The following is a 141,886-nucleotide window of genomic DNA, read 5'->3' as shown; positions in this document are numbered from 1 at the left end:
CCAAAGGTTTCCCATCTGAGGTGTGGGTGAACTTTGCAATTGAGACCCTGTACACTTGCGTGGGCAGAGCCAAGTTCAAATCCCCAAGCAAGTAATAATAATAACAACAACAACAATAATAATAAAATTATTATTTCTACCCCGTCCATCTGGCTGGGTTTCCCCAGCCATTCTGGGCAGCTTTCAACATAACATTAAAAACAGAATAAAACTTCAAACATAAAATACTTCCCTAAACAGGGCTCAAGGTGCGATGCTCAACGGACGAAACAGGGCAAGTCATTCAGTATCAGGCAGGTAGGCCTCTCTAAGCTCTCTGGAGGGAGGGTGGGACACAGATGCCAGAAATAATCAGCATTTGTGTGTAGCCTCCTTTCACTTGTTGCCATAATAAAGCTGTTTCAAACCCAATCCTAAGCAAGTTTGCTCCAGTAAAACTCACGGAGTGGGACTCAGGCTGGGTTTACTTCCCTGTTTACTCCGCATCCAGTGTGCTCCCACCACTGTTTTGGAAAGCGGTGTGCGGTACACACGATGTTAAAGATAATCTACACCCTCCCTTCATTTTGTATGATGCACTGCTTTGATCTGAATTAATAAAAAGAACGACCTAGGACTCAGCTATCCAGCTGCAAATAAAATGTCTTTAAATGTGTTGTAAAGAGCAATGTACAAATGTGACACTAGATGGTGACAGTGAGCTATGCCGAATTCAGTGTATTTTTCAAAACTTTTTTTAAAAAAAAGCATTTTCACAGCGTTTTTAAAGCGTGTGTAGATTCCACCTTAGTTGTTCTTTAAGCTGGTAATGTATACAGGGCCTTACACAGCTAAGTGGCTACAACATTTATTGCATGGAAAGGTAGCCCAACAATAATACAAAACGCAACAATGCATGTTAACTCTGGAAAATAACAGCAACCCAGTTAGCAGTCCACAACACGGGCATCAAAATAATTTTGGTGGCCTTTTGAAGCTATGATAGGAAAACAGTTTTATGCCTGGTTTTTATTTCTGATTAGACCAATCAGATCTCCTTAAAATAATCCTGAGAGGTAAATAGCAGTGAGACAAATATAGTAAGTAATAACATAGCACTTCAAAGCATTCATATTCAGGCAGGAGAGGAAGTATCCACATGTCTACTAAAATCCCTACAAAAACTTATTTGTTTTCGTTTTCATTTCAATTAAAAACATTGAAGAAAGGAAGTCATATGCAGTAAAACAAGCAAAAATACCATTTGTATCTAAACAAAAGTGAAAGCAAAATAAACAGATGTGTTGTTGTTTTTTAAAAAAAACATTTTAAAATCAAAAGTCAATAGCACTCCAAGGTCCAAAAACAATGGAAAACTAGGGTGACTGGAGCAACCCATTCAGATGGGTGGCATATAAATAATAAATTATCTTTAGTAGACTACTAATGATACTAATGCATAGTATCAACTACTAATAGCAGTAAACATCCACAGCATGCTTGGTTCAAGGCAAGAAACTAACAGGATTAGGCGGTCTAAAGGGGTTCTTTTGTCTCCAGGTCAAAAACAAGTCATGTTATCAAAGCCTGATAAAGAGCAGCTTAAGCACACATAACTCTGAAGGAGGTTGATAATGTGGCAACCGCAGTTGATAAGAAGGATTTTTTTTAAAACAGTAACCATGGACAATTTATTTTGCCCAGTGCATTTTCAAACAGTTTGTAACCTTAGCATAGAAGTTTCCCTCCAAACAAGAGATTACTCTTTTCTGCAACAAGCAAAGGAATCTGTGGCTTCCACATGCCGCTGGTTTACAACCCCTATGATCCCTGACCATCATCCATGCTGGCTGGGAACACCCGAAAAATCGTATCCTCTCTTAACTACTGAATCACTGTGTTCTGCAGGTGCCATCTTATCAGGAGGACATTTCTACACAATATAGGAATTGGGCCTTTAGTGTGGTGGCATCTGCCCTTTGGAATTCCCTCCCCTTGAATATTAAGGCAGGTATTGTCTCTGTTGTCTTTTTTGTGCCTACTGAAGACCATCTTCCAACAAGGCTTTTAAGTCGAGATGTTTCTTGCTCTGCATCTGTGTTGGCATTATTTTCTTGAGATTTTTTAATTATCATTATCTTATTTTTTTAATGCTTTATCTCTTGCCGTTTGCTGCACTGGGCTCCTTTGGGAGGAATGGCGGGATATGAATTTAATATGTAAGTTGAACAAAGGGCTGTGGTCTAAACCACAGAGCCTAGGGCTTGCTGATCAGAAGGTCAGCAGTTCAAATCCCCGCAATGGGGTGAGCTCCCATTGCTCTGTCCCAGCTCCTGCCAACCTAGCAGTTCGAAAGCACATCAAAGTGCAAGTAGATAAATAGGTACCGCTCTGGCAGGAAGGTAAACAGCGATTCTGTGCGCTGCTCTGGTTTCGCCAGAAGCGGCTTAGTCATGCTGGCCACATGACCCGGAAAAACTGTCTGCGGACAAACGCCGGCTCCCTCGTCCAGTAAAGCGAGATGAGCGCCGCAATCCCAGAGTCGTCCATGACTGGGATTAACGGTCAGCGGTCCCTTTAAGTTGAACAATAAACTGACACCTGGAGGGCCACACAACGTCTCCACCACTGATCTGGAACAACACAGCGGAAACCCCTGGAGCTCCCTGCTTCCAACCTATAGCAGGTGCTAGAGCAGGCTCAAACTGACAGGCCATCACAGAATTCAGGAGTCACCAGGCTACTCTGAGAATCTCCTCAAAGGAAAAGGAAAAGATAAACATGCCCACATTTTACAGATAAAAAGTGGGGCAGATGGTTGGTAGATTGTCTGCTCTGAATGGAGTTACACTCCCTCTGAAGGAGCGGGTACATACCTTGGGGGTACACCTGAATCCTTTGCTGTTGTTTGAGGCTCAGGTGGTCTTCAGTGGCCTGGAGTGCCTTCCATCATCTTTGGCTGGTGGCCCAGGTTACACCCCCATCTGGACAGGACAGGGAGGGTAAATGACTTTGCACGAAGCAAAAATAAAAATACAGATAATCAATATTCCAACTGGATAATAAAAAATAATAATAAAATAGCTACAAAGGCCTGCCAGCATAAAAAAATATTCAGGAAGCAATGGCGTAGCCAAGGGGGGGCGTGAGGGGCAGCTGCCCCCCCATCAATAAAAATACAGTACATAGCTAACTGAGATTCTGACCCTCCTCAACAAAAGTCCTGCCCCTCCCCCCTCCAACAAAAATCCTGGCAACACCCATGTCAGGAGACACCTGAAAGTCAAAAGTGAGGATGCCTCCCAAATCTCTGCTAAAAGAAATTCCACAGCATGGGAGTAGCAATGCTAAATGTCCTGTGTTTTTATTACACTGCGTGTATTCGTTAATTGCGTTACCAATGCCAGAAAGTCTGTGTTATCAACAACAATTGATTTACTTTTCTTTTTTGAATGGTCACTGCTAATAACATAATTACCACTGTCTGTACTTTCTGCACTTCATTTCCTTCTGATCTCACTGTTTGCAACTCAGGATAACACTTCGAGCATCTGATAAAGTGGGCTGTAGTCCACAAAACTGTAACACACACACACACACACGTAATCTAAAGGTGCCACAAGACTCTTGCGTGGTTTCTGCTGCAACTTGACTACACACTCTGACAAACCAGGGTGAATGCTTACCTCCCAGGTCTGAGCACAAGCTTCAAAAACATGCAGAAAACCCTTTCCTCACACTGAGATACTCTCTCCTGTATTCCTAGTCTACATGTCCAGAGCTGAATGTGTTGGGTTTTTTGTAATTGAAATAGTTACAGCCTTTTCCTTCCTAATTGGAAGAAGTCCAATTAGTATTGATAATAAAAATGGATGGATGCATGTAATTTATCGGTATTTATTTAATGCAGTGGGTTAAGGCAGAGTTTTTCAACTGTTTCGAGTCTACAGCTCCCTTGACCAACTACATTCTTTCTGCGGCACCCCTGTGGGGCTCAGGAGCCCAGTTATGTCACCCCTTGCCTGCAGACCTGTCAGCCTCTCACCCTTTTTCGAACACCCTCCCTTGTGGAGGGTTCCCTCAGCCTCCCCTCCTCTCCCGTCTCCCTGGGAGTCCTCCGGGCAGCCGCTGCCTCAGCCCCTGGTCTCTGAGCTGCCCCTCTCCTGCCCCAAAGATAGGTACCTCCTCACACTGCACCACAGGGGTCTGGGACTTGTCTGTCCATTCCCAACAGCAAGGGCTGGCGGACTGGCTGGCTGGGCTCCCTCACCCGCTTGCTTGCTTACTCCGAGGCCACCTCAGCTTTTGGCAACCAGCACCCCCTGGCCAACCCCAGAAGCAGCATTTGCCTGGGGAGCTGGTCAACAGGGCTTGCAACAAACAGCTGCATAAGCCTTTGGGAGGCAGAGATGCAAGAGGGCATCAGAGGAGAGAGAGGGAAGGAAAGAGGGACAGAGGCCAGTGTTGCCCGCGGCACCCCTGACCATCATTCAAGGGACCCCAGGGTGCCACGGCACACTGCTTGAAAACCCCTGGGTTAAGGAACCCCTGGACCTTTAGATATTGTTAAGCTCGTGTCTTCTACTAGTCCCACCCAGCATGCTCAATAGTCAGGGATGATAGGAGATATATTTCAGGAAAGTAGGCAGGAGGTGATGGTTTCACCACTCCTGATTTAACGTATTTGTTTATAATCCCGCCTTTCCTCCATGGAGCTCAGGCCAGTATTCATTGCTTCTGCCCATCCCCTCATTTTTTTCCTCCTCACAACAACCCTGTGTGGTAGGATTAGACCAAGAGAGACTAGCTGGCCCAAAGACTCCCAGTGGGGGCTTCACGGCTGAAGGGCGATTTGAAGCCAGGTGTCTCCTCAGCCCTCAACAGCCTCACCCCAAGTTCCTCCGAAAGGCTGCCCCTCTGTGAAATGTCTCCCAGTGGTTCTGCTGGGCCTCTCCAGGCTTGACATGCAGGTGAGGACAGCTGGCGCAATAAAGGTGAGTTCTCGGAGGAGGGTTACTTGAAACCATCGCCCGCTGCTGGAACAGGCCAGAGGGGAGGGGGGAGCGAGAAGAGAACACCGCCAGGAGCTCGCTTAGTAGGTCATTGCTGCGTGCAACCGGTGCCCATGTTCCAGTTTCGCAGGCAGATAGGATCGCGTTGTCAAGGGAGATGGACTGGGCCCGAGAACAAAGGAAGGCAGTGAAGGAAAACAAGGAGGCCTGGAGCTGCCTCACCTGGGACAGATCAAGTGTCCTGCCACCTTGCCCTCCCCCCCCCCTCCATCCCCATCAACAACCAGCTCTACAGGAATGCTCCACCTGGTGTCCTTGTTGTGGGGCTGCACACCATCTGAATAGCATCGCCAGCTTTCTTTTATGCTGCCTCGGAGTTGGTGTAAGTGTGCCTTTTCCCCAACTGGAACAAATTAGCAGTTGCGTGCGTGTTGTTGTGTTTTTTTTTAAGGCCCCAAGGAGAAAGGTCTTCTAAGCATCAGAAGAGTGCTTTTCCTCTTTGATAAAAGCAGCTTTAAAAAAAGATCAACGTAAAGTCTATAGTCAAGCACCACCAAGAAGGCAGGAACATGCCAAGTTTGCACGTTCCCTCCTCCTGCCCCCTCCTTCTTCCCTTCATGCATTTCAGCAATTGGCAACTTCAAATCCTTGTCCAAACAGGCAAACAATGGTTTGTGCTCACTCCCGAGCCAGGACTGGAAGACACATTGACCCACCGGCATTTGACAGGCAGGATGAAAGCAGGGGCATGACTGCAACATTGGGCGCATGAACAGGGTCTGAGCTCTCGCCTGCCCACCTCCGTCCATGGTTTCACATTACAATGGTACCTCGGGTTAAGTACTTAATTCGTTCTGGAGGTCTGTTCTTAACCTGAAGCACCACTTTAGCTAATGGGGCCTCCTGCTTCAGCTGCGCCGCCGCTGCATGATTTCTGTTCTCATCCTGAAGCAAAGTTCTTAACCTGAGGTAATATTTCTGGGTTAGCGGAGTCTGTAACCTGAAGCATATGTAACCCGAGGTACCACTGTACTGAAGGTTCTTTTTCTATATTTGCTGCAGTCCTCATTCTTCGATTGCCTGCCCTCCACTAAGTTGCAAGTCAAAAAGCGGGTTTTTTTCTTTGGGCTAAGGAGAAAAACATGATCAACCTGCAAGAATAATAGCAGCACAAAATATTCCTCAGGAGCTACTGGGTCTGATGTGGGAGGTTGTGCAGCGCATTGCACCTGCAGCATTTAATTTTACATGGAGCTCTGGTCTTAACCCATTGCCGAACTACAAATCTGAGCACCCTTAATAAACTACAGTTCCCAGGGTTCTTTGGGTTAAATCAAGTGCTTTGAATGTGCTTTAAAAGTACGGTGTGTATATGCAGCCAGAGACAAGACACATCCACTCCTTACTTGGAAATGTAACTTCCAGAGACCCTGGGAAGGAAGGTGATGCCTGAAGAATGAGAACCATGGCAATTCACAGGAACAAGACTTTTAACAAAGCTGCCCCCAAGGCAAAAATAGGGGCAATGATTTACCAGGGACAGGCATCAAAGGAAAAAAAGAAAAGGTCTGTCCCTGGTAAACAGGGAGGGTTGGCAGTGCATATGCAACCAGGGAGGAGAGAAGGCAGGAGACCAGAGCTCATAGTCAGCCGTGATGTCTTTGTGATTAAAAAATAAGAGACACCTAGGCAGAAGCCATAACATCAAAATGCCTCTACTGTTTGCATTCAAGTTGGTCTTTATCAGAATCTGTAACTTTAAGAACTGGTGACAGAGCTTGCTTTCCCCCTCCTCCCTCCCCATCCCTTTTTCCTTGGGTATCATGTCTTTTAGACTGCAAGCCTGAGGGGTAGCGACTTTTTTACTACTGATCTTTGTAAGCCACTCTGGGTGTCTTTTTTTCAGCTAAAGTGCAGGTTTTTTAAAACAACAACAATGCTTTGAATAAATATTAAGCACCAGTAATTGTCTTCAGACAGAAGTAAAAAAAAAAAAGCAGTGGCCCTAACTATGTTCTTAGGAATCAGGAAAGGGGTGTGTGGAAAAGACCTGCTTCTTTTCTGAACACTGCCCATCCCTGCTGCACCCTCTGATATCTCATGTGTGGCTTGTTTGTTTTTTAAGCATCTTGTAGAACAGAGCAAAACAGGTGTGGTTGTTTTTGGTTTGACACAGAGACGTCTTTCTCCAGCTTTATGCCCTCCCTGTTCCAGTGGCGTAGCGTGGGGGGTGCAGGGGGGCCGGCCACACCGGGCGCAACATCTGGGGGTTAGGGTTAGGGGGCGCAAATCCACGGGTTAGGGGGCACAAATTACTTGCCTTGCCCCGGGTGCTGACAACCCACGCTACGCCGCTGCCCTGTTCTGACAACTGGCTGGAAGAAGGACAGGGCAATGGGATTCTGTTCAGTCTTTCACATCTCTGCGGAAGCAAGACGGGAAGCCCACCTGAATGAGCATCTCAGTCCTAGTGACAAATCATCAAATCAAGGAAGGGAGGAAGTTAAGCAAGTTCAGCAACAGAATGACAAATTCAGAGCTGATGAAATACAGTGGAACCTTGCATCTCGAACCTTGGTTTAGTTGACGAACAAATCGGCTCCCAAACACCAAAAACTCGGAAGTAAGTGTTCTGGTTTTCGAACATTTTTCGGAAGCCGAACGTCCGGCGCAGCTTCCGCTTGGGTGCAGGAAGCTCCTGCAGCCAATCGGAAGCCGTGCCTTCGTTTTCTAACGTTTTCGGAAGTCGAACAGACTTCTGGAATGGATTATGTTTGAGAACCAAGGTACCACTGTATGGTATTAATAGCATTTGTCTTGTACAGTATTCTCTATGTGTCTGGTCAGTTTTTGTTTTAATGTCTAGTTCACTGTGAAGTTTTTTGAGAATGTACTTTATTTTATAAGGTAATGACTGTGAACCTTTTGTTTTGTTTTGTACCTCCCCCTTTTTTCTCCTTTTTTTCTTTTATTTCATATTCCTTACTGGATTGCTATTTTAAGTTCATGTAAAGATAAAAGTAAAAATCCAGAGCAGGCTACCTAACAAATCCCAAGAAAACTGGGAAAACAAGCTCCTGAGAAAACTGAAAAGTGATTTACTGCTGGACATATGCTATTCCCAAAATCCCTATCTTGAAAGGAAGAGTGAAATCAATGAGTCACCCAAAGAAAGAAGTGCTGTAGCAATAGGGAAGTGGGGGGTGACTCCCACAGCTATGTGAAAGGAGGCAAACCCTCAAGGCATGCGCTGACTGGGCTAGGGCATGACCTGGGCTGAGGGCCAGGAGGGCGGAAGGGCTGGTGGGGAGGCCGAGGTAGATTTTGCAAGTCAGGCTTGAGAGACACCAGCAGGACTTGGAAGTCTGAGCCAGGCTAAACAGAGAGAGGGATGCCAACATCCACTGACAACCCTATTTTGTTCCAAGAAATGTGGGTTATTTCCATTATTAGCTCTTTCTCTCCTAAATGGACATAATTTGTTCATGTTGCTTTTTACAGCGAATCCATAATGATGTACAGAACCACTGGCAAAGCCATTTACGCCTCCAATGTCTGTTTTCCTCTCTCCAACCTAACCTAACCTTCCTTCCTTCCTTCCCTTCTTCCTTCCTTCCTTTCTTCTTTCCTTCCTTCCTTCCATTATCCCTTATTCTTTCTTTCCCTCTTTATTTCTTTGCTTCATTTGCTGCCTTTCAAAATAGTCAAGGCTACTTTAAAAACTTCCTTGAAAAGTTACACTAAATAATTAAAAACAGAATACCCGAATTTGTGGAAGGGAAGGCTGTCAGTGTCTCTTAACCATAGTGTGCCTTTCAGTACCAACTGCTGGGATGAGGAACAGGATCACACCACCACTTTGGGGCTTCCTGTAGGCACCCCACTTGACCACTCTGAGAGGAGAAATCTGGATTAGATAGGGGCTTTGGTCTGCTCCAACAGGGCTCTTCATAAGAATGTAAATTCAAAGGCACAAAATTAAAAACATTGATAATGGAAATCAATTGCATAACTGAAAACCTCCACCCAAACCCAATGCCTTTAAAATCCAAAAGGGCTTTCATTAGCCTCTGAAAAGCTAAATGTTTATGCACTTTTTTTAGGGAGCCATTCCAATTGCCTTGGGGCAACTGCTGACAAGGCCCTGTTTTGCATTTCCTTTGTGCCAGGTGATGGGGGCGGGAAGTGACTCAGTAAGGCCTGGTGAGCAGCATTAACACACTGGATTTTCACAGGAGGGGGGTTCTGGCAGGGAGCAGCAGCCTTTGCAAGCCCAGGCGCTGGAGGGCTTGAAAGTTCAAAGTCTGTAGCTTGAACTTGGGCCTGATCGAAGGTGGGCAGAGGCGTCTCTTCCCCTTCACCAGCAGGGATGGATGTAACCAGACAGACAAATAATATTTAGTTTGGGACCCATCTGTCCCAAGCCTTCCTTGCATGCCCCCCATATGCTTTGGCAGAAGCCCATGGATTTGGGGAGAGGGAAGAATGGAAATGTAAGCCAAATGCAAAGAGGGCAGGGGAGCGGTCAGGAAAGGAGAGTTTGGGATGGGGTAGGGCGGACAGCCTGGGCAGCCAATCAGCAACCTGACCACAGTTTAAGGGAACATGGAATTAGTTCAGTTCTGTGGAGTTTTGCCAAGATGAGCTCATTCCCCAGACTCTGCCCTCTACTCTGGCCACAGAGTGTAGTCTAGTAGTGGGCAAGTTTCCACACCTTCCAAAATTTCAAAGATGAAAATGAGGGCATGCTTTTAACTCTCATACTGGGAGTTACTGCCCCCTCCACTCATTGGCCATTTATTCAAGTAATTTATATCCTGCCTTGACTCTGCTAAAAATATAATGCTGGGGGTGGGGGCTGAAGGCTCTTGGTCTCTCTTTTCTGAATGTTGTATTCATTCACTCTGCAAATGTCCATATTGGACTGTTTTGGAAGCCAAGGAAGTGCTTGTTCTTTTTGTTAAATAACAAACTAGAAAAATATAATTGCCCTAGAATAATAGATGATCAAAAGTTCAAATGCAGATATACACGCACCACACACTTCATCCAGTGACGTGAGGCAGAAAATCTTCCAGTGTTTTATTTTTCGGTGGGAAATATTTTTGCTTCATGAGTTCATTAGTAGGGCAGGTGCCAAGTACAAGTACAGTATATCCGGCAAGCTTGGAAGTTTTCAACATTTTTAGCTTGTTTACACGTTTAATTAGTGGGCTAATTAGATCACTCTCTAGGGCCTGGAGTTTAGGGTATCGTTTTGCACTGGAAAAAATTCTATCTCACTATTATTATTTGTACTGTAATGTATACTCTTGGAACACTTTCCAGAATTTTTTCCCATTTGAACATTTCTGGAAAACCCATATCATTGACTTCATCTCACCAGCTTTTTAAGTTTTTCAAAGATAGGGCGGGCCTGGTAGCCACAGGTGATCATGACTTCCTTGCAGGAGTGGCGAGAAAGGATGGATATCCCCTTTTCTCCCTTCCTCAGTCCATTTTGGTTTCCATGCTGGCTGTGGAGGAAGAGAAGGCCCTTCCAAAGCTGTGCCCCTCTTCTATCAGCCTGCTTTAGAGAAAGGCTCTTCCTCTGTAGCCAGGAAGAAGAGATGGGCTATTAGCCTCTTAGCAAGCTAGATAGAAACATGTGTAGGCTAATAACTTATTTGGGCTTATTTATAAGACTGAGATTACAGGTAATGTTAAAAAATAAAGTGTAACTTGGGCTGCAATGTTTACCTGATTTATTGGTAAGAATTTTAATCAGCTAAGGTTGTGCTCCTTGCACAACATGAATTTTCCAGTACTGTATGCAATTGGATCCCACCAGAAAACAAGGATGGTCTGGAAGCGCCCCACCTGCCTAATTTATCCATAAACAAATCAGGCTTCAATGAATGGGTCATGTGGAAGCGACCTGCCAAGGAAACCAACTGGAAAGTGTGTGCTTAAGGTGAGATCATATAAACTGCCCACAAGAAAATCCTAATCAATGCTCAATAAATGCAAACGTTGTGCAAACAAATCAGGAGGATGCTGAATAAATGGGTCGCCTGGGATGGGGTGGGGGGAGCGACCTTAAACTTTGAAGAAGCAATAACGCCAAGGTGTGGGATCGCTCAGTTTCTTTCAAATTAAAAACGCATTTTCATTTTCCACGGGAAAACTTTCTGCCAGACCTTGATTCAAATCTGGCATGGTCTCCTGCCGTGGGCCGGACAAGATTTCTTGCGGAGGCCGGATCCAGCCCAGCTAGCGCGCGCAAGGCCACTCGAAACACGCAAGGACGGATACCATATGGGAGCGAGGAGGAATGAATCTGGTGGCCAGAGGACTCCTCCAGAATATGCACAGCAGCAGTCCCAGCTCCAACACCCCTGAAAAGGCAACTTACTTCCCCCTCCCCTGAGCAAAATGAAGAAATTCATAGCGGACTTGCTGCGCCGGACGCAACAACAAGTGTCCGCCTGCTCTCTAGTGGTGAAACCTATTTATTGCACTCTCTAAGACCGGTGCAATTTAGTCAGGTGCCCCACGACGTGACGCAGAAGACCCGTAAGCAAATTCTTAGCCTGACGTCATTTTTCTTGCTCTGAGAGCAGCCGTAGGGTGCAGTGGCGTAGCGTGAGGGTGCAGGGTGGGGGCGGCCGCACCTGGCGCAACATCTGGGGGTTAGGGTTAGGGGGCGCAAATCCACGGGTTAGGGTGCGCAAATTACTTGCCTTGCCCCGGGTGCTGACAACCCACACTACGCCACTGGTAGGGTGCGCTGGTTTGGATCGTGGCTGCAGCATTCGGAGAGGTTTCCTCAATATTCCCCTCCCGTGCTGTTTCCAGGACTTAAAATCTCTCCCCTTCGCCCCTCAAAGATACTACATTAGCCATGAAGGTGAAAACATACATAGGTGCAATAAAGGAATCTCCTCGCAATCGCAGCTGCAGTTGGGGAAAAAGGTTGTGGGGATGCGTCTTGCAGGACAAGGTCAACAGCAACACATGGGCATCATCTACGACATGTGATTTGTGATATGATATGACTGCTGAACTAGGACCTGGGAGACCAAGGGTTCAAAACCCCATTCAGCCATGAAGTTCACAGGGTGACCCTGGCCCAGTCACTGTCTCTGAGACAAACCTACCTCACAGAGTTGTTGTGAGGATGAAATGGGGAGTGGGACAAGTATGTACGTCACGTTGAGAAGCTTGGAGCAAAGGTGAGATATAAATGTAAAGAAAAGCACATAACTGAGGAGAGGGGAGAGAGAATCTGTGGCTGCTGTCAGGGAATGTTTGGTTTCGCCTGTGTCGCTCCAGCTCTAGGAACCAATAAGGAAAGCAACAGCAAGAGAAAAGCCTGAGAAAGTGTGGGATAGGACTTACTTTGATGCAAAATCAGGATGAATGCACAATTAAACAAGTTGCCTGGAAACACCCCGTGTTTCTTTAAAATAAGAATTAAAACTTTCTTTAAAAAAATAATAATATCAGAAGTGTCCAGAATTCTTCCAAACCCCACAACAAAACGAAGCTGTACAGAGGGTGGATTAAGAATGTTTAAAAAATCAAATCTTTCTCACTCTCACATAACACAGAGTTTACAATGTAAATTTTGATGCGTTATCAGCAGTCTTGTCTGCTTTCATTTTGGAAAGTTGTCTGTTTATGTCTTGCATTGGTTTTTTATAGAGAATTTCCCCCTCCCTCTTTCTTTGTTTCTTTTCTTTTCACATACAGTTCTCTTTTGACTTGCCTGTCCAAGAATGAAAACAAAAGATCAAGGCGAGAGATCAAAGAGGAAGTGGGGGGGAACGACATATATTTTCACACCCTTTCATGTCTCACCAAACCTTCCCTCCCTCCCGCACAACAACACACACACAGGCACACACACACACACACACACACACACACACTTTTCTCTCCAGTGTGCTAGACTGCAACTCAAGTGAAAACATCTGTGGGGGAGGCAAGCAGCAGGCAGCCCCTTGTGCAAAGGGAATGTGCCCTTCTAGGAGGTGGTGCAGGACAGCAATAAAACTGACCACTCCCAGGTTCGCAAAATCAGACGTTACCCAACCTAAATATTAACACAGAGCTGCCACATGGCGCTCCGGAGTTTAGCCTGGATAGAAGCCAAAGTCTACAGGTTTCTGTGGCCAAAATGTAAGATGTGGGGCCTGTGGGGGGGGGGAGGTATATTGGCCGAGGCGGGAGCTGCACTTCCACAACAATCAAAAGCTTTTTCTGGCCTGTGTTAATTTTCACCAAATACATCCACTCCAGCTAACTCCGCTTACAAAAGACATCTCTAAAATGGAGGAAGATTAGGACATTATCCTTCAAAGGAACATTTCTTCCAATTATCAACAGCTATCAGCTGTGATGGATACGTTCTGCCTACACCAGGGGTCAGCAACCTTTATCAGCCATAGGCCGGTCCATCGTCCCTCAGAGCATGTGGTGGGCCGGACTATATTTTGGGAAAAAATATGAACGAATTCCTATGCCCCACAAATAACCCAGAGATGCATTTTAAATAAAAGGACACATTCTACTCATATAAAAACACGCTGATTCCTGGATCATCCGAGGGCCGGATTGAGAAGGCGAATGGGTTGCATCCGGCCCCTGGGCCTTAGGTTGCCATCAGAGGCAGTGTACCTCTGAACACAGTCTGTAATATGTGAAGAAGAAGAAGAAGAAGAAGAAGAAGAAGAAGAGGAGGAGGAGGAGGAGGAGGAGGAGTTTGGATTTGATATCCCGCTTTATCACTACCGGCGGTTCGAATCCCCGTGATGGGGTGAGCTCCCGTTGCTCAGTCCCAGCTCCTGCCAACCTAGCAGTTCAAAAGCACATAGTGCAAGTAGATAAAATAGGTACCACTCCGGTGAGAAGGTAAATGGTGTTTCCGTGCGCTGCTCTGGCTTCTCCAGAAGCGGTTTAGTCATGACCCAGAATAACTGTCTGCGGAAGTGGACAAACGCCGGCTCCCTCGGCCTGTAAAGTAAGATGACTGCCTCAACACCAGAGTCGTTCATGACTGGACTTAAATGTCAGGGGTCCCTTTACCTTTTAAGTTGAAGTTGAAGTGGATTTCGTATGGACAGTGCCAGTCCTGAATGTATTGGATTTGTGACCATTATGCTCATTTGCCTTCAGTAGCAATAAAGCTCTGCTGGATGAAATATTAATTGCCTCTATTTTGGGGGAATCCTGCAATGTGTTTAAGTTTTTACTCTGCTAACTATACATTGGAGTTCTGCTTTGGCTCAATATTTCATGGCAGTGACTTCCCCGGGGTACAAGCCTTTGAAGTGTGTCTGGAGGTCCTGGGCTGCCCGGCTGACAAAACCCCCCTCTCAACCTCACTGTGGTGGCACAAAGGAAAGCAGAACAATACGTTTGGCACCAGCTTGGTTGCAAGAGTTGCTGGAAGGAGATATACAAGGTGCCATCCAACTGTCTTAAGTACAACCCTCTGGATTTGTGTAGGGATTACTCTTTAGCCTTTTCTTCTCTTGAAAATATCCTGCAAAGCAGTAGAGGTTTAGGATCAGAGTGTTCCTTCTCCTAGATGGGCTACCTTCCCAGGCTGATGAGCTCTCGCTTCCCTTCTACAGGATATGCAGAAACTGCCTTCTTGACCATTGGACCCACAATTGGTCTCGGCTGCTCAGTTCCACTGGAATCTGTCTTCATATGTGGCAGAAGTGTCATTATTTTTGCCCCTCAGACTCTGCAGCTGCTGCCCACTTGTGCAGCAATTCTTGCACAGTGACCCAATCATGAGGAATGCACACATGTACACAAGTTAACATCTGCAAATGAGCAAAATGGATTTATTCCTCCAGAATTAGCTAGTTACTACCACGAGGAAACAGGTACTTGTATTTAGTGGGTTGAATAAGGTTTCAGACACGAGTGGCGTGTGTGGGTTAAACCACAGAGCCTAGGACTTGCCAATCAGAAGGTTGGTGGTTCGAATCCCCGTGACAGGATGAGCTCCCTTTGCTCGGTCCCAGCTCCTGCCAATCTAGCAGTTCGAAAGCACGTCAATGTGCAAGTAGATAAATAGGTACCACTCCGGCGGGAAGGTAAACGGCGTTTCCGTGTGCTGCTCTGGTTCGCCAGAAGCAGCTTAGTCATGCTGGCCACATGACCCGGAAGCTGTACACCAGCTCCCTCGGCCAATAAAGTGAGATGAGCACTGCAACCCCAGAGTCAGCCATGACTGGACCTAATGGTCAGGGGTCCCTTTACCTTTACCACGGGGAGACAGGTCCTTGTATTTAGTGAGTTGAATAATCCCACAGACTCCTTGCCACAAGCCTTCCTCCTAGGGGTGTCATGTTTGGGGAACTCAGTGGGAAAATGCACCCCCCATAAGGATACAGCCTGATAATAATTGCCTTTATCGAATGGTGCGGGGGGGGGTCTCTTGGGGTGAGGAGTTTAGGCAGCAGAGGCAGCAATCAGGAAGGGCCTCTGGGGGGGGGGCGTGAAGAGACCATTCAGGGTGTGCATCTTGGCAGGGGAAGAAAGAGACTGTGGAGGGACGTTGGGAAGAAAACTTCCACCCAGGCTTTTCCTGCCAAAGGGTTGTAACTTTTTCCATTTTTGTTTTCCTTTCCCTTTTCAAAGCGGACTCCCCTCCAACATTCCTAAAAGCCACAAGTTAGATCAGAATCCTGGAAAGCAACAACTGAGACCCGTGGGACCGCGGGTCAAGCGAGACATTACACCATTCATTCAATTAGCCATTGTGTCAAGAGCAGGTGGGGAGGGGAGCCCAGTCTGGCCAGGCGGATAGAAGGATGTGAACCTTTGGGGGGGGGGACCCACTGCAGCCTGATTCAGATGAGGCCCTCCTTCCCAGAAGCTCTCACTGATGGCACCATTGGCAGGAAGGGTGAGAGACCAATCAGTCAAATAAATAATGAATCTAGAGAGTGCCACTTTGGCTGCCCCTGGCTTCAAGCTCTTCACTTCATCGGGGAAGGTTGCAAAATTCCACACATGAAACAAGCAGGCTAATTCCCTCCAGACCAGAGCCATTATCTCTCAGCACCGCCTCCACCTCTTGTCTGGATTCAGTTTTAATCTGCAAAACGGGTTGAAGATTCTTGGCTCTCTGCATTCTGACATGACAAGCAGGGCCTGCAACAAAAGGCCCAAGCATGGAATGCTCCCATTCAGGTTTTCAGCCACTCCATTCCACTCCCACCTGCAAACATTTGGTCAGCATTCTGTGCCCACTGAGCACGCTCAGACCTGTTGGGGCTGATTAGAAAGGGTTTTGAAAACCCTTGGGATTCTCTAAGCCTGCTGATATAGTACCTCTTTCCTGGGCATGAACAATGCTGTTTTTGGCTACAGAAGGCCCAGCTGCACTCGTAGGACCGAAAGTGCTGTCAGTCTTTCATTGCAGCCTGTTGCTTTCCCTTCTCAGCAACCCCAGGCTGACACTGAGGCTGCAACTGCAGGCAAATAGGAAAGTACACAAAGGGGGTGTGTGGGTGTAATTGATTGTGTTCTTTACGAAGGGGGAGCCCCAACTGCGCATGCCTTTGCCACACAGGATGGAAAATTAGGATTCATTTAGCAACACAAACACAAGTGTGTTTATTTGGACAATGGGCCTGGATTATTCCGCTGACCTAACGTCACCTGTGCAGCCTCTCCTCCTCCATCCTTAAATATCTCAAAGGCTCTTTGGTGTTGGACAAGGACTCAGGGAGATGCTGGTTAACACATTGGATAGCTCAGCTGGTTAGACCATGGTGCTGATAATGCCAAGGTTGCAGTTTCAGTCCCCATATGGGTCAGCTGCATATTCCTGCATTGTACAGGGTTGGACCAGATGATCCTCAAGGTCCCTTCCAACTCTGCAATTCTATGATTCTGATCAAGTTCACTGGGTGAACTTTCGCCCCTTACAATCTTGCAGCACAGTCTGCCTCACAGGGTTTAAACTTCCGCTAAAACCAGGGCAAAATTTCCAAAGGAGCATGTTGTGACCCACTAGCAAAATTCAGAGCTTTTCGTTTGTTTTATGCTGTACATAGAATTATTGGGACATGAGTTCATTTCTATGGGTGATGTTGTTGTTATTCTACATGCTGCCTATTGTTTCAAGAAGAAAAAATACCAAGGCAGTTCAGAAACAGCAAAACAACTTCATCAAAACATGAAAGCATCCATGATTAAAATGTATAAGAAACAAGCCCATGGAAACAGAATAACAGTTACCTTGTGTTCTGTTCAAATGGATATGTTGTTCGCTTTGTGCTACTGTTGCTACTCATAGGACCCCTTCCCCACCTCTTGCAAATCCCCTGACGCTTTCCTGCACAACAGACAAGCCACATTCTTTCCTTCTGCCACTTCTCGTGTGCATGTTTGGCTACCCTATCTTGTCCTGGCCTGCTCTTCCTCCCCACCCCACCCCAGGCCCCAAACATTGCACCCACCTGCTAGATTCTTCCCTAGGAATGTACCTGCTGTTTGACTTTCCCACTGGGAGATGCCTGTTTCTGATGGAACTTAGAAGAAGATGCTCATCCTTTATGGGGTGAACTGGGGAGGGGGGAACCTCTCCCCACTGCCCCTCTATATAATTCATAGACTTTCTTGGCTCTCTCTGCACACAACAGCAGATTGCACAAAAGGAAATTTTCAGGCACTGAATTGTGAGTTTATGAGCCAGTTTATCTCTCTCTCTCTTATTCCAGAAAGAATTAATGCACAAAGTTTTGTTGCGCAGTCCAGCAGCTGAGGCAAAAACTTGGGAGTCAGCATCACTGAGCTGAGGGGATTTCCTTCACGCCATTGGCACCATACATTTGAACCACTAGGATACAATTTTAAACACTCAAGACTTCCTCCAAAGAATCCTGGGAACTTTAGTTTCTGAAGGGTGCTGGGAACTGTAAGTCTGTGAGGTGTGAACTACGTTTCTCAGGATTCTCTGGGGGAGGCCATATGCTTTCAGTGTATGGTTTTTCCTCCTTTTTGCTTGGAGTTCTAACCTACACCCCACCCCCTAGTTGCCACACATTCAAGGGGGTGAAAAGCCCCTTCTGTTATTCTCCTCCAGGTCACCTTCTGGTCGCATGCCAGCCTTGCTGTATCTTTCCATTCTGTTCTTTCTCAGGTTAACCTGCTGAACTATAAATGAGGTTTATTGGTGGTTCCTGGCACCTCGAGAACATGGAAAGTTTCTTTCCAGAATGATCTGCCTTTCAAACGTGTCCTGGAGGCACCCCAGGTTTGAGTCAGGGAGCAGAGGTATTTTAAGCAGGATAAATTCCCATTAGTGGCAACGAAAACAGGGACGAGAGAACCACTGGGAGGAATAAAACAGAAAGAACCAACAGGCTGGATTTCGGTCACTTGAGCAGATGGCTGCCCTGTAGTGAGATGTGCAAAATCAGAACTGGATCTCACCAGGGAATACAAGCAAGCGAACAAATGAGAGTTAGGAAATGGAGCAAAATAACATTGCAGAGGACATTTGGACTTTTTGCGCATGCTTCGCTTTCAAGTTTTTGGAATGCGTTTAACGCACATTATTTTCCCCAAGCAATCCTGGGAAACGTAGTTTCCCTTGCGATTCTCAGCACCCTTCACAAACTACAGTTCCCGGATTTCTTTGAGGGAATCCCGCAAGATGCATTGAATGTACTTCCAGTGTGTGGTGTGGCCTTCAGGGCTCTGCCTGTGAGGTTGTCATGTCTTTCACGTCATATCTGTGATTTAGCCACACAAATTGTCCTCTGGCTTTGAATTCAGTAACCCTTACAAATCGTGGTCGCCAGGAAGGATTCTGCAACCTAGATGCTTCATTGCTGTGAAACCTTAACAAACTGCCCACCTGATTAGCCGAAATGGCCCATCCTTGATGATGATGATAATGATTTGCCTTTTCCCACAACAGCACAGCCTTGCTGAATATAGGAGCAGAGTGGGTAGAATTTCCTCTGTCTTTCTCCCTGTCTGCCCCACTTCTTCTCTTCCACCTCCACATCTCTGTCTACTGAGCATTCCCAGACAGTGACCTCTGGCACTTAAACATTGCAGAGCATTTTTTTTTTTTTGCAGGCGGGTGGGGGAGACAAGAGAGGTTGTGTTTATACACCCAGCCAACCTGCCCTCCATCCCCACCTTGCCATCTGTGTTTACTGTACAGCACCCCACTCTAATGGCAATTCCCCCTCCCAACACACTTGCAATGCACCAAGACCCTTTGGAGCAAGTCCCTGCGAGGCTGCCCCGATGTTCCAGTAATTCATGGACCAAGAATGCCGGTGCGTTTCTCAAAAGCCGTGAAAGCAGGAAAAGGCTCTCAGTGTCTGTGTTTGTGTGTGTATGTATGTGTGCGTTGGCCCCAAAATCAATAGGGAGGTCATGATTATTTTGGGGTGGGGGGTTACGAACTGTGCCAGGGTGCTTTGACGGGTCACAGCCCGAGTTCAGCAAATACTGAAAAGTCCCAAAAGGAGGAGAAACACATGCCAAGCAAGAGGCCTGGCCTCTTAACATAAAGAAGCACTTCTGCAGCTTATTTCAAGTCGTTCTAGAGTCTTTGACATATGCTGTCTCAAGAATCCACATAACAGCTGTGTAGGGTAGTCCAAGATTATTATCCCCATGCCACAGGTGGAGGCTCAAGGCTTGTCTAAGGCTGTCACATCCACAGTGTAAATTTAAAGTACATGACTTCCCCAAAGGATTCTGGGAACTAACCCCAGTGCTATTTTTCTAGAAAAAGAGGTGCCCAAACTCATCATGCATGTCTCCTTTGTTCTCTTATAATGGCAAGGGTGCCCACTTGAGAGGTGCCAGATCTCAGTTCCAGCTGGGGAAAAAAGCCCTGGCAAACCCCATCCCAGAGCTACAATTCCCATAACCCTTAATAAATGACAGTTCCCAGAATTCTTTGGGGGGAAGCCATGTGCTTTAAACATATGTTGTGGATGTAGTGCTAGAGAGTTAAGGGCTGGCAGTGCAGCCCAACAGCAGAAGCGGCGCTGAGGACTGGCCACTTAAAAACCAGGAAGCCACTAAGTGCCTTGAGCCATGCAAAGGAGCCCTCCGAGGCTGATTTTCCTGCTCATTCTGCACATGAGTTTGAGGCACCTTCGCGAACAAGTGCTGGCAAGAAGCCCCATGATTAACAGCCATTGCAGCGTTCAGACAGTTTAAATAGAGGGGAGGGAGAGAGCGAGAGCTGGGGGGGGGGGGGAACGGGACGTTACACAGCTGGCTGGATGCAAAAGTTTACCAAACATCCAGGCGGGTTTGTTACAAGCACAGGGATGGAAGCCAACCCAGTGTTTATCTTGGAGAAGGAGAGCGGATTTTGCAAGTGACTCGACAGAGCAGCTTTGAAGTAGAAAGAGCAGGTAGGGTTCTCTCTTCTGCCCCCTGCCCATTTATTATTATTATCATCATCATTAAATGAACAGCCTTTAAGAACTGCCTGACAAGTGGACATTCAACAGGTGCAGCTTCTCTCAGCAGGGAGGTGCACTGGGGGACGGGGAATCAAATCTTCACAAAGAGGTGGCAACTTTAAGGGAGGAACCTGGTGGGGCCGACTCAACCATTAGGTCGAGTGAGGTGGGTGCCTCAGGTGGCAGATACCAGGAAGGAGCAAGATGTGGGTGTTGTGTGGCCCGCCCAGCACCCTCTAAGCTAGCCTGCCACCTGTAGGTTTGGTTCAACATGGTCATTGTTGAAGCGATATTTAAACACTGGGTTGGTCACTTTCTGCTAAATCTGTCAATTTCAGTTTCTCTTGTTTTTTCTTGACGTTTCTACAATAGTTTTTGATTTTTTAAAAAGTTTGCATGAAAATTCACCAGCATTTTAGTGCAAATTTTCTACTAATATATGCATTTCAGTATACAGTTTTGCCTAATATGCTTATTTTTGAAATGTATTTCCCCTAATATAATGAATTTCTGTATATTTTCCCTACTATGTGCGCGCTATTAAAATATGCATTATTGGCTGGAGACTTGCATAATTGGGAGAAGTGCAAATTTCAATAAAATTCAATTCATTTTGTTTGGGAAAGTAAAATTAGGTAGGTTCACCTTTAAATGCAAACTGAATTGAATCCTGGACCTTCTCCCAACCCTTCCTGCTGCACATGAAATAGAATTCTACACATGCGCCCGACCACAACATGTCTTGGCCCAGCCCTGGATCCTGGACAGATTTGAATCCAGGATCTTGGCGGTCTTGGGCAACGTACCATCAGGGTGATGGGGGGGGCACTTTTGGGCATCAGCGACTGCTCCCGCTCCCCAGCAGAGTTAGCTATGATCTGTGTTGAGTGGCTGTGAGCCTCCTGCCATTTTAAGGATGTCGCCAATGCAATGCTACTCCAAGGTATTGTGGGTTATCTCAATGGCTTTCATTTCCCACAGTGCCATGGGAAAATCTGTGCCATGTCAAGAGGGGGGGGCATTGCACATAAATGACATTGTAGGCAGTTCACAGATCTAACAGCCTGTGCAGAGGGCCCAGGGCTGCCATTAGCCAAGGACACCGACTTCCCTTCCCCACTGAGGGAGCCCAACATCATATGACATCACACACATGATATCATGCACCCCATGCATGTCTCGCTCCCGCCTAATGAGCAAGCACTCACCTGGTGGCAGGGGGAGTGCGCCAAGGGTGATCTTCACCCTCCGTGCATTCTGCCCCCCACCTGGCACATGGATGCTCGCCCGGCGGGCAAATGGCGCATGCGAAGGGCAGTCTTCACCCTCCATGCATCCTGCCCCTGTCCAGCATGTGAGTGCTCACCTGGTGGTGGATTGTGGGGGGTGGCAGCCCCCTCAATATGCGGGGGGTGGGCTTAGCACCCTACCCACAAATATTGAGGGGGCTGAAGCCCCTTCTGCCCCCTATAGTTGGCACCCCTGCCATTAGTGGTGGTCTCTGCCAGGGCTCTGCTCTCCGTATGTGAAGGAGACATGTATTTTGACTATACAGTGGTACCTCTAGTTATGAACTTAATTTGTTCCGGAGGTCCATTCTTAACCTAAAACCATTCTTAACCTGAGGTAACACTTTAGCTAATGGGGCCTCCTGCTGCCACTGCACTGCCGCCGCGCGATTTCTGTTCTCATCCTGAGGTAAAGTTCTTAACCCGAGGTACTGTTTCTGGGTTAGCGGAGTCTGTAACCTGAAGTGTTTGTAACCCAAGATGTTTGTAACCTGAGGTACCACTGTATGGTACATGCAAGTGTCAGTTATTTGCACTAGGCCTCATCCTGTTTTCCTGGCCAAGGATTACCCGTCCCTTAGAAAACAGATGTGAGGCCGTCTGAGCAACACGCAGAGTGCCTAGCCGCATTTCTCCTCTAGGCGATCAGGGCTTGCTCCCAAATATCTGAGATTAGCAAGGAGTGGCTTAAACAGCTGAGGAAAGGTGCAGAGTTCCCCCTTCCCTATTCATTTCAGAAATGGCAGCAATGTTAAATGTACATGTTGTGGCATGTGGAATATAAAACAGAATAGGTTTTTTGGGGGGGAGGGAGAGAGGCGTTAAGGATGCATCTGTGGACAGGTGAAGCAGATGTGTTGAGGGAAGATGGGAAAATAACAATGTAGCAGCACCATGACCGGAAGATCTCCCAGTGTATTTTATTATTATTATTATTAAAGGTTTCCTTGGGTTACAGAAGTACATACATCGTCTCCACTTTCATAAAGTCCTTTTTACAGATCAGCTACATTCAATGTGAGACTTCAGTGCTGTACACAGCATGAGGTGTATTTGACACCACACAATCCTATGCACATTTGCTCAGCCTAAAAGCAGATCAAATCATTTAACCGATTTTTAAAAAAATGATAGTTAATTAATTTGTATCCTGTAAAAGTTTTGGTTTTTTTAAATGCTTCATTAAGCATAATAGAGTTGTGGTACTAAGGTCTCCTCTGGAAAATGCACAGAGGAGTGAGAGGATGTGTCTGACAGCATTAGCAGCAAGCGTGTCTTGCAAGGATGTGGACTTATGTATAGAGAACCAGGCTGCTTGAGCAGAAGCATGCAAGGGTCCCTGTGCTTCAAACTGAGAGCCCATTGGGCACGGCAGAAGGGAATGTGGCCCAGACACCCAATGAGGAGAGAAGGTGGGAGGTGGGCGGAGCATAAGCAGGGAATAAAAGGGGCTGCCCCCCCCCTCCAAGTCCTATGGGCACCCAGAGACTCTGAGAAGGTACTGCAGACTCTTTACAGTGGCCAAGATGAATCTTTGCACCTCGCTTCTGCTGTTGTGCCTGGCCAGGGTCAGCCTGCAGGGAGGAGGTAAGTCTGGGAGACGGACATGGAAAAGAAATAGACAACAGAAAATTCAGTTTTCATGCTCCTCTTAGAGGGATAACACCATTTTCCTAGGAGGGAAATAATGCACAGTAGGGACTGTTTGCAAGAGATGGGGAAGGGAGACAAGATAGAAGCTTGTTTTAAAAAAAATCAAAAGAGAGAGAAAGCGAATAGAGAATGTGAAGCAGGATCAGTAAAGGCCATGGCCTGAGGGGGGAGGGTGTGGATGGGAAGGTCCATTCAGCCTCCACTCCTGTCTTAGTCCAACGCTCTAACCACTACACCATGCTGCCTTTCACATTGCACCAGCAATGTGATGTTGGTGAGACACTTTGTTGGGGAAGATGAAAACAAATATTACAGGTCCTTTTAAATGAGGGCTATAAAGGCTGGCATTCTATACAATGTAAATCTGGGCACCAGAATGCAGTGAGAGATGGGTAAGGAGGATGCAGGAACTGGGTAATTTACATTGAAGGAGATCATCACTCATATGTTGCCAGGTTTCCCCTTGACTACTGGAAGTTTGGTGTTAAATTTAATTATCACTGCACTCCCAACTGAGCACCCCAAAATGCAGGGATAGAAAGATTTACGCAAAGGAGCTAGGGCAGCCTCTGCTGACCAGGTGCCCTGAAGGCTGCTGGGAGTTGTAGTCCAAAACACCTTCAGGGCAGATGCTGGGCTCGGAGCATATCCTTCATGTGCAACAGAGTCTTAATTGAGGTATTGGACTGTGCTGTTCAAAAGAATGGAGAGGGTTGTTATGCTGAAGATTTACAGTGCAGTCCCATGAAATCTGCTCTGCTGTTTCCAGTTAAGTGTGCACCACAGCTGTCAACTTTTCCCTTTTCTTGTGAGGAATCCTATTCAGAATAAGGAAATTTCCCTTAAAAAGGGGGAACGTTAACAGCTATGGTGTGCACCCATAGGATTTCAGCTTCAATGAGGGTGGGTGGGTCACAACTGGAGCAAGAATAAATAAATTTGATGTCTCTTGCATATCCTCTTTTGCATCCACAAGGGACAGGGCACAACTATGGGAAGAGAAGCACAAAGGTACTTCTCAGCTTAATGACCAAAAGTCATCTGCTTCAGGTCACTTAATGAGAACTGGCTCATCTTCTGCAACTCCCTCTCAATTTTTTAATCCCCACTAGGAAGAACCCCATCCTGCCACTTACAAACTCTGTATCTACTACTGATTTTATTTCATTCATTCAGGATGCTTCCAGGCAGGGACTTAATACTGGAAATTGGTTGCTGACAACATTTTTTTTAATTATTATTCATTAAATCTGTATATCACCCTTCATCTGTAGAGCTCAGGGTGGTTCACAACATAAAAATACACGACAAAACATAAAAAACCACAAACCAATAAAAAACCTCACCCCATCTCACAAACGCATTTAAAAGGGTATTGCTTGTTGTTGTTTTTTACTTGTTTTCTATCAGAAAGGGTAAGTCTGTATTGAATTAGGGGGGTGGGAGAAATGAGTTAGCATTGCGATGCAGCTGTAAGCAGCACCAATCCCACAATAAACATCTGCCTGGAAGCAGCTTGATTTTCTGTACTACCTTTCTGCAGAATGGCAACTTCTGCAGGTTCTTAAAATCTCTGTGTGTGTGTGTGTGTGTGTGTGTGTTAAAAAACAGTAATTGCAAGAAAAACAAACAAAATGCAGTAATCTATTAAGGCAACAGTTTGATATTGGTTCCACTAATGGTGCTCCATGCCAAAAATCAATTAAAGCAACATAATGCACCTTCAATAATTGTTCCTTTAAGTCTCTTGTTTCCTCTTCCTTTCCCATACTTCCCCCCCCCCCTTTGGTATCATGCCAGTTCCATTAGGAAGTTGTCTTAAACCAAATTGGATTGTTGCTCTGTCTAGCTCAGTATTGTCGACTCTGACTGGCAGAAGCTTTCCAGGGTTTCAGAAAGGGCCCTGGAAATATTGCGGAATGAAGCGGAGACCTTCTGCATGAAAGGCAATGTGTGCTTCCACTGAACTATGGCCTGATTGTGATTCTTCAGGCAGAGACTGCTTTGTTTGTTTGTCTTGGGACAGCGCTTAGGAGATTTTACCTGCTTTGTAAACAAGTAGTTAATATTAGTACCCATGAGTCATAACCATGGTACAGTGGTACCTCAGGCTAAGAACTTAATTCGTTCTGGAGGTCTGTTCTTAACCTGAAACTGTTCTTAACCTGAAGCACCACTTTAGCTAATGGGGCCTCCCACTGCTGCCGCCACGCTGCCGCTGCGCGATTTCTGTTCTCATCCTGAGGTAAAGTTCTTAACCCAAGGTACTATTTCTGGGTTAGCGGAGTCTGTAACCTGAAGCATCTGTAACCTGAGGTACCACTGTAGTTAATTCCAGAATACATCAAAGCTAATGGCTTTCGTGTGATCATTGCATAGGGTCCCACAAAATGACAGCAGAATTTGTGCATTGCAAAAGGGTCAGGAGAATCCAAGCCCCTTGGAAATGGGAGAGGAGCCCCACAAACCAACTTTCCTTTCATAACCCCAACTTCCCTCTTTGGCCCCCGGGCTGTCCAAAAAGTCCAGGCTCAGGGCAGCGATTGGGAGTTTGCATACTGTTCCTTCCAGGTCACATCTCTACCTGGCACAAGGATGCCACATTCCTTCCATGCCCCGGGCAGCCCTGCACACACAAAGACCTCCTTCTCAGGGGAGAGGGGACTGACACCCCCTTGCAAAGCCCCGAAGGCAGGCAGGCCAACTCCCTGAGCCAGGAGACAGGGTGGGACCCAGGTGGGCCAGATGGCCAGGGTGGTGAAATAATCCTTTGGCACCTGGGACTCAGGCTTTGAAAGGAGCTTTGTGGAAGGGCCCAGAACCACCTTCGCTGGGCCTGACAGGGCAGAATGATGGATGCTTTCCGCCAGATGTTGAGAGGGGAACCAATCTCTCAGCAACAGGAACAACCAAGAGTCTTGTGGCACCCTGAAGACTTAACAGATTTATGGTGGCGTAAACTTTTGTGGACCAGAGCTCCTCTTCGTCTGCCGGCCAACTGAAGACAAATCTTTCATACATCTGGTGAAGTGGGCTCCAGTAATCCATGAAAACTCACTCACCATCTATGTTTGCTAAGGCACTACAAAAGCCTTGGTTGTTGGACGGAAAGTGTCTATCATAACTGCCTCTTCTAGATGTTCTGCAAAACATGCTGTCCACTAAGAGCCCAAGGAACAAAGTGTGAACTAAGGACCCAAGAAAGACACCCTGATGGTCATGAACTTGGAGGGATTTCAAGTGGGAATAGGAGGGGGGAAACCATGGGAGATAAAAGCTGTCAATGCTAATTAGTCATGAGGATGACTATGTATGCCTTCCTGAGTTGGAAGCAGGATGCCTCTAAAGACTGGTTGTTGAGGACCACAAACGGTTGGGTGCTGCTGGTTGTGGGCTTTACTTAGACATCTGGTTGGCTTCTGGGGGAACAGAACACTGGAGTAGTAGTAGCTGAGCTAAGTCTGATCCAATACATTTTGCTGCCTGAGACAGAGCAGCAATCAGCTCGCGCACGTGGACACTCTCTCTCTCTCTCTCTCTCTCTCTCTCTCTCTCTCTCACACACACACACACACACACACACACACACACACACACAAACTCATATGGTCAGGTCAAGGTGCATAACTCATTGACAATCTGCTGCTTTTTCATGATACCCCAAATCAGCTGCCTAAGGCAGTCACCTCCCTCTGCTTAATGGTAGAGCTGGCCTAGATCCAGCAGGGCTCTTGCTATGTTCTTCTACTAAGGCAGCCCCTTTCAAAAACCAGTGTACTGAGTTATATTTAACTTTATGCTAGAGGCTTGGTGTGTAACAACAATATGGGAAATGATAAGGCTCCAAAATAAAAACAAAGTAAAGGATGTATGTGATATCCAGTCTCACTCCCCTTTTCTTGTGGATCTTTTCCAGCATTTAAACCGCAATCAAATGGCCGGGCAGGACCTTACTTCCCATCCCTGATGAGGGGTAAGTATCCTGCATCACACCCATCCCTCATAAGTATATAGTGTGCAGCTGCTAAAATCAATGGGATTATTTATTTATTTTGTCCTCAAAATCCAGTTCAATGAGTGGCTTTAAATGTGCATATATTGACCCTGAACTAGTTCCTGTGCATACACAAAGGTTGACTGGTGCCTCTGAAAGATCTGCTGCTCTTTGCTTTCTGTTTCATGGGGCTTCCCTCATTTCACTCACCCTGCCCTGTTGGCTCTGCTGAACCACCCACAGCCAGTACAAGAGGGCAGTTCATACTTTGTGGTCTGTATTTCATCCCTTAGGAGGAGGAGTTGGACTGGGACTGGGACCAGCTGGAGCCAAGGCCGGTAAGTTGTGCAGCAGATATTGAGGTCAGGGTATGGGGTGGAGGGTGAAAATCTAGACAGAATCAAATATGCATCTTGGCATATCCATCTTGGCATTTGCTACAGGATTATCATGCAGTACTTAAGACAACAAACTGTTGCTTACATCGGGCGAGTGGTATAATAGAGCAATGCATCCATTTAAATGCATCTGATAGTTATTATACTAGCTTTTTAGTGTTATTATAAATAACTATGTCATTCATAGTAACTCTAGAAAGCTTGTACATTTCCCACAAGGGGCTTACCTGCATTTTAAGCATTTCAGCTCCTCAGAAACAAATCCTCTTTGTTACAATATGCAATAGTTTGTTGTTCTTTCCCAGTTGTCCACCTTCACAGCATTGCCCAATTCTTTAAAACTGAAGCAAAATTTAGAAGAAATTGTACACTGCAGGGGACTTGGTTTAATTAATCCACACACACCACACTTCCTTCAAGGTACTCTCATTGACAAATTATTTTCACACCAGGCCTGTGAGGTAGTTTTAAGATGAGAGATAGTCACCCACAGTGAGTTTCATGGCTCAGCAGGGATTTGAACCCAGGCCTCATTAGTCTACATTGTACATAACATATGGGAACTGCCAAGGAAAATACCATGTTGTGGTTTGCAATAAGCCCTGATCTGTTATGATCACTCTACTTTCATCTCCCCTAACTATAACCTCCTCTGTTTTTTATTCCCACAGGGAAATATCCAGGCTATGGGGCCCAAGGATTGCCAGCAGGGCTGGGTAAGTTTAGCTGTGATGGTGGACTTAAATACAGAGGAGTAGAAAATAATAATAATAATTTCAAGCTGTCAATTCATATGCCAAAAGCTGACTGGAACAAAAATGTTCCCTCCTAAAGAGATAATTAGAGCTTGGCCCACACATGGTGGCAGAAAGAGGTTGACAGAGAGATGTTTCTGCTTTCGCAGGTTCTCAGAATGGATTTGGGGCTGCTGGACAAGGCTTTGGGAACAAACCAGGAAAGCCAGGTGAGCAGCACATGGAATGACAGCCAGGGGGAGGATGTCCTGCATCCGTCAGTGGCGCCACTGCTAAGCCATGGACCATATGAAATGTAGAAAAATGGTTGGTCTTTGCCCAGAGATAAGGGTTATTGTTGCAACCACCAAGAGCATTAGCAGATATTGTCTGTCCATCTGTTCATGCTTTCTGCCTTTCTACAGGATACAGAGTCCCAAATGGATATGGAGCAGGTAGGATGGCTTCTCTTTCCCACTTCACTGAAGCATGTCTCCATTTCTTCCTACCTCCATGCACATGAGAAGGGGAACAGGGTGAACCGGAATTGAATGGCAGAGCTGGGTGATGGACAGTGTAGAAAAGAGCAATAACGTGATCGAGGGGCTCTTCTGTACAAGGAAATAATAATAATAATAATAATAATAATAATAATAATAATAATAATAATAATAATGTGTATATATGTGTGTATATGTATATGTATGTGTATACACACACACACACACAGACACACACACACACAGTATATATATATATATATATATTTGCTTTCGTAGATAGACAATTTCGTAGATTTTATATATATGGCGCTTTCAGAGAGAGACTTAATCACTTACCAGCAAAATTCAAGTTGCGTAATTTAAACTGAATTTGTGCACTTGCACAACAATTGCTCCAGGCTTTCAGTTTGCAAACAATAAAAAATAAAAGCATGTGTAAAGGAGCGGGTGCATGGCAGAGATTTGTAAAATTATGTCCAGTGCAGATAAAGTGGAAAGGGAGGTTGGTGTTTTGTTTAATCAATCATTACATTACATTACATTACATTTATTTATTTATGGGTATGTAACCCACATTTTCAGGCAAAGTACACCATATAGGGGTAAAATCAACAAGAGGTCCATAAAAAGATCATTAAAAATAACAATAAACAATAAATATCAATAAATACTGGTTAAATGAAAAATTCATGTTGTAATGGCCTGTCTAAACAAACCTCTTGCAGGTTTAGGATTGTGTGTGTCTCTTGCTCTGTTCATGACAGTTTAGTGCCCTGCTCCCCCAGTCTCATTCTGCTAGCATGTCTTTTGAAAGGAGGGAAAGCTATGGGTCTTGCAAGCACCCATGAATGCTGTTCATGAATCTGGCTCAAGTGCCAGCCCTGGTGGTCCCCATTTCAATTCCAGTGTACAGGGCAGGAAGGACAGAAGCAGCGTTCACAATACACCCTGGTGTCTTCAGACTGATGCCTTTCCTCTCCTTCTGGGGAGTCTCAGTGCCCAGAGCCAAGGACATGTTGGTGCTCTGCCCACCCTGGCAAGTCAAAGTGCATTGTATCCAAAGCTGGTCAAGTTATTTTGGCATCAAAAAATAAAAATAAAAATCTCACCACCCCAGTGATTTAAGGTAAGCTGAGATCTGTTGAGCTGGGGTGTGTGATTCCTTGGCCCAACTGCCTTTATATTTATATTTATTACTATTTAACAGTGATTTTTATAAACTACCACTAATTTCGGGTCAGAAATTCAATCACTTCCTGGCCAGGTTCAAGTTGCACCATCAAAGCTGAATTTGTGCTCTTGCACAACAAACTCACTTCCCCCCAAGATAGGACTTTTTGCACTAAGGAAAGTGCAGTGAAAAGTGTGGGATATAGTAATTGCTTGACACAAAGTCTTCCAACCTCCCCACAGACAAATCAGAATGAACGCTCCATAAACAGGTCCTCTGCAAGTGACCTTAAGTTGTTGTTTTTAGTGCCGCTCAGATTTAAAATTGAAATTTGAATAAGCAAATGTAAATTCCACTTAAAAGAGGGGAAATAGACGCGATGTTTCTATTCCATCGTTGTTCATGATGCATCTTTGCCTTCCAGGTTATAGAGGACTTGGTTACCCTCGTGTTGGCCTCCCCTTGGGAAGTAAGTCAGATACCTTTATTTCTTCCTTCTGTCTCGTTACCTGTTCAACAGGTACCTCACTTACGTGCTTCGCTGTTCCTTTACTCTCTTAACATTCCATTGGCTAAACACGTCTCGCTCGAATAACCCTCCATTTTAAAAAATGCTTGCCAAGACTTTTTACAAACTTGGAAGACCGTGAAGTGACCCAGCTGCATTTCTTGGCAAAAACACCAACCTTTCTGCTTACCCTTTTGAAAACTGTTGGCCATCCTCCTTTATTTTCAGACCCTGGAGCTGAAGTACTGGACACTGGATGCTGTGTATTTTTTCTGTGGTTTCATCTGAAGGTGCTTTCGCTCCCACTAATCATGAGATTGTTTTCTTGCCTTTTGTTGTGTCCACGTGTGTTAATGTTTTGACCCTCCAATGTTTGGTGCAATTTGGCCTAACGGCAACCGCAAGACTCCATACACTCCAGTTATCTGTTTTGCTAGGGATCATTTCTATTCTGTGTTCCATGTCTGCAGAAAACCACTGTCTGGTTGTTGCTGTTTTGCCTTACAAGGGTGCATTGTTAAAATGTTGATAGTGCAAGATGCTCGGATACATCATTTTCCAGGGTTCAGCCCTTTCCTCCAGAGGTTACCTGGGGGAAAGCTGTTATGGTAATCTCAGATATAATACGGACAGTTCTTGACTCCAAACACACACCTGGCACCCTGATCACTCCATGAGGGTGCCTGGATTGAGCAGAAGGGTCTGGATATGCATCTTCTGGCTTGGAAGTGACAAAACACTTGAAAGTACGGAAGGGAGGTTGTACCCCACAGGGTTGGTTTTCAAACACAGGGCTGCTGATACTATCTAAAAGATTAATTCACCAATTTCAGTAAGCATGGGGTTCAGTGAAAGAGAATAAATTTGTGCAGATCTGGTTTCCTTTTTCTTTTTTTGCATATGTGAATAAGGGGTTGGTGATTCTTGGGTCTTTTTGGAGAGACATGATCTGACATAAGTGTGAAGATGTGTATCTTACCGTATTATGAGGTATGCAGTTTAGGGCAAGAACCATGGTACTTGGATTAGTGTTTATTCTTGTACAGTGGTACCTCAGATTAAGTACTTAATTCATTCCAGAGTTCCGTACTTAACCTGAAACTGTTCTTAACCTGAAGCAGCACTTTAGCTAATGGGGCCTCCTGCTGCCACCACGCCGCCGGAGCACGATTTCTGTTCTCATCCTGAAGCAAAGTTCTTAACCTGAAGCACTATTTCTGCGTTAGCGGAGTCTGTAACCTGAAGCATATGTAACCTGACGTAACCCGAGGTACCACTGTACTGTGATGAAAGTTTACAACTTTTTTTTTAAGGTCTCTAGAAGTTACGCATCTGAGTGTGGTAGCAGAGCTACTTGTCTCTAGTGCCCATGCAGATGAATGCCAGAAGGGAAATTCATCATCTTGAGCAATATCTGCTTTCCTTGAAACACAAGTGCTTGTTGGCTGTAGCAGGGTCCTGTGAAACCTTCAGAAGGTAGAGAGGGGCTCAGCAGAATTTTCAGCGGCCACAAAGTGGGTCCTGAGTGAGCACTCTGCATAGCTCTTTACCCCTTTCTATGACTGCCAGAAGCAGAGAGTTAGACAAAGTAAGTGCACTTAATCTGCAAAATTTATACAGATCACATAAATTTAATTTATGTAGATTTTTTTAAAGTATGAAGTACACAAGCCTGCTCTTATTCTTTGTACCTAGCGTTCTGGTCTGACCCAGTCTCTTTCTCCTCACTCAGCAGGCCTTGGAGCCAGAGGCAAGCCTTCCAAATCAGGTAGCAGTACTTTCACCAACAAATGTTCCACTGGGAAATACCCCCCCCCCCTCATTCCCCAACATTAGGACTGTATGTCTGCTGCAATTCTGTACAGAATTCATAATTCCAAGAATCCAAAAGTTCTTCTCCAGGTTGCATTTAAATCAAGCCACTCTCCTTCTCTGGCAACTTGATTTTGGGGACACCACAATCCTGGTTGTTACAGGTCCTGAGAAATGGGGTTTTCGAGGTCGCCTAAGTCCTTAGTATGGATGGCAGGCACCTTGGAAACAGCAGGGCTCCTTGTTCCTCAGATGCTGTTGCAAGCATGCTCAGCAGTCCCCAGAAGCCCTTCCTACTGCCATCACTGCCACTAGATAAAGGGAAGGGAGCAGCGGGGCAAGGTAAAGTATTCTGTAGAGTGTTGGTTGGGGGAGGCATTCAGAAGGCCGATTGAGCTTCTAATGGTGTAATCAGGAGTTCAATGTGGTCAGGATTTCAAAGTTAAGCTAGCAGGGGAAATAACCTATGTATGCAGGTTAAACCACAGAGCCTAGGACTTGCCAATCAGAAGGTCAGTGGTTCGAATCCCCGTGACGGGGTGAGCTCCTGTTGCTTGGTCCCTGCTCCTGCCAACCTAGCAGTTCGAAAGCACGTCAAAGTGCAAGTAGATAAATAGGTACTGCTCTGGCGGGAAGGTAAATGGCGTTTCCATGCGCTGCTCTGGTTCACCATAAGCGGCTTAGTCATGCTGACCACATGACCTGGAAGCTGTACGCCGGCTCCCTTGGCCAGTAAAGCAAGATGAGCGCCGCAACCCCAAAGTCATCCACTACTGGACCTAATGGTCAGGGGTCCCTTTACACTTTACATTTACCGATATTTTGGCTTGGTTTGCCAATCTCAGTTCTGAACTGAGGCAAGAAGAGTACCACTAGTCACAACCTTCAGATAAACCCAGTGGTGGCTTGTCCACTAGGGGAAATGGGGCACTGTCCCAGTAACCCCATCCTGTTGTCAGCCAGCCTTCACCTGCCTGCCTTCCTATTTACAACCTACCCAGGGGGTGACGCCGCCTGTCAGCTTCCTCCTCACTCTCAGTGTTGCCTTAATAGAACTCAGCAGGGAGGGGGAGGGTGGTAAAGCTAGAATTAGTTGCCTCTGCCTGTCACTGGCTCTGGCGCCACCTACTGCTGGGCTCCCTGCCTTCTGTGCTATCATACCCAACAGGCACCAGCCACAACTGGGTGAACCCTAGGTATCTGTGAAAAGAGAATTTCTTTCTTTCTCTCTTAGCAGGTTATGGGGCAGGGCCCAGTACTGGTGGCTACCCAACAGGAGCACAGCAAGGTGAGCTGGGAAAGTTGGATGGGGCCCCAAAACAAACAAACAAACAAACAAACAAACAAACAAACAAACAAACCAACAGAAGAGAGTGGGATTTGCTGTTAACTTTCCTAAGGATTAATTTCACCAGAGAGGGGTATTGGGGCCCAACCCTGTTTAGTAAATATGTCATCTGAGCTAGAGCCTCTGTATTCCGTTTCTAGGGCTGGGACACCTCATTTGTAGGGAGAAAGCACTCTGCCCTTGCTGAGAGACAAGCTCTTTCTTCTTTTGACCTCCCCCCCCCCCCCGCCATGAAACCCGTCATCATAAACCGATTTTGCCTTGTGCAGACCAGGGAGGAAGGGCAGGGGAGAGGAAAAAAGGAGTGATCACTTCCATCCACGACTGATTTTTCTTTTCTGCATGCTTTGTACAACAGCCTATATCGGTGGAGTTGGAGCCGGAGGCTACCCAAGCAATGGAATCCATAATGGATATGGCAATGGTGAGAGAGACATGCTCTGATATTCTGCAGTAAATTGGTACAGGGGGAGTCAAATGTAACTAGTGGCAGAGTTGCTTTTGGCCATAGACTGCTGTGACACAAGCATGTTTATCCTCTGCCCCAGAAACAAGGAGCCAGGCATGTGAAAGGTCTGGTCAAGAAACTTCAGGCAGCAGGCCAGTCAGACTAGAAAGTACTGGGCTAGGAGGATCAATGGCATGACTAAGTATTAGGCAGCTCCTTATCCTGACATTACTTTGCAGAACATGCCCTTTTATTTTGTGTGTGTGTGTGTCTATGCTGCTATCCTATGTTTGGGACAGTTATCTGCAAAACTAATACATGCTTCTCAGAAAGCTCATCCAAATCTTTGTGGCAGATCTGTTGCATGCAAAGTCTTGTCCACCTTCGTTATCTATCATGGTTAGGACTGCTATACATCAGGAATTTCCTGGTCATAGCTGAAATACTGCAGTCAAAAACAATGTCCAGATGGGAATTGCTGGAATGTCCAGGAAAATCTGGACATATGGCGCAACCCATGTTGGAAGTCGAGATTTTTATTTTTATTTTTTGAGATTTTGGGGGGTGGGGAGCTTTGTGTCCAGATTTTCACTTTTTGAAATATGGCAAGCCTAATCGCAGTACCAACGCAAAGGCACTAGCAGTTGAGCAAAATAATGCGGAAATACTGTAATACTTTTCAGCCAGTGCATACTTGCACAAAATGGCAATGAAAATATACGCCCAGAAGGTGGAGCAGTTGGCCAACATATTGAAAAGTCTATTTGAACAGACATATTGCTGCCCATCCATCCATTTATTCTGGGGGCTCTCACTTTTTGCCCCTCTGGGCCCATCAGTCACAAAATGGTGGTGCAGGGGGCAGAGCCAGTCACAAATTGATGGCAGGTGGAGGCAGAGTTTGGCACCATCAGCTGGCAATTACTAACATGGTTTTCTACTGATAGCTAATCCATCCTTGGGAATTGCTGAATTCTTTGCCGCAGCATTTTCCTTGGGAAAAGAAATCCCATAGCTCAGCTGTCCTAAAGCAAAGTACTGTACAGACATTTGCTCTGGAGGTATTTGGCTGCCCACCCCCCACCCCTTTTAGGCAGAATATGCTGATCCAGAGACTCTTAAGTAGAAAAGACTTTTTCTGTTTTTCCCTTTCCCATCACTGCATGCCTCTTGAAGTATTTTTACCCATCTCCTGCAGTTTTTCTCCCATTCTACTTTCAGACTCAACTTGTACCTTATTCCCCCACCCTGTGTTTCTTTCATCCCTCCTTTCTGGTCCTTTTACTTCTTCCCCCCATAGCAGCTTAACTCTCATATCTCCTTCCTTTGTACCCCCAGTTTATTAATATTCATAATTATTATTTAATTACAGTGGTACCTCTGGTTGCGAATGGGATCCATTCTGGAGGCCCGTTCGCAACATGAAAAGCCTGCAACCTGAAGCGCCGTATCTGCGCAATGTGCGACACAAATTGGTGCTTGTGCACATGCGTGATTGGCGAAACCCGGAAGTAACCCTTTCTGGTTCTTTCGGGTCGCTGCAGGACGCTACCTGAAAAAACGTATCATGAAGCAAACATAACACGAGATATGACTGTATATTGAAACAATTCTTAACCTTTTATCACACTTTCTAAATTTCCTTGAACATCTCTCTTTCCCCTCAGAGAAAGGAGACCTCCCTTCTTCCCAAAACCACTTCTCTGTCTCCTGCTCACCTTTACGCAGCATGATGCAACTTCATCCAACCAAAAGACTATTGCATGGGGCAGATAACTGAGGAGGGGGCAGTGGGCTGGCTGTGGCACTGAGGCCCATCTGAAAGTGGCCTAAGGCCCACTGTCGGGTTCCAGACCACTGTTTATGCAACACTGCTCTCGAGTCCATATTCAGCCTGAGTGGAATCAGTTTCTGTTTGGTTTGGGAAATCGTAAAGATGTGTTTTTTCTTTCTCAGGCTATGGAGCTGGAGGAAATGGATATCCTGGTGTTGGATATGGGAATGGGAATGGTTAGTATTTACTCCTCACATTTTATTCTCCCCCCCCCCCTCCAAGGAGCTTGGAGTGGCATTTTAGCACAACAACCCTATGACACACAGAGCCGTCTTTCCTATTGGGCTTATGGGCACGTTGCGCCAGGGCGCTGGCCTCTCAGGGGCGTCCCAGCGAGTGGGGGAGTTGCACGGCTTTGCCGACAGCCTCCCTTTTCCCTGCATGTCTGCCAGGTGTGCCCCGTCAACCATATGGCTGGCAGGCATGCAGCTTCCTTCCCAAGCCTCCGCGAGAGGAGAGCGATCCCCGCAGAGGCTTGGGAAAAGGTCGACAACTCTGGGAAACGGGCGTGCCGGAGGGATCTTTGAACCATGGCACCGGATATGCTTAAGACAGCCCTGATGACACATTTTAGACTGCAGAGTGAGTGGCTTGCTCAAGGCTGTCCTGTGAGTATCATGGCTAAGTCAGCATTTGAACTCAGTTCTCCCAAGTCAAAGTGCCACACTGGCCACTATGCCATATTGGCAACGATGGGGGAATAAATTTAGGGCCAAGATTGGGTAAGTGGAGGGGAAGATATGACGTTTCATCAGTAGAGGTGGAGGGGGGGGGGAGGTTAATGGATAAGAAAGAGACAGGCTACAGGACTTACCCATTGGCTCGCCTTGACTCAGCTCCAGAACTTCCTTTCAGTGTCCTGAGATTCAGCTGCAGAATATATGCTAAGAAAGGGCCTTTGCCTTCCACTAAGGGCCAAGCTAGATGTGTTTGGGGCACGGTCCATGCCACATGGCACAAGTCACAGGAAGTTAAGACAAACATTTTGAGGCTAAGTCGGGGCCCATGCACATTTCTGTTTGCCCTGCTGCTTTCCCCTGAGAAAACCTGCGGCTTAGTGTTGTATTGGAACAAAGGGCAATCAGGTTTTCTGTGGATTGCTGTTTAATCTAATTTAGTGTTAAAAGAGCAGATTTTCCAGGGGAAAGTGGCAGGGCAAAGGCAAAACTGTGTTAACTTATGCCAAGAAAGCAAGGGACAAGTGGAAGTGTGGACGAGCCCCCTGTGTGGGAAACGGCACACATGCCAATGGGAAGATCCTTTTAAAGAGGGATAGGTCACATTTTGCTCCTAGAATTGATCCCTGGAGTACCTCAACAAAAGAAATGGTAGTAGGGGATGAGAATGATTGCACAAGACAAGCTGCTACCAGTCAAGAGTATATTGTACTGGGCTAGATTGACAAATAGCCTGACATCAGTGTTGAGCACCTTCCTATATCCACGAGCAGATCCCCCTGTCTGTGTAGAACTGGCTAAGAGGGCAACAGTTGGGCTGTGTAGGTTTCCCTGCCTTGCAAGACAAACAAGAGCTTCAGTGGAAGGGGCAATTGAAAAATGACATGGGAGTAAAAAGGCTAAGCTCGCCTTCTGCCTTGACTGCATTTGATCAGCTCTTACCACTCATCACAGGTCTCCTCCATTTCATCTAGTAACTGCAGCTCCCATTAGGGAGAAGAATCGGAAGATGAGGAAGGGTTGATCCTCTGATACACTGCTTCAGAAATGAACCATTCTAGGTTTTGAGACAAGCAGGCAGGGAGGGGCTGTATACTGAGCCTTTGGGTGTCTTTGCAGGTGCCCGGGCTCCCTATGGCAGTCAATTAGGAGGCCCTGCTGGAGATCCTGCTGCTGCTAAATATGGAGGTAAGACTTTATTGCGCTCCCTAAGGGAAAAGAGACTTCCTTCCTTCCTACATAAGGCAACTGACAAACAACCTGACAAAGTTTTGTGCAGCTTGAAGGGGAGCAGAGTTGACTTGCAAAGCATTTTAGCATCAGCTAGCCCCAAGGGGGTGAAACATGCCTTAATTGCTGCATAAATGACTTGGGAAACATAGGGAGGATGAAAATGGCCTGGGTGTGACTGTGTTGAATGCTTATTGTTTTACCTGTTTAACTGTCACGGCTTCTCCCAGAGAATGCAGGGAATTTTTGTTCGGCAAAGGTGCTGACATTTCCTAAAAAAGCTAGTTTCCTGGAGGGGAAACGGAATGACCCTGAAACCACTTGGTGCAGGTGTGTCCTCCTGTGTCAGCATGGGAGAATTTTTGTAGAATTGTTCTAAGGTGTGAGAAAGAGGGGTGCCAAAGGGGCAACCAAGGGATCCTCTCTGTGACCTTCTGTTGCCCTTCCTTGGGCTCCTATGATCTACATTACAGGGACAGGGCAACTCCCATACAGTGGGCAGCCAGAGGCTGCTGGCCTGGGAGGAGACTATGGTGCTGGAAGATATGGTAAGTTGAGACAGCAGGGGTAGGTGTGCCTCAGACTGGTACTCTGTATGACTGCAGGAAAAACACAATTTTGAGTAAAGTGCTGATTATTTCAGGTACAACTAAAACACACACACAATCTGGGGTCCCAAATGTAGTGCTTTTGGGGTTCTCATGCACCGACTGGTATTCTCAGAAGGCTTTCCCAATTTATTATAAATAAAACCAGGAATTTTTGAGGGCCTTTGGTAGGGGGTTGCCTTTTTTTTCAGGGGGTTAGACCTGCAAAATGGATATTCTTTTATTTCCACAATGAATTCTTAGATTTCTTTAGGGTTTTGAGGCCTTGGGCCCAAGATTGGAGACCCCCTCAATCAGTGAAGACAGGCTTGTAGGCAGAGCAGCTGTGGTATTAATATATATGCTATGCAGATAAAGCAGATCTGCATGTGTGTCCTGTTTTGCATAAATGGTTCTGCCCTGGGTCCCCAAAGTGAAGAGTAAGTAGCTGAGAAATATACTTTACTCTTCTTTGTGTAGACTCAGGGCAGAACCATTTATGCAAAGCAGAACACACATGCAAACCTGCTTCATTTGCATAACATCTATGTCAGGGGTCGGCAACCTAAGGCCCATGGGCCACAAGCGGCCCATGGGGGTCGTTTAACCGGCCCATGCACCCCCACCGCCTGCTCGAGGACCCCCGTCACCTGCTTGGTCAGCTCCCATGCACCACACTAAACCGGTGTGGAGCAGAGCGGAGACTGCCTTCCACGATGCTGGCCGGCTTCCCACTGGCTGCAGGAAGCTCCTGCAGCCAATGGGAAGCTGTGCACGCCTCCTCCGTGCCAGAAGGAGCACCGGAAATAGCATTTGCGCATGCGTGTACACGCACTCCGGCCCACCGCGTCTGCGGGACCGTGAACCAGCCCCAGCCACAAAAACTTTGCCGCTCCCTGATCTATGTAAATAGTAGGGATAGGGAACCTGCAACCCAAGATGCCCATTAACCCTGTTGGCTCTCCTGGTTGAGGCTGATGGGCCCTGGAGTCCAGCAACACCTGGAGGGACACAAGTTCCCCATCCCTGATATATAGGCTGCAGAATTCTACTTTTGATGGCAGAGTCGGGGCTTTCTTTTGCTGCAGACTTTTAACTCTTTAGTATACACAGTCCTGGCTGCGACTTGTTGGGCTTAGTTTATAAATTCTTATTGTGCATTGTTGTACATCTTGGCAAGTAGTGTGCTTTCTCCTGGACTGGGGTGCAATAGTGGAGGGATTTGTTTTTGGTGGGTTGGGCAATCATATCCCCTTGCCCTCCCAACTTTTCTTCTTCTCTTGCCTTCCAGGAGCTCCTCAGAGCCCCTATGGAGCACAACCTGGCGGCTCTGATGGTATTGGTGTAGACCCAGCTGCAGCCAAATACGGTAGGTGAAAGAGGACCTAGTCACAGAACTAGAGTAGAGCTTCAAGCACATCCATCTGCTGAAAAGCAGTATGGATTGGGGAACTGAGTACACCAAACTGGTAATACTGAGGTCTAGTTACATGGCCAGTTTTGGCTCTGGTGATAGCAGTTAGTCCCAAAGAACTAGGCACACCAAAGAGATAGAATGTTATCTGTTAATAGACCAAGTTAGGTTTAGTTTGCTGCGGATATATTAGGGTGGCCGGATGCAAAAAAGGATGGCTCCTACGCTTTTACGTTTCATGACAAGCTACACCCGCTGATCTTACCTATTCTGCACAAAGATTAAAGGTGCAAAAGCCCAGCTGTTTTGCATCTGGCACCCTGAGATACAAGTTTTGGAATTTAACACAGCTGTTCACTGATAGCAAGCAAAACTTTCAGATGCGTTTGAGGCATGCAGTTAGCAACTGTAAATATTTACATTGTTCTCATTTAATGCCACCTGTGTACAAAATATGATACATTCTAGATTGGGAGATTCAACTGTTTTCCTTTAGAGCTGATGTTTGTAGAATATATCAACTTGAAGAAGGCTGGGGCTCCTGGATCTTCCTAATCCTAAAAGCCTGAGCTCATGGACTAATTGGTTTGGGGTGGTCTTTTGTTGTTATGCTCTTTCCCTCTTTCTCAATCTCTGCTTCCTCTGCAGGCAATGGAAACGGAATAGGATATATGAATGGACGAGACTCCCAAGCTAATGGGCTGGGGACAGGTAAGGCTGAAGGTGCAAGGTAATAATAAAAAGCACAGCTCTCAATAGGGTGCAGCAGGAGAGAAACTACTCCTTCATGGAAAATGGGGTAGGAAGTTGACAAAAGAGATTGCGTACTGGATTGTATGCTAAAAATGTTGAAACTTAATAAAATGCAAAAAGGATATATTAAAAGGGGCACTGCTCCCCTCCCCACCATTGCTCTTTAGGATAGATTTGACTGGGATTGGTGTAATTGGGGATGCCTTTTGCAACCAGTTGCTCTGCTGCGTCACTTGGCTCTTGTTCTGTCTAGCAGGTGCATATGCTCCCTATTCAGCAGGACAAACTCCAGGAGGATATGGCAGTCCATTGGGCGCTGGACAAGCACTGGGAGGATATGGTAAGTGCTTCTAAAGTTGTGTTCTCTTGTAGCAGTGAGGAAGAGATGGGATTTCCCTGCCCAAGAGGTATAGAGCTTCTCAACCCTTTTCCAACCGTGCCCCACCCCTGTCCTATCAGTAGACAGGTAGCTACAGTATTTAAATGTTTTATTTGCAAATAGAACATGTTTTATTTATAATACAAAATATTACATAAAAATTATACTTTAAGTGTTTCTCGATCAATGTGACCCTTGTGTTTGATGACCAGAAACAAACTTTTTAATATTCAGTTCTATTGCTGTGAGGGATAACCAAGATCACTTCTGTCTGTTATGTTAAGGCAATTCTGCGCTAGGCTGAGTAAATAATTCACAGGTGATCTTGAAGTGCATTTGATTTAATGTAATTTACTGCTTTTATTAAAATTTGTAGACTCATGCAAGCACCCTGCTAGTGATCTTGAAACCAAGTGTTGTCGGTGAACTATGTAGTGAATATAGAATACTTCTGCTACACCTTTAAAATATGCAGTAAATCCTCTGTATCTACGTGTCATAGAAGCAGCACCATCAGTAGCACAGTTCAGAATGTTCTCAAGAGGGATATCTTTCTCACTGATGTACCTCTTTACTTCTTCAAAAATTGTTTCACCTTTTGTTTTAAGCTTTCAAGCAAACAGCATTTATTGTTTCAATTTGTCATCATGCAAATCTCTTAACACAAGCCATCAGTACGGCTTTGTTATCTGGAATACACAATTCATCAGTTTGGAAAGCAAACTTTTGAACTTTTAACTGCGAGGTTAGTTGGTTTTCAATATTTTTTGCCATTCCATCAATACACCTTGACATTGATTTATTGTTCAAAGGGATGGATTTGATAATTTCACAAGCATTTTGGTTCATAACGGTTGATATAACAGACACTGCTGGCAAAATAAAGGATTCCCCTTTCCTTGGTTATCAGTTTGGATATCTCATAAGATGTGATTAAACCGTTATCATTTAAAACCAATTTCTGAACAAACATTTTCTTCAATGTAGGTCTAGTTTCAAATTTATCTTGCAACGCTCGAAAATATTCCAGTGGTTTATCCTTCTTGTCATTATGTTTTCAAATGCTTCTGCAACTTACATGGATGCACTCTCATTGGAAAGTGTAGTCATACATATCAAACAAGTGGGGCAGATTGATGCAGAAAAATTCAATCTCATATTTTATGTAACAAAATTGAGTCAAATAATCATAAAAAATGCTTTATGCATGGCATAACTAATCAATATTATAAGAGCAATCAAAAGAACCATTAAAGTTAGAAGACAATGAGAATATAATGACCTTAGTAAAAAAATGGGTTTTGTATCATTCTGCCCCATCTATGGGGCACTTAGATACATTGGATGGGGCACTTTGAAACAAAGCGTAAATTGTATGAGAATGGTATTTATTTACAAAAATTTAATGGGAAAAAATTAATTGTGAGAGATGATGTTCGAGATGTGCCCTTTGAGAAATTTGGTTTTGGCAACTGCAAAACAACATCCTTGAAATCAACACTTGTCTTATCTTCTACAATGGGGAAGACAAACATACAATATCCTGGTTTTTTCCTGAGATATGACACTTGATAATCGGTCATATTATATTTGGAAATGACTTTGGCCACATAGTAAACAAGTTTTTTTCTTTTCAAATTTAATGAGTAGGAAATCTCCAACATTTATATTTTCAGGATTGGGAACATCAAAATTTATATCCTCATCTTCTGAATTAGATGCAACTTCAAAATCTTCATCTTCATCATCACCACCACCACTCAATTCCACAGATTCATTCCAACTTGTATTGGAGTCAGATTCTGAACGACATCTTTTCTTCTTAGTTTTTTTAGTTTCCATTAAACACAATCATTTTTTTGCCGTTTTCAACTTTTTCTTTCTGCTTCATTTTAACTTGCTGTTTTCTTTCCTTCTCTTCATGCAATCTCTGTAATCTATCTTTTTTGGGCATATCAGTGAAGAGTCTCGATTTCCTTTCTCTCTTCCGCTATTCAAGGAAGAAGTATTTTTACCAATGACTTTTTTTTAATATGGTCTAACTACTTCAGGGCACAATCTTGGCGTAGAGCCTGGTGGAATGACCTTAGGAGATAATGTTACATCCTTTTCCAATCGGTTGGCTTCAACAACTGGTATTTTGTTTTCTTCAGTTTTCGAGAACCTCACCATTTTGGCTAATATCAATGTCCACAAAACCTAGCTCTTGTGTATTTTCTTCATTTGTCACATCCGTAACATCGGCAATATCTTGAGAACTCAAATCTAACATTTGCATTCGTGCAAAATCATCAGGTGTAAATTTGTTGTGCATTGTCACACGTTCATAATTGTCAAAAAAATCAGTGACTGCGGTTTTATTAAACACAAAACTTTGTGCTGCACTCATATTTTCTAGCTCTCTGGGGCTTCGATCCCGATTCCTCTTTCTAAATCCTGTTGCCCAATCTTTCCCAGCACATCTATTTTTTTTCCAGGATTCCGGATATCTACACCCCAAATATTCTGCATATTCATAAGCCAAAACCAAGACTTGCTGCAAAGACAGCCCGTAGTGCATTTTACTACAGTTCAATAAATATTCAGTAAATGCTTTCTCTTGTTCAGTTGAGAAAACCTGTGCAACAGTGTACTTGGACCCATATATATTAGAAGATGACGCTTCATTTTCTTCAGAGTTTTTCGAAACTTTTCAATGCGATGTTGCAAAGTGTGGCTGTTGGATGGAGTCCACACGCTTCACTGGCTCTCTGCTCCCCACTGGACCCCCGTGGATAGCTCTCCGTCAGCTTCCTGTAGCAGAGTTTCCGCAGTGTAGAAACTGTTGCTGTGTGTGTGTGTAATAACTCAGACTGCACTCAAGCGTTCTTGCTTATCTCTTACAGTCTTTAATCGTGTAGGAAAACAACTCTTAAATCACCCCGGCAAGAGAGCGCACATCTTGCTGCCTCGCTGCAAAAGCGAAAGGAAAAAAAGACACAGAGAAAACACTCCCCTCTGTGAACATAGCCACGCCTCAGAATGTGAGACGTCACTCAGAACTGTTTAACCCTGTAAGTTCTGATTCTCTTCACACCCCCTCTCGTCTCGCATTCAGAGGGAAACTGTGAACACACATTTACAGACCTCTTTGAGTTCAACTCCCTTTCCATTGCCTCCCGTCCCTTTCTGGCATTTGTCTCAGGCAACTGTTGAACCTCCTCCAAACTCCCAGGTTCGCATTGTGCGAAACCAATCCACGCACTGGTGACCTGAAACCTCTCAGGTGGAACTCCCTTCGTGGTGCGAGTGGATCGTCTGAGCACAAACTCAGGTGCTCCTTCTGTCTCACTGTGGTCAGCAAGTGTGTCCTCTACATCAGAAGACTCCCCCTCTGACTTAGTGCGCCTTCGCGCCTTCTGTACTGCGCTAACAGGAGACGAAGGCTCACTCTTGGGCTCTCTTTTAACAACCTGTGGAGATGCCCAACCCTGTTCTTGACCCTGTTCAGAGACTTGGTCCTCAGCAACAGGTTCAGCCTCTAGCTCTCCCTCCTCAGAATCAGACAGACATTCTGAGAGAACGTCAGGACTCGCATGGATCCTTGACCAACCATTCTGCTCACAGAACTCAGCATGTTTACTGATCAGAAGCTTGGTCTGATCACCTTCTGGATATGCAAACCTCCACCCCTTTGTCGCAGGTTTATATCCACAGAAGATCATTTTCTGGAACCTCGGGCCACCTTGCTTTCGTTGAGCCTTTGGCACAGGCACTGAGGCCTGTGAACCAAACACACGGAAGAAATGCAGCTTCGGCTTCATTCCGTGGAGCATGAAATACGGGGTGTCACCTACCACTGAATTGTAGGACCTGTTCATCGTGAAATTTGCCGTCCTCCAGGCTTCACTCCAAAAACTCTGAGGCAAACCGGAGTCACACAGTAAAACCTCTGTTGTTTGAGCCAGAGCTTCACTTCTGAGCTCTGCCACGCCCCTCTCCTGAGGAGCCGTCACCTTGTGACGTATCCCCTTCTGACGAAAGAAACTGTGCAGAGCAGACCCAGTAAACCCTGCACCTCGGTCACTCTTGAACCCTTGCACTTTGGTGGAGAACCATAGTTCCACTGCCACAACCCAATCTTTGATCAGTTGCGCTGCCTCGCCTTTCGTTCTCAGCGAGAAGGACCAGCCATTCTGGCTAAAATCATCTGTCAGTGTCAGCACAAACCTGGCTCCGCCCAGACTTGACTTTGGCATGGGCCCAAAAAGGTCTGTGTGCACAAGCTCAAAAGGTTTTGTGGTTACCCTCTCCACCCTGGGATAACTGCACCCTTTTACCTTTGCCTTTCTGCATGCCCTACAATCTAGGGATTGGTCACATGGTTTTATTCTGCACCCTAATGTGTACTGTGGCAACCTTTGGATATCCTCCCAAGAGCCATGTGACATTCTTTTGTGCCACAAGCAAGCACATGAATCATGAGTGGGAACGTTTGCACACTTTGCTTGTGCTCCCTCAGCATTCCCCTCACCCTCCAGAGGTGTCTCTAAGATGAAGAGATTGTTCTGGCATGCAACACTGACGAGTTGTCTTCCACCCCTGGAAATAGAACAGACATTATTTTCAAAGCAAACCTTGTACCCCTGCTTCAAGAGACAAGGAACAGACAAAAGACAGTGTTTCATCTCAGGCACAACATACACTTCCAGCTCCGCCTGCAAGCAAGAAACATAAACATTTGCCACGTTAGATAAAGACCTCTGTGACCCATCAGCAAAAACAACTGTATTCTCAGCCGGAACAGCTCTGCAGTTCCACATTTCGACACCAGGTGTCGCTGTTATCAGGTGATGGCTGGCTCCACTGTCGATTACCCAGCGCATCATTCTGTTCTCACTGGAGTTAGCCTTTATTATTGCCATGGAGGCTGTTAGGTGATAAGCACCGTCTTCACTCCCTGAGTCACGTCCTCCCTTCGCTTTCCCACGCTGGTCTCCTCTCCTGGACTGGCTCCCATGGGAAACAACCTTGGAGACATCCCGCCCAGCCTCCCTGGCTCTCTGCGGGCAGGCTCGACGCAGATGGTCAGCAGAATTGCAGATATAGCAGCGACGAGTGGAAAAAGCCTGAACCGTGTATTCCGCTGGCTTGGCTCCACCCCTGCAACTGGATGAGCCCCCCGTGCCAGCTTTGCCCTCTCTGATACGGCGTTCCTCCTCGTCACTCAAGCGTCCTGTCACGTACTGCAGCGTAAGAGCTGTAGGATCCATCGATTCCAAAGTTAGACACAAATTGTCATAACTTTTGTCCAGAGAGCTGAGCAAAATATAAACTTTCAGCTCCTCAGAAAAGTTAACTTGCAACAGCCTCAGCTGGTTGAACACAGAGAGCATCTCAGTTACATGCTGTCTGATGCTGCCACCAGGACGCAGCTTCATCTCAAACAAGCGTCTGGTAGTGTGTATCTTTGCCCCAGCTGTGGTCCTGTGGTGCACTCTTTCCAGTGCCCGGTAGGCCTCATGGGCAGTCTCCAGCCCCTCTACCAAAGGTAGCTGCGAACCCTCCAAACTGAGCACAATAGCTCCAAGGGCTTTCTGATTTTTTCTCTGCGAAGCGTGTGCAGTTGCAATTTCTGCTGCTGAAGCCTTGGCCGCCGCTGGTGGTAGTGGAGGCCCTAGGACCGCCTCCCACAGACCCTTGGCTACCAGCCATGCCTTCAGCTTCCTACTCCACTCCTCCCAATTCTTTCCGTTCAATTTTTCGAACGGCACGACGTACGACTCATGGTTGTCTGCCATCTTCTCCCCTGGGGCTCAGCGTACTCACGTAAACAGCAGCTGGTCCGTCACCCGGTTCACGGAGATCCGATTCCTCCCAGCGAGCTCCTCTGCCTCAAACGTTAGGCAGGACTCCAGCTGGCTCCAACTTCCCCTCAGCTGGCTTCCACACACACCGGCACATCTTGGCAACAGCTTCAAAGCTTTGCTGACCTTCCATAACCTGTGGCTGTTGGATGGAGTCCACACGCTTCACTGGCTCTCTGCTCCCCACTGGACCCCCGTGGATAGCTCTCCGTCAGCTTCCTGTAGCAGAGTTTCCGCAGCATAGAAACTGTTGCTGTGTGTGTGTGTAATAACTCAGACTGCACTCAAGCGTTCTTGCTTATCTCTTACAGTCTTTAGTCGTGTAGGAAAACAACTCTTAAATCACCCCGGCAAGAGAGCGCACATCTTGCTGCCTCGCCGCAAAAGCGAAAGGAAAAAAAGACACAGAGAAAACACTCCCCTCTGTGAACATAGCCACTCCTCAGAATGTGAGACGTCACTCAGAACTGTTTAACCCTGTAAGTTCTGATTCTCTTCACAAAAGTTGCAGCTTTGATCCTGTATTTGTCAGCTACCCTCCGTATAGACAATCTCTTTGATATAACTTCAGATATAGCAGTCTTTACGTTCTCCTCATCGATACTTCCTCTATCAGTCTTAGGTTTATAAGTTCGCATCATTTTCTGGAAAACAGAATAACTAGTTTAGTGATTTCATGCAAACTTGTATATTGGGGCACTATTGTACACTGCAGGGCACTTTTATACATATCAATGTGCCCCGTTTCTTAGTGTATCAAAGTACAGTGGTACCTCGCAAGACGAAATTATGGGAAATGTAGTCTCAAAAAACATCTGGAGGGCTGAGGTTGAGGAAGCCTGCCCTAGGTATTGTGTAATCTTATGGTGACAGAATTCATAGCTAAGATACTCAACTGAGTATTGTAGGCTTCCTCTTTTTTTGTGGAGGTAGCTATGGGGTATCATAAAAGTAAAAAACTGAAACTTGATACATATGCCAAATAACTTTACGTATGTTTGCAACTAAAAATACAGTGGTGCCTCGCAAGACGAAATTAATCCGTTCCATGAGGCTCTTCGTATAGCGGTTTTTTCGTATTGCGAAGCAAGCCCATTGACAGCTTAGCGGATTAGCGCTACAGCTGTCAAGCGGCTTCCAGCGATCAGCTGTTAAGCGGCTTATCAGCGGAACAGCTGATAAGCGGCTTAGCGGCTTAAGAAAAGGGCGGAAAAAGCGGAAAAAACCCCGCGGGGGGATGCAAGATTTTTTTCGTCTTGCGAAGCAACCCCATAGGGGAATTCGTTTTGCGAAGCGCCTCCAAAACGGAAAACCCTTTCGTCTAGCGGGTTTTTCGTCTTGCGAGGCGTTCGTCTTGCGGGGCACCACTGTAATATCACTTCTCAGAAATAAAACAGCATTAGAACATCTGAACAAAGACAAATGCAAAGTTATTCTGATCTTGACAGATCTCTACGAGGAGAAGCAACTGAACACAGCAACCACAAAAGGAATGGCAAACATAATGCCTGCAGTCCTAGGGCTGCAATTCTTAACACTTACTGGGGAGTAATTCATTGAACACAGGACTTGCTTCTGAGAAAGCATGCATAGGCATGCACTGCATACTGTAGTCTTTGCAATGCCTTTTCACACTTTTTGTTTTGATAATTGGATGTTTGAGCACTGTGATTTGTACAAAAAGAGGCTACAAATGGTCTTGAGTGAATTTCTTGCTTTGGAATAAATGGAAAAGCGTTCTGTACACCAAATAAGAGTAAGGAAAAAACCAGTAACTTTTTCTGTTTTGCTCTAGGAGGAAAAGAATCTAAGTATGGAATGAATGGTTTTCTGGGAAATGGGTACAGAGGTAAGAAAGATGGGGTCCCTATCTTTCATAATTGCGGCTGTTCGCTATCCTTACTACTCAGTCTGTTGTACAAATCAGAGCTTCCATAGTTTGGTTCCTATCTGATCAGTTTCTATCCCCACCACATGCCTTTCTGCAACCTGTTTCTGGAAGTGCAAGGATGAAATATGGAACAATGCCTGCCTCTTTTTCTACATTTCCCCCCTTCTGTTTTCTCAGGTCGCTGCTCTTCTGGAAAATGCTGAGGAATGATGTTACTGTGTGGAACTTTCTCTGCAGCAGGATTCAGGCATCCCGGCAACTTTTGGTGCTAAGTGTGATGATCAACGACAACAACCAAGTTTTCCAGTATAAATGATCCTATATTTCTTTTTCCTGTTTTTATTTTATCATTAGAAACCTTTCATTGTAAAAGAGAAGATTTTACTATGTTGGCTTCTAAAGCATTATTGAACACATTTTCTAAGGGCTGTTAGCGTGTCAAGATCAGTGTTACAGAGATGGACACATGAAGTTGGAAACCCCTTTCCTTCCAAAGAGATTTGACTTATCAATTCCACTTCTTTGGAAGTAGCCTAGAGTTGATTCCCATCTTAGTGTGTATCTGGGTGCCCAGGCACAAGTGTCTTTTCAATTAAAAATAAGTAAATCCACAATTCTGTTGTCTTTATCATTCTTGGTGAAAGAATTGTAACATACCAAACCAACCATTGCCTTTTTTAAACATTCATGTTTTGTTTTTCAGTTGCTGTGGGTTTTCTACATTCTAAACAATACTACCCAGCCCTAAGTCAAATTGAAATATTTGCACTGGGTTTGTGCAAAGGTTGTGAACAGTTAGAAATATAAAGAAAGATTTGGATCCCTGGGGTCACTTATAGAAATTTGAACATGGGGGAAAACAGGGGAAGGATACATGGGAAACCCAGATGTGTGCTATACAATCCAACCACAGCGATAACCAGCCTTCTTTGCTAGATGGAGCTGCTGCAATTCCAGATGGGCTTATAATTTTCTCCTAACCAACAGAAACGTCTGTGCTCAAGTTTGTCACTTGGGGGTTTCTTTCATTCTCAGCTTCTTGGCCACACAGTTCTCAGAAACAGTACCGTATTTGAAAAAGTGGTACAGTAATGGCCACATATAAATTACATCAAAATAAATAATGAGTTAATGTTATGGGACTCCCCGTTTCTTATGAACTATATTAACTCAAATGTGAGGGGATTTAAGTATCATAAAACCACTTTAAAGTATGTAAAATGGCAATTCCATTTTTTAACAAGATTGTAATTTTCCCCACACACACACATCAACCTGCTACCCAGGGCACATGACTTTTCCCCTACACTGGTTCTATGTACAATTTGTGCTTGTTAACTCAAGCTTGACAGATGGGCTTTTAAAAAGTCTTTTTTATTTTTATTTTGGCAGGCTGGCTCTCCCAGTCTGACTAAAGGGGTGCCCATCATGGAGCCATTTAGAACAACCCTTATTACTTATGTCAGTCAGGACAAAGGGATGGGGGTTTGCACTTTCCAGGTCAGCTGGGGCCCTTGGAGTTCTCCAGTACCTTACAAGTCTCCCCTAGCTTCACCACTTCAGCCGACATAGACAATACATCAGGTGAAGGCCCTTATGGTCTGACTGGTGGGGGGGACACTGTTTCCCTGTGCACAGAAAACATCCAGGGAACCCAGAAAACCCAGGTGGATCAACTAAGGCTGAGAACACACCATATATTTAAAACATATCCCCCACTACACCAAAGAATCCTGGGAACTGTAACTTACTCTCACAAAACTACAATTCCCATCACCCATAAACTACAGTTCCCACAGTTCTTGCTGGAGTGGGGGTGCTGCAAACGCGCTTTAAATGTATGGCATAGACAACGACCTGAGTCACTCTCAGGGGGAGTGAGCGTTGAATCAGAGGCTCTTCAGAGAGATCCAACGCAGGTTTCCGAGTTCTGGTTCGACCTGTTTGCCATACCACCCAACAAACAGAACCAGAGTTCGTTTTTCCCTTCGGGATCCTGGAACCGTCGAGTTGGAACGGACACCCTAGAGATCATCTAGTCCAACTCCCCGTCATGCGCCGGATCTGGGCGCTAGCAAGGCAGGCGCTTCCTGCAGTTCCCTAGTCTCGGGGTGGGGGAGGGCAGGTGGGTGAGCAGCTGCATGTAGCCCCCGCCCCCCCAAATCCAGACAGGCTCGGGTGGGGGCCCGGCCGCCCCGGTATTGTTCGCCCTTCCCCGAGATGCACTGCTTGCTCACACACACTTACCAGAGCTCCTCACTCGCGAGGAGACGGAAATTCTTCATTTACCGCGACTTCCCCCTCCCGCTCGAGCGAAGGAGGCCGCTTAGGCCCACCCGGCCACCCGCTTCCAGTTCTTTCTCCTCAGGTGCCGCGTCCGACGTCGGGTCCCGCCTCCCCAAAGGCAAAACAGCCTCGTCTGTTTCCTATCGAGTGGGCGGCCCAGGGACTCCTCGGCAAAGTCCCCGCTTGCAGGCTTGCCTCCGAGTCAGAGCGAGGCCTTTCCTCTTTCCTCAACCCAGCTGGCCTCGTCCACCCACCTGCCAACGCACTGACTGACTGGGCAAACAAAAAAACCGGGGGCTGACAGTTAAAGAGAGGCGTTTCCGTTGAAAGGAGCGCTCGCGCGCTCGCTTAGTCCATTCGGCCCGTAGCCTTTCACGCACGCATGCGCGGTGACGTCGGGACGCGGAAGTGGGCGAGGCCGTTTGGAATTTTGGCGCGAGAGCGCAAACCGGGCGTTGAGGGGGATTCGCGCGCGCGCGCCGGGCAGGAATACACACACCTGAGGGAAGGGAAGGGGTGGGAAAAGGGCTGCTTCATCCGGGAACTCTCGGACGGACGGACGGAACAAAGCGATTCCCTCGCTCGCACGTACGCGAGAGCCCTTGCTCTCCGGGGCTCCGAGGAAATTTAAAATTATAAAGAGGAAGGAGAAGAGAGGTAAGGCGCCGGTGCTTTTGCGTTTCCTCGGTGGCAAGAGCGGGTGTGGCGGTGATGTCGCCGACTAGGAGCAGGGGAAAGGGGGGGCGCCCCCCGCACCTGAGGTGAATTTCGGGGGAGGGCAGAGGCGGTGGCTGAGGGAACAGGGCCCTTCTCCGTGGAGGAGGGCGAGGCTGCCGGTGGTGGTTATCTATCACGGTTAGAATGATTAAACGTCGTATTGATTTCTATCCCGCCTTTTCCCCTGACAGGGACTCGAGGCGGCTTACAGAGGGAATAGGAAGCGGCCGAAACGTAGGTTGAGGTGGGGGGAGGGAGGGAACGACGATTAAAAAGCAAGTAAAATCATGGATAGAGCCGTGTTTCTGATAGGTCTGGGGGGAAGGAAGCTGAGGCAGGGGTCGAAAGGGGCTTATTCTAGCCAGGGTCACACTTGCAAGATGTTATAGGGCCTGGCGGGGGTGGGGAGGTTGTGCCCAAGGCTTCGTGGAAAGTGTGAGGTATTTGAGGGCGTCCTGGGAGGCGGTCCCCAGCATAAGGCGGGTCGGAGGCAGCAGGGCTTCTGAATGCCAGTTGATGGGAATCACAAGATGCTCTAATCCTGCTCCTCGCGGGGTTTTCCCCACAGGCATTGAGTGGCCACTGGGAAGACAGGATGTTGGATTAGATGGGCCATTGGCCTGACCCAGCATGGCTCTTCTTGTGTTTCTATAAGGAGCAGGAGAACTTTAGAGGGCTGAGAGTGATGGAGCTGGAGGGGCGAGGATGTCTCTTCCACAGCTGACATAACTCAAGCCCAGTTGTGGGGGACAGCTGGGCTCCTCTTTTAGTGGTGGTGTTGGTAAAATCAGAACAAGGCAAATTCCTGGAGGAATTCTCTAGTTGTCATTTTAATCCTACTCTTTTCTCAAGGAGTTCAGAGTACATAGCTCTTCTTCTTTCTCCTTTCCATACTGTTTTATTCTTGCCGCAGCCCTGTAAGACTGTTCAGGCTCAAAGACTGGCCTGAGATCACCCAGTGAACTTTGTGTGGATTTGAGCCTGGCTGCAGGGGCTCTTAAGTCAGATGTGATGTGGACGCCATATAGGCATCTGGTAGCTAAATGGAACCTCCATTTTTAGAGGCAGTGTACCTATGAGTACCATGTGTTTCTAGAGAAAAACAGGAAATGGCCATCACCCTCATGACAAGGTTGTGACCTGGCTGCCTGGTGTTGGAAACAGAATATTTGTTCTCATCTGTTTGGCCTCCTGTTGTGTTATTACCATCTCTGGTTGCACACACCTGGGACTGAGGTAAGGACAGCCCAATTGTATCATCATCATCATCATCAGACTACCTAAGGAAAGAGAAAAAAAACCCACATATGCTCTGCTAAAGGGTTAGAAATATAGCAATATTTTTATGTAATGCCTTATTTATTTTGAAGATGCACAGGGCAGTCTTAATTTTAAAATCTCTCTGTGTTCAGTATGGCTTCCTCAAAGGAAATTGTGTATAGGTTTGTATCCAACTGCTCTGCTGTTCACATAGACATTTAAGCAGCTTATGATAGATAATGTAAATATGAATTCCTTGTGTGAATCGATACTTTGAAACTCTTCATATCTTCCTGTTAGTGCTCCACTTAGTGCTTTTTTCTTTGTGACTGCTGACTGCTTTGTTTGTTTTCCTTTGAGTGCCTCTAAAGATTCTGATCCCAAACTTGTCAGTTTCATCTGTCACATGATTTATCAGGAATCACTAAGGCCATTACAAACTCCATCACAATTACTGATGGTTCCAGGACAGTTGCAGTAGATGGATGAAAGGCATCTTAACCTAAAATGCGTCCCAAATGGCCAGAGCCTGGAGACAGCAGCCCACAGGGCATTGATCTTCTAAGATGGAATTCTAGGAACTGATTGGGAGGCATGAGTTATTGAAGCCTCTGCCTGATAGACAGAACCTTAAAATGGGTGGTTGTTTTTGTTTTTGCAAAAGACAAAAATAAACACGTCCCTTCTTGCTGTGAATACAAGCTACGAAGGTACATAAAGATACAGCTCTGGGCTTGTGGTCCCAGAACTGGAATGTAAAAATGAATAGTGGGAGTTAGAATGCTTTTCAGGTTCCAGGGCTTCTGAACATCATTGTTGCATACAGTGAAATACTGTATTAAAATTGAATGTATCCTCCTGTTCTTGCAGTTTATCCTTTGGGCTATGCATGTGGGGAGGCTTCTTTCCCCATCACTTGAGACTCTACTATCAGTCTCTTCAGGTCAGCAGACTGAAAATATTTACCTTTTTCTTGGTTAGTGAATTTTAAATGTGCCTTAGCAGCCCAACACAAAAGACTCGCTCACTGCAACTTTGAATCATTGAGGAAATGATAATGTAATTTCAATAACTATGCATTCTGCTTTCAGACATGCCACTACCTCTTGACTATGGAGGGGCTGAGTCCCAGATGAGTCACACTCCTCTTCCAGTGCCTGCCTTCTTCCGGGAAGCAGAAAGCAGTTTTTCAGCCAAGAGAGCTCGTAAGCCACTCAGCTATACCCTCCCACCACGCCCACGCCACAAGAGCTTACTCACTGTGAGCAGGATTTTCTCTGACCGCCGGCAGCAACCGTGGACCAAGCTCCAGCCACACAGTGTTTCCTTCCATGGCGCACAGAGGAAACAGACACCCCTACGTAGTCACCTGTATGATGCTTCCAAAAGAGAGCTGTTTTTCAGGCAGTGTTTCCAGCAGCTAAGCCGTCTTGGCAGAGGGTCTTTTGGTGAAGTGTACAAGGTAAGGCAGTAGCAGACAGGCTACTAATCTCTTGGGACACATCTACACTAGCCATTGAAAATACATTTCTTCCCCAAAATATTCCCGTGAACTACAGTTTGTTAAGCGTACTGTGAAATGCGGCTCTGTGAGATGAGTTCCAGTTCCCAGAATTCTTTATGGGAAGCCATGCTCTTTAAATATAAGGTATGGACACAGTCTGTGTGGAAGAAATGAATTCACGCAAGGCATAATTAAGATTCCCCCCCCCCACTCACAGTTTGTGGTGGTGACCACTGGTTAGATGGCTTTGAAAATGAATTAGACAAATACATGGAAGATCTGCCTATCAATGGATTACATTAAAATGAGACTTCCATGTTCAGAGGTGGTGACTGTGGCAGGGGGCTGTTGCCACCATGCCCTGCTTGTGGGCTTCCAGGAGAAATCTGGCAGGCCATACTGTAGGAAGTGGGGTGCTGACTACAATGCATTATCTTAAATACACAGCCCCACACTGCGGATGCCTCCAGATTTTGGGAGAAGGATTTAAGTGCATGCTACAACATTAGGTTTGTGCAGCTAAAGGGCTCTGTCCCCTTAGTGCAACAAATCAACTTTAAAAAAGAAGCATGCTTTTTACAATTTGGAAAGTGATGGGAGAATGCATTGAAGAGTGCAGGATGAACAAATGACTAACAGAATGATTTATAAACACCCCACAAGTAAATCAGGATGAATGCAGAACGAATGCTAATTGTGCAGGCTTTGTTCTTATTTCTTTGCTGGGTGATTTTATGACAATGTGACATGAATATAATTTCTCATCACAGAATCTGGATGTTCTTGGCAAGCTTACCACTCACAGTTCCTGAACACCCCTTGTGCTGGGAGTTCTTGCATGGAAGGGCCAGGATCCTCTTCAGTCTACAGGATGTAATAACTTGTTTCATCTTCCCTACAGGTGCGCTGTAGGGAAGATGGACAGCTATATGCTGTGAAGCGTTCTGTGGAGCCATTCCGAGGTGAGAGTGATAGGCAGCGCAAACTGGCTGAGGTGCGCAAGCACGAGCGCGTGGGGCACCATCCCAACTGTGTGAGCTTCGTACAGGCCTGGGAAGAGCGTGGGCAGCTCTACATACAGACGGAGTTGTGCCCAAACAACCTGTTGCAGTATTGTGAGGAGTATGGACCACTGCCCGAATGGCAAGTGCGAGCGTTCCTCTGGGACTTACTGCAGGGACTGCGTCACTTACACGACCGCAACCTTTTACACATGGATGTCAAGCCAGCTAACATCTTCCTCTCGTCCAGCAATGTCTGCAAGCTAGGTGACTTTGGGCTTATGCTGGAGTTGGACTCTAGGGATCTGAATGATGCTCAAGAAGGCGATCCCCGCTACATGGCACCTGAGCTGCTTCGTGGGGAATACACCAAGGCTGCTGACATCTTCAGGTGTGGGATGAGATGGGAAGTAGGGATGCTAATATTTCCAGTGCCTGAGATAGCCAGCAGCTTCACAGTTGTGGCTTTTGCTCCCCTGCCTCAAAATTTAACTTGTTGCGGGGTTCAAATTAGCACTACAGATAAGCAATGTTGTGCTGCTCCTGTTACTTCATCTGTGTGCTTCTGTCCTTCCAGCCTAGGCATAACCATCTTAGAGATTGCTTGCAATATGGAGCTTCCTAATGGAGGTGAAGGTTGGCAACAACTGAGACAGGGCTATATGCCCCCTGAGTTCACTGCAGGTGAGCAGAAACAAAGGGAACATTTCTGCATGCAGCACTTGCATATGCCAACTCAACCGCTAATCCTCATGGAAGGAGGCAAAGTGGCTGTCAAAACTAGGAGGGTCTGGGGAAAGAGCTGGTGGCATGTGAAATTCAATATATTGTAGAAAGCAAAGTAAGCAGTGGAATATTCTTGCCCTTCCCAGATCTCTCTGCTGAGCTGCGGACTCTCCTAGTTGCCATGTTGGAACCCAACCATCTGCTACGGCCCTCGGTGGAGACGTTACTTGGTTCCAGCCTCATGCAGAAGACAGGGAGGTGGCGGAAGCTGATGCTGCTGGCACAGTCTGGGATCCAGCAAGGAGTTTCCATGTGCAAGGTGATCAAGGCCCTGGCCAGAGATCCTCACAATGCTAATCTGCAGTTCTCCTTGAGTGCACTCTCCACAGCATTACCAAATCATCTTCCTAGAACTATGCCTGCTTTGCGCCTCTTTTTTGTTGTTATAGACAAAGGCATCCTTATCAGAAAACAGCCTATCAGTTATTTATGGGTGAATCACACTGAGCTAGTTCCATATGTTGCTCAGCCTAAATGCCTTTGGGGCGGGGTTTGCTGGCCTAGTTGAGGGTGTGTCTTTGTTTTGTGATGTTTTATGTACCCAGTTGCAAGAGCAGCACTGACTGACAGCAAAGGGCTGGAGACCTTTTCTGGTGCCCTAGCCTCCAGTTTGCAGTAGGGAGAGTATCTATTGCCAGATTTGGGAAGTGCCTCATGCCAGCATGCTGTGCCCCATCAATTGCTTTCTTACGGTGTTTCCATGCGCTCTGGCACTCGCCATGGTATTCCATTGCGCCAGAAGCGGTTTAGTCATGCTGGCCACATGACCCTGAAAGCTGTCTGTGGACAAACGCCAGCTCCCTTGGCCTGAAAAGTGAGAGGAGCCAGCGTGATGTAGTGGTTAAGAACGGTTGACTCATAATCTGGTGAACCAGGTTTGCTTCCCCACTCCTCCACATGCAGCTGCTGGGTGACCTTAGGCTAGTCACACTTCTCTGAAGTCTCTCAGCCTCACTCACCCCACAGAGTGTTTGTTGTGGGGGAGGAAGGGAAAGGAGATTGTTAGCCATTTTGAGACTCCTTAAGGGGAGTGAAAGGCGGGATATCAAGTCCAAACTCTTCTTCACCCCATAGTCACCTTTGAATGGACTTAACCGTCCAGGAGTCCTTTACCTTTATCTTAATGCCAGCATGTTATTACTCCATTGATTGCTTTCTAAATGTGTGAATTCTCCCCATCTGTTTATTTCAGATCCTCTTCAGATTCATGCAGTGGCTCTGGGGGTCTGTGAGCAGCCCGGTTCACTGGCTACTGTTTTGGCATCGGAATATTCCAGTCACACCCCCAAATTCGCCCCTTGTCCTTCCCCCAGAAGACAGCAGCCTCTCTAGTGGTTGGGGTGAGGAGGAAGAGGATGCCGAAGAGAGCCTTGGTGAGGATGTCTTTGAACTAACGGAGACAGTTGGGCGACATAATCACACTTGCCCTGAGCTGCAGTCTTCTGACAAGTAAGTAGAAGAAGATGATAGGACCGCTCCTACTTTCAGACAGTAACAGGTCGGAAGCAGAGAGTACATGTGCGCAAGGTGCCCCCCATCAGAGAAAACAGTGTGGTAGACCAATCCAGATGTCTGAAGCAAGTGATTTGTCTGTCTGTCTGGGAAGGCTAATAGACATCCACTCAAATATCCAGGATTGCTAGCCAGTCTGACGTGGGCCAGGGAGGGCTCAATGAATTAGATCTGTAATGTGAAGCAAATTCCGTTCACTATTCTCTTGAGAAAATGTTTGTTTTGGGGTTTTTTAAATCTAAATTTAGTTTGTTACACAGTGCCAATCCCTCTGATGTTCTGTAGCGCAAACATGTCCTCCCCATCAGCCTTTTTTTTAAAGCTAAACTAAACAGGCCAAACTCTCAATCTCCTTTCCTAAAATAATGAACATCCCCAAATCCTTCAGGTGCTTTTCTTTGCACCAGCTTCTGCATAAAGCTCACCTTATCAACGGCAGGTGGCCAAGAATGATACTATTTTTTCTATTAAGCATGGGAAGAATGGTTCCTGTTATGCATGTAGAGAGAAAACAAGTCTCCAGCCTCTAAAAGGTAGGAGAGCAAGTGGATGTCCAGCTTCCCTTCTGAATGTGAGCTGCGGCAGGTCATCTGTTCAAGCACATGTGCGCTCTCTTTCACTACAGGAAGCTAGTCTGGATTCCCCACTACCACCTCTGTCACACATCTGAATTCTGTTTGGCTCCTACTAGCCTGATGATATTAAAATGAATGCTTGAAAGCATAGGTAACTTCAGATTGCTGCTTCTCTTCCAGACAACCTGGTTCTCCTCTGCTGAGCATCTGCCCTTGTGCAGGAAACACCTCCACGCCACGGCACCCCTCACCCCAGCAAACTGGTGGGAGGAAGAACAGGTGAGCTGATGGTCAAGGGGTAGCTGTAGGGGAGACAACAGCAGAGCTGCTTGAGGTTTTCCGACAACTCCTTGTGGTCCCTTGCAATTCTTTGATTCTGCATGTAAGCGGAGGGTTCAGAGAAATGTGCAGACTTGTTAATGTCTTTTAGCTGTTAATAACTTTTAGCTTCTCAAAAGGTATCTTCCCCCTTTGGCACTGTAGAGGGCGCAATGGTTTGAACCATGCATATTTATCGGAATATTTTGCTGCGAAGTTGTGATCTAGAGTATGTTGTCTTTCCCAGTGCTGAACTATATCTCAGATAGGAGGTCCTGATGCGGCACCCAACACCTTATTTTTATTACCTGTCTTTTTCTGTTTGGTCACCCACAGGTCTTTGGTACTCCAAGGCAGCCCTAACCTCAGCCACATCAGCCCAGAGTCCCCCAATAGCAGACATGCCACATCAGGCTCTCTGAATGCGAACAGCTTGCGCCGCACACTAGCTTTTGAAGATGAGGATGAATGGGAGTCACTTGTTCCCCAGTGCTCAAAGCAGTGCTCTACTTTTGAGCCAAAAAACTTGCTGAGCTTGTTTGAAGACTCCATGGCATCTGAGCAGAAGTGCCAGAGCTGAGAGGAGCTTCTTTTCTTTACTTACTGGCTTGCATAGGCCCTTACTGGGTGAAGGGAGGAAACCCTTCCCATTGATATTGCACACTTGGCCAATATGCTCAGTGGGGCTGGGCTGTGACATAGAGCTAAGTTTAGCAAAAGGGAGGCAGGATTTCTAGGGCTGCTTCCCTGTGCGTAACTTCTCTGCTTGAGCCCTCTGATGATGATGCTTTTGAGATGCATATTCTTGTATTCCAAAATTTAGACTGGTATCTGCTGGCAGGCAGTAGAAAATAGGGTGTATTGTCAGAGGTCACTTGAGGGGAAAATTGTTTTATATGGGGACTGAGGGTGGAATCTATATTTTCTTTTAAAGTTTTGTCTTCTAATATTTGTGTGCTAGGAATGTGTTGCCATTTGTGGGAACTGGCTTGGGGAATGGGGAATATAAACTCCCTTTCATACTAGGGTTTTGCAAAGGTGGCAGCTGTAAGACTTGACAATAAAAGCATTTTCAACTTTCCCTTGAATTTTGTGTTTTTTGTGACTTGAAATATTAATCAAGTTAGAACACCATTCTGACAAAAGAACAGTGAGAGATGAAGTTGCAAATTGCCACACAAGGAAATTATATCATCAATTTGATTTGAACTGATTTTAGAATGAATTGATTTTAGAATGCTGTATTATTTTACTGTTGTTAGCCACTCTGAGCCCGGCTTTGGTTGGGGAGGGTGGGATATAAATTAAAATTTATTATTATTATTAATATTAAAAGTTTGAAAGAAAGAAAGAAATCCTGAAAGTACAGGCTGTTTTTTTTGCTGAAGCCTCAGAGAAACAGCTGAATAAATAGTGGGTGTGAGCTGGACAGGTCTTGAAGATATGCTTTAGAATCCAAATCTTGCTTATTCACAGTATCTAGTGCAGGGGGTTAACTTTTTTGGGACTGCAGGGGCAGGGGCATTTGGAATGAGACTGTGCTACAGACACTATTCCCCACCAGACAGAAAGCATCCAAAACTATTCTTTTCAAAGTCATCTGTGAAAGTTGGATCCAATAGTAATAAAACAGATCCCTGCAAAAACCAATATTAAATTAAAGCTTAGAGGAGTAAAAACACAGAGATCCAGTGCCTGCCAGCACCATGAGAACATTGATCCAAGGCAGGAATCCTCAAACTGCTTTTGTAAATAGGATGACAACAAAACCAACCAAGCACTTAAACACACTTAGAGGATACCTGTGATTTGATCATGGTTTTGAGGGGATTGTTCCTTGTTAAATTGTATGTTTGCCTCAGCTCCCATGTTTTTGTGCCAGGGTACCACTGGATTTGGTGGTGGACCTTTGAAAAAATTAAGTTTCAAAAAGATTTGCTGGATACAACTTGTGTATGTGTGTCTTCTTCTGGCTGTTATTTTCAGCTCTGTACTTTTTTGAGGGGGGTGGGCGGGCAAGATAATGTAACCTACCTTGTTGCCTCATCACGGAGGCAGTGAGGGGTCACACAGAGGCTTAACACATGCCAAGGGAAGTTCTCAAGGCTGCCCTGCCATGTTGGCAACCCCGGATCTGCATCACAATTGCCTTCCATATTTTGCAGTGTAACGTAATACTGCAGTAGCTTAAGCAGGGTGGGGGTGGTGAGGGAATTTTTAAAATAAGGAAAGGAGCTTGTCTCCAAGATAGTCAAATTAGATTTAAAAAATAAACATGTCTAGAAGCTTGTGTAACTTATTCTACTTGTCCTTTAGATTGAAGTTTAAAACTGCAGCCCTGTGTATCTGGGAGTGAAACTGACTGAACTCAGTGAAGCAATACTTGGGTGGAAGCATGCATAGATTGGGCTGTATGTATTCCCCACTCCATTTTCTTAAAGGCTAGAATAGCAAGCAATTTGTTTAATTTTAAAATTTGTGTGTGCTAAAACCATACATAATGACTTGCTTAATTTTATGTGGCTTCCTTGCTGTACTTAAATTCATGTAGGCAAAGAGGTTCAACCTTCTTGAATAATATGGTTTACCTCAGGACAGATGGTTCTACCTCCATTCCACAGTCCATAAGGTGAGAACGACCTTCCAGCACCATAATTAATTCTGTCCGGACTGTTTTGGTTCCTGTGCTGTAGCAGAAAATAAAATAAATAAAATAATAGCAGGAAAGAGGGTGTTAAATTTCAACCCAGGCCTAAGTATCTGGATGTTCAATAATGGCTCAAGCCACTTTCAACGTTATTAAAAAAAAGTGTGATCTTGGTGTGTCAAGTGGCAAGCAAGTGGTCTAAGCAGAATAAAGAAATCAAACCATTGGCTACCATACAGCAAATGCAGGGAACAATCTCACACTAGTTAGTCATACTAAAGTTCCATTGAAAGTGATTAAAATATTGAAGGGTAGTTAGATGATTGACTGTATACAATTTTGTTGCTTTTGATATATTTAATCACTTGATGTCAAACTGTAATTTCATTTTTCTGCACTGGGAGATGAAAGCTCTTCTAAAGTCACGTGAAAAATACACCTGACATGTCAGCAGGAGAGCCGTATTCCAGGACCTAGATGAACATCTGTGTAGCATCTCTAAGATAACTGGAGGATGCTTCTGGATTGAAACCTGGATGAGTTATCTCTTCCTACATGGAAAACACATCCTAGTGGAAGAGGTTGCAACCATCAGGAACCTTTTGCAACACTTTGAAAGAATAAGTACCACTTATGACAGGCCAGGAAAAAGATGAGTCTTCCTTAGACAGCTCTCTTTATTAGAAGCCCAGACCTGCCATCTGCCCAATGAGGTTCTGGACCATAAAGCACCTACAGTTCCCTTCTTTCCCTCCCTCCTGCATGGAGTGCATTTTTTAAATTTTTTTGGTGCCTTGCTCTTATATTTTAAGATGATATGTAGCTTCAGCCCAAAGAAGCTGCGAACATTAACCATGTCCGTCTACCCTGAGATAGCAAGAGACAAGACTAGGCTGCTGGCAGCAAGTGAGACCCCAGCCCATAACAGTTGAGAGCAGAAAAACACAAGACACTTCCCACCCCACTGTGGAAGGCTTAATTCAGCCATAATGAAGACCGGGTCACATCACTGATACATCATCTTTCTGCATTTGCAGACAACAACATGTGACACACAACAAACAGAAGGCTCAAACTCACTGCCCCTCCCTGAGCACACACACACACGTGCACACACACACACCCCATGAGATCTGCCCTACTTGTGGTCATTTCAGATCCTCAGTCAGTTGTACCTCACCTCCAGCAGCTGAGTTATCTGTTCTAAAGTTGACTTGAGATTCAAAGCAATATGACACATATTTATCTTTCCCTGACTTAAAAAAAAAAAGCTAACACACACAATCTGCCTCAGGCACCTGCAAGTTGAAACAGAAGAGGTAGGGGGGCATGCTGATCCCTTTACAATCTGTCTCTTGGTTGTTTTTCTGCTCAGAGTCACAGGGCCTCCCCTTCAAAATGGGGAAAGTTCCAGAGTTAACGCTTTCATTTCTCTACCCACTCACATTCACAGAAAGACACATCGACATACCTTGTTTGGCCCTAAATCAGAATGAAATCCAGAAGGACTTGCGTCCTCCACTGAAAAACTAGCTATCAGTCTGGATCACCAGAATAGGTTTGAACTATTTGCAGGCATGCTCCACTATTCAGCCCCTTATACAGTACAGATTTCAGATTCAGATTAAGGTGGTGCTGCTGCATAGAAAATATAGAAACCCCATCTTCTGTTAATATGTGGCTTTTTAAAAAGCGGCACAATTGTAACCTAGGTAAATACATTTGATAAATTTATAATTAAAATATTTCTTTATTCATAAGGGCTACCCAACATGGATTGGGATGCTGATTTCCGTGAACTAGTTTGGGTGTGTTCCATTGAGGCCAAACAAAAGACATGGGGACTTAAAAACTTCTGCCATAAAAATTAGAACGAACTCTAGCTGAAGAACCATTCACCTTATCATTTAGAGCCCAAATGTGGAAGAGTGTTATTTGGGCCCAGTACATCAAGAAACAAGTTTAAAAACTGCTGTGGATTGAGTTATTTTCCCCACTTGCAATGGCTGATTACCTATATCAGCCTTCCCCAGCCTGCTGCCCTCTATATATCTTGGAGTACAAATCCTATCAGCTGCAGCCAGCACGCAGTTGCACTTGTCTTGCAGACTAAAACATCTGGAGGGTAGCTAGCTGGAAAAGGGTGACCTAAATTATGGCTTAGGTCCCTGGGCCAAACAGACGGTCACAGAGTTTGCTAGAAGGCCACAGGGGTGCAGCCTTTTGTCCCCATGCTTGCAAAATGGACCACTCAGAAATCTAGTTGCTGACCACAGCCCTAAGTTAAAAATGTAGCTATTTCTTCTTCTCATAACTGACCAGGTAGGCCAGCTGGATTAATTCTGCAGCTGTGAAGGAAGTGAACTGGAATTTGGAAATATGGCTGGTGGCCTTCTGTCCAACCGTGAACAGGAAGACAGGGTCAGAAGATAGCAGCAACTGACTTAGGTTAGCGGCAGCTGCAAGTCATCTCTATCAAGAAATGGAGAAAGACCTTTTCCCATTTTATGCTGAACTAAGCTCTGGAAAGTACCCACTCTGGCTAATAGGTATAGCTACGAAAGCAGCAGGTGGGGTTCAACAGGCAAACAGACATTGCAAGGTGATCCCCAAATCCCTCCCCCCAGAGAGAAAGGGGAAGCTGAAGCATGTTGCAAGTCAGCCATAGACCCAGATTTGGTGAGAAGAACCAGAAGTGGAAATCTGGACTCTAGACCTTCCTTCCACCCAATCTAGTTTCAAGGCCGCTAATTACCCCTCCGGAGGAGTGGGGGGGGGGAGCTGGTTCAGTGCTTCAAGTTATTTCAGAGCAAATGAATGTATACAGAGCATCTTCCATAACAGACTAGCTGTATCCCACCCATTCCTTTCCTCAAGGTCCTCATCTACACTCAGTGCAGCAGACCTCAATACCCAGGTGTCTAACCAGCCCTTAAAAAAAAAAAAGTATTGCATGGTGTCTGAAAGATACCTGGATAAAAAGTCTATTTAAATAACTCGTCTCTATAAAGCAGAGAGGCTGTACTCAGAACAAGTGTATTCCATTGAATTCCTATTCGCCCAGTGCATACGTCACCCTCAAAATAGGTGAAAAAGATGTCCAAAACAATGGTGTTCTTCCTTGACCGCCACCAAAGCTAAGGAAGTCTAGCTTTGATGCAGAAAAGCCTGCAGCCAGCAAGAATTGATGCAAGAGGCTTCGGGTACGGATAACCTTTGCTAGCGCCATCAATAGCTTCTCACAAGTTACAAGGCTACAGGTCAGCAATTTAGAATTCTTCTTAACCCAAGAATGTTTACAAGGCCATCCACCCTGGATGGCAATTTGGAAGAACAGCTGAACACCACAATCTAGAAGCACCTCAACCAATGGAAATCCATTGCCGTAGACCCCAAGGTTTCCAGATCCTATATATGTTTATCCACAGATACTCAAAGCAATGGAAAACCATAACCCCAAGAACGAAAAAATAACACCACCCTGTTCTAAGTGAGTTGTATAAAAAAGAAAAGAAAAAAACGTCCTTCCTTGTCTGTCAGCCCTTGTCAAAGACTTTGATTGACGGGAACTTGTGGCCTACCCCACGTCTTAAATCTGTGGGGTTCTTCGATGGGAAGGGTAGGACCCGGACATGATGCAGTCATTCATTCCATGGGGCAGGCGTGGTTGCCAATCCACTGCAGATCAGCCACTACTCCCCAGTGGAGATAAAGGATGCTGACCACCACCAGCACGTGCATTATCTGATGGCTGTTGAACCAGTAGTCAAAGCGGCCCGGCTTCCAGCGCTCAGGCACCCGCGAGATGTTGATGACGCCCCCGAGAAAGGCCAAGCCGTCCATTATGAGGTATGAGCGCAGAGAGGAAGGGTGGCCGGTGCCCAGTCCCACCCATCGCAGGTAGAAGAAGAAGAAGCGGAAGAGGGCTTGCCAGGCAAAAGCCCGCAGGCGCCGGACGCTGGAGCTGGCAGTCACTGCGCAGAAAATGCCGTAGCTCGACAAGCCCGTGTAGGCCAGCAGGGCAGCCGTGCGGGGAATTGGGGTGCAGGCCAGCGTGCAATAGATGATGGGGAGAGCACCTGCAGGGAAGAGAGAAGAACAGGAAGTTAAGGACAGGGTGGGGTGAGGGGGAAGCTGGTAATTATAACTGTCATTTGTGTGGCCAGCCTCCACCACTGGTAGGATGGCCATGCTGCCGCCCCCACACTCTCAGGCACACCCCCAGGACCCCTCAGTTCTGCATATAACCGAACTCTGCATCCTCTCCCTTGCCAGATTTCTACCACTCCCAAATGAACTTTGGCTGCTCACGGCACATTATTATTATCATCATCATTATTAATTGAATTTACATGCCCCACATCCCACACACTAGCCCGCTCCTGCCTTCCAGGCACTTGTTTTGTTGCTCTGCACTTTGTTCAGGCATTCAGTAAGTGCTCTCTCTCCTCTGCCACTCCCCTTCTGCTGTGTGTCCTGTCTTTTTACTTAGCCTGGATTCCGCTCCCCCCCAACTTCTTAAACATTATTTATTGATGCGAGCTACTTCGAGAGACAACAATTTTTATGGCTATTTTGGGGTAAGTAAGGCTTCCCAAGTTCTATCCCTGGTATCTACAGTTAAAAGGGTCAGGTAGGCTCTGTGACGGGCCTCTACCCAATACCTGCCACCATTCAGCCTGGGCAGGACTGGGCTAAACTGGACCAATTGCCAGATCTGGTATCTAAGCTTCCTAAGCGAGAAGCTCTTATCAGGATCTGCCTAGCTGGCCAAATCTGACAGGCAGGCAGAACAGGTACACAGCCCACATAGAATTTGGCCCAACACTCCCACCCCCCAGGTGACAGGTTATGGTTTGGGAAAAAGAGCCTCATGGGCAAAGATTGGCCCAAGATCTAGGCGGTCGCCATCAAATTTTGTCTTGTTCTAGGATCCGCCCTCTGATACCTGTCAGTACCTATGTGCCGTTGTCCCCATCAAAAGTAGGCTTCTCCTTTCCAGCTTCTCATGTCTCCTCTGTGCCAGAGTTTGGTCGCTACCCGCATCCTAGTAAACCAGGGAGGAGAGCACTGTTAACTCACCCAAAGTGTTGACCATGCATACCCCACACATATCAAGGGTGAGCAAAGTATGGTAGACAGCGGGGCCTCCTTCGTGGTTCATGAAGAGGTGGTAGAGCACACTGCCGAGCTGTGGGAAGACGCAAGCCAGGTAGTGCGCTATTCCTAGCCATGAGACGGAGAGTCGGGTCCACGGAATGGTCAAGGGCAACACAAAGAGACATCCCAGCAGAGGGATACCTGAAAGACAGAAGAAGAGAGCTGGCCTAGTATCCCATCTCCAACCAGGGACAGCCCTAGGACCCCACCATCTTCACAACTCTTCCCACAGACTGCCCCACTCTATAAGTTAGCACCAGGTGTATCTTCTCCAGTTCTCAGGCCCTTGGTGTCTCTCTCCCCCTCCCAACCCACACCCTCTGCTTCTGCCACCCCATTTGTCATGTCAGAACACAGTTGGAAGAAAAATTGTGGAGCATCAAAGCGGCATTGGGAAAGCCACCATTCAAGCATTTTTGGACAGGGGCAGCCTGCTCGTCTTCAGCAATGAACACCCTTTGACAAGGTTTATCCATGCTCCTCTCGCAAAGCAACAGCTCCGTTGAGGAATCTTTGATAAGACCCTCAAGGCCACCTGTTCTAGTCCTCTACCAGGTACAGAAGCATGGATTGAGCACTCTCTCGCTCTGTGTGTAAACATTAAAGCAACAGCCCTTTCCCACTCCCCCTGAAATTTTGTTTCTGACAATGAAAAAAGTTTGAAGTGAATGGTGTGCGCTTGCAATTTCCCCAAGCATCACCTGTTCAATGTGTACTATGGAAACTTTTGCAGCATTGAAAAACATTTTAATGAGCTAAAGCTTCCTCAATAATTACAACCGGGGGGGGGGGGGACCAGGCCAACGCCATGTTCCTCCCAATGGGGCACGGACTGGATTTCTTTTCTCTCCACCGCCAAAATGCAGCAGCCTGGTAGATTCTTGACCTGTGGATCCAGCCTGCCTTACCCTCACTCTTCCTTATCCCCACTGAGCCTCAACTCTCCCCTCTCTCACCCTCCATTTCCCCCAGAGGCTGCAGCTTTACACAAACAGATTAGGTCTCCCTGAACCCAATTACTGTGCTAATTGAGGCTGCCCGAAGCCAGATCTCAATTAGGAACATGATAAACATTCATTAAGAGGCCAGAAATACTCCTTTAGAGAGAGGCAGGGGAGAAACAGAAGAGAATCTCCCAGGGAGACTGAGTCAGCCCCTGGCCCCAAGGGGCCTGTCACCTAGCCCACAGCTAGGGAGAGAAGAGTTGCTGCTACCAACTTTTTCCCTTCCCTCCTAGCAGGTCAGTGCCCTTTGTTACCCCATTACCGCAATCTCACTTGCCAGGAAAAGCTGCACCTCTTCTCAGTTTCTGCCTGAAAAACAGTTCGCTTCAGTCGGGAATCGGGATACACACACTGAAGTAGAGAGGGGAGTCTTAGGCTGAATATACACCATACATTTTGAACACATGACTTCCCCCAGAGAATCCTGGGAAGTGTAGTTTACCCCTCACAGATCCACAATTCTCAGCACCCTCCTGTCCCAGGATTCTTTGGGTTACATTCCCAAGTGGTCACTCCCCCGCCATGCGGGATTATCTGCTTCTCTAACACATACAAGGGACAGAGAAATGCAACTGGTGCCTCTTATTTGCACAATGAAGCTCCAGGATACAAAACACATGCAACCCTACTCTTTTATGCAATTGGCGAACATGGAAGCTTGGGCCATGGCAAGGGAACCTGTGTGTTCCCCCTGCCCAGGTGTTGCTGCTGGACTTCAACTCCCATTATGGGCATAGCCAAGGGGGGGACAGGGAGGGGCAGCTGCCCCCCTCAAATGAATAAAAAGGGATTCTTTCCCCCACCTTACAAAAGTCCTGGCTACACCCATGACTCCCATCACCCCCAGCCAATTTGACCAATGACCAGGGATGATGGGAGGCGGAGTTCCAAAGGTATCAAAGACCATGAGTTCCCAAGCCTTAGAATCCCTTTTGCCAGCCTACCGCTGGACAGAGAATTTGAGTTTTTCAGCACTCACATGAGTAGTGGTGAGGCGGAAGTGGGACATAATGAAGCTGCCTTATCTAGTCTAGTACTGCCTGTTCTCAATGATAGCAGGTCTCCAAGTTCTCAAGCACAGCCCTTTTGCAGACTTTACCCTTTCCTTTTAAATAAATAATAATTATTTCAAAAAATTCCAGTGGAGATGCCACAGATGGTATCAGGAGCAGGTGCCAGGTGAGCCATAAATCACATGGCATCAGTGAAGTTAATTCTTTATTCAAGAAAACAAGGTTGACGCGTTAGGCCAGGCCTACTGACAAGAGCAACTCATCCTAGTAGATCTTGCCTCTATGAGGCAGTTCCCACAGTTCCCTAAGTCTCCTACACTCCCAGGTCTTTCCCAAGCAATCTGAGACTCAGTTGTGTGCCTGCCTTTGCTCTACTCTCTTCATACCTCTTCTGGTTCTGGGAGACCAGGGGGAGGGGAGCTTGCCACAGCAGGAGGGGGAGACCCCCTGGCTTCTTCACCAGCCTGACTCACCTCTGCCTCTTGGCCCTTCCTGTCCAGCCTCTGCTTCTGTTTCCGATTCTGGACTGCACTCTGCCACTGCCTCTTCCTACTCACTAAACCCTGTTTCCTCTTCAGCTTCTGACACCTCCTCCTCCCAACTTGCTCTCGCTTCTCCATCTGACCACTCATCGTCATCCCACCACCAGTCCCCTGGCTCTGAACCTTCTTCCTCTGCGGGTTCCCTTGGGGGTTCCCCAGGTAGGACCTCCCACCACTCCTCTGCACTCAGACATCTGGGGCCTAGGCTCCTGGCTAGGGGGCGCTATGCTGCTGCATGGTTCTCTCCTACTCCTGCCACAACTACCCTGGAGAGTATGTGACTGGGCCCAAGATCACCCATCAAATTTCGTGGCTGGGGAGGGCAGGGAGCATTTGAAGTCGTCTCCACAGTCCGAGTCAGATTCGCTTGAATGGTATATTAACAGTAGCTGTTTCCCCAAACTACGGCAAGAGGGTGGTCTATGGCAACACAATGAAAAAACCCATTGGCTCCCCATGTTGTTGGTAGTGCAGTGGTTAGGGTGATTGACTAGGACCCAGGAGCCCAGGGTTCAAATCCCCACTCGGTGACCTTGCATCAGTGCTTCTACTTTAACTACCTCGTAGGGTTGTTGTGAAGATAAAAACAGAGGGTGCGGAAGAACCATATGTGCTACCTTGAGAAAGTGGGTTCTAAATAAAATTGGCAAACTGGTTAGGCAGCTGTGGGCAAGGTTATAACCTCAAAAACATAGGAAGCTTCCTTATACAGAGTCAGGCCATTAGTCTGTCTAAGTCAGTATCACCTACACTAACTGGCAGTGCCTCTCTAGGCTCTGGGCAGAGGTTGCTCCCATCCTTACCTGGAGATGTGGGGATTGCATTGCACATGACTCTACGGCTGTGATCTAGCCAAAGTCAAGATGAGCTAGGATGACTTTCATCTCTCGAAAAGCAGAGACTATGAGGATTTAATCTACGCCTTTGGGCTACAGCTCAATGGCCGCCACAGGGCATAAGGCAAGCGCACCTGCCCCCCACCACCCCAAAGCCAGCGTTTTGGTAAAAAGCCAGGCTGTTTTCTACCCCCACCCCCGACGGCTCCCAGCATCCCCACCTGACGGGACAACGGTCCCAAGGACGACAGGGAGGGCCGTGTCAGCAAATAACTTGGAAGCCTGCATTTTGCTGACGGCGGGGATTGTGGTACCCACGCGCCAGCTGCACAACCGCAAAATGCCTCCAAAATGCAGCCAGGCCATTTAAAGAAGCCACGCAGCAATTTGGCACCCAGGGGCTGGGAAGGTACATTTTAACTCACAGTGCCACCTGAAGAGGGAGAGGCTGTTCTGCCACACACATCCCAAGAGGCAAGGTGACAGAGGAGAACCACTCTCTCCAAGCCCCGAGGAAGGGAACAGCCTCAGGCCTGCTCCAAAATCCACACACAGGAACAAAACGGGAAACACAATCCTCTCTTTGCCAATTGGCTGTTTTCTACACAAAAAAAGGGTGGCGGCGGCAAACAAAGGTATGAAAAGGAGTAGGGGGATAATTGTCAAGGTCAGGTGGCTCTCACAAACTACAGTACCAAACGGGTTTGGGTACAGAATTCAGCAAGCTAAGAACTCCCAGCTGTTTTAAAAAATAAAAAAATAAAATAGTTTCTAACCCTCAAGACTGAAAGTGTAATGCAGTGACTACTGAAGCTCCTGAAAGGTTTCTTGGTCGGCCACAAAGCACAGAAAGAAATCTTGGATAATCCCTCTCTATCACCTATGCCTACCTCATAAGGTTGTTGTGATCTTTTAAGCAGCTATCCTATCTTTAAAAGACATCTGAAGGCAGCCCTGTTTAGGGAAGTTTTTAATATTTAATGCTGTATTGTTTTTAACACTTGATTGGGAGCCGCCCAGAGCGGCTGGGGAAACTCAGCCAGATGAGTGGGGTATAAATAATATATTCTGATTCTGATTCTGTTTATTTATTGTGCGGATTTGTTATTTTATTTCTATCGTAAATGTTATTGTTGTTAGCGGTCTTTGACATTTTAATGGAAAGGTTAGGGTATAAATATAATGAACAGCAATAAGGGAAAAAAATGAATGCTCCCATCTATTCTGCCCCCGAATTCCTTCCAGCGGGGCGACAGGGAAGGAAATGTGGTAAGTACATATCAACCTGAAGGTCTACATAGAAATGATAGCAAGATCTCAGAAGCCAGAGTTTGGAGAAGGGGGACAGGACTTGTGTGCCTCCTCATGAGTGGCAGGAGAAAAAGCGTTTGCAAGATTCACACAAATTCACTTAACACCGTTTGCAGAATTCAGCCATCCTCGGCACGACATTTAGTGTTGTGTTTTTCCCACCAGCGCACACATACACAAAATCCTGACAACTGTCCCCTGCAGAGTTATCAAGGCTCAGCCATTGAACTCTGCCACTGAAGTGGCAGGAGCCTTGCAGCAAGATTTGGCAAACTTCCCAGAAGATATCTTGCTTCAGGGCAGATGCTTGTATTGGTTGCCCAAAGCAGACTCCAGGCCACACTTCAAAAAATAAAGATGGTGGAGGGGAGGGGGGCAGCTTTGTTGTTTTCCCACATGAATAAAGCAAGTTACACCTGAAATATTCTTACTCTCTGTCCTTGTCTCCAGGCCCTAGGACCAGCATCGGGGACATCCAAGTTTATTCTCATTTCCCCACGCCTGCACACCCAGCTCTGCCTTTCCTGTTCTCAGTTTCTGCAATCGCTGCTGCAGACCTGACACAGAAGCACAATCCCGGCCTTGCTCTCCTCCCCAGGGACATGTTAGGGATCGGATAACAGACCCGGAAGCGTCAGGACCGTGTAACATTAAACAGCCATGATTTCACGGTCTGAGCCAAAGACTCGGGGCAGGGGAATATACACTGTGAAGCGCTGACGTTGTGCGATTCTGGCTATACACACACAAACCCATTCTCAGAGCCAGGGATGTTCCCTTCTCACTCACTTTCCTTTTATTACATTTCACTGTCATTTCCAGAGGCTTAATCAAGGGTAACCTCATTTTTCGGAGAGCTGAACCAATCCGCCCTGTTACAGCTATTATTCATACAGCCCAATCAATGCAGCTCTCCCCCCCCCCCATTTTTTTTTTACAAGAGTCCCAGACCCAGGTAGATGCCAATCCAGACCTTAATAGAGGGGTGGGCAAGAGGAGGAGGAAAGGGACAGAGATCAGGAGGAAGGATTTGTGTGTACTGTATGCAGAAATGCGGGTGCGCATGAGGCTCTCACGCTTTTGTGTTAAACCTCAAAGGCCCACCTACTGCCAGAGTTCAGTCTGGGCTCCGCTTGCCACCTCTGAGGTCAGCTGCTCAAGTGTAAGCCACTTATCCCAGGAAGTGCTATTTCAGCATCTGGGACAGGATACGTCCTGGCACTTGTATGGGGTGGGAGGATGCATGACGTTGGACCCCCTGGCAGGATGGAAGGGGCGGGGAAGAGAAAAAAACACTGAGCCTATAATTGGATCATCATTAACTACCTGGAAGGAGCTAAATAAATACCGTTCCTGAAGACGGATGAAAGTGGGAGGCTCAAGGCTGTCTGTAGGAAAAGACAGGGGCACAAGGCATCAGGAAGCAGCACTATCGCCTCTTAGTGCCAGGGTTGGTCCTTGGCCAGAGCAGTAAAGAGCTGAAGGGCGAGGATGTGTGCCCCGCCCCCCCGCCCCACCGCCAGAAGGTGCAACAAGGTGCATTTCTTCCTCATGCACAATTTCCACAAAATGCAGCAAAGTCCACTCATTTACCAGCAGTTGGTTTTTTTAAAATGGATTTGAGCCAACAAATCCATAGCAGATTTGCCCATCAATGGTGTTTAAACCCAACCAGCAGGCCCTGCAACAAAATGTTGCAGCGTGCTGTGCTCTTGTTCACTGAGCCAGCCTTGCCCTCTGTGAAGCTCCATTTTATTCCCTCTTCCTTCCCACCCATTTTTCCATTTGCTCTCCCACACAACGGTCAGTCAGCATTCTCTGGCCAGTGGGCATGCTCAGTCATCACAGGGCTATTGTGGGGGGATCTTCCCTCACTTTTCTCTCATGAAGGCTTTATTTGGGGGGGTTATTTCTGTAAACCTTGGGATATCCTTGAACTTGTCAATCACTCCCTCTTATATGTGGCGCCATTTTGACTATATAAGCACTCACTTCTAAACACAAGAAATAGAGGGAATTGGTTAAAAATAATTGAACCTCCATGTTCAGAAGGAGTATACCACCCATTAACAGATACTGGGGCTAAACAACAAAGGATGTCCATCTCCGTGACCTACTTTGAGATCTTTCTAGTAATATCTGGCTTGGCCACTGTTGCACTGGTGAGCTGGATAAGGTGAATTTTGGCTTGAGCCAGAAAGACAGTTGCAAGGTGCTTCTGTGGGTGTCTTCATCTTCAGAGATTAGGCAGGTGACTACCTGATATACAACACACACACCCAACCACATTTGCCTGGCACTGTCATCTTTCAGACAAGAAACCAGGCTAAATCAGCCCTGTTTTTCATGAGCCTTCAAACAGCAATTAATATTCTCCTAGCCACCGTCTACCTCTTTATTTGTTTTTAGACTATAAAATTTAATTTGTCAGGTTGCTTATTCAATTTGTTTTACTGCCGACACTCGATACCATTTAAATTGTAAGTTATCTCGAGGATGCAAACAACGGAAAGTGGGGGACGAAAACCCTTCTCTTTTTAAAAAATGAAATCAATCCGCCTTGTGTGGTCCTGGCTGAAACGGCAGCCTCAGTTCCCCCCCATCTGTGAAAAGGAAGGGAAAGCTTCGCTCAACTCACTAAGTGACACACGCTGAAGAAGAAAACCGGGATCACTTTATAAAAAGGATTAGTAGCCAGAGCAGGATACTGCAATGGTATTGAATCTCTCTCGCTATTTGAATGACATCCTGCGAGCCAAAAGGGGTGTGTGTTAAGCCCAGTCTTACTTTCGGCCAAATGCAGGGGGTAGCATTTAGGGGTGGGCGAAATTCTGCCCAGTGTCCTCATCCTACCTCTTGGCTACACAATGTCACTGAGGTCAAGAGAATCCGGAACAGCTCACATTACCCACACAGCTGCCTCCCTCCCAGAAGAGTGTGGGTATTGCCCGCCACATCCTCTCAGCAATACAAAAACCTCCCAGATTCCCAGCCCGCTGCAACACCACCTTTCCTGCTGGATCCACTACGGTATCTCCAGGGCCCTTGCGGTCCCCTCACTGTCTGCACAGCATCTATGCCCACCAGCCAGTAGAGCTAACCTTAAATCCCACTCATCCATTTATCAAAACGCCTACCTGCATTTCTGCACCACCACCACCCGCCCCAGACAAACTGCTGTTCCTATCCAGGTCTCTGTTTTCCATGCACCTGTCAAGAGCCAGCAAGGTGTAGGTAGAGTCATAGAATTGTAGCGCTGGGAGGGAGACCCCGAGGGTCATCTAGTCCAACCCCCTGCAGTGCAGGAAGCTTGGTCTCCCCCATCCCGTTTGAAAACATACCAGTCCCTGCTTAAACTTTGCAAACTTGCTAGTAGGTAGGTAGTTATCAGGTGTTGAAGTAGGATGGGGAAGATCCGGGTTCAAGTCCCGACTCAGCCAGGAAGCTTATTGTGGGCAAAGAGAAGGCCATGTATGGCATCCTGAGGACTGTATACGCATACACACACTGCTTGGTTTTGTGAGTGGCGGTATTTACTGATACAGAGTACCAGAGCCTGTTTTTCCCTGCCAGTAGCGGACGGCACTCTCCTCAGAGGCCGGAGCTGTCGCTTGAGGCGACTGCTTCGCCTCATGGACAGGCTGACCACGCCAAGAGAAGCCAAGATTCCTGGATTTTATCCCTCACCATTCTCTTCTTCTCACTTGTAGACCATATTCTAACACCCTTTGTCCTTCAGAGTAGGAGGGCGTTGAATATATAGATTTTTTTTTTAAAAAAAAAACTATTTCCAGGGCAGCTAAAAAGCAGGCCCTTCTAATCCCCTGGGAACCGTGACTCTATGGCTGCTCCCTGCCCCCAGGTCTTAAATGTTGGGCCAGGAGAGCAGAGCGGGACTCAATCTCTCCGTTGCCCGGATTAGCCAGGATCAACGGCTGCTTAGCCCCCAGAGGGCTGGAAAGGTAATTCCCAGCAGGGCTCCTGAGTTCCGTGAGGGGAGAAAATGAGCAAGAATTAACCAGAGAAAGACGCTCTCTCTCCAGGGCCCATGCAAGATTTTGGGCTGCCTGAGGCAAAGGACACAATGGGGCATCCCTCCCACCATAGACAGAAGCCAATATGAGCAGCAGTCACCTCTTGCTTCAACACTGGGGACGGAATAACACCCTCTACTGCACCTGAGAGCACCAGGCTTTTTTAGGGGTGAATGACAGGCCATGTAGAATACGCAGCTCTGTTTTCCAAAAGAAGGAGGCCACATCTGCGCCAGAAATTTAAAGCACCAACATGCCACAGTCATAGCTTCCCCAAAGCAATTCTGAGAACCGTAGTTTATTAAGGGTGCCGAGAGTTGTTGGAGACCCCTGATTCCCCTCACAATGCTCCCAGTTCCCAGAGTGGTTTGACAGTCCATCCTGCTTCCTGAGGAACTCTGGGAATTGTAGCTCTGTGAAAGGAATAGGGATATCCTAACAGCTCTCAGGCTGTTTCAAGTGGAATGACAGTGCTTTAAATGTCTGGGGCAGATGTGGTGTGAATGGCCAGGGGGCTTGGGAGAATCAGCCACCACAGCCCCATAAGTATATGGGCTATAGGCTATAGTCACGCTCTGACTAATGACAGGGTGGTCTCTGAGCCTCTCACAGACATGAGGCTGGCTTACACCATCAGGCTACTGGTTTATCTAGATTCCAGAACAATATGATTTTACTCTTAACAGGCAGTGGCTTTCCAAAAACTTGAGTTCTTTCATAGAACCCTAGAGTTGGAAAAGACCACAAGGGTCACCTAGTCCAAACCTCCGCAATGCAGAAATCATTTGCCCAAAGTGGGATTCGAACCCATGCCTTTGAAATTAAGAGTCTCATGCTCTACTGACTGAGCTATACTTCAGCTATCCTTTCACTAGGCATTGAACCTGGGATATTTTGAACAGAAGGAAAAACTCTGCCCTCAAGCTGTGGACCCAACAAATCAATAGAAACTGAACTGAACCTCCATATGCAGGTGCACTATGCCCCTCCCAAAAAAAACACGCAGATCAATCATGGCTGCCATCATTTTCATGCATTGTTTTTGAGTCTCCCCAAGGCTACTGATAACACAGTGTTGGACGAGTTCAACCTTTGGCCTCATCTAGTGAAGAAGTACTTATGTTCCTACTCCTGCCTGATTTGTTCCCTGCGATTTATTGGAAGCCGGCCATGGGCACCGATGCTGCCAAGCAGTTCCCAGGTGCCGGTACATGCCGCTCCCTGGAGATTCCCCACCCTGATGATGCTGCCAAACCAACAGCATGGTATCCGCGAGGCAATTCCCCTGGGAAGCTGGTATAAGCAAGTTTACACATATACAAAAGTTCCACTTGCCTCAGCGGAACAGAAACAAAACAACTTTCATGGCCCTGTTGGCTTCTTCTAAGAAAACGCCTACAACCGTCGTCGTTTGGGGCAAAATAGCCCTGGCTCATATGCACACAACACACGGAAATCCCTTCTAAAACCAGGGCAGCTTCCCCAAACTATTTCCCATAATTCCTTGAGGAGAAGGATGGGAAACAGTGGACAAGATCCTCAAAAGACCACCTGCCCACCATTTGGTCCCATTCAGAGAAACAGCCATGGGAGAGGGTTGGATATGTACAAGTATGCTCAGCTTAAAATAGACCTGGCCTCACACAAAAACAGGCCTCGCACATCCCAGAATCCTTTGCAGCATTCAAGGATTTCATGGCAGGCATAGAGGGGTTGCCTTGAGAGAGAAAACAACAATTCCTTTAGTGTAGGAATTTGAAACCTAATTCTCTTAGCCAGCGACCTACTCCCTTCCAACACCAAGGAAGGAAGCCACATATTCAGTCTTTCTTTAGGATATCGATCCATTAAACACCCACACCCCATCAGGTGCGTCAAATCTCAAAATGACGTGGCTCAGGCTACTTTATTCTAACCTTTGAAGCCTGTTAGCTATATGTCAAAGCTGGCAAACAGCTTTATTGGTCCCCTAGAAGTGCCCTTCAACGCTTCAGCACACCCATAATTGCTCCACGTTGCTCTTTGCCCTCATTTGACACCGGCAGTTGGAGAACAATTTCCTTCCTCAAGTCAGGCTCTTGCCACAACATGTGTGTAGGAGCAAAGACTTAAAAAGTCAGATATTTGAACAGGAAATCACCGGGGGGGGGCTGTGTGTGTATTGTACCACAATTCTGCAGGAATGCAGGGGGGAATGTGCAGAATGCAACATGAGGACTATTCTGAGAATCTTCACACAAAAAGAAAAGAGGTAGGGAGGAAAGAGGAGTGATCCAGCCCATATGGTTGCAAATAAACACTGGAGAGCATGTGGGCAAAACAGTGCTTACTGTAGCACAATGAGATTTGCCCGCTTTTAAAAAAACAGATCTTCACCAGAAGACACAACACAACACAAAACACACACACACACACACACACACACACACAGAGTAAGGGGTAAACAGTGAGGTGGTGAAATTTGCTGATAGTACTGCTCAGGGTCATTAAAACAAAAAGAGAGATTGTGAAGCATTCCAAAAGAACCTCTCCAAACTAAAAGGCAAATGCAACTCAATGTGAACAAGTGTAAAGCGATGCATGTTAGGGCAAAAAATATTAATTTCACATATTTGCTTATGGGGTCTGAACCTGGGGTGACGTTGCTGAAGATGTTGATCCAGTGAGCGGCAGCAGTGAGAAAAGCAAATTTCATGCTAAGGATCCTTAGGAAAGGAATTGAAAATAAAACTTGCTGATACCCTAATGCTGTGATACAAGTCTACGGTGTGACTGTATTTGGAATACTGTACTGTGCAGAGGTCTGGCCACCTCAGCTCAAAACGGATATTGCAGAGTTGGGAAAGTTTCAGAAAATGGCAAGTGAAACGGTCAAAGGGTTGGAGCAACATTCCTGTGCAGCAAAGGTTGCAGCATTGGGGACTTTTTAGTTTAGAGAAAAAGTGAGGAAGAAGTGACATGACAGAAATGTGTACAATTATGCAGGGAATGGAGAAAGTGGCTGGAGAGAGGTTTTTCTCCCTCTCATATAACACTAGGTTTCGTGGACATTCAATGAAGCTGAATGCTGAAAGATTCAGGACAGACAAAAGAAAGTACAGTGGTACCTTGGGTTACATACGCTTCAGGTTACAGACTCCGCTAACCCAGAAATAGTGCTTCAGTTAAGAACTTTGCTTCAGGATGAGAACAGAAATTGTGCTCCGGCGGCACGGCGGCAGCAGGAGGCCCCATTAGCTAAAGTGGTGCTTCAGGTTAAGAACAGTTTCAGGTTAAGAACGGACCTCCGGAACGAATTAAGTACTTAACCCGAGGTACTACTGTACTTCCTGCAGCGCATAGTTAAAATTATGGAAGGCCGTGACAGGCCCCAACTTGGAGGACTTTAAAAGAGGATTGGACCACTTCATGGACAACAAAGCTATCAATAGAACCAGCCACAACGGCTATGTTCTACCTCCACTGTTGGAGGCAGTGAATACTTCTGAATACCATTTGCAGGGAACTACAAGACGGGAGAGTGCTGTGATTCTCATGTCTTGCTTGCAAGCTTCCCTGGGGCACTTGGTTGGCCACTGTGAGAACAGGATGCTGGTATAGATGGGCCATTGGCAGGCTCTTCTCATGTTCCCAATAATGGACTACAGGTGAATCAAGGCAGCTTTGGGTGTCCCTGAAGAAATGTGAACCCTCAGAAAGCACTGCCCTGGACAAGGGGGAGGAACAAGGAAAAGGAAGCTTTGGCCCTTCAGAGCTCACAGGACTACATCTCATCCTGACCCCTGGCCATGTTGGCTGGGCCTGATAGGAGCTGGAGGCAGAGAGTTGGGCTCTCCGCTTCTTTGTTAGATATAAGGGAAGAAAAGTGTTCAGGTGGGACACGTCAACAGCCACCAAAGCCAAGCAAACGCTTTTCCTCCGCTGCAGTTCTCAGGGAATCCATTTCAAGAATATCCAGCTTGTTAACTGACCCCACCCTACTCCACCCAGTGAGCTGGGACAGGCTGAAGTCATTCCCCAAAAGATGCTTTCGTTTGGGCTTGCTGCTGCCCGCTCCCTCCCTCATCCATGGTGAGTAACAGCGCACAGCTTGCACAATATGCTGAGCCTCTGCTTGTGACACATGAAAGGGGTCCTGTGGGCAGGAGAGCTCGTAAAAGGGCAGTTTGCCCTTACAGGGGAGACCGGATTATTTCATGAGCTCACAAGAACAGTGAGGAGGAGGAAATCCTGCAACCTCAACTCTGCGGTTTGCTCAATTGCCCAACTGGTCCTGCTCTCCGCTCTCATTACCCAGGCAAATTCATTTCTCTGGCCATGTGAGCATTTTCCTTTCTTATTCCCCCAGTACAGGGCAGTGGGAGAGCAGAGCAATTCACTTATTAAGAGGCGCTGGGAAACTGTACCCTAGTTACTCATCATTGGCATGGGGGGAATGGCTGCAGCAGCTCAGTGCCAGGGGGGGGGGACACTCTGCATGTGGTCAAAAGCTACTTGCTCTTATTTATTATTTCATATTCATATCCCACCATTTGTTCACAAAAGACGATGTACATGAGATTTCCAGGAAGCCACCTATCCACTCAGGCACTATTCATTCAGTGCCCTGCATGCTCAAAGACTATCTGTAGCTGAGGGGGCTTCAATAGATGCCCACAGATCATACCTGGGATGGTGTGTTGTTAGGAGGAGGTCAGGGGTCCAGGCCCCAGGTCTTTTTGTACCAGACCCAAGATCTTCTAGCCCTTCCCTTCTTTCTTACTTTCTGTAAACTTAAAGTACTTATTTAAAAAATGATTGCAAGGCACATTTCCTCTAGAAGTCATGCTCAATTTGCATAGAATCATAGAATTGCAGAGTTGGGTGGGACCTTGAGGATCATCAAGTCAAATTCCTCGCAATGCAGGAATTTTTCACCTAACACCCACGACCTTGAGATTAAGAGTCTCATAAATGGCATGCAAATTTCTGTCACAGGGCTGTTGCTCCAAGCCCTTTAAGGTTCTAGCAACACACCTGGCCTGGGACATGACATGGTTATTACTTTCCCAAGTTCTACAGGTGGCATAAAAACAGGTTCTGGGTGAGAAAATTTGCAACAAGGAGGCCTCAGGGGTAGGAAAGCATTGCAGAACCACCTACATACTTGCGCAATAGGTTTACACATTACTTTCAGTGAGCAGAAGGATATAATCCTGCTTGCATGGTTTTTGTTATGTCTCTACAAGTTAAAGGCTTAGAAGCCTTTCCCCCAAAATGAAATATTTTAAATAAATAAAGTACATACATGCTGTTCAGGAATGGGGAGCAGAATATTTCAAAAGTTTCAAGGGCCGTTTGTGGTTACAGCTCTGGAGTGGACTCTGACAGCAGTTATCTTCATACTTTTATCACAGCCTCTCCCAACCTGGTGCCCTCTAGATGCTTTGGAGCACAATGTCCATTCTGCTTGGGGCCAATATGAGCAAACATATGCAGGGCAACAGATTAGAGGAAGGCTGATTTATGACAGCCCTTCCAATAGGAGAGCTAGGGAAGGGCAGTCACTAAGAAGCCTAGAGGTGCTGGCCAATGAACCACAGGCCTTTTGCATGCAATCTGAGCAACCAGGAAGTGTTCTGAATGCTATATATTCATGCTTACTGTTTCTCGTTCATCTGGCTAAAGCAGGTTGGCTCAGTTTAAGAACTTAAGAAGAGTCCTGCTGGATCAGGCCGATGGCTCATCTATCCTGCTCCTACAGTGTCCAACCAGATGCCTATAGGAAACTGGAAACAGAACCTGAGCACAACAGCTCTCTCCCTCCCCCCCTTTTGTCATTCTCAGCAACTGATACTGCCTTTGATAGCAAAAGAGCACAGCCCTCACGGCTTGTAGCCCAGGATAGCCTGGTCCTCCATGAATTAGTCTAATCCTCTTTTGAAGCCATCCAAGTTGGTGGCCATCACTACAATTTGTCACCACCACCCCAAGCCAAACACACCCCACCAGCCAGATGGTGTGGTCTGCCAGGTGTTGAGCCACATCCTCATTTTTTGTATTCCCAGTTGGGCAGCAAGAACAGAAGGTGTAACAAACCAGTGGGTCCCAAGGTGTCCAGGCCTTACATGCAAGCTACTTTTTCAGATACAGAATTTATATTGTCCTGATCTGTTGTTGTTGTTTTACCTCTTTTTATGTTGCACTCCTATTTTCCTAGGCAGCCTCCCATCCAGGCACCGACTAGACTCAGGTCCACCTAGGTTCAGCAGGTTTGCAGCAGTAAGACTTCAAGCCATCCCCTAAGTACTGAAGGTGCAACCAAGTTGTTTATGTTGCTATGTTACAAAGAGGAATGAGGTGAGCGCTCGTCGTTTTTGTGGATGTGGTTTGCACAACTGTACTCTTGCAATAAGAAACCTCCAGAATAGAAGAAGTATTGACAGGCCTCATTCCCTCCCCTTACTCTCCCCATACAGAAAGGTTTATGGCTGTGTGAATATGAGCCTACAATTTCTGTCCAAACACCCCAGAATGGAGCTTTTCAGCTCAACCCTCTCTAGCATAGCCACAGGTGCTTGTGTCCAGAACAATCCTCATTGAAACCAATGACAAAAGCACATTGTGTGTTTTGCCCAAACTCAGCTTTGCAATGAATGGGAAGCGGGCGGAGAGTTCTAAAACATTCCACCCCCCATTTCCATGTCAGACAACAACAACAACGAAACAAAGCTGAATGAGTGAAGGGGTGACAGGGAGTCATAGCTGGCTCCTTGATGCTCCAACCTAACATGCCTCATAACAAAAAGGCGCTTGAAAACCCTCTTTGATTTTTGCAAACCTTTGGGTCCATCTAACCCAGACTCTTCCTGCTCCACCACCTGAGATGATCTTTTCAATCTGGAGACATCCAAGACTGAACTTGGCTTTTCGGCATGCAAAACATGCCCTCCTCAGCTAAGCCTCTCTTTCTCAGGAAGTCAGCTGCTCTCCCACAAACCCACACAGGATAATACAAAGTTAAGGCTGCCATAGAAACCCTACCAGGAAACAGGGCACACAGCTAATAAGCGAAGTGAAACTCCCGTGGCCAATGTTAGCTCAGCAACTTTGCTCCGACTCCGGCAAACAGTCACCTAAGCCCAGAAAAATAAACTTTTAATTATTCACCATTTGAAGGGGTGGCTCGTTGGAAACGGACAAGGAAAGCAGAATGAATGAGCACTGACATCCGAAGGGGCACGAAAGCCGGGGTCGGGGGAGGAAAAATATGCAGAGCGTGGGGACAGGTATCTAAATTGCCCACGGAGAGCTAGCTAGGTTGCAGTGGGGCTGTCGCATGCGTGACACCGAGGTTGTCCATGGACCCTCCGGGGCCAGGATGCTGTCAGACTGTCTCTGGGGATCAGGGCGCAATGGAACTGGAGGACAGAGCTTGGCGGCTGGCGGAGAGGGAAGAGGCACGAGAAGGGACGAGCGGCTCTCAAACTCCGTCGGGTGGGGGAGAGCCAGGCCCTGCGAAAAGGGTCCACGCCGACGCTGTGGGACCGGGCAAGAAAAACGGAAGCAGCCGCCGCCGAGGAATGCCGAAATGCACCAGGAACAGACCAGAGCAGGGGTACAAGAGCTCTGGGCAGCCGCGGGGAGGTAGAGGTGCCTCTGGATGCCCGCTGCACGCCTAGTGCTGGAGGGCTGGAAGGCGGTGCAATCGCGGGGAGGGCCCTGCAGGAGAGCAAGCCCGGAGATCGGAGGGCATCGGAGCCCGGCGGGAGAAAGCGCGGCCGACGGCGGCGGGGTTGGGGTGGTGGAGAGGCCGGTGTTAGACACGGGCTGCGGGGAGCAAGGCACGGAAGGCTGCGGGGACTCACCATGGGTGTAGATGTTGCCCAATTCGTTGTGCAGGTAGAAGAGGCTGCGGAGGCAGCCGGACCCGGTGCTGATCGGCCGGTAGCCCGTCAGCACGAAGCGGTTGAACTGCAGGTGAGGGGGGGAGCTGGCCCAGTCCAGGAGCCGGGGCCCCCCCAGGAAGGCCATGGCCGGGCTCCCCCCCCGGGGTCAGCTGCTGGCCGGGCTCTGCATCCTCTTCTTCCTCTTCCTCCTCCTCCCTCCTGCTGCTGCCGTTGCTGATGCTGCCGCTGCAACGAGCAGCTCCTCCTTGGGCTTCCCCTCGCTTCGCTCCCCTCCTCGGGCTGAGCTCACAATCCGGCCCCGCCCACCGCCCTCATTAACATAATATATGCGGGTACCACTGCTCCCCTCCTCCTCCCCTGCCGCCTTTTCTCACGCCGGGCCGGTCCCTCTATCTGCAAGGCTTCCGCGGAAGCCCCGCCCACGATCCCGCCGCTCATTTGCATAATCTCTGCACCGCAGTCGCTCTGACTCGCACATGGCTGCCCGGATCAGGGTTCTGCACTCTGCATACAAATGACAATATATGCAAGCCACGCCCTTCATCTCCGGGGCCTACCAACCACCCGAGCTTGACTAAGAACTGTCGTTCCATTATTAGCATAACGGACGCCCCGCCCTCCCTGCGGTGGGTGTTAATAGGGCGTCCCGAGTCCTTGAAATTCGATTATTTGCATAACCCATTGATACACGCCCCCAGCAGCTTGTCACCGATGTCCGTGATTGGACGCGCGGAAGATAGGCCCAATTGTAAACCCCAAAGCAGACAAAAGACGCCCCCGAAAGGCAGGAGGGTGTATAGGTTTGACGCGGTTATGAAATTAATTCCTAAATCCTAGAAAGTCACGCCCCTAAACTGCGTGGTGGCCCGTCACATAATAGGACACCTCTTTGATGTATTTTTTTTCAGTAATCCCCAAAGCGCTATTGCAATAACGTTGTTTGTGCAAGGAGATCTCATATTATTATAAGTATTTGCATGTGTTTCATAATGCAGTGATTTCCTACGCATTCCTACGCGCCTTTTTGGCTTTCAGAGACATAACGTGATCCAGTCATCCTTGCAACAACCTTGTATGGAAGTCCAGCGTTATCCCCATATTACAGAAGCGGGACTGAGGCTGAGAGAGCGGTTTGCCTATAACCGCGAGGGGGGCGTCTCGCAGGAGTGAGGTTTGATTGAGAGACTGCCAGGTTCATAGTTCAGTCTGCGGGCTGGCAGCCACTAAGCTACACAGCAGTTTTATTAATAGAAATATAACTCACGCGGGTGATTCTCCTCTTTATTAAAGCAATAAGTAACTGGGAGGAAAGGCTGGCGGAGGGGTGGGAACGCTGTAACAATATTTGCACAGCGTAGGATACAGCTTTCCTTTTACCTCTTGATTAGTAATAATTTGGGTACGTTATTGTCATGTTCATCTCAGACTACTTGCACATTCCAGATTAATGCATTAAACTCATCCTGCCCAGGCAGAGCATAAGGAAAGCTAGTGGAACAGACATGAATTACAATAATTCATTAATTACTCTCTCAGCATTGCCTCATTAATCCAACTGCCTTTGGAGTCTCCCTTTCTCAGGTGCTACTGGCAGGTGGAGAGTAACAAAGTTTCCCTCTCCAACATGGAAGACAATTAACATTATACAATACAGTGGTACCTCAGGTTACAGACTCCGCTAACCCAGAAATAGTACTTCAGGTTAAGAACTTTGCTTCAGGATAAGAACAGAAATCGCGGCAGCGGGAGACCCCATTAGCTAAAGTGGTGCTTCAGGTTAAGAACAGTTTCAGGTTAAGTACGGACCTCCAGAACGAATTAAGTACTTAACCCGAGGTACCACTGTACGGAAAAGTATGAGGGGAAGGGGGTTTTCAGCACAACCCTATGCATGATTAATCAAAAGTTCAGTGGGACTTCTTTTGTTTTTACATTTGTATCCCACCTTTCCTCCAAACAGGCACTTCTCTCCATTTTATCTTCACGACAACCCTGTGAGGTAGGTTAGGCTGAGAGACAGTTCCTTCCAAGGCAGTTTGTATAAGATTGCAGCTGTAATTCCTTTTGTTTTGTTTTGAAATGCAAAACTCAACTTAATACATTTGAATGTGTATTTAATTAAATATGTAAACTCACAACCTTGGCCCACATCTAAATCTGACTTCCCACAAATTTGCATACAAATTAAACATGAATCTTCCACTCGCTGCATTTCCATTTGTTCCATTTGGAATTATTATTTAATATGAATGGGAATAATTCATATTAAATTAGTTTGGGTCCTCACTGTGATTGGATGTTCATTACATTTACGGCTGTTTTCCTTTTTTTGGCCAGGTATGGCAGGTTGTAAATCCAAAACAACTGTTGGATTGCAGTCAAGATTTTGAACTCGTACCTGATTTGGGCCTGTTCATTAAAACTTCAGAAAAAACATGAGGGAAAACACATTTTTTAAATGTAGGTTAGGTTGTGAACATTTCTAAAATAAGGTACTGTTCTTCTGATGTTTCAATCTAGAAATTACATCTGTGTTCTTGGAAACCCTTACTTGTGAAATCAGGAAGTCTGTGTGGCTGGTGACGGCTAGTCAGGCCCAACACCAACACCCAGTACCTTTGGGCAGTTGCTTGGGTTACACTCATGCCTAATGTAGGGTGGCTGGGCCTGCAAGGTAAAGGTAAAGGTACCCCTGCCCGTACGGGCCAGTCTTGACAGACTCTGGGGTTGTGCGCCCATCTCACTTAAGAGGCCAGGGGCCAGCGCTGTCCGGAGACACTTCCGGTCACGTGGCCAGCGTGACATCGCTGCTCTGGCGAGCCAGAGCCGCACACGGAAACACCGTTTACCTTCCCGCTGGTAAGCGGTCCCTATTTATCTACTTGCACCCAGAGGTGCTTTCGAACTGCTAGGTTGGCAGGCGCTGGGACCGAGCAGCGGGAGCGCACCCCGCCGCAGGGATTCGAACCGCCGACCTTTCAATCGGCAAGCCCTAGGCGCTGAGGCTTTAACCCACAGCGCCACCTGCGTCCCGGCTGGGCCTGCAAGCTGTCATTAAAAATTATTGTGGGAAAATTATTACTGTGGGAAATTCACACATGCTCTTTGTATTGTTTCACATATGGGCCCAAGAGCTAAAAACAAAACATAAAAGTTGTTGCCCCAGAATTTAGTTTATCGCTGGCAAAAGAAATATGTGAGGGGATTTGGAGGGGACAGGTTGGAGGGGGAGGGTTCACTTCAGGGCGGTGGGAGTGGAAACTTTTGGGCTCCACAGACCTGATCCTTACCAGGATTGGCTTTGCAAATAAAACCACCTAACTAGCAATCGCCTAACATCACAATGAGGCAGCGGTCAGCAAGGCGCTGCTGCTAAAATAGAGAACACAAACATCATTTTATCAGGGGCTTCAGTAAAGGGGTCTGCATTCAATTCTGTCAAGATGAGCAGGATTTAATGCCCCCTCCCATCAACAGCTGGTGAGCTGGAGGGTCAAATACTGCCACAATGGCTGCATGTACAGCCAAAACAGAATAGAACCCTGCCCATCAGCTGGCATCACCCACCTATTGGAGTGGTGGCAGATGGTTGATAGGCATGTGTGGTTTTGGGGGGATGGCTTGATGGGCCAAGGTTGACCAATGGGTTGGAGGTGCCTCATCCTTGCTTCAAGGCATGGAAAATTTAAATGGTAGTTCCCCAACTGACCTAAACTTCCCCAGGGCTGATCAAAAATTTGGGAGATAATTAACACTGTGTCCAGGGCAGGTCAGTGGTAAGCTTTGTCAGGGCCCAAGATCTTCAGCAGCTGCTCAAGGATAGTAGAATCATATACAGTCATACATTGGATCCCGAACGCCTTGGTACTCAGACATTTTGGCTCCCAAACGCCGCAAACATTCTTTGGAACCTGAACGTCCATGGCTTCCATGCTTTGGTTTCCAAACATTTTGGAAGTCAAATGGACTTCCGGAACGGATTCCGTTCGACTTCCAAGGTACAACTGCAATTGTACAGATGGAAGGAACCCGGAGGGTCATCTAATCCAATCCCTTGCAATGTAGGAATCTTTTTCCCACCATGGGGACTGGAACCCACAACACTGAGATTAAGAGTCTCGTGTTCTGACTGAGCTATCCCAGTTTTTGACGCCAGGAGGCCTGCAGGCGGAAACACAGCCAGCAGCCTCCTTTGGAGCCTTGAATAAATTATTGCTTTTTCACAACAAGATAGGGATCATCTCATGTTCTGTGTCTTGTCACAAATTTGGGAATCGTTGCTGTTACTGAAGGAAATCTGATCAAAACCTCTAGGTACGTGTGTTAGAATTATTCCCTGCTCTTGTGCCCTCAACAGCCATCCCTGTATATCCAATCCAGGAACAGTAAGAAACATTCAAACTTTCAGTTCCCTGCTTCCAGCCCCAGCCCAACATTGCTGATCAGCGCAGTGAAGAACAGAGAAGCATTGTTACTGATATGAAAATAATTTAATGAAGGTTTTATGTTCCAAAATCCATCGTGCGGCTCTGGGACACAACAGGCAAGGGGGCTGGTTTTGATCTCCCCTCTTCTTTTTTGGTGTGTCTTTGTACCCCCGTGTAGCCAAGTGAAAAGTCTTTCAAGTGCCCCGTGGCCTCTGTTTGCACCCAAATGTCCCCAAAGTGACACCGGTAATGGGATCTGCACACGAATACCACCATTCCCTGCCCCACCCCACCCCAATTCAGCATCCACGGATGAGCCTGTGGAACTGAAGGCTTTCCCCGCTCCAACCTCTTTGAGGATGCAGCCAGGATCTCACCATTCCCAGGCCTTGGCGTCTCACAAAACGTGAACCTGCGAGATGCCTGAACTTCCATGTGTTACAGAGAATGCATCTCTCCCGTCACACAATCCTAAGTTCCATGCAGGTATGAATCCTGCCATGATGGGAGACTTCCACCAAAACTCTTTGTCCCACAGGCAAGGTTTACAAAACCCCAGGGGAAATCCCAGCTTCAAAGAAGGCACAGATGTCTCCCTCAAAGGGATGTGGCAATAGGATTCTCACCACCTCAGTACTCTCCTGGCCCAGAGAAGGTTGTTTAGGCAATGTTGCTACACAAGTTCCTGCTGTCAAAACAACTTTCAGTTTCTCCAGAACATTCTTATCTGTGCCAAACGGTGCATTGGCTTCCATTAAATTCCGGCTCCCCTGCCTCCCCCCCCCGGAGAGCATATGCTTAGAAGGTTGGTCTCTTGGTTCCTAGCAAAGTGAGGAAGTTCTGTTCCAGGGATCTGGCAGTAGAAAGGGAGCTGGTCATGACAGGGGTGGGTGAAGGTGGAAGTTATAAGGTTCGCATGGCCTCAGATGGTGGAGATGAGAGATTTGAGAGAGGACTGGTTGGTGGACGAAAGGTTCTCGTAACTGTGGCACAGGCATGAGCAGTCTGAGGAGGCCTCGTCGTCCCCGGCAACCCCGCCCCCGTTGCGCAAGGGGCGGTGGTGCGGGGCGCCGCGCGTGGTGCAGATCACGACCCGGGTGTGGCGGTAGGCCACCGCCCACGCCTCGCCCCCAAGGCACTGGCAGCGGCTTCGAGGGCCTTTGGAGGAGAAAGGGCCCAGCGAGCTGCCAGTCTTCTTCTGCACAAAAAGGCAGGTCCTGGAGATAAGAAAACAAACAAACAGTGCAATCAGGTGAGTCAAAGATTGACGCCACCACTAGCAATGGCCCAGCATCCTGAGCACGTATTTAATGTCCAACGTGTACAAGATTCTCTAGATTAAAGGTAGCCAGTGTGGGGATCTCTAGATGTTTTTGGACTACAGTTCCCAGCATCCTCTGCCAACATGACCAAAGTGACTCACTTCCTCTTAACTCCTTGTCATTCCACAAAAAGGGGGCCGGATCTAGGACTCTTTGCTCCCTGCAATACCCCGCCCCCCCCACACTAAAAGATGGGAGTGAAATGCAAGACCTCTGACTCACTCCCATCATCCTGTTGAAACCCCAGCCTACCTCTTGCGTAGATGGTACGAGATGATGAGGATGGCTAAGATGAAGGTCCCTGTAGCTGTGTACATCACCCAAGCTGTGTTAACAAAAGAACAGAAGACACTATTTATGTACAACCTTCCACCAAGATCTAGAAAGCTACAGGGCAGGATTGATTAATCACCATGCTGAGTCCCCTACAGAATTAAGTCTCTTTCTAGCTCTCACAATGAAAAGGAAATTACTTTCAGACATTGCAAATATGATAAGTGGATGCTATACTGGTCAGCTTACATTTCTGTGTAAAAAGCTGACCAATACCTGCTTGGTAGAGACATCCTGTGCATTTCATATAAATTTATAATGTCTGCTGCGTCACGCAGATCCAGAAAGCCAAAAGGTCAGCCATTTCCAATCTGTTTATTGAGCCAAAGTAGGAAACTGGTTGGGATCTGTGATCAGACCTACCATCTATTTTTTAAAAGCAGTTCTTTTTAAAGCCAGCAGCTTTGATCACAGAGCTCCAACATCTTGTTTATGTTTGTCAAGAGTGGTGATTTAAAACAGGGACAGGGAATTGGCGGACTTCCAAATACTATTGGACAACAAGTCCCGTTATCCCTGACCACTGGCCATACTGGCTGGGGCAGATGGGATCCAGCACCACTTGGAGGGCTTTGGGCTCCCCTTCCCCGGTTTAAAGCACCTTCACATCCCTCTGACATTGCACAGCCTCCTCACCACCAGGCCTTTCGCTGATTGACATCTGATGCCCTTTTAAAATGTGTTCTTGTAAGCAGGGATTATTATGTTGTATTTGTTTTTATGATGTATTTTGTGTGGTTTTTTATTGTGATTTTATGTTGTGAACCATCCTGAGATCTGCGGGTATAAGATGGTATACACATTTAATAAATTTTAAAAAATACAAAATTGCCACCAGGTTGTGCCGAATGTTCTATATAACCCTCAGCACAAATTAAAGATTGGGAGGTGGGCGTTGTACAGCAAAATACACCTAGACGACGGTCTTGTGAGCCACTTTAGGGCACAAATGGGGCACACAGATTAAAATAGTAATAGTAATAGTAACAATAACAATAATAAGACTACAGTGTTCGGAGAAGAGAGAAGACCCATGAGAAAGCAGAAGTTGGCTCCAGATTTAAAGGGCCCATCCACATTTTTGTTTGTCCCATGATTTCAAATCATGGGTCCAAGAGGGGTTTTTTTGGGGGGTGGGGTTGGTCCTGCTGCTTTCCCTGGGAAAACCAGCTGTTTACTGCAGAAATGGAACAAACTCAAAAAAATCCTCTTGGACAAGGAGCTGTTTATTTTCGGAGGGAAATTTAAAACATGGAGCAAATCCATGTAAAGGTTTCTCTGTATACACCTGTATGTGTGTGTATGTACACACAGCGAGAGCCTTGCATGCATGTTGGCAGACAAGAAATGTAGTAGTCATGTTAGCAATGTAAGGCCTCATCCCATGGGCTGTATGCATTCCGCAGTTCCTCAATTGCACCATGCAAGCACTCAGCAATCTGAGAGACTTGGGCTTTTTTTGTTTCATGCTCCTAGTCCCTGCAGATATACAGATGTGAAAGCGCATGGGCAATGCTGCAGAAACCAGGTGGGGTGACAGCCAAGCAGGGCTTTTAGCAAAAGCAAAATAGGGATGAGGCTGCCCTGCCCAGCTCTCTTCCCTTCCCCGTGGCTTGTAAGGGTTGTGCAAAATCAGCAGATGTGAAATGATTGTGCTTAATAATACATAGGTCACAGAATCCAGTTTTTACTGCATGCTGAGTTCTGATTTTTCTTTCATTCGTTCTATTTAAGTGAAAGGTGTGCAAAGCTTTGCCCAGAATAAGCGAGAGTTCAGGATCTCTAATGTCATTTAACTCACAGCTGACTACAAAGTGCATTATGTTACAAAGGTGCAGACTATGACCCCTGGTGGCTGGATTGCACCACAGCAAAGTTTACACAGCGTGGGAACCGAAGGTCAACTAGCTGCACTTGGAGACGGGCAAATCAGTTTACCGGTACTTCAAATCTGTGCCCTTTTTGCTTGTGGTCACCCATAAGTTCATTCTGTGCCATTTCCACATTAATCTACTTTTTAAAAAATTGCTGATTAATTTCTATCAAAACATGCATTTCCAAACCTATTTTTCTATCAAAATATGCATTTCAAAATATTTTGATAAGTTTTTTGAGCCAAGAATTGCATCAGAACATTCAGAGAGCCTGGACATTTGTGGGTGACAAAATTCCAATTCACACATTAGTACAGGAAGGGCAGATCAGTTCATATTGGAATTTGCAAAGATCCAATTCTTCAAGCATCCCTATTAAATTATGCGTGAATGTATATTATTAGAGAATCTTAATATTTTAGGGTTTGGTGTTTGTTTTTTTAGAAGCTGCTTTAAGAGAAGGAAATGTAGACTGTGGAATGGAGACAGTGCTTTACCCTTTTCCTCCCCATTTCTCAGCTCCAAATGGCACCCACAGTGAGATTTGCCTGCCCTGCCCCCTGCTCTGATACCCCTTACATGCTTATCCTTGAAAAAGTGCAACTGTAATCCTGTGTGTGGAATAGGGGAGCTATTATGGGAAGGGGTTTAGAATTGTCAAATGGTTGGTAGAGAAAGGATTGAGCACACATAGGTTGCCTTTCTCTGATCTGTACTCTCCTTTGCAAAAGTTAACTTCTCGCTGTCTTAAAAAAAAGGGGTCATATGGCAGGCACATGCGTGCAATGAGTTGTTAGCCCCACATTTCCTGCAGGGAATGTCCTCATCAGAGACTGTTTTGACTTGAGCCAGCCAATCGGGTTATAGCACAAGCTGCAGCATCGAGAGCCAAGCCCTGCCGCAAGTCTAGTTCTTTACCTCCTACTCCAATGGCAGAGTCATTGGCGCTGTAGGTCCAGGTGGAGTTCAACCAATCAGAGGAGGTTGGGATGAGACGGGATCCGTCACCCGGTAGAGTTCGTAAATCAGACCGGGCTCCGTTGATAGGGGGACCTTTCACTCCTGCAGGGAAATCAAAACACTTTATTTGGCTTCACAGTGGATTTTTAGCCAACCCTGTTCCCAAAGTCTGGAATCCAAGCCTTATGAGGAACGGTTGAGGGAGCTGGGTATGTTTAGCCTGCGAAAGAGGAGACTGAGAAAAGATATGATAGCCATCTTCAAATATCTTAAGAGCTGTCACATGGAAGATCTCAAACCAATGGCTTCAAATTGCAGGAAAGGATATTCCGACTAAACCTTTCTGACAGTAAGAGCTGTTCAACAGTGGAGCGGTTTCCCCTTGGAAGGTGATGGACTCTCCTTCCTTGGAGGTCTTTTAGCAGAGGTCGGATGGTCATCTGTCATGGATGCCTTAGGTGAGTTTCCTGCATTGCAGGGGGTTGGACTGGGTGACCCTCTGCTTCCTGTGTCACAACTGCGAAGCAAGAGCCCCAGGGCACTTCAAGATTGTCACAAACGATGCCTATTTGGAGCTCTTGCAAAACAAACCTGCTTCCCAGAAAGATAGGTGAACCAGAAATGAACTGCAAAGTGTGGGGTGGTGATGTAAATTATGAAATTTATAGCTGTGAGGGTGTGCAATTGCTCTTAAATGGTTTTTAAAATTCTAAGTGTTTTAAAGTTCTCAGCTTTTGACTTTCTCGGCTTTTAAAAAGCTTTCTTAGGTGGTTTTTAATTGTGTTTAAATAGGTTTTCGTTTGCATTTTAAATCCTGCTGTTCTAACACGTTGACCTTTTCTGCCCTGAGCAACTCTGGCAGGATCTGGCAGCATCCAAATTTAACAAACAAAGGCCACCAGCAGGTATTTTGCCTGATGATCAATAAGACGGTGCCTTTCCTGTTTCCTGGCCAACGGACACAGAGGCCCAGAGACGACCAAGAAAGCCATTGTATTAATAGTTTATACAATTAAACAGCAATGCATCAGGCCACTTGTATTTAGGCTCTTCCTGTTCTGTATTCATTCTGCCTCCCCCTGCCCCAATCCCCCAACCAGCTGCCCTACCCACCTTTAGTTCACAATCATTTTTGGCTACAGGCCTGCGGCTGCACAGGAGGTTCAAAGGGACACACCAGGAGAAACTTGCCCATAGTTAACCCATTGGGTGACTATTTCAAAGGTGCTGTCACCAGCGGGAGGGTGAGCGAGTGCGAGGAACCCACACGCAGGGCTTCCCAAGCGCTGTCAAAAGAAATCCTCCCCATTCCCAGGGCCCCAGTTCAAAGGGCCGGTCACCCTCCTCCCTTTCCAGGTGTGGAAGCAAGAGCTTCTAATTAGAGACTCTGACACACCGAGCCCCAGGGAAGAGTTGGCAGGCGCTGGAGTGAGTCCGGGAGTTCAAAGACAGCCTCGCTCCGCCTCAGCCACACACCACACCACCTGGAAGCCTTCTGCTGTGGGAGCAGGAGTTCTTACTTTTGGTCCTTGCTGTGGCCCTCCAGACCCACCCGGGAAGAGGCTTCTTCCCCCTGATCTACCTCCTCTGCAGGTGATCGCTGCAGCGTTACTCAACCCAGGTGGAACAGGTTTATCCCGCCCATTCTATCCCCAGGGCAGATGCATCGCAGAGTCAGGCCTTGTCGCATACCTCTGTACAAGATGGCAAAGCCCTGGGCTTGCAGGAGCTGATCCGAATGGAAGGAGAGGAGCAGGTGGTCGGTGGGGAACAGCAGGGGAGCCCCTGGCCTCCGGCGCCCGTCAAACTGAGCCAGCAAGAGATTGCTGTGTCCATCCCACAGCTCCAGGCGGTCGTTGGGGTCATGCACGTCAAAGATCCGGAAGGTGACCTCCACGGACTCGCAGCCCAGGGGGTGCAGGGACCAGCTGCAGTTGCTGTCGGCTTCGTAGTCATCCGGGAACTGCGGAGAGTAAATCACTCCAGAGAGATCGGTGAAGTTTCCCTGGCAGGCACCCATGGATACTGTGGGGTGGAGAGACAAGCAGGGTGGGGGGAGGGAGGGAAGGATCAGAATAAAAATGTAATCAATAGAGGGATGCAACTTTTAGGGTCCCCAGTTTTTTGTTTTAATTTTCAATGACAAAAAAACCCTGCCCCTTTGCGCAAAACGGCTTTCCACATTGTGAGCGTTTGTGCAAAACAGCTTTCCATGCAGTTACACCAACAGAACCCAGCTTCTGATAATAAATTTCCCATCTAGACAAGGAGCCAATCATCTTCTGCATGAGTAAGACTGCTTACAGAATTAGAACGGGGTTTTACGGAGGTGTGTAATATTATGCATGGGGTGGGGAAAGTGAACAGAGTGAAGCTTCTCGCCGCATCTCGTAATACTAGAGCCTGAGGCCATCCAAGGAAGCTGAATGGCAGAAGATTCAAGACAGACAAAAGGAAGTAGTTCCCACGCAGCATTTGGTTAAGCTGCGGAACTCACTACTGCCAAAAGTAGCAATGACCGCCATATTGGACAGCTTAAAAGGGAGATTAGAAAATTGATGGCAGATAAGACTATCAGTGGCTGCTACCTATCATAGCTGCGTATTACATTCAATTTCGGAGCAGTATGCCTCTGAATGCCAGTTGTTCAGGAGTGGAGAGAATGCTGTTGTGCTCACTGGCCTCTGGTGCGTCACTCTGGGAAACTGGAAGTTGGGCTAGGCAGACCTTTGGTCTGATCCAGATGAGCTCTTCTTACTTTTTTTTAGCAGGATCAAGCTTCAGACATGCTGGACTTTGCCAGGGGGCTGTCTGTCTGCCCACACAGCCCAGAAGCAAGTACACGGTCCCAAGCCAAGTGGACGTCAAGATCCAGAACTAGAATCAGAGAGACTGGAGGAAGGTGCACATGGCCACAGGCAGGCAGGGGTCAAGATGACCCGTCAGCCTCAGAGGATCTGATTGAAGCAAGGGCTCGGTCAGAACCAGGTGAGTCAAGGTCCAAGGCAGCCATAAGAGACTGGTGGGCAGTGCTTCGGCAACCTCCTCACGCTGGAGACAAGTTGCTCAGACTGAGCAGCAAGCTCTGAAGTAAGGCTTTATAGGGCCTGGTTGGTTATGATTGGCCCTAGACAGTCATGTGGCTAGGGCAAGATTGCATGCTGGTACCTCAGCCTGGATGGCGCCCTTGATGCCCAGAAGTCATCTGCACTTCATCAGACTAGTGGTCCATCTAACTAAGCATTGTTTTCCCTGTCTGGGGAAGCTCTCCAGTGTTTCTGACACAGGACATTCCCAACACTATGTAGCGTTGCCAAGGATTGAATCAAGAATTGTTTGTGTTCAAAGCAGATGCTCTTCCACTGAGTTCTGTCCCTTCCCTGGCATATCAGGTTCATAGTAGGAACAGAGGGCTGGTGGTACGTGCTCTCTGGATCCTGACCTATGGAAGCCACAGTCGGAGACACTCGATGCAAACCTTATAACTGGGGTGATAATACATCATATAGTAATTAATGAACTGTGTGCCAGAACACACAGGGTTGTGCAAGCCAGCCAACTGTGAGAAAGCAGTTAGGTTAATTTGTGGGCCCAAAACACCCACTCCACATCCAGGAGATCTTGCCTGCCGCATCTCTGTAATTTACTGATCTGGCCTCGCCTCCTTCCAATCAGCCACCACTAGGAGGCGCCAATGTTGCTGCACATTGATGCTGGGTGAGATTGGATGGTTCAGCCACTCCCGATGCAGCAGACTGACCCACCCGCAGAGGAGGCTGCCTGTTGCTGCTCTGTGTAATTTGCCGCTCTAATCTTGCCTCCTTCCAACCAGCTTTGGCTCTGGCCTGGCAATCATTCGCCTCTAATGTAGAGATACTGTGCAATGAAGAAAATGGCAATGCCCAGAACAGTGAATCACTCAGAGACACAGCAGGTAAGACTCCTTAATTGTTAAGTTTTAATTTGAGGTAGAGTGGTACCTCGGGTTAAGTACTTAATTCGTTCTGGAGGTCTGTACTTAACCTGAAACTGTTCTTAACCTGAAGCACCACTTTAGCTAATGGGGCCTCCTGCTGCTGCCGCACCGCCAGAGCACGATTTCTGTTCTCATCCTGAAGCAAAGTTCTTAACCTGAAGCACTATTTCTGGGTTAGCAGAGTCCGTAACCTGAAGCGTATGTAACTTGAAGCGTATGTAACCCGAGGTACCACTGTACTCTGAAAGGGGGGGAGGACCTTTCCGGGTATAATAATGAAGTATACTTTTTAATTTTTTTTAAAAAAGTGTACCTCCATTGTTTGCAATCATGGCAAGAGACACAAACTCACCCTTTAAAAAAAAACAAAAAACGATAAGAGAGATAAACAGTGTAATGGCAAGAGTATAATCCTCACTCATTCACAAAACGTATTGAGTGACCTGGGTCACTTTAGACCATTCCTGATCTCTCAGCTTCACAAGCTTGTTGTGAAGATAAAGGAAGAGATTTTTAAAACGTAACAAATAAACACAAAAACAAACTACTATCATTTTTTTTTATGGCAAATGGGATGACCCAAGTGTACCAAACAATTACAGTATACTATAACATTCTACAATAACAGTCCAGGCATCTCCACACTCATACGTGATCAGCACACACGCTCCTGCCAACATGTGTGCCATTTTCACCATTGAAAAGGGGCAGAGTGGGGGCAGGGGCAGAGTGGGGCAGGCTAATCCCCACTTGTATGCATCCCAGTGACATGTACAGCAGCCAGGAATGGAACCCTGTTCCATAAGTGAGGATTGCCCTGTATTCGATATACAGTACCTTAAGGACCGCTTGATCCTTTATACCTGTATCCCTGAGGTCTACAGGGGAATCACCACGGTTTCTCACAGCTCAGATCCATGGCTTGTGTCCGCAAGGAGCCATGCAATCTAGGGTTGTGGACATCATTTTGTGGAACTCACTTCCAAATGAGATCAGACATGCCCCCTCCCTGCTGAACCTCTGGTGCCTACTGAAGGATTTCTATTTCAAAAGTCATTAAAAGTCATTTTTGATCTTAGAGTTAGCTTTTTATCTCTGTTGTATTTGCTCAGCTTGCTATACACCACTTAGAGATAATTGTAATTAAGTGGTAGATAAACTGTAATAATAATAATAATAATAATAGTAATAATAGTAATAGTAATAATAATAGTAATAATAATGGTAATAGTAATGGTAATAATAATAAATGATTTACATGCTGTAATAATATTATTCAGGCATCGTACATTAGAGGGCTGTTGTAAAAAATACTGAGACAATGTGGGTGGCACCCAAAAAGCATTATATTTGTTGTCAAAAAACATTTTAAAAAAACAAAAACAAAACTCAACTGTTAAGCATATACACTACACTTTGACATCCCTGAGAGTCAAAACTGGGGAAAGAAAACAACTCAACTGTGTCTGGAAAACAGGAAAATGAAAAATTTCTCAAAAACCAACATTGGTTAGAAATAAATAAATAAATAAATAAATAAATAAATGCAATCCAGATGTCGAGAGAACGTGAGACTGGAAGGATGGGAGCAAAACGAGATCCGCTTTGGAGAAGGCCCGGGAAAGATTCCCTTTTCTAAACCGAAATACTCAAAAAGTCCTTCCATGAAGTGTCCTGTCTATGTCCAATCAGGATCCTCTCTTTCACAGTCGTGAAATTTTAGCACCCTCTGTTGGGGCAAGGTGCATGGGAGCGAACACATGCCAGCACAGAGCACCTATGGAAACTCCAGGTTTCCATATATACACTCTGAGGCTCCATGAACATATCTAATCACTTTTTTTAAAAAAAGGCATAGGATTTGGAACACAGAAAGTTGTCCTACACAAAGTCAGACTTTTTTTTGTCATGTACCCGAGTCGCTCAGGGTAGTGTACATGGTTCGCCCCCTCCTCATTTATTCCTCACAACAACCCTGTGAGGTAGTTTAGGCTGAGAGAGACAGTGACCTACCTCCCCAAGGTCACCCGGTGAGTTTCATGGCCGACTGGGGATTTTAACCCTGGTCTCCCAGATCCTAGGTCCAACACTCTCACTGTGACACCACACTGGCTCTATATGATGCATCTAGGCCAGCTCTGCAGGGTGTCAGCCAAGAAGCTCTTCCAGCCCTACCTGGAGATGCTGGGGCCTGGACCTGCGACCTTCTACATACAAACCATGTGCTCTGCCCACGTAGCTAGGGGCCATCAATCACCACTCTTTGTGGCAACAAATTCCTTAAGATGCGTTGCAATCCAACATGTGTCCACATGGAAGTATGAGCTCAACAGGACTTGCTCCCAAGGCCAGGCAACATCCAATTTACCAAGGCTTAAGTTCCGAGGTGAAATTACGTGTATTTTGAAACACAATTTGAAAAAGCCTGCAAATGTCCTCTAAACCTCTGGAAACCCTTTAAAAAATCAGTGGCAACTTACCAGATGCCGAACTCCAGCACAATCGCTCCCTCCAAACCCCCTTGTTCAAACTCCACCTCCGCACAGGTCTTAACGGCCGGTGCAAGGGCTCTGGGATTGCACTTGCAAAGGCTTGTGGGATTGCTAGGCACTGATTTTTCGCCCTTTATGGGCTCTCTTAGGGCAATTTAAAAAGTCACTTCTGGGTTTGGCACATTGCACGTATGCACGGTCACGCATCAATTGGGCGCATGTCAATTGGTCATTGCCTGTAAGTGTATGGAGGACTGCAGCCTTAATTTTGGGCTGCCCTGCTCCCCATGGATTTCCCTGGGTGTCCTCTGAATTCTCCCTCAATGGGAAACAGAGAAAAACACTTTTCTCTACCTCTGTGCATAAAAACCTTTGTCATCAGGCATGCAGAGCAGATGTGCATACATCTTTTTGATTAAAAAACCTTTGATCTGTGATAAGCCTCCTGCGTCCTCACACTTACCATTGTATATGCCAATCCGGCCATCTCCTCCGCACAACTCGCTGGACTTGCCAAAGCAGACTTGGTCGCATTCCACGGCACTCACTGGCTGGCTACGTCGGACGTCCCCTTCGTGGCCACAGAAACAGGCATAACCAGCCTCTACGCCAGCAAACTGCAGAGGAGAAAGAGAAAGGTGATTAAGAAAGCATATACATGGGAGGAGAAGCAGGGTTAGATCTGATCCCATAACCTGCCAATGGTGTTTGTTTGCTGCATGGCTAACAGCACAATCCCATACATGTGCACTCAAAAGCAATCCCAACTGGGTACAGTGGAACGTACACCCAGAAAAATACGATCAGAGTTGCAACCTCAATGACACCAGTAAACGGCCCCAGTACAGAGAAAGTGAAGCTGAGGCGAACTTTGTTTTTCTTTTTCATATAATTTTTCTGTTCTACAATTTAGAATACTCAGTTAAACATCCTTAAAATATCAATGACTTCCCTTATTCTCTTTCCATGGTTCATTTTGCATATCATAAATCCCTGCATATTTTACATAAACTAAACCATTATTACATCCATCAAAACTTACTTACACTGTTGAATTTATCTTAATGCTACCAACGTTTTCAGGTGTACACAATTCTCCCCATATATTCAATAAACATTTCCCAATCTTCTCTAAATGTATGTTCTTCTTGTTCTCTTATTCTGCAAGTTGCACATATTCCATCAGCTTAAGGTGGCCTTTTCCCCCTAGCTGAGGTGGCTTTAAGGAAGGTAAAAGTGGTTTCAAAGAAGCGTCGTATCTTCTGGCACACGCAGAGATGTCCCAAATAGGTGCTGCAGGTTTGCGGGATAACACAAAGACTACCAAACCTGCTTGCCAGAGGCCAAATCAAGTGTACACACCACACAATGGGTGGCTTTGAAAAAGGGTTGGACAAATCCATGGAGAGCAACACTATCAGTGGCTACTTGCCATGATGCTCTGTCTCCACAGTCACAATGCTTCTGAATACCAGTTGCTGGAAAACACAAGAGTAATATTGTGCTTGGGTCCTGCTTGAAGGTTTCCCAGAGGGATCTGGGTGGCCACTATGAGAACAGGATGCTGGACTAAATGGCTGATTGGCCTGATCCAGCAGGCTCTTCTTATGTTCTTATAAGCGGCAGGGGTATCTCTTTAAATATGCCTTCTAGAAAAACACAGAGTTATCTGATAACCAAAGGGAATGAAGCAACAGATTGGGACTGATATTTCTTTTAAGCTTTGGGGCAAATTGTAAAGCAGCAACTTCATCAACGTTTTGTTAAAAAGACCGGCTAATGTTCTAGGGCTGGAGTAGCAGAGCAGGAAAGTACATTCAACCTTGTGTACAGCTTAAAAATGCATCACAACTGAAATTAAATTTTATAAAGAAAAGTCACACAATGACTTGAACATGTGGCAGCTTCACCACCATCTACACCACAGGCAATGGCCAGTAGATGCTTGCAGGCCTATATCTGAATTTTTGAGACTGGGTAACTAAAAGAACAAATGCAATATCAACAACAACAACAACAACACCTCTAAATATATCATGGGAGGGGGTGATGTGTTCAAGTACTGGCCAGTCATCCCAAGTGCCTTTGCACTCATTTTTTGTTTCTATGGGTCTGTTATGAATAAGACTTAGTTGAACACAACCCTAAGCCTTTTTCTGTAGGGTTGATGCTTATTTGGGGTTGTACCTAATATTTGCCCTACTCAGTGCTTTTTTTCTAAAATACCGTTTAGGAGTACTCTCATTTTGACTCAAGAAAATCACCATTTTATAGTTAAAATCGGGAAAAATAAATACAGTAAATGGATAAAAGTACAAAGATTCACAAAATGTTTAAGGGTATGCATCCCCCCCCCAGGAAAAAAGCACTGGTCCTACTCAGAAATGAACAGGCTTGATTAATTTAGGTTTGTTAGTTTTAAAGGGTCTACTGTGAATACAACTTACTTCAGTACACCCCATAATTTATATCCCAGGCTTTCTACCATGGAACTCCAAGTTGGTGTACACCGGATTCACTCCTGGTCTCCAAGACACACACTGACTAGGCCGAGATCCGCTTAACTCCAGCAGAGTTGTGACATCAGACCAGGCCATAAGCCTGAAGATGCTATTAGGCAGGCCAGGTGAGGTGAGATGCCCATGGTTGACAAAGAGCTTTACCTTATAGCCCCGTTTGCGGCAGAAGCTGAGGCAGACTTGCACTGTAAGCTTGGTGGAGGTGCCGCTGCTCCCACTCAGGGCCGGTGGGGTCCCAGAATCTAAGAAGCAGCCGACGTAACCTGGCACTGGAGAGGAGGACAAAGTGATTGTATTTTCGTTGTCTGGAAGGGCAAGAGAGTGAAAACCCCACCACCCCTCTGGAACACTTGTATAAAAAGTTACAGAATTTCACCATGAAGTTATGCACTGATTGGAAACAAAGCTGTCTGTCTGCCTTAAGGCTTTTGCAAGTGCTGCGACAGACCAGTTCTATCAGGCCTCCTGCCCCTCAGCTGTCACCTGGAGAGTCAGCCCAGGCTCGTGCAAGGTGGGGGGGGGCAGCAGGATACACTTGCCCCAAGCCTCAGAGGGCTAAGCTAACTGGGGTTTATAACTTTATTCTAACAAGACAAGCTCTGTATGGGCCTGGGTCAGCCATTCCATTAGACTCCTTCGTCTTGTCTCTCCACTCTCTTCATTTATCTGTGTGTTTTGGGAGACTGGGGGGTGGGGAGCTGGTTTCAGCAGGAGGGGGAGACCCCCTGGCTTCTTCACCAGCCTGACTCATCTCTGCAATCTGAGACTCAGTTGTGTGCCTGTCTTTGCTCTGCTCTCTTCATACCTCTTCTGGTTCTGGGTGACCAGGGGGAAGGGAGCTTGCCACAGCAGGAGAGGGAGATCCCCGGCTTCTTCACCAGCCTGAGTCATCTCTGCCTCTTGGCCCCTTTCTCTCCAGCCTCTGCCTCTAATTCTGGACTGCCCTCTTCCAGAGTCTCTTCCTGCTCACTAAATCCTGTTGCCTCTTCAGCTTCCAACACCACCGCCTCTTCTCCCTCATCGCCATCCGACCACCAATCCCTTGGCTCTGAGCCTTCTTTTCCTAGGGGTTCCCTTGGGGGTTCCCCAACTGGTGCCTCCCACCACACCTCTGCACTCAGCCAGTCCATCCATCTCTCTCTCTCTCTCTCTCTCTCTCTCTCTCTCTCTCTCTCTCACACACACACACACACACACACGCACATACACACACAGTCTACCCAGGCCTCCTGTACTCACTGTGGCAGGTCGGGATGTCACAATACTTCCAGTAGATGCCTTCCTCGTTCTCTGAGATGTAGCACCAGGGCTGTACGTCCCCGTCCGGGTTGCGACAATAGTTGTGGCTGCCCAGGCCCCATTCGCCATTGGGGTACTTGGCAGTGTTGTAGGCATGCTCTCGCGTCTGGTTCCAGTAGAGGCAGGGCCGCCCCGTGCTCCCGGGAGAGGTCCTGTTCTGCGTCCCCCGGTAATCAGCTCCATTCACCATAAAACATTCAGACAGCTCTGCAGGCAAGGAGAGAGGGAGGGAGGGCTGGTCAGCGAGACGAATCTTCTCGTTGCACACTCTCGCTTTCTCTCTGGCATCCCAAAGAGGCGACAATATCAATCTATATATCTACATATTGCATTTCTTAAAATCCCACTCTTCTCCCGAGTCGCTCAGTTGCAAATGCATACACTTTATCCTTCCAACAACCCTGTGAAGTAGGGAAGGCTGAGAAATGGTGGCTGGATCCAGATCATCTACTAGGATTTAGGGCTAAGACGGGATGTAAACCTGGGTCTCCATCCACCCTATACCAGCTTAACCACAATAGTTCAGGCCCTGGAAATTTCAGAACTGGATTACTGCAATGCACTCTGCGTGGGGCTTCCCCTTGCAATTGGTGCAGATACTGCAGTTAGTGCAGAATGCTGCAACACGGTTACTGACAGGGGTGAGACCTTCTCAGCAGACAACACCTCCGTTCAGAGATGGGCACTGGTGGCTGGTTGGTTACTGTGCCAAATTCAAGGTGTGACTATTAGTACATAAAGACCTTCATGGCTTGGGACTAGTTTACTTGCAGGATCTCCTTGGCCCAGATGGGCCCATTCAATTGCTTCAGTCTGCAGAACTGGCATGGTAACCAGTGCGACATAATTCAGCAGTTGTAAAAAAGCCCTCTGCTTGACAGGTTTGAATCATGGCATGCCTTGATGAAAACTCACACTCTCACAATCCATGCATACTGAAGCAGAAGAAAGGCTCCTTGAAATCAGCGGGGATAATTTCCTAAGAATTCTGCTGTTAGCCATTGCCTTGCCCCAGATCCTTTAGACCTCACAGGTCCTGACCTTTAGTGTTTCATTTCTAACAGCAAAAGAGAGAGGGAGAGATTTCTGGACCTCAGAGGATCCAAGCCCATGTTCTAAAGTTGGAAGGCGTGACTCGTAATTGGCAAAGGCCGGATTTGACAGATGAATTGTGAGGAAAAGGTGCTCTGTGCCCACTCAGAGATGTTTGTTTGTTTTTACCTTCCCTTCACCCTAAGGTCCCAAGGCAGGTTCAATAATAAAAAGCACTTAACTGCATACAACCCGTGCATTTAAAGCTTCCTGCTGAAATCCTGTAATTCGTTATACCACAAATGTTCCAATTTTGATATTTTTATTTTTTGGGTCCTTCAAGGCACTAAATTAAATTTGCTTCTTTAATCACCATTCCTGTGGAGGTTTTTTTGCTATTTTTTAATGGAAACGAGCTAATGGTTAGCATAGCAATCACAGCCTGAAGATAACAACTTTAAAACAAAGTATGGCAGCAAGGAGGGGTCAGAGCCACAGGAGCTTGTACTTCCACGTACTTCCTGTTGATGCTACATACAGTGGTACCTCGAGTTACATACGCTTCAGGTTACACACTCCACTAACCCAGAAATAGTGCTTCAGGTTAAGAACTTTGCTTCAGGATAAGAACAGAAATCGGGCTTCAGCGGCGCGGCGGCGGCAGGAGGCCCCATTAGCTAAAGTGGTGCTTCAGGTTAAGAACAGTTTCAGCTTAAGAACGGACCTCCGGAACAAATTAAGTACTTAACCCGAGGTACCACTGTATAGTGGCACTTCTGCTGTTTCCTCCCCCTGCAAACTAACACGGGTTTGCACAGGAATTCACAGCTGAAACATGCAATCTTTAAAAGCAGACAGTTAAAATCTGGTTGCACTAACGCGGGTGCATTGGGGAAGCATCACAGGACAACTGAGAAAGAGGGATGATGTGTGGATGGTCCAGTATAAATCCACTTCCAACACATTACTAATACATCAATGGCATATTGCTGCATATGCCCACAATAAAAAGAGCCTTAATATTGCAGCCTTTAAAGCCCTTTTGAGCCTCTTTTGCATACTATCTGTAAGTGAATGTTGAAATGCTATTTTAAATACACCTGTATTGGATTTTGGGATTGCTGGTGTATTTCCACACCCATTTCAACCTCCTTGTTGGTTTCATGACACCTCTCAAAGGACGCAGTTGATCAGAAGTGTATTTCAGTCTCCCGCCCACCACTTCCTCCCTGCCCTCCACACACTGGGGGAATGGATTTTCTTGTCTTTTAACCTGTCCTCCCTCATTGGGAAGTGTCTCTTGGTTGACTGATATAAAGAATCTGGCTTCTTCAGACAATCTATCCTCCCTTTCCGCTGCTCCCATGCCCCTGCAGAACTGGTAAGGCTGGGAAGGAAACCTTGCCAGTTTCACCAGCTTTGAAAAAAGCCGTGCACTCTGGTGAACACAACCAGGAGCCGGGGTAGCATTGTGCAGAGCAAAGCTACTATTCCTGCCACCTCTGAAGGAAAAGACCTGATCCACATTTAGAACACATTCAGTGCATATTTCAAACATATTACTTTCCCCCCTGCCATCCTGGGAATTGTAGTTTCCTCACAGAGCTATGATTTCCAGCACCCTTAAAAAGCTACAGTTCCCAGAATTCTTTTTTTGGGGGGGAGGACAGCTGTTTGCTTCAAATGTGCATTAGATGTGCTCTAAATGTACATTGTCAATCTTGTCTGACGATTCAAGATTAATGGGGAGCAGCAGCTTCCTGAAAAAACCTACTGAGGCACAAGATGATAGTTTTGATACTATCGGAGACCAACAAATCTCAGTTGGTGGAGTGTAAGACTCTTAATCTCAGGATTGTGAGTTTGAGCCCCACTTTTGGCAAAAGATTCCTGCGTTGCAGGGGTTGGACCCTCATGGTCCCTTCCACCTCTATGATTCTGATATCTGGTGGCTGTGAATTCCACGGGGAAACACGGTTGTTAGCAGGGTGGAAAAACACAGTTTCTTGCACCTAATGTTTAGAGATGTTCTAATAACCTGAGCAACCCAGTGGTCAAATTACTGGCGGGAGGGAGAGAAGGAAGGGCTTCCAGCCCCCTTACCTTTTATGACACATACCATTTAGGTACTGTTTTTTAGAAATGTACAGAGCGACACAATATAAATAAAATTCAGGCAAGTCAGAGATTGAAGCTTGTGGATTTCATACACCCCCACCCGTACCCAGAGTTGCAGTTAGGTAATTTTAGACTCTGGACATGAGGTGGAGGGGGAAGTAAGTGAAATGGCAATGAATATTCCGTTTTCCTTCGCTTGTTTCAAAATATGGCAGGTGAGCCTTACTGCGTTCGGAGACCCCCCTTCGTCATTCTCCTGATGGTGTCCCTGGGCCACCCTACCTCTCCTCCTACAATTCGAGGGCTGCTTGGGCCCAAGAGTGCAAGCCGACCAAGGGTCCAAGACAAGGGGCTCTCGTCTTCCCTGGCAGTTCACCAGAGACCTCCAGTTGCCCCTCCTTTCCACCCCCACCCCCAAATCTCTGAAATGTGGAGCTGGAGGAACATCAGAGCAAGCGTGACAAGACAAGCTTGAAAGAAGAGGGACATGTCCCAAGGCTGCCTCCCGGGTGGGGGCCAAGAGGAGATTAGAGATGCTAAATGTGTAATCAGTTAAAGCATGCAGAGGCTTTGAAGATTCAAAGGGAATCGGTGTGGAGGGTGTCGTGTGAGCCTTGGCTGCAGGCAAAAGAAACACAGGAGACCCTTTTAGATCTTATATTGGGGGGGGGGAATGGAGGAAGATCAAAGAGTTCAAAGGCGCATTTAATCTGCCATGCCAAGACAGTCAAGTGCAGGCAAAGCACAAGGGGGGGTGGACAGGACTCCCCCCCTCCAATCCAGCTCTTTGACCTCTAGCAAGGTCAGCAGTGGGTCCCTCTGGACTTTAGTCTCGGGAGGGGGGGAATGGGTTCCAGCCCTGCTCTCAAATCACCAGCAACTGCCTCAGGTAACGTGTTTCCATAGCCAGGCCAGCTCCAGAGCATGCAATGCATAGTAACAATGAGGGCCAGTGTGCTTCTGAGCATGGGCAAAGTTCTTCCCCTGCACTGGCATGACTAACTGCAACCTATCATCAGGGATAAACGTCTTGGTCTGTCCTGCGTCAATAAATGTTCCTGCAAAAAACAAACAGACCTTGTAACACCTTGCAAGAAAAATCTAGCACATCAATAAGAAAAATTCTGGCACAGCCCAATATCTGCTTGCTGTTGGTTGGTTTTTTGCTGTGTGCAGGAACATCCCAAAGTTTGATTCTTCACCTGCAGCCTGATGGGGTACAGCCCCTTATTTGACCACCTCAGGTTTCTGCCACCTCCTTCCACTGCAGACAGACCAGTCCAAAGAAGGCACAGATACTGGATCAGGAAGCAGAAAGGTGGGGCTGTGTGAAAATTCAGGAGTGCCTTTCTTGCTGTGGGAATTGGGGGTCTGTTGTTTGCTTGTGTTGGGAATGCAGCGAATCCAGAGAAGTTTAATCTGGAGGATAAGAGCATGGCATGTCCAGGAATCAACAGGGGAGACTTGCCTACCTGCTTGCTCCTCCCCGTGAAGAGCAGAAGCAAATCTCAGCAGGCAATCCAGGTTGCAGAATGCATATTTTCTTGACGCAGAATCCTGATTACACTACACACACACGCCCCATTTCAAAAAGGACAATAGGCACAAATGCGGACGGGCTTCTTCCCAACAAAATAACGCTGAGTGCCAGACTGCGTTCTGCCTGTGCCCCACGCAAGGAAGCCCATAATCCGAACTGGCGAAGAGAACCGGCCGCTCTGGGCCCTGTCCCTCCCTGGGAACCCAGGAGTCCTGGCTCCTAGCCGGCCTTGTTCTATCCCAGACATATTAATGTCCTTCCACAGCTGGGAATAGGCCCAGGAGCCTCGCTTTGCCTTCCCTGCCACTGCCCCCCCCCCCGCGCCCCCGAGCCTGAAGCCTCTCCGTGGTGTAACCAGACGCCTTTCCAGCCCAGCAGACAGAAGCCCCGGGGGACAGGCCCCACCTGTTGCCAGGGATGGAAATAGCTGAGAACATAATAAACAGGTGGTTGATATAAAGCAAAAAAGGGTGGGCGGGGAGGGGGGGCGTAGGGATTGCGGGGTGGGGGGAGATCTCTTGGTGGGGACAGACGGACGTTGAAGCCTACAGAGGCCTGGAGCCTGGATGTCTAACAGGTGGTAAGTGTTGGCAGCTGGGCCCTTCGACGCTACAGGCTGCTTGGGCCTAGCGGCGGGGGTGGGGTGGGGGGGAGTGTGGAATTGGGGACCGGGGCGTGTGGGGGGGCATGAATGTGAGGTGGCCTTGGAGATCAGGAGCGGGGGGGACATCAGAGGGACAAATGGCTCAGGGCTCTCTGTTCTCTTGAGCCCTGGGATTGCAGAAGAAACGCAATGGAACGCACACCGGGGGGTGGGGAGAGAAATAGCCCTATTCCGACAAACGGTGGGATTAGCTATTTCGGTACCATTGTGGAGAACTTCCTCCTGTTGGGGAGCTGCCGCAGCTGTCCAAAGGCCAACAGCCTGTCGCGGCGAAGCAATAGGGAAGGGGGCAGAGGAGAATTCCCAGAGTACTTGCAATGCCTTTCTTTCAATAAATATATAAATAAGTAGATGCCGGGGGCGCTTTCACACCTTTAGGAACTGGCGTGTGAGGATGAGCGGGAGCGCATGTGTGCACGCACATGCTCTCTCTTCCCCACTCCAGGGTTCCTGGAGCTCCTTGGACATTTGCCCTTGCGTGAGAAAACCAGGGAGGTTTCTTCAGAAGGCAGTTACCTTTCCCTTACCAATCCTCCTCCGCCTTGGGGATGTTTCAGACTAGGCCGGCTGTGAGGGAGGCATCATGCACATGTATGTACAGCTCACACGTGAAAAGAGAGGTCAGCCTGTGTGCACATCATATTTATAAAGCGCACTGCTTCCTTCGGAGAACCCTGGGAACTGTAGTTTACCCCTCATGGTGCTACAGTTCCCAGCACCCTCAACGACCTGCAGTTCTCTGAATGCTTTGGGGTAAGTCGTGCCCTTTCTACATATGGTGTGTACTCCACCTTACACATGGGAGAGAGACAGCGATGAGCTGCTGTGTGGACCCCTCCCCTCAGCTTACTGCTACCTCAGCCAGTTGCTCCAAATACATTTCTGTCTTCTTAGCTGCAACAGTGGAAGCAAGCTGGAAAAGGGGGATAGAACGGCTGCAGAAACCCAGTGCGAGAGGGAAAGCATGACGGGGCCGGTCCAAGACATTTTGCTTCCTGAGGCAAAGAAGGTGCCCCTCTCTCCCCACCTCAGAATCCAACCAGGCTGACAGTTTTGACAGCAGAATTTCACTTCAGGTCTCACAGCTGGGAGGCTCTCTCCCTCGCACCTGAGGGCAGCAGTTAGCAAGCTTAGGGGAGCTGCCATCACCGTTTGACACCCCTCCACATCTACCGCCTGAGGCAGCCACCTCCTTCTGCCAGCTGCCCTCCTGCTGTCACATCTAGCTGGGCCCTCAGGAAAAATAAATCTATCCCTGTCTAGTAACCATGATGGCTACATGGAACTTCCTTGAGCAGAGGCAGTATACCACTGAATACCACTAGCTGGAAGACGACAACGAGGGAGACGGCTTTTGTGCTCCCATGCCCTGCGTTTGGGCTTCCCAGAGGCATGACTAACCAGTGAGGGAAGATGGACCTTGGATCTGATCCAGCAGGACTTGTTTAATGACCTTTTGAACGTCCTGACGATGAGGAAACTCAGTGACATGGATGTGCAGCAGATCGTCAATAAAAGCCCGAAAGAGAGACAGCTGCCACCTCCCAAATGTCACTCTTTTGCAGGGCAGATTCAATCACATACCAGAAACTAAGATTGGCACAACTGAAAAGTTCTGGTGCAACAAATCCACATCATTCCACTTTTCAAAACATACTCTGCGGTAAGGAAAGTGACAAAGAAAAGGGTGGGATAATGATCAATTGATAGGAAGTTATACATGAGCTCAGTGCAAACTAATCCGGAGGGATGTTCTCCGATGTATAACCTCCCCACAGACAAATCTGGAGGAATGCTCAATAAAGGCCAGAGCACCGGATATGGCCCTGAAATGCGAGTCCCACCTCCGCTTTCGGGATGCACGGAAATGTGGAGGTGTCAGCCGAGGGTGTGTAGGAGGGAAAGGAAACTGGAGATAGGGATGGGGTGCACAGTGGGTCATTTCACACTCCAGACTTAATGGTCTTATGGGGGTGGGGGAGCTCTCTAGATGGCCATGTGTTTTATTTCGTTTATTTAAAACGGTCTCATCCCCCTCTCCCTTTAGATGTGTATTACCAGTAGCGGACAAAATTGCAGGGCAGAGACAAAAAGCTGTGCTGCCAGCATTGCCGTTCCTACGGCACTGGGGCAGGGCAGGGTGGTCCTCACAGCCCCCACTTTGCCCTGCCCTGCTCCAGGGCCAGCCAGGTACAAGTTGTGATGTCAGTTTTGGGATGGCAGGTCTGCCACATCAGCCACAGCTGTGGAACATAGGAAGCTGCCTTATACAGAGTCTGACCATTGGCCCATCTAGCTCCATAGTGCCAACACTGACTGGCAGCAGCTCTCCAGGGTTTTCGGGTGTGGGTCTCTGCCAGCCCTACCTGGAGATGCTGGGATCGAACCTGGGACCTTCCTCATGAAGAGCTGATGCTCTGCCACTGAGTTACAGCTTTCCCCCTTGTTTTGAAATTCAGCAAGCCCCACCCCTGCTGCACTTGGGGGGGCCTGCTCCTTCTACTGAGTGTGGGGTTCTGGACCTCTGCCCCACAGTCCTGCCCGATGGCATCAAACAGCTGCCATATATTGGGTCAACATTTTCATGGAGCTATCCACTACAAACCCAAAGTCTCGTTCCTGGTCAGTTAATAAATGGATGCAACAGGCAGAATACTCTCTAACATTTCACAGATGAGAACAGTAATATGATCGTTTGGTGCAGTGGTTAGACTGGCAACCTAGGACTGGGGAGAGACCAGCTTCAAATCCCCCCTGAGCTATGAAGTTCTCAGGGCTCATCAATCTCTCTCAGCCAGTAGCCTGCTTCATAAGCCTGCTGTGAAGATAAAATGGGACAAGGGGAGAGTTCCTTGGCGGAATGGCGAGTTATAAATAAAAGCCAATTCTCCAACCCAGGGCTGTTGCCTGAATGCATCTGTTGCATTGCTGAAATTCCTGTTCTGCATGCTACGTTAATTTACTTTTGCAATAGGTTGTCCTCTAGTGATCTAAATGGGAGGTGTTTGCTGTTATGGTTAAAAATAACTCTTAAAAGCATAATACAAAATATGCCTTAGTGTAGGATAGGGATGGGTGAATCTGCCTGTTTTGGTTTTTCTCAGTTTCTCATTTTCCTTAACTTATATTCAGTTCTCCATATCTCCACATCAGTTCACAATTACGTGTTTTTTTTTAAGGCCTCGTGAACATTCATGAGCATTTCAGTGCAACTTGTTTATATGCCATTTTGCCTAGTATGTATGTGCATTGTTGCAAAGCAATTCTCCCTGATATAATGTATTTTTTGTATGTTATCTTCCCTAACATGGGCACACTTATGTACCCTTTATGCTAGCATGTGCATTTTTGTACACAGCACTTGCCTGGAAAGCTGCACTGCCAACTTTGGAAAAGTGCAAATTTTGGGAGGGTTGCTTCCTTCAGTTCGCATATTGTTCTGGATCATGCAAATGATTGCCTTGAGATGCAAACTGAATCGACTTTCTCCCTTGTCCCAGCGTAGGAATGGGAAAACTGTGATTCCCCAGATGTTGCTCCCCTTATCCTTGAACGCTGATCCTGCAGGTTGGAGCCTTTTCCCCTTGCTGCCCCTCATGTCTGGAACTGCCACCCAATGCATCTTTGGGATGTTACCCCTGTTCCTTCAAATCCTTCTTCAAAACCCACCGTTTCTCTGATGGAAGACCATTAAGCCAACCTCTTTTGATGGCAATGTGCATTGCTTCACTTACTCCAAAATAGGGGCATTCCAGATGGCCAATCCATGGGGCTTTAGCACTAGGCCCAAGATCTCCTGCTCCATCCCTGATTTATGCAAACGCATGCCAATAGGCCGGCAGTCCTTGCTCCACCTACTGTCAGTTGCCTTCTGACCCACCAGTTCCAATGGGCACCAGTCACCACTGACAATGCCCCACTTCAAATGATGGTAAGCCAGCTCTGCTGTGTTTGGGGGCACTCCTGCTCACCTTGCCCCCAAAGGCATGGCCTGACAATCCTCACTGCCCCTTAGTTCCTATCCCTTCCTGCAACTAAGCCCAAGTACATGTAACTGTACACAGCAGATATACTTCCCCTGTTTACTTTTGCCTCCATTTTTCTACCCCTCCTACGCCTCCTCTATTTACAAATTTTGGATTGTATGCTCCTCGGAGCAGAGACCCATCTCCTTCATTTTTCTCTGCTACACATGTTGATGCCACTTTACAAGCAAATAATAATAATACTAGCAACAGTTATTATTGTGCGCACACAATGGAATGAGCTTTTTTCTAACCTAGGATACAAAATAAACAGTTTTAGTCTGGTAATCATCCTGCTGCTCCACCCTGCTGGAAATTGATCCGCAAAGTATCTCTTCCACCATGATGTGGGTCAGCTACCGACAGGACCAAAGGGATGCTGAGGTCAGAGTAAACAGGGAAGATCTAAGGCACTCTGCAAACTACCAGAGGTGGGGAAGCCCACAAAATGCAGCTCATCTCTGAAGCCAAGGGCCACTGAAAAGTAGCAACGGTAGACTCCTTTATACAGGGTAGGTAAAACTAAAACTGAATTTCAAAGGATTTGAAAGGATTTCAACCAGCCTGACCAATGTGTATCTGAGAAGTTGCTTTTTCCCCCCTTTTCCTCTCCCCACCTCTTTCCCCCAACTTAATGACAGGCAGTAGATCAGCTTAGTTTGCACACACGGGAATTATCCAGAGGACTGAAGTAGCTGGTTGATAAACGCTTATGGCAAATGTATGTAACGGAATAAATCCTCCACAACTGCCCTTCCTTCACACCTGGGGTTCCCTGTTCAAAACCACACAATAGGGATCGGAAATCCTAGCTCACCCAACAATAAACATGTGAGCATAATTAACTAGTGCAGGATGTGGTGATGGCAATCAGTTTATATGTCTTCTAAAAGAAAAAGAAAAAAGACTATATTCTTAATGATTCTATATTCCTGCATAAATTAACCCCAGTTCTGTATTCACAATTACAAAAGCATCAACATTCCACAAAGGCAGAAAGTAATTTACCTTTCTTATACCACTCTTTGTGAATCTCCTCCTTTTGCGACAATACAGTATGTTAAGAAAAAACATCAGAGGGGTATTGATTGATTCTGTATGCAATGACTATGCTCACACAGAGAAAGAAACATGCTTGGTTTAAGGAGAGTGGTCAGTGACGGCACCCTCACAAGAAAACGAAAGGTTTAAAACCACCTTTATAAAGGGGGAATGGGGAACAGAGCAGAAATGAACAGGCTCAACTGCCTCCTGAGCCAGAGCACCCCCTAATGGCAGTCTGCTGCACTGCAGCTGGCCTTTTCTGTGCTCAGCATCTCAAACGTGGGAAAACACACAAAAAAGCAAATTTGAAAGGGACTGTCCAGCATTTCCTGTTGAAAAGGAAATGGGAGAGAAACTGTGGTTTTGATCCTAGTAAAAGAACAAAGAGACAACAAGCTGGGCTTTGTGCTCTGTAGCCACAGGGGGTGCCAACATTTTGTCCTGCCTTTTCCAAGCGCACAATATAAAGGCAGAAGTTCAACCGGCAAAGAATCTACAGCAGCTGCTTGCCATGCAAGCAAAATTCACTTGCTGAATATATTCTTGCCATACAGCAGAGAATGCCTTGTTTTGCAGGGGGGAAGTATCTCCAGGGAAGGATAGGACTCTGTGACGGGTAGAGCCTTCCTTCATGTACCATTCAAGATGCTGTCTGGAAGAGGAACCTCCGTTTTTGTGCTTATTTTATCCTACAATGTCCTCATTTACCACCATCACCCACTCTTTAATCCTCACAACAACCCTGTGGTGTAGCTTATCTGAGATAGAGAATGACTTGGCCTCAGGTCACTCATTGAGCTTCTTGGCTGAGTGGGGAAATTTGAACCCAGGTCTCTCTGCTCTAAGCCTGACATTCGGGATTGCCAACCTTTGAGGGACCGTGGGAACGTCTGCAAAGCAGAGAAACCGCCACAGCAACCAAGCACATGCCACAGCCTAGGGTATTGGCGAGAACAGAGTGTCTTGTCCAATTTCAGCTGGTGTGGAGAGGACCCCATTGGTGATCCTTGCCCTACAGCAGCCTTTGCCAACCTGGTGCCCTCCATGTGGCTTTGGACTGCAGCTCCCACCAAGCCCACCCAGGTAAGGGCATTGCTGCGCTATGCCCTCAGCACCCGGCAAGAGGCACGACAACTCCAGAGCTGCGCCAGGGAAGAGCCACGGCTTTGTTCTGGTGACGGATGCCTACGTGTGATTGTTGGGGCAGCAGGTGGGGCAGGTTCAGGATGTCCTCTTCCAGCGACAGAGAGTGTCCCTCCCCACAGATACTTGCATGAGGCTGTACACAACTCTGCCTCGGACTCCCTGTATAGGTTTATCTTTGAAACTGGTGTCAGATATTGGGGGGGGGGGAGAGATTTTAAAAATCCCTTTGTTAAAAGGTGCCAGAGAGAAAAAGATGCCAGACATGGTCGCCATCTGATCTTTGATTACTGCCCAGATTCAGCATCTAGATCCCTGCTGGGTGGGTAGAATGTAGCCAGCCTACTTTTTTCCTGCACCAACGCCCCCCCTGCCAGGAGGGGCATCTGCACCCATGGCATCAGCTTCATTAACTACAACTCTGAGATCCCAAATTTCAGGGTTCGTAGTTAGTGAAGCCCCCAGGGTCCTCGACCCAGAACATCCCCGTATTAGCTGGGCTTCTCTGATACACCTTATCCTGTGAAATTGCCTACCGGTAATTTTACAGACTCAGACAAAGGCTGGTTTCACACCACACACTGAAAGCACACGGCTTCTCCCAAAAAACCAGGGAACTGTAGTTTGTGAAGGGTGCTGGAACACAGTCCTGTGCAGGGTAAACTACTGTTCTCATGATTCTTTGGGGAAAGCCATGCAATTTAAATGCATGATGTGGGTGCAGACTCAAGCCCAGTATTGTCTACTCTTGACAGGCAGCAGCTCCCGGGGGTCTCAGCCAGGAGCTTTCCCCATCAACCACTGCTTTATTATTATTATTATTTTACTGAAGATGCCAAGGCTTGTGCTCTGTCGCTGAGCCACGTTGATATGGCCTCTCTGGAATGTACCCCCGCATGTGATCTTAAAGAAGAAAAAGAACCTCTAAGCATTGGGGTGATTATGATCAGTTTTGGTGCCAAAAGATGAATCTCCAAATCAAAAGGCATGGTTTTATTTTTGGGGGGTGGGGCGATTAAAACATAACCTGTTACCTGCATTGCTATCCATAAAATCACTTGGGGAAAACAAACAGAACTTATTGTTCCATCAAGCCTTTGGCATTATTTCTTGGTCCAAGTACTCTGCCTACTGCAGCTAAAGTTAAGTATACGTCACTGAAATAATCACATTTTCTTCCCCGCATGGCCCTTGCATCCAATTACCCCTCCTCCCTTCTGTTGCCACACTTGAATCTGTTGTTTTATACTGTATGATTGTTGGGGCAGAGACCTGCCATTTCATTCTTTGTAAAGTGCCAGGGACATTGAAGGAACAACAATATCCAGCTTAGAGCCTCCCCACAAAAATGTTCTGTTATGAAGAAGAGAGAAGAGAGAGAGAGAGAGAGAGAGAGCTCAGTCAATAAAGCATGAGACTCTTAATCTCCGAGTTGTGGGTTCGAGATTCACAATGGGCAAAATATTGCTGCATTGCAGGGGGCTGGAGACTCGGTGACCCTCATGGTCCCTTCCAACTCTGAGATTCTATGACCCAGATTCTATGACCCAAATCTTGGAATGGCTTGTCAAGCTGATGAATATCTTTGAAAGTAGTTGGGTTGGGGGAAGGATGAAGAAAGGAAAGCATACCTTGCTCTGGGGGGAGGCGGGGCCCTTCCTACCCCCCCCACCCCACCCCAGCAGATCCCTAGCATCAGCAGCATTGCAGACTGCAGCCTACCTCCCCAATTATAACCCAGCCCAACCCTGTTGAGCCAGTTCCTGCCACTTGGGATTCCCATCTGACAGGTATCCTGGACGGCAGCCAAAACGCAAGTGGGGAGACAGATGCCGCCTGGGCCAGAAAGTGTGGGTGAAGAACTGGACCGCAGGGGTGGGGATCTGTCCCAGACACTTTCTCTTTCTCTTCTCTCTCTCTCTCTCTCTCTCTCTGCTGCGGCAGGGGTCCAGCAGCTGTCTAGGGGCTGAGTGTGTGAAATCGGCTGGGCTCCGTCTGTCTGCCGTCGGGACCGGGCGGGACAGGTGGCCGCTGAACTGTGCCTTTGAGGCTGGGGGCTCATCGGGCCAAGCAAGGGAGGCTGGGAGGGGGGAGGGAGAGAGAGGGGGAGGGAGCCAGAAGGGGTCCTACCAGGCCAAGGAAAGGCTTGATGCTGCCAACCACAACGGCAGCTCCAACCATTCTCCTCTCTCTCTCTGGCCATCAGCCCCCCCCCCTCACTGCCAGCCAACCAAAGGACCAGTGCAATGGGACTCTTGCACCGGCAGCCCCTTTCCATGTACCACTGACTGCCCTTCCACATCCTCAAGGGACAGACAATATAGGAGTCCTGCTTCTCAAGTCAGTAGAAACAGTCTCAAAGAGAACCCAGGAGTCCTGGCCGTCTTGCCTCCCCCAACATACATTTCAAGTTTTAACACATTCAACACCTGTCCCAGAGCTGTGAAGGGGGACCCAAGAGTCCTGCCCTGCTCCCTCTGGATTTTCTTCGTGGTTCCCAGCCCTCCTGCCCCACACTTGGCCACTCCCTGCTCCCCCAGCCCCCATTCCCAGAGCTGAGAAGAGGACCCTGGCTCTAATACCCCCCTCCCTGTCCCTCACTATTACGCAGACCCTCCTTCCCTTCCGCAGTTCTCACTCACCTGCCCTCTGCAGAGCCCTCGACCCTCGAAGAAGCACCAACAGCAGACCAAAGACCACCCAGGGCATTTCTGGACGGTGTCACCCCTCTGCCCGGTGCACCCAGGCTGCCCCACACCTGGAGGGTGTAGGAACAGCCAGGGTCCCAAGCTAGAGCTCAGCTGGGGGAGGGAAGGGACAAGAGGGGTGTCTCTGGACTGTCACGGCACCAGCCAATCGAGGATCTAGGCGGGATCTTCCAGGGTCTGCATGGATGGCGGTGAAGGACGCTGGCGATCCAGTCGTTTTCTGGGATCTCGCGGGTGGAGCCTGCTAACTAGCCATTGCATCGGAGGGGCTCGGATACCCCTCGGCTCCTCTTCCTGCTCCGGGGAAGTCGCTGTCAAGCAGTCGGTGGGTCGGAGAGGATCTCTTTGATCTGTCCGCAGGATCTAGGGATCACATGTCGCTGGTCCCCAAGGGGCACCGTGGGGAGGCGACTGTCCTCTCCTGTCCTGAAAGTGCAGCAGCCCGAGGGCGCCTTGGGTCCCAAGCGAAGTTTCTCTCGCACTTCGACGGGGCGCAAGCTTAGCTGGTATCCTTCCGGATCTGCCACGTTCCGAGCCGGCTGTCCCCAAAGGATCTGGAATCCACTAGAGTCCGAGCGCGGTGGCTCATCTCCCCCGGTCTTCCTGGGTGAGGATCCGGCGGTCAGACGGGACGGGGTCCCGCCTCACCCTTCTTAGCTCTCTTCACCGCTTCAGCCGCCGAGTAAGATCTCGGATCCGGTAGATCTCTTGCCAGAAGTGATGCTCGTGGATCTCTCTTTCTCTCCTCCCCTCTCGGCTTCCGACCAATCCCTTCTCGGCCTCCTTCTCCCTCCTTGGGCAAATCTGGAGTCTCTCCGGAGCCCCGAGGGATGGTGTGTGGATCAATTCTTGTCCAGGACGGGTTTGCTCACCAGGTGGGTTCCTTCCATCCCGGAGGGGATCTCGGCGCCTGTCAGGCGGCGGTGTTCAGCGTATCCTTACTCCCCGCCCTCTCCAGAGCGGATCCGGAGTTCGCAGGCGGACCAAAACCGAGAGGAATAGTCTGTGGCTCTGCTTACGTCCAGGCGGACCTGTGGTAGTCCGGGCTTTTCCTGGGGGGCGAGTGGTCGGAACCCGCCCCAGGCAGCCGCCAGAGGAGCCTGGGCAGCCGCCGCCCTCGTGGTGGAACCACCTGCAGCGGCAGCCCCGCAGCTCCCTCGCTGGGCGCTTGTTCGACGGGGCCGGTTCTTGGCTCGGCGGCTTCTGCTGCTGCTGCCGCCGCCGCCGCCCTCCGCTCTCTGTTCCCCCCAGCTCGCTCCCCTGGCAGCCGGAGGCAGAAGAGAAGGCGGCTCCCCCGCCATCCCCACCCCACTCCCAGCAGATCTCCCCGCCCCGACCGGCGGCCGCCCCTGGGACGTCCCATCCCGAAGGGGAGGGCCGAGAGGAGGAGGAGGCTTCTCTTCTCGGCGCGACTTCTTTGCGGCCGCCTCGCTCTCTTTCTCTCTCATCTCTGCGCGCGGCCTTGAAATCTGAGACGGGGCGGGAAGAGGAGGGGAAGGAGGGGGCCAGAGGATGTGCGGTTTGGGGGCGAGCGGGTGGGAGGGGAGGCTGGGCAGCCCAGGGCTTCACTTGGGACATAGCTCACAGCCCAGAACCAGTTTTTTTCTGTTGGGCCTCAAGCCCCGGAACACGTGAGGAGAGCGTGCCTCTGAGCACGTGCAGAGTTGATCTCTGTCTTTCTCTCTCTTCATGCCATCGTCCTCACGCGTCTGGAACTAGGGGGGAAAGGTGGGTGAGGCTGACTGCCAGAACATTTGCGCCCCCGCACCTCTTTAAAACGGAGCACTGGCCCGGGCTCCGGAGGGTTAATGCCTCCTGGAGCCTGTTTCTTAAATGACTGCGGACGCACTGTGCATGCAGAGCACATTCCCCCACCCCGCGAGAATCCTGGGAACTGGCCTTTGATAAGGGCGCTGGGAATTTTAGCTCAGTGAGGGGCGAACGACAGTTCCCAGCATTCTTTGGCACTCTTTTGAGGGGTGGGGTGTGGATGCAGCCAAGGCCAGCAGGCCTGAAGGCTGGTGCCTACCAAGGTGGAACATCTCTGGGTACCAGCAATGTCCCATCCCCTTCTGCAAAGTCCTGCATTAAAGGTTAAAGAGAGAAGAGGAAGTGGTTTAAAATTAAAACTCAGCACCAGCTACTTACAAAATGAGCATCAAGCAGACCAAATCCTAGGGATCCTGGCTCTCGTTACCCCATGTCAACGCCACCCCAGTATTGAAGGGAACGAGGAACCAGAGCACTCTGGTTCAGTGATTCTCACTTCATAATTTTTGTAATAAGGAAGGCAGTGAATTGCGGATCGTACACACAGGATCGTTCCCTGGTGCAGACGTGAGCAGAGAGTTTGGAGGGGGCCTTGTAGGATACGCAGCCTGATCCACTGCTGGATGCAAAATATTCAGAGCTTGGAGCATCCTCGGCAGACACTTGTTCAGCCTCTTGAAGACCTCCAGCAAAGGAGAGACACGTACACACGACCAGGCAGAAATGGCCAAAGTGCTGTTTCTTCCAGTGCCCAACCACAGTCCTGACCTTAAGCCCTATAAATCATCATTTAGCCTGGCTAAAAGTATTTGCTCACATCCAGAGGGGTATTCCCTGTGCACAACCTGTGTACACCACCAGCTGGACTGTATGCTTGTAAACTTAAGAACATGAAAGGTTCAGTGAGATGAGTGCACCGTCAAGGTACCGGTGAACCCAGTAGCAAGGGTACACCTATTCACACAAACACTTGTATGTGCGTACAGACAACTTGCTTCTAAGGTGTCAACGAGCCTTCTTCAAATATTTGAATACAGTGGTACCTCAGGTTAAGTACTTAATTCGTTCCGGAGGTCCGTTCTTAACCTGAAACTGTTCTGAACCTGAAGCACCTGAAGAACTCTGAGCTCTGGAGGTGGGCAGGAGAAGGCAGGAGAGAAATGAAATAAATAAGCCTCCCCTGGTTTTACGAAGTGGGTGGAGGTGGGAGGAGAGTGGTTCAAGTGTGTCAGAACCCCAGTCAACCCGCGTGGTGGTTCAGGGAATGTTGACACGGCAAAACTTAAAAACTGGTTTGAGAAACCAGTTTAATTATGGAGGCTTTCCTTCAAAGGATCTCGGCGACTGTCATCTTGTGAGGGTTGCTAAAAATGCTGTCTTTCAAGTCCCCTAAAGTAAAATTATTATTATTTTTCTAATTTGCAGTCCTTTTGTTCCCAGGATTCTTTGGTTTAGGGGCAGGGGCGTTGTTCAATGCTTTCATTTATTTCTAGCATTGATATCCCAGCCTTCCCCCCCCAAAAAAGGTGGCCAGGTGTACTCAGGAGGTCACAGACCCATGGCTCCAATTTGCATAAAAAATTGCATATGCTAATATGTTAAAGAGTGCAAATTCATTAAGGAGGTTTTCTCAAAAAGATCCCACAAATTAGTGGGCCTGCCATTGGCTGAATAGAGCCTCCATGATCAGAGGCACTATACCACTGACTCTGACACTAGGAACTATCGACAGAGGAGAGCTCTCAGCTTTCTGCTGTGCTTGTGAGCTTGTGTGGGTGTGAAGTCTAGCTGGCTGCTGTTGGCAACTGATCTGGGTGAACGTTGGTCCCACCCAGCAAGAGGATTGTTAGTAACACCAAGCTGTTGTAATGGGTTGCCTAAGCTGATGAGGTCAGGAATACAGCGGGGGTGGGGAGCCTATGGCCCTCCTGATGCCAGACTCCAGCTCTCACTGGCCCCCAGCCGGCATAGCCGGCGGACAGGGAGGATCACAGATTCTTGGGAGTAGTGGGACCCACAATATAATACTGAAAGATTCCCTCTTCATGCTGCAGTGGGAGACAGCCTCTTGAACCCGAAGGATGCCCAGCCAAAGTGTGGGTGAGTTTTAGGCTGTTTGAAGATGGCTATCAGGAGAAAACAAGCTTGCTCCATCTTCCATGTGGCAGCCCTTTAGATATTTGAAGATCGCTATCTCCTCTCAGGCCCCTATTTTCTAGGCTAAACATTCCCAACTCCCTCAACCGTTCCTCAACAGGCTTGGTTTCCAGACCCTTGACCATCTTGGTCACCCTCCTCTGCACACGTCTCAGTTTGTCAGCATCCTGAAATTGTGGCACCCAGAACTGGACACAGGACTCCAGGTGTGGTCTGACCAGAAGTGAGCAATACTCTTTTCTTCCCTTGACCTGGACACTTAGACTTCTGTGGACGCAGCCTAGAATAGAAATCCATAACTAATAGTGGCCATTGCTGCTAATGGTGGTGTCAGGATGAGGTCTATACTGGCTAGTGGGGTGGGGGCGTGGCACAAGGTGGAACTGAGCTGCCATATCAGGGCCTGGTACTAGGATGAGCAAGCTGGGTGTGGGTTGAAGCACTCTGGAGCTTGGGGGCAGAGCACCTGCTGGTTCAAACCCCAGCCTCCAGGTAGGGCTGGGACAGAAGGTTGTCTGAAATCCTGGAGAGCAGCTGCCGGTCAGTGTAGGCAATGCTAAGCTAGATAGACCAATGGTAGACCTGGCTCAGTATAAAGCAATCTTCCTAGGAGGCCGAAGAGCAGGAGAGAAAGAGGTTCTTGTGAGCTGGGATTGCAAGGGTATCATCCTCAAAGAATCACACTTCTCTTTTCATCTGCTCCTTCCCTTTCAGGTTCAAAGCTGTCAGAGAGGGGGGCCTGTGGGGGAAGCAGTTTCTTGGGGATCAAGGGGGGGATTAGGTGTGATGAGGCTTGTTTTGAGTGTCTCTTGGCAGCGATCGAGGCTGGTGGAGGGGCTTTCCACGCAGGGAGAAGAAAACCCAGCTGGGATTTGGGGCCTGCAGGAACCTGCCCCTTCTGAAGGGGCCTTGGAATCTCCCCCAGGCTTGTGGGGGGTGGGAGGTGGGGGGATAGAGGAGTGGCCCCAGGTGGTAGCTGAAATTGGGGAGAGGGATCAGAGAGAGATCATCTTATGCATCAATCAAGCTGGTTACAAAAAAGCTCCTGTGAACACTGAAGCATGGAAGAATCTAGACTTTGACACCCAGCCGCCTCTCGCAACGGCTGAGGCAGGCACCACAAACCTCACCCTCACAACCACACGCTCACATTCCTCTGCAGGCAGCATCGCGCACTGCGGAGCATGCATGTGCACGCACACATAGACACACTGGCTCGCGCCTCGAGTCACCACAATTTGACCTCTCGGGAGCTCGCTGCTTTGAAGGCCTGACAGGAGTGAAAACAGCATAGCGGAGATGAGGGGGTCCCTGTGCATAAACAGAGTGTGCTTCCTCTGCTGCCCACGTTCCGACTGTGGCCCCCACCCCACAATGGCAGGCGGCCCCTGGAATTCTGACCATGAGGGAATGCGGCCCCAGGCTGAAAAAGGGTCCCCACCCTTGCATTAAAGGGACTGGCAAATTCCACAAGGAGGGGACCCAGTGCTCAGTGGCTGAATACCGCTGCTTTGCACACACGCAGAAGATGCCAGGTTCTGTCCCCCTGGAACTGCTGATCTGAAAGGAGCTCAGAAGCCAGGAGAGCAAAATATGGGCCTGATGCATGTCATGAGTTAAAGCAATGTGGCCTGAGTCAGTAGATGTCAACATCGTGCATTCACCAACTGTCCAATATTTAAGTCTTGCTTTTGCTTCTTTCCTGTTTTTAAACAGTGGCCAGGCTGCAGCTTGCATTGCTGCCCCCGGGCACCCAAATGTTTGCAGCCAACTCCAAACATACCCACTCACAGAACTTCCATGTTCAGAGGCAGTATATCGTTAATTGTCAGGTACCTGAGATAATAAACGGAAAGCAGTGGCTGTGTCTCCATTGCGGCTTTTCTTCAGAGCTTCCTAGGTGGCTGGTGGATGTTGGAGACAGAGTACTGGGCCTGAGGTCAGATCCAGCAGGAAATGGCGGTGCTTGCACACAAGTAGATGCCCACACAATACCATGGGAGGCGTGGGGTTTGTCATAGCTACTCAGAGGGCTACTGGCAAGAGCTGCTGTGTTCAGTGAACATGCAAACATAGTAAGTTCTGGTGGACCAGGCCAGTGGTCCAGCATCCTCTTCTGACAGTGACCTATCAGACACCTCTGGGAAGCCCACAATCTCCCCTTCTATTCAGGGACAGCCTGTCTCCAACAATAGAGCCAGAGCACAGCCCTCGTGGCTAGTAGCCATTGCTAGCCTCACCCTCCATGCATTGGCCTAATGCTCTTTTTGGAGCCATGCTGCGAGCTGCCTATCATTACTTCTTGTGGCAGTGAATTTCACAGATAAGCTGTGTGAGGCAGCTGCTTTTACACACACAGCAAAATCCAGACAGGCCATGCTCTACTGCTCATTCCACACAGCCCCCCCCCCCGGGGCAGAGAGAGGCCCACGAGGCAACGGGAATTTCCCACGGAGCAAACCAGGGCGGGACCGGTCAGGGCCGCTCAGCCAGCTTGGAGGAACCTACACTTTAAGACTTCAGCTCTTTTTAGCTGGGGAGAGTACAGCGGGGTCAAGCAAACCCTCATTATCAGGATCGACAGCTCCTAGTCCCATATTCAGAATGAGAATGTGCAATGTGATCATGACGGGGCAAGAGTGCCTCTGAGCACGGTAGTGCATTCCATCTCCTGCACAAAGGAAACAGAGCCAAGCATGGCACTCTTCTAGGGTCCTTTCTATTTTAGGAATGAACTGTGGTGCCCAGGACAGCACCAGACCTTTCCCCAACTCCCTTTACTCCATACTTCCAGCACTGCAGAGTAGGAAAGGTTAGGCAACAGGCCCCTTCCCTGATATATGCACCCTGAGAATCTCAAAGAAGTTCTCTTATTGACCAGGCCAGGCCATTGGTCAATCAAGCCCAGTGTTGACTGCAGCTACCATGACTCTCTGTGCCATCAAGCAAGGAACACAAGAAGAGCCCTGCTGGATCCGGCCAGTGGCCCATCCAGGTGTCCAGCATCCAGGTGTCCATGCAAAGCCCACAAGCTGGACCTGTGAACAATGGTCTTCTCCCCACTTCTGATTCCCAGCGACTGGCATTTAGAGGCATCCTGCCTCCAACATCAGCATCTTGGTTCAAAGGCATTGATGGTCTTTCTGATCACCTGCTTCCCTGGATCCTTAAACCGAAGATGCCAGAGACTGAATCTCAGACCTTTTGCATGCAAGGCATGCTCTCCCCTTGAGCTACGGCTCTGCCCAACTTGCGTGCGTTGCAAGTTTCTAGCTCTTAAGGCACAGGTTGAAAGTGTGTGGACAAGGCAGAAATCTTAGAAGCCCAAGTGCAGCTGGCTAAGCAGGATTTTCAGCTATCGGGACTCTGCTCCCCTTGTCTCTGGCTCCACCCATCATAGGATCCTCCCACCACTAGCACCCAACTTCTGACCTGCATCCTTTTGTGTCCATCACAGCAATCAGGAACATGGGAGTGGGGTGGAAGGGGAGAGGGGATGGCAATAGTGGTGGTGAGAAGGAGCAGGACATGCTATTTTGCACAAGAATCTGAGCAAGGTTTCTTTTCCCCTCCCCCTTTCCTTGCCAAACCACTGGAGAGTAAACCCCGGGGTACTCATGATTGTTTTTCATTTTATGAGCAAGGCACCCGGGAGTAAGACTCGCTGCAGACAAGCCTGGCTTCACATCTTTAATGTACAACTTCTGCAAAACAGCTCACGTTCGCCTCGGGACCCAGCGCTCGGGAAATTTCACATCGCCCCCAAGGCACGTACAGCGGTGGTCGGCAATTTGATTTCCCTGGCAGAACTATTTAGGACAGGGCCGCGGCAGGGAGCCAAACCCCCTTCCCTTCCTCCTCGGGCTCGCTTGCTGACTCCAGGACAACGTGGAGCTGGCTGAGGTCTCCGATTGGTACCACTGCAAAAAATAAAACAGCAGGCAGCCTTTCTGCAGATTGAGGGGATCGAAGAAACTCCTTTTAGCCACTAGAATGGCAGGGGCAAGGAGTGTGGACCAAGTGATGGTCCTCTTGCAGCCCTGTTTTTTACCCACAGGCAGTCAGTTCCCAACCAGAAAAGTCTATCTATGACTACTAGTTGTGGTGCTAAGTGGGGAATCTCCATCTTCAAAAGCAATGCACCTCTGAATACCAATTGGTGGGGAGGTGACAGCAGGGCTATGGCTATTAGGGGGAGGACTGTAACATAATGTCAGAATGTGTGCTTTGTACACAGAAGGACTCTGGCTCAGTCTCTGGGCCATCTCTATATATGCTAGAAAAAAATCTAGACTGAAACTCTGGGGACCTGCTGCCCATCAGGATAAATCAGGGGTGGGGATCCTGCGACCCTTGAGATGCTGTTGGGCTCCCAACCCCATTCCTGACAATCAAGGCTGATGGCAATTGAATCCAATACCATCTCAAGTGCCACAAGTTCCCCATCTCTGGCAGACCCTCCTAAGTGTCCCTATCTGCCAGGGACAATCCCAGATTTACAGAAGCTGTCCTGGTTCCTGATTTGATCCCAGAATGTCCCACTTTTCCTTAGGACGCCCCTATTTTCATCAGCAAAGTTTTGGAGGGTGTGGTAGGACGTCGCTATTTTCATTGGAGAAATCTTGGAGGGTATGGAGTTATGCAGAGCAGAACAATTTCCAGACCAAGTCCCTTTTCCATCCACCTCTCTGTCCTTGTGGGACAATGCAGGACAATGCCCCAAGGGGAGTTTGCAATGCTTCAACCCATGCATGTTGAAGCAGGTGGTTCGGCCGGGGGTGGGGTGGGCAAATGTGTGGGATGGAAAAAGCGGGAGGGTTGGATCGGGTGGCAGTTTCTGCCTCTTCCTGTCCATTAATTAAAGATTAAGGAGGATGCAAATCAAAGGGTGACAGTGTGACAGGCCTTGCCTTCATCTGGCTTCCAGCTGGAGGAACTGGCCTCAAAAACCTCCACTCTCCACCCACCCAATGCCACATCCCCTTCGTTTTAATTTGGCCCTGATGAATTGCAGAACTGACAGAGCAGCAGAGGGCAATCCCTTCCCCAGAGGCCTCCCTGCCTCCCTGTAGCTGTGCAATACGGCTAAGGTGCACCCTGGACACAAACCTCAACTGAGGTATTCAAGTTAAATTATGTACCAACTTGTGGGGTTTTTTTACTTTTCAGCATGGAATATTTGAAGGATGCTTTCAAAGTGATGACTGAAAAGCCATATATTGGCCTGCTTGCTCAGAGGCGTAATTGGGGCAGCATGTCCAGCAATGTGGCATCATTGCTGGCTCCTCCTAACCTCTGGGCTGACAGCCTAGCACAGTACAGCATATTAAACCACTGGATGCCAGAAGTAAAGAGGTTTTCCTTACCCCACATTCTGAGCAGAAGCAGTCTTATCTGAGGAGAGCTTTTCAGGAGCAGGATCCTTGAAGTTGCGTGGGGAAACTCTTCGCTTGTACCTGTTATCGGTAGAGGCGGCAGAGGCGGTGGACTAGCTAAAAAGCCTAGTTTTAGGGGTTATTAAAAAAAAATGCTAGCCAAAGTTCCCAAACATGGTCTGGCAGATTCGCTTTGGCAATCTCAATAGCAGTGGAGCTCCTTGAACCTGCAACCTGAGGAAGACGTCTGTGCTGCTTGGAAGCTTGCAAAAGATGGGCTTCATTATACACTTTTAGGCGCCAGGGCAGGAAAAAAAACCAGGCCTTTGGCTGATTGACATCTAATGCCCTTTTAAATGTGTTGTGGGAGGGAGGATTATTGGTTTGTTGTAGTTCATGTTCTTACTAATTTTATGTTTTGAGCTGCTCTGAGATTTGCAGATGAAGGGCGGTATGCAAGTTTAATTAAATAATAATAATAATAATTTTTGATGTCATTTGGTCTGAACAAAAGGTCTCATCTCACCAACTGGCAGGTTTCTGCAAGGACCCATATGGTCTACTAGCCCTTATGGCTAAGCTCTGCCTCCACAGTTGAAGGAAGGAATGCTTCTACATACTGGTTATTGGGAACCACAGGAGAGAGATCTTGTGCTCTGGTTCTGCTTGAGGGTTTCCCATATAGGCATCTGGTTGGCCACCGTGAGAACAGGATGCTGGACAAGTAGCTCAGTTGGCAAAGCATGAGGCTCTTATCTCTGAGTTGTGGGTTCGAGACTCACATTGGGCAAAATATTCCTGCATTGCAGGGGATTGGATTCGATGACCCTCGGGGTCCCTTCCAACTCTACAATTCTATGATTCTACAAAAAATGTTGCATTCTCTGAGTTGCACACAACCATGTGTGTCATTCTCTTCCATAATAATAATAATTTATTATTTATACCCCACCCATCTGGCTAGGTTTCCCTAGCCACTCTGGGCGGCTCCCAACAGAATATCAAGATCAAACATCAAACAAGATCAAACATCAAACAAGATCAAACATCAAACATTAAAAACTTCCCTAAACAGGGCTGCCTTCAGATGTCTTCTAAAAGTCAGGTAGTTGTTTATTTGTTGACATCTGCTGGGAAGGCGTTCCACAGGGTGGGCACCACTACTGAGAAGGCCCTCTGCCTGGTTCCCTGTAAGCTCACTTCTCGCAGGGAGGGAACCATCAGAAGGCCCTCAGCGCTGGACCTCAGCGTCCAGGCAGAATGATGGGGGTGGAGACGCTCCTTCAGATATACTGGGCCAAGGCCGTTTAGGGCTTTAAAGGTCAACACCAACACTATGAATTGTGCTCGGAAACGTAATGGGAACCAATGTAGGTCTTTCAGGACTGGTGTTGTATGGTCTCGGTGGCAGCTCCCAGTCACCAGTCTAGCTGCTGAGTTCTGGATTAATTGTAGTTTCTGGGTCACCTTCAAAGGTAGCCCCACGTAGAGCGCATTGCAGTAGTCCAAGCGGGAGATAACTAGATGGGCTATTGGCCTAATCCAGAAGAGCTCTTTACATGTTCTTAGATTTAGCTTGTTTAAAGGCTGCCAAGGCCTGGGAAGTTTCAGAAGCCAAACTGCTGGTCCCTGGCCTCTATGCCCATGAGAGCCTCTGATTCCCTACACACACACACACACCCCGCAAATCCCTGGGTAATGCAATCCTCCTCGCAAATCTGGCAGGAATTGCTTTATCTCCTCCGCACCCCCTCCCCGCTCAGATCTGCCTCCAGCTGCACCTGGCAAAGTTTGAGCCTGCCCTGATCCAGCCCCTGTTTGAAGCTGGGTGCCTGAAATTCCAAGCGTGACGCCTTTTGTTCCCGATCATCCTATAGTCTCCCAGGCACAGCTAATTCTGTCCCCTCCTGCTGGCACCCAGGCTAGGAACGGGAATGCCGCCGAGTGCATTCAAAGGGATTGATGGATGCCTTTGGGATGAGGCAGGGCCAGGGTGACCCTACACTGAGGCGGGTGAGGGGACCCAACAGGGGCCCGGCAGGTGCAATGGCCCAACCTTGCCACGGGGGGGGGGGAGCACAACCACAAAGAGCACCCGCCCGCCCAGCCGCTTTCTCCTTGTGGCAGCGCCCGCTTTGCCTTTGTGTTGCGTCCCTACACACGCCTCTCCCTGCCACCCTGTTTCCATGCGCGGACGGGCTGTTGTGGCAACACAATCAGCCTTGCCCTTTGGGGGCATGCGCGGCCCGCACATGCACACGCACATACGCACACACAAACCCCAGCACATATCCAGGGGTGGTGGGCGTGGGAACAGTCAGTCCATAGTGTCAGGAATGCGTTACACAACCCTCCAGATGGAGCAACAGAGCTCTCCTGCCAGATGTGTGTGTCAGACAATCGCATGTGTCATTCACTGCAGGGAAGGGGGGATGGTATATGGAGTGTGTGTGCAAGGGAGAGAGAGAGAAGGCACATTCTGTGTCACAACACATGCATCTGCAGCCATTTGGTCCCTTTTCGCAGACGCTTAGGGGGATGTGTGAATGCAAGAGCCAGCAAACGCACATGCGGGCATGGAAGAGGATGACACACATGGTTGTGTGCAACTCAGAGAATGCAACATTTTTGTAGAATCATAGAACTGTAGAGTTGGAAGGGACCCCCGAGGGTCATCTAGTCTGACCCGCTGCAATGCAAGCCTCTTTTTGCCCAATGTGGGACTCGAACGCACAACCTTGAGTTTAAGAGTCTCATGCTCTGCTGAGCTATTTTGACTCTGAAAATGCCTTGCTGGATGAAGCCAAAGGCATCCACAGTGGGCAACCGGCTGCTTTTGGGAAGCTCATGGGGAGCATAAGAAAGCGACAGCTCCTGCCAGCTGCTTTTCACAGACATACTGCTGTTGAACATGGAGGCTTTGCCTGAAAGCTGTCAAAGCTGACATATTGTGGCAGCAAAGAGAGTCCATGCATGAATTATCGCTTCTGGTGTGACTCTGAAAGTGTGGGTGTTTCCCATCCACACCAGTGCTATACTGGATGTGTGTTAGAGTCCAGACCTAGGCATGTCAATTCAGATAGAATAATAGAGATAGAAGGGACCTTTAAGATCCTCGTGTCCCACCCCTCCTCATGCAATAAATTTACTGCTCCAGCATCCCTGATAGGTGGCCACCCAGCCTTTGCTTAAAAGCCTCTACTGGGAGAGGGAGACAGAGAGAGCCCACCATCTTCCGAGGCAATCTTTTTCACTGTAAAGTGGCTCCCACCACTGTAGACTTTCCACTGTAAAGTTCTTCCTCAAGCTTTGTTGAAATCCTCTTTCCTAACATTTCAAAATCTTGATCAACAATGGACTCCATCATCTATGTGACAGCCCTCTCGGTATTTGAAGATGGCTACCCTATTGTCCCTTAATGGTCTCATAATATATCCAGGCTAAACATGCCTGACTAACATCACCCTTTCTTCACAGGACTTGGACGCAAGGTTTGTTGCTCTCTCTCTTCTTTCTGGGCACACTGCAGGTTCCTGGTCTCCTCCTTAAGCTGAGTGCCCAGAATTGCAAGCAGGACTCCTAAAGTGGTTTGATCAAAGTGGAATTGAGTGGTAGTGTGAACGCTTTGCAAACTGCAGCACCGATATGCAGCCTAGAAGCACAGTAGCTTTTTAAAGTGCCACGTAATGCCACTGACTCGTTTTTAGCTTATCTTCTTACTGAAACTCATGGGTTATTTTCACATGGACTGCTGTCACCCAGACAGTATTAGTGCGTCTAAAAGTTCAGTGGGGTTTACTCATGCATAAGTGCAGACAGAATTGCAGCCTGTGCGCAGATAGAGAAATAGATGGCATGCAAAAAGGGTGGGTGCTGCTGTGATATTATACATGTGTCCCAATATTAGAGTGTGCATTTGTGCATGACCACAGCAAAATGAATATATGTGTTTTGTTATGATATGTATTTATATCTGACCATCACTTTCCCTTTCCAACTGCTGTGATTATTATGTGTAAGTTAGCATTCATGTGTATACTGGCATGTAAAGGTAAAGGTAAAGGGACCCCTGACCATTAGGTCCATTTGTGGCCGACTCTAGGGTTGCAGTGCTCATCTCGCTTTATTGGCCAGGGAGCCGGCGTACAGCTTCCGGGTCATGTGGCCAGCATGATGAAGCCGCTTCTGGTGAACCGGAGCAGCACACGGAAACGCTGTTTACCTTTCCGCCGGAGTGATATCTATTTATCTACTTGCACTTTAACGTGCTTTCAAACTACTAGGTTGGCAAGAGCAGGGACCAAGCAATGGGAGCTCACCCCGTCATGGGGATTCGAACCACCGACCTTCTGATCAGCAAGTCCTAGGCTCTGTGGTTTAACCCACAGCGCCACCCATGTCCCCATACTGGCATGTACGATCTTGTATTTTCCCATTGCCTTTGATATACCGGTAATATTGTGTGTGTGCATGTACTGTATGTATCGATGAGGCAAGCAATGGTTATTTTTTCCAAATCGAAAGCAACAGGATTCAAGCCTGCCTAGAAAGCCACACCTTCCAATGCCCTGCTTCTAAATCCCATTGTGGGAAGCTTGCCTGTGCTTACTCAGTGGCAATCAGAAGGCACTCTGCACACACTCAGAGGCCTCCAGCTTTATCATTACACCTCCACATTCGCAATATGCAAGCACTGACAGTGGGTTCTGGAGCCAAGCCAGACTTAAATTAAACACTGGGGCCAAGTATGTGTGTGTGTGTGAATGAAATATAATATCTGCACATGCAACATAATCTGTGTGTATGCGAACGAGCAGAAGCTTTTGTGCTGGAGGCAATTCAGGCAGCTGTTGAATTTTTTGGGCGGTGGGGGAAGAGTCTGGTTTGGGAGAAGCAATTGGTGTGGTGGGGGCGGTTAATGCTTTGGTGTTGTATTAACCTTTGATGCAAGATGTGTCCATAAATCTTTGTATCAATAGGTTCCATCTTGCATGCTGCAGGATACACTTTATTTGCCTCTCTTAAAGAGAGTGCTAAACTGGGATTGGGGGGGTGAGGATGAAGGGGACGGGGCGTGCAATGCTGACTATTTTGCCTGAAGTGGAAGTTTGTCTGCAGCAGCTGCGTGTGTGTGTATTTGATATGTGCCTACCTATCTGTCAGTAGGTGTGCTTGATTCTGTGTGACATGTGGGTGTGCCGATGCCTCTCAAGAGAGCCACAGAGGAGGTCTGTATATGCCTCCTGTCACTGTGGTTTGTGAGTCACCATGTGGCCTAACAGGTAGGTGCAATGTGTGGCGTGTGGCATTTGTGTTTGTGGTGCACAAACGCACCTTCCGGATTACTTTTTGGCATCAAAACCAGGTCCTGGGCTAAGTGAGCCCTGTCTGCACCACTCTTGTCTTTAAAAGGCATCAATCAGGGCGTGTATCCATTTTTAGATGCAAAAGTCATTATGTACAAGGTAGGTTGAATTTGTGCTTGTGTCTCAAGGAGAGCTACCGCCTTTTTTTTTTAAAAAAAGAAAAGCAGTTAGAATAAAAGGGCCACGAGACATATCTATAAAAATTTGAGGATCAAAAATCCTTGTCTTGTTCTCCTGCCTGATGCAGGCTGGGCGCAGAGGGAAAGGGGGAAATATATGAGCAGTGGGAACAATGCAAAGAAGGAGCAGCTCAGGAATGGAGAAAGCACTAAGGACATTTGGCCTAAGTGCCCCACACTCCAAAATTATTTGGCTGCATGCATACTGTACATTTAAACCACATGACACATACATACAAAGAAAATCAGGAACTGTAGTTTGCTAAGGGTGTTGGGAATTGTAGCTCTGGGAACTACAGTTCCCAGTATTCTTTGGGAGAAGTAATGCACTTTAATGTATACATTTAAATGTATGGTGTACACGCAGCCTGAAACTACATTCCACTCCTCAATTTCATTTTCTTGTGCTGCATAAACACTATGCATTTAAAGAATATTTAAAGTGCAATACATCCTCTCCAGAGAAGACTGAAAACTGTAGTTTAAGGATGCTGGGAATAGTAGATCTGTGAACATGGGCTGTTTGCAGAGTGCATCCATCTGTCCTGCAGAAGGTGGCCCTCCAGCAGGAACACAGTGCGACCACTGACAGGGACCCTGTGAAGAGATGAAGGCTGTGAACATACTACAGTATACTTTTAAAGCACATTCAAAGCACATTTCCTCCCTCAGAGAATTCTGGGTTCTGTTGTTTGTAAAGCGTTGCTGAGAATTGTAACTCTGTGAACTACAGTGCCCAGAATTCTTTGAGGGAAAGAATGTGCCACAGATCTGCTTTAACATATCTCAATGTTCCTCGCAGGAAGGCTAGTGAGAGAGGGAGAAGAAGGCCCTTGGTGCCACAGCAGCCATCTCTGCCCCTGCGGGCCTCTCCCTCAGCACAGCCAGCCCTATCATTAGGCAGAGGGAGGCGACTGCCTCAGGCACCAGATGTGCATAGTATTGCCATATTTCAAAAAGTAAAAACCAGATTCTTTAGAAATGCCAATCCAGTCAGCTATCGCACAGGGAGCAGTGGGGGTCCCATTTTGTCTTTCACCTTAGGCTGCAGGATATCGTGGGCCCAGCCCTGCCTGCGTCAGATACAACTTTCCTCAAATAGGGTCCTGCACAGCTTTGGACAAAGAAGATGGTGTCAGGTCCTATGAGGAGGCTTGTAAATCTTGCAAGAGACTTGCAGAGGCGGAAAAGCACTCTCAGTAGCCTCCTGATAAACAGAAGCTTGTCGCATCCACAACCTGTTTGCTAGTTAAAAATAGGCAGGGCTTGGGCAGGTTATTGTTAACCATGTCCAGCAATGGGTGGTATATTTTTGTGCTGGTGTGTGCGCGAGGGGATAATGGTGACAAATGTGTTCTCTGTGTGTGTATGAGAGAGAGCCACCTCCACATCCCATAACCTTCCCAGCTGCTCCCTCTGCTCCATCACACTCCTTGAACACGCTCACGAGTTTTCCAAATTGTTGGTTAAAAACAGCCTTTTCCGACCACAGACAACTGTTTGACATTACTGGGGAGTGAGGGGATGAAATCCAGGGGCTGGGCCGCAGGGGTGGGAACGCAGCCACATGGGCGAGGCAGGAGAAGCAGGCGGCCATGGGCCCTCCGGCTCCACCTCAGCCTGCTCCAGGCAGGCCCAGATGCCCCTGGCTGGCCCTGCTACCACAGCCAGGGAGGGAGGCAAGGAGGAGGCCTCGCTGAGGGAGTTCGCTTTGGCACTGGCAGCCGGCTGCGCTGCGGTGTGCTCCTCCCTGCACGCGGCGGATGTCCCTGATTTCCGACAGCATTACTCCCACGCCACATAGACAAGATCGCCCTCCCCTCGCTGCTGCTGCTACTCCAGATTGACTGCCGTCGCTCACAGGCCCCTCGACTGCTGGTTAAAGATAACCTAAGCGCAGAAAGCGCTTAGGAACTGTGAATGCAGAGGCAGTCAAGAGGACAAGAAGGAGGGCAATTCGTTGCAAAAAAAAAAAAAAATGGCTGAAATGAGCAGATGGGAAGAGACACCACTTCTTATATAAAACAACAACAACCCCAAAGAACTTTCCAGGCTTTGAGCATGACAGCGTGCTCAAAAGTGTTATGGTGTTAATCTGCATTAAGTTATTCGGAGTCTCTCTCTCTGGCACAAACACACACATAAACAAACACAAATCCTGGAGTGCTGTTTAGGTGCTGTTATAGCAACAAGCCTGAGTCACATTCCTCAAATGAATTGTATTTTAATTTAATCATTACCCTTGTTTACCAGTCTGACATTCGCACAAACAAGGCTTGCTAAGGAGTTGTAAAAAGGGTACGGTTACCCCGATCCTTTATTATGGGTGAAGAAGCATAGATTCTAATACTTGTTCAGGGGATTCGCACATGTGCATATAGATGTATACTTGTGTGATGACAGATAGATAGATGATAGATAGATTAGATAGATAGATAGATAGATAGATGATAGATAGATAGATAGATAGATAGATAGATGATAGATAGATTAGATAGATATAGATAGATATAGATAGATAGATGATAGATAGATAGATGATAGATAGATAGATAGATGATAGATAGATAGATAGATAGATAGATAGATAGATAGATAGATAGATGATAGATAGATATAGATAGATAGATAGATGATAGATAGATAGATGATAGATAGATAGATAGATAGATAGATAGATGATAGATAGATAGATGATAGATAGATGGATAGATAGATAGATGATAGATAGATAGATAGATAGATAGATGATGATAGATATAGATAGATAGATAGATAGATGATAGATAGATGATAGATAGATGATAGATAGATGATAGATAGATGATAGATAGATAGATGATAGATAGATAGATAGATAGATAGATAGATAGATAGATTATAGATAGATATTTGTTTCCACTTGGTGAGTGGCAGAATGTGTGAATAGACCTGTTGAAAATCATTGTGGCTGAGGTGATCCAGAAGCATTAAACCCATGGCGGTCCTTTTCACACATGCTCTCACCACTGGCTCTCACAGTCATCAAGCAATGAAGATGCTTATTTTAAGCAGACCTTAATGTGTGAATGGAATGGTGATCTGGGGACTGTGGATCAATGTTTGAAGGCAGCCCTGTATAAGGAACTTTTTATGTTTGAATGTATCACTGTGTTTTTATGTATCACTGTGTTTTTATATTACCGTATTTTAAATAGTTTGTTGGAAGCCACCTAGAGTGGCTAGTGCAACCCAGTCAGACCGGGGGGGGGGGCGGGGGGAGGAGAAGAAGAAGAAGAAGATGAAGAAGACAGAAGAGTAGAGATGGGCTGCCACACTTATCTTTCATTATGGCTCTCTTTGCTGCTGTTTTAGGGATCTGCTGTTCATTTCAGCCTAAAATGTTTTAGGGCCAAAGTTATTTCATACACCCATATGAACATACCCGGTGTTACAGTGGCGTAGCGTGGGTTGTCAGCACCCGGGGCAAGGCAAGTAATTTGCGCCCCCTAACCCGTGGATTTGCACCCCCTAACCCCCAGATGTTGCGGCCGGTGCGGCCGGCCCCCCCTGCACCCCCCCACGCTACGCCACTGCGGTGTTATGTACTGAAGTTCTCACCCTGGGCCAGCAGGGGGATACTGTAGATAGTTCAGGTCCACATATGCAAATAAGGAATCGAAAGTGACATTCAGTGATTGGATAGTTACAGAAAGTTGTTACAGTTACGTTGTACTGGAGCTCTATATAAGCAGGCTGGCTGAACCGTTCAGTTCAGTTCTGTTCTGACCTGTGAATAAACAAGAGCTGTTTGGAGAATCGCTGTGTCGTCTGATATGTTCACCCACAACTTAACACCCAGGCTTTGATCAATTAGGTGGCTGGGCATTAGAGAGAGGACCTTTTTGGTGGTGTCCACATAGCCTAAGAACTCTCAAGGAACATATCCTAGGCCCTTCCAGTGCTGGTTTTTAAACAGGCCATGAAAAAACCATTCATTCCAAACTGCTTTTAATTAACTTGCTGAACTTTGCAAATGTGTTATATCGCTGTTGGTTTAAAACTGCTGGTTTTAAATGGCTCTTGCCTGCTGTTTAAATTAATATGAATGGGGTGCTGGCTTTTGAAATGCTGTAACTGCTGCTGTTGTTGTTTTCCATAATTCTGATTGTATTTTATTGGAATCATGTTTCAACTCTTTTTATGTAAGCCCTAAAATGGGGTCCAGAAATCTTTGCACTAAAATAAAAATTAGAAGACTACAGGGCCCATTATTTACTTAAAAATTGAGGGGAGGGAGACAGGAGATGGGGCATATGGGGCTACCTTCACTCTATGATCATTTAAACATGAGTACATAACATTCCAGATTTAATTTAAAAACAAACAAACTTATGAATGCTGCGCAAGTGTGTGTTGGAGAGTGGCAAGTAGGTGGGCTATGTAAGGAAGTATGAAAATAATCCTTGGCTATCATTTGTCCTCCCCCAGTTTGCCTGAAGTACTTCCATGTACAACCATCAAGCACCAAACCATTCCAATAGCGTGTGGGTAAAAAAATAATACAGAAAAGTATAGGATTGTAGGCTCAGAAATATATAGTGTCCTTACTGCAATGGGGGGAAGATCTAAATTGGATGTAGAATTAATCCCAATATATCCTAAGGTGATCTCTTCCCAGTTTCCAACCATGTGGGGGCCTGTGGCAGGTGGTTGAGATTTCATACGTGTAAAGGCTTAATCGTGCAGGAATTCTCAAAGAATAGAGATGTCTTTTAAAAATATGGGGGGGGGGTGGCTGCCAATCCGTCTCAATTTCTCCCCCCTCCTTTTTACACAGCTGCTTGGGAGAAGGCAAGCTCCTCTCGTCTCCTTCCTTCCCCCCATAAATCAGTCATCGTTACCTCCCCGCTACCAGATGCAAGCGTGTCTATCTCCCGAGGTCAAGTTGCAAACTTTTCGGGGTGCAAAGCAGGTTTGGATCGCAAGGCGGGGCTCGTAGAGGCCGGTGCAATTTGTCCCGGGGGGGCCGCGCGCATCGTGGGTGGGTGAACAATGCCGGGATGAAGCCCCCGCCCCGCTCCCCCCCCCCGCCGCCGCCCCACACCTTCCCTACTTCTGGCAAGCGAACCGGTCGGTCTGCCCCAACCTGCTGAAATTGGCAACGCGGGAAAGACAGCAGCTTAATGAGAAAGTGTGAAAGACGACGAGGGCCTGGGGGGAAAAGGGAGAGAGGCCCGGGCTCAGTGGGGTGGGAGTGACGGCAGGGGGGCTACAGCGAGAGAGCTGGGGACCAGGTGCTGGGCCTGGAAGGGGTTTAATGGGCAGGAAACCCACTATCGTCACTAGGGGTGGGGGGGCACGGTTGGGAGCCCCACGTGGTCCTTGCTTCTCCATTCCAACTCTGGAAATGTGTAGCAGAATGGATTTTTTCTTTTTTAAATGTTTTTATTAAGGTTTTCTCGAATTACAAAAGTACATACATCGTTTCTCGTTTCAGATCATAAAGTCCTTGCAGAATGGTATAAGAAGGTTACACTGGGGCAGAAATGTACAAGCCTTTGGGTTTCACAGACACCTTCAGCAGGAGAGAAGTAAGTGGAACAAACGTCTAGACAGAGGAGAGGGACTATCAAGATGTATCAGCTCGTCTTAGGTTGCAATTCTCAACCTGCTTTCCTTGGAGTAAACTCCCTTGACCTCGATGCGATTTAACTTCTGACTTGATTAAGATTGCACTGTTGGTTGATCAGTTGCATGACTTTTAATCACTCGCTCCACTAACAGTATGATCTCATGAGCACTTTTACTTGGGAGCAAGCCAGAGTGCACTTAGCAGGAGACTCTAAATACGTATAGGACTCTATAGATTCAGGTAGGTAGCCGTGCTGGTCTGACACAGTCTAAATAAATAAATAGTCCAGTAGCACCTTAGAGACCAACTACCGTAAGTTTCGTTCTGGGTTTAAGCATTTGCGAAGCTGAAGCTGAAGAAGTGTGCATGCACACGAAAGCTTATACCCAGAACAAACTTAGTTGGTCTCTAAGGTGCTACTGGACAATATGTACAGGTATGTATGTGTAAGGTGCTACTGGACAATATGTATATGTATATGTGATGAAAAACTGGATAGCCTTGTGTTGGAATAAAACTAGAAGGTGGGGGGAAACTTTGTTTTTTGTTAGATGATGCTCTCACAATTCAACAGGCAACATCATCTCAGGAGAGGCGCCCCCTTCCCTGTATAAGCCAGGGATGGGGAACCTGTGGACCTCCAGTTTCCATCATCCCTGACCATTGGCACTGCTGGCTGCGTCTGATGGGAATTGGAGTCCAACAGCATCTAGAGTCACAGGTTCCCCATTCCTGCTGTAAGAGAAGAAGCAGAATGCCTGGGACCCATCACAGACTTTTAAAGAAATTTTAATATAAGAACATAAGAAGAGCCACCTAGTCCAGCATCCTATTCTTACAGTGGCCAACCAGACGCCTATAGGGAGCCCACAAGCAGGAACAGAAAGCAACAGCCATTCTCCTCACTTGTGGATGTGAAACACAGCCGTGACTGGTAGCCATTGATAAGCATTACTTACCCACCACAAATTCGTCTAAATCAGGGGTCAGCAACCTAAGGCCCATGGGCCGGAAGTGGCCTGCGGACGTCATATGACCGTCCCCCGAGCTGCCCCCGAACTGAGCTGCTTGCTCGTGCGCTACACTAAACTGGCGCAGCGCGGCACAGGGATTCGTTTTCACGGTGCCGAAAATTGCGTCTGTACCGATGCAGATGCCGAAAATCACGGGCCCGCACACTCACGCACACTCCAGCCCACAGAGGGATCTCTGCAGGTCCAATCCAGCCCAGGCAAGATAAACCTTGCTGACACCTGGTCTAAATCCTCTTTTAAAGCCACCCAGGTCTCCTGCACTACCAACTCAGCTCTCTCTCAGGGCATGGATTGGAGGGACTTCCAAATGCACAAGGGCTGTTGCACCACGTTTTGAAGGATGTGAAGTAGCACATCTTGCCATTTAAAAATGGGGTGGGAGAAGAATTGGAAAGGGAACAGAGTGGCAGGGAGGAGACCACGACTGGCTGAAAGACAGAAAAGGAGGAATCCGCACGGCAACGTTTGGTTTCAGCCAGATCTCACTTCTTCAACCATATTTCTCCATTTAATTTCGATTTATGTAATCCCAGTTTCGGGTCAAAGTTTGAACTAAAGAAAAATTATACATTTCAGAAGGTGAAATGTTGCATTTCAACATTTGGCAGCATTTTATTTCTGTCAGCCTCAAGCTTGCACACATCTTTTCCTCAGGGAGGGACAACTTAAAAGGTTCCTACTATACTTGACTGATGCAGCTGTTCCGTAATATCTGAGGTAAGGCGTTTTGAGCCCAGGGGGCAAATGCAGTCCTTCAGGCTTCTCTGTCTGACCACATGCCTTCCTCAACCATACCCGCTTTCCCCAGCCCTACTTCATACCTTATTTGAATACTTTTACCTAGCTGAATGTGTTCTTCACCTCCATTAATGCCCTAATTGCTTGGATAGATTGGATTTGTGAGTGTAGAAACAAGCGTACTGCGCAAAGATGAAATTTGCATTCATCACTCCATCCATTTTTGCCTCTGGCCCCTGAAAGGTTGCCCACAGCGGAATGTGGCCCTCAGTCTGAAAAACGTTCCTCACACTTGCTGAAGAGTTACCCTGTGCCTGTTCAATTGCACTTCATTCCGGTTGAATCTGGTGGCATTTGCTCCTCAGACAAGACTTTACCACTTTGGGTTCTGCATTTGAGACCAGCCACCGGCCTGTGGCTAAACAGGGAAAGGACTTTGCAGGCATTTAGGAAGGCTGCGGCCCACTCCCAGCCACTCAGCGTCTATTTCTCCAGTTACTTTTACAGACACGCCAGTGGCGCTTTGAGAAAGCGCGCAGCAGTGTGCCAAAAGCCGCACCGGATTAAATCTTGCATATGCCGTCAGGATGCACACAACTGCTGTGCCATGTGACAACATGGCTGGAAGGCAGCCTAGGCCCTTCCCAGGCCCTCATGCCCTTCAAACGAACAATCGGTTTTGAGTTATGCGAAGGTGGGGGGAAATATTTGTTGTATTTGGCGGGACACGATGCCCTCCGCTGCCCGGGCTCAGTGTGCCATCTAACGGCAGGTTTATGTAACTGCACCCACAGTAGATTCCCTTTTATTTATTTGTTTTAAAACCCAGCTCAGTATGGCTGCAGAAGTAACACCACCATGGCTCCCCACCACCCACCTCTTATGGAATACTGGTAGATTTCTGGAAAAGGCCAGAGATCTCTAACCGAGAAGTCTCTTAACACCCCCACAAATCTGCAGTGATTCTTGGAGGAAGCTCGGAGAGTGAATCCAATTTAAAACTGGATTGCTTTTGTAGCATAATTGCTCAGTGACGGCGCAAACAACGACGGATGTTTTGAATCTGAAATGACAGTAAGTGAGAATCAGCATAAGCACTGTAGAGTTCACCCGGTTTGATTGTTTCCCAAGCTCATCTTGCTGGCTCGCTGCAAAAAGGTGTGTGAGCAGAAAATGCCGCAGACGTGACCTCATGTCTGTAAAAGATTATGATTTCTGCAGAGCAATAAAAGGGTTGATTTCCCCCTTGCTACTACTTCCATGGCACTCGTCCTAAAATTGTACAAATGTGACGGAGGAAGGAACAGAGAAGAGACCTCCCGCTATTGAGAGATGAAAACGTTGGTTCCCTTTTCTTTGTTTCCAATTCTGACCGCTTCCTTGCTCCCCAAAAATTCAGAGGAGAATTCAAAAGGGAAAGGGGGCTTTCTGCCCCACCCGAGAGCCTGTGGAAAGCTCTCCCTAAGGAGATAAAACTCCCCCAAAATAAAATAATGTTTATTTTTAACTATTTTATTTATTTATTAAATTTGTATACCACCCTATACCCATAGGTCTCAGGGCGGTTCACAACCTTCAGCTATCTCCTTGTGGCATCAGGGGTAGTATTGAGCTCTGTTTCACTCACAGCAGCCCCACTGAAATGAATGAGCATGACTAAGTTAGGTCCCTTAATTTCAACAGGTCTGCTCTAGAGATAGAGATAGAGGATAAATTCGGTTTAGTTCACGGTTAAAGCTGATTCTATCAAATCTGTGCTTTCTAACATGAGAACCAAAAACACAGCCATCTTCCCCAATTTCCACTTCCAATTTTGGGATACAGTCCCCCAACCTGCCAATGTTTACAAAAAGGCCTACATAGGGGGATAAAAATGCATATATTAGTGAAAATAACATACAAAAATGCATTGCATTTAGGGGAGATTTCTTGCAAAAATGTGCAGTTAGTCAAAACCACATATATGTTACAAGAAATTCACACTATAATCCTAGCACTTTTTAAAGTTATGGCTTTCCCCCAAAGAAACCTGAGAAGTCTACATTGAGTTGTTAGGAGACCCCTTTGCCCTCACAGACCTAGAGCGCCCTGGGAAGGAGGACTGATTCTTAAACCACTTTGGAAATGGGCTTTAAATGTATAGTGCAGATGTAGCCTTGACTGAATACTGCTCTAGGTTAATAACACAAGTTGATCTACAAAGGCCTTTGATGAACGGTTATTATGGATAGTCTTTTGACTACGTACATTGCCTGCAAAATGTTGCCTTTTCAGTCTGTTGGTTGGGATTGGCATGCAGGTAACTTGCAACTTTCACACATTTAACTTGAGCACGATCTGCTTTATGGGCTGGGCGGTGGAATTAAAAAGGGGCTGTGGGCATCCTGGGTAGGGAAACTTCGACAATCCCACCAACCATTGCACCCAATGCAGTGTACTGTAGTCACTACACACAATTCTAGCTTTATGTACCATACCTAGAACATAACCCCCACTTAAGTTGAGAGTCGCCTCTACTTGACTTATGCATGGATTTGGAGTGGGTTGTGTGCTTGTTTCATTTTACGTGAGCCACCGTGAACCTTTATGTAAATTGAAAGCCATTCTCGGAATAAATCAAGATGAGGCAGTTTTTGAAACCATATTCCACCACATAACTTGGTGCATATGTTTCCAAGTCAACTCATCTCCCCAAGTTGCTCCACACATGCTCAGGGACACTGCGGTTTCTTAAAAACCATATGCTGCCTTGTAAAAGTGTGTTGATTAAGCATTGATCCGACTGGCCTAGTTCTGCCTCTCCTGGCAGCAGACCATCCCTTGGGGGGGGGGGTCTCCTCTTAGGCAAGAGGCCTTTACCTCCTCTT

The 141,886-nt window shown here is 47.3% G+C and overlaps 4 protein-coding genes and 1 long non-coding RNA gene across 17 annotated transcripts; 3 read left to right on the top strand and 2 right to left on the bottom strand.

The window, feature by feature from the left end:
* The first annotated feature begins 23,229 nt into the window (after positions 1-23,229).
* On the top strand, positions 23,230-49,529 carry GREP1 (glycine rich extracellular protein 1). 9 transcript variants are annotated; one of them, XM_081885521.1, is made up of 18 exons: positions 23,230-23,322; positions 27,305-27,361; positions 27,676-27,720; positions 28,452-28,496; positions 28,685-28,744; positions 28,940-28,969; positions 30,613-30,657; positions 32,432-32,464; positions 33,746-33,796; positions 34,215-34,280; positions 36,261-36,314; positions 37,935-38,003; positions 38,519-38,593; positions 39,924-40,001; positions 40,695-40,757; positions 41,053-41,139; positions 48,820-48,873; positions 49,093-49,529. In XM_081885521.1, exons 1-18 carry the CDS (start codon positions 23,262-23,264, stop codon positions 49,116-49,118), a joined length of 999 nt encoding a protein of 332 aa, XP_081741647.1. In that variant the 5' UTR covers positions 23,230-23,261; the 3' UTR covers positions 49,119-49,529. The 9 variants fall into 9 exon arrangements, with proteins under 9 accessions (XP_081741647.1, XP_081741646.1, XP_081741645.1 ...); XM_081885520.1 differs by having other exon boundaries at positions 33,743-33,796; XM_081885519.1 differs by having other exon boundaries at positions 32,429-32,464.
* Positions 49,530-51,704: 2,175 nt separating this feature from the next.
* Positions 51,705-59,962, top strand: PKMYT1 (protein kinase, membrane associated tyrosine/threonine 1). 4 transcript variants are annotated; one of them, XM_081885473.1, is made up of 9 exons: positions 51,743-51,858; positions 54,049-54,121; positions 54,270-54,640; positions 55,584-56,074; positions 56,261-56,367; positions 56,556-56,728; positions 57,662-57,918; positions 58,737-58,835; positions 59,211-59,962. In XM_081885473.1, the coding sequence occupies exons 2-9, from the start codon at positions 54,064-54,066 to the stop codon at positions 59,452-59,454; spliced, it is 1,800 nt and encodes a 599-aa protein (XP_081741599.1). In that variant the 5' UTR covers positions 51,743-51,858; positions 54,049-54,063; the 3' UTR covers positions 59,455-59,962. The 4 variants fall into 4 exon arrangements, with proteins under 4 accessions (XP_081741600.1, XP_081741599.1, XP_081741601.1 ...); XM_081885472.1 differs by lacking the exon at positions 51,743-51,858 and adding an exon at positions 51,988-52,152; XM_081885474.1 differs by lacking the exon at positions 54,049-54,121 and having other exon boundaries at positions 51,705-51,858.
* Positions 59,963-62,180: 2,218 nt separating this feature from the next.
* PAQR4 (progestin and adipoQ receptor family member 4) lies at positions 62,181-83,608 on the bottom strand. Its single transcript, XM_081887150.1, has 3 exons — positions 83,269-83,608; positions 66,604-66,822; positions 62,181-65,600 (listed from the first exon to the last, which is right to left on the bottom strand). The coding sequence occupies exons 1-3, from the start codon at positions 83,432-83,434 to the stop codon at positions 65,167-65,169; spliced, it is 819 nt and encodes a 272-aa protein (XP_081743276.1). The 5' UTR covers positions 83,435-83,608; the 3' UTR covers positions 62,181-65,166.
* A 4,170-nt stretch (positions 83,609-87,778) lies between these two features.
* On the bottom strand, positions 87,779-118,030 carry KREMEN2 (kringle containing transmembrane protein 2). 2 transcript variants are annotated; one of them, XM_081885489.1, is made up of 8 exons: positions 116,721-118,030; positions 102,453-102,719; positions 101,358-101,482; positions 99,158-99,311; positions 93,919-94,251; positions 92,185-92,328; positions 89,312-89,384; positions 87,779-88,954 (listed from the first exon to the last, which is right to left on the bottom strand). In XM_081885489.1, exons 1-8 carry the CDS (start codon positions 116,785-116,787, stop codon positions 88,660-88,662), a joined length of 1,458 nt encoding a protein of 485 aa, XP_081741615.1. In that variant the 5' UTR covers positions 116,788-118,030; the 3' UTR covers positions 87,779-88,659. The 2 variants fall into 2 exon arrangements, with proteins under 2 accessions (XP_081741615.1, XP_081741616.1); XM_081885490.1 differs by lacking the exon at positions 116,721-118,030 and adding an exon at positions 107,135-107,281.
* Positions 108,418-111,195, top strand: LOC309355662. The gene is made up of 2 exons (XR_014162581.1): positions 108,418-109,529; positions 110,540-111,195. It is a non-coding gene; the product is annotated as an uncharacterized lncRNA (long non-coding RNA).
* Positions 118,031-141,886: the final 23,856 nt, after the last annotated feature.

This window comes from Podarcis melisellensis, assembly GCF_964234715.1.
Source record: "Podarcis melisellensis genome assembly, chromosome: 13".
In the NCBI taxonomy this organism is placed as follows: Eukaryota; Metazoa; Chordata; class Lepidosauria; order Squamata; family Lacertidae; genus Podarcis; species Podarcis melisellensis.
This window is presented reverse-complemented; position numbering and strand designations above follow the sequence as displayed.

What these genes read in the sequence shown, in the direction of transcription:
- GREP1 (XM_081885517.1), top strand. Translation starts at nt 23,262, where the DNA reads ATGAATCTTTGCACCTCGCTTCTGCTGTTGTGCCTGGCCAGGGTCAGC. An exon ending in GAACAAACCAGGAAAGCCAG is followed by an intron (nt 28,745 to 28,939) that starts GTGAGCAGCACA and finishes GCCTTTCTACAG; the next exon opens with GATACAGAGTCCCAAATGGA. An exon ending in TGTTGGCCTCCCCTTGGGAA is followed by an intron (nt 30,658 to 32,428) that starts GTAAGTCAGATA and finishes CTCCTCACTCAG; the next exon opens with CAGGCCTTGGAGCCAGAGGC.
- PAQR4 (XM_081887150.1), bottom strand. Translation starts at nt 83,434, where the DNA reads ATGGCCTTCCTGGGGGGGCCCCGGCTCCTGGACTGGGCCAGCTCCCCC. An exon ending in GGGCAACATCTACACCCATG is followed by an intron (nt 66,823 to 83,268) that starts GTGAGTCCCCGC and finishes TCTGTCTTTCAG; the next exon opens with GTATCCCTCTGCTGGGATGT. An exon ending in ATGCATGGTCAACACTTTGG is followed by an intron (nt 65,601 to 66,603) that starts GTGAGTTAACAG and finishes TCTTCCCTGCAG; the next exon opens with GTGCTCTCCCCATCATCTAT.
- KREMEN2 (XM_081885489.1), bottom strand. Translation starts at nt 116,787, where the DNA reads ATGCCCTGGGTGGTCTTTGGTCTGCTGTTGGTGCTTCTTCGAGGGTCG. An exon ending in GAGGGCTCTGCAGAGGGCAG is followed by an intron (nt 102,720 to 116,720) that starts GTGAGTGAGAAC and finishes CCTTGCCTGCAG; the next exon opens with AGCTGTCTGAATGTTTTATG. An exon ending in TCGTACCATCTACGCAAGAG is followed by an intron (nt 88,955 to 89,311) that starts GTAGGCTGGGGT and finishes TCTTATCTCCAG; the next exon opens with GACCTGCCTTTTTGTGCAGA.
- PKMYT1 (XM_081885472.1), top strand. Translation starts at nt 52,063, where the DNA reads ATGATTAAACGTCGTATTGATTTCTATCCCGCCTTTTCCCCTGACAGG. An exon ending in TCTACTATCAGTCTCTTCAG is followed by an intron (nt 54,122 to 54,269) that starts GTCAGCAGACTG and finishes TTCTGCTTTCAG; the next exon opens with ACATGCCACTACCTCTTGAC. An exon ending in AAGGAGTTTCCATGTGCAAG is followed by an intron (nt 56,729 to 57,661) that starts GTGATCAAGGCC and finishes TGTTTATTTCAG; the next exon opens with ATCCTCTTCAGATTCATGCA.